General features: G+C 41.4%; 3 protein-coding genes, 1 long non-coding RNA gene and 1 pseudogene across 13 annotated transcripts; 2 read left to right on the top strand and 3 right to left on the bottom strand.

The window, feature by feature from the left end:
• Positions 1-15,729: 15,729 nt before the first annotated feature.
• On the top strand, positions 15,730-17,578 carry LOC306962593 (histamine H2 receptor; the record flags this gene model as incomplete). Its single annotated transcript, XM_079555774.1, has 2 exons — positions 15,730-16,522; positions 17,283-17,578. 2 exons carry the CDS (start codon positions 15,730-15,732, stop codon positions 17,576-17,578), a joined length of 1,089 nt encoding a protein of 362 aa, XP_079411900.1.
• A 2,663-nt stretch (positions 17,579-20,241) lies between these two features.
• cyb5b (cytochrome b5 type B) lies at positions 20,242-22,781 on the bottom strand. The gene is made up of 5 exons (XM_079555229.1): positions 22,321-22,781; positions 21,025-21,153; positions 20,734-20,760; positions 20,622-20,653; positions 20,242-20,534 (listed from the first exon to the last, which is right to left on the bottom strand). Exons 1-5 carry the CDS (start codon positions 22,498-22,500, stop codon positions 20,441-20,443), a joined length of 462 nt encoding a protein of 153 aa, XP_079411355.1. The 5' UTR covers positions 22,501-22,781; the 3' UTR covers positions 20,242-20,440.
• A 3,245-nt stretch (positions 22,782-26,026) lies between these two features.
• LOC306962714 (tubulin alpha-1B chain-like) lies at positions 26,027-27,474 on the bottom strand (annotated as a pseudogene). Its single transcript, XR_013794276.1, has 3 exons — positions 27,300-27,474; positions 27,084-27,232; positions 26,027-27,007 (listed from the first exon to the last, which is right to left on the bottom strand). The product of XR_013794276.1 is annotated as a tubulin alpha-1B chain-like (transcript).
• A 941-nt stretch (positions 27,475-28,415) lies between these two features.
• dhx38 (DEAH (Asp-Glu-Ala-His) box polypeptide 38) lies at positions 28,416-38,480 on the top strand. Its single transcript, XM_079555834.1, has 27 exons — positions 28,416-28,655; positions 29,048-29,375; positions 29,705-29,898; positions 29,996-30,136; positions 30,213-30,369; positions 30,492-30,610; positions 30,706-30,779; positions 30,866-31,021; positions 31,100-31,261; positions 31,339-31,446; positions 32,027-32,148; positions 32,231-32,368; positions 32,459-32,645; positions 32,832-33,017; positions 33,161-33,301; positions 33,386-33,496; positions 33,569-33,685; positions 33,778-33,885; positions 33,956-34,068; positions 34,152-34,360; positions 35,001-35,155; positions 35,370-35,525; positions 35,681-35,815; positions 35,926-36,051; positions 36,134-36,229; positions 37,132-37,253; positions 38,392-38,480. The coding sequence occupies exons 2-27, from the start codon at positions 29,050-29,052 to the stop codon at positions 38,471-38,473; spliced, it is 3,741 nt and encodes a 1,246-aa protein (XP_079411960.1). The 5' UTR covers positions 28,416-28,655; positions 29,048-29,049; the 3' UTR covers positions 38,474-38,480.
• LOC306962632 lies at positions 34,220-100,051 on the bottom strand. Of its 9 annotated transcripts, none has more exons than XR_013792837.1 (11): positions 99,935-100,051; positions 99,686-99,837; positions 97,994-98,135; positions 96,559-96,679; positions 96,350-96,395; positions 66,573-66,641; positions 42,960-43,022; positions 42,199-42,251; positions 41,972-42,127; positions 40,616-40,803; positions 34,220-34,347 (listed from the first exon to the last, which is right to left on the bottom strand). It is a non-coding gene; the product is annotated as an uncharacterized lncRNA (long non-coding RNA). The 9 variants fall into 9 exon arrangements; XR_013792840.1 differs by lacking the exons at positions 34,220-34,347; positions 40,616-40,803 and adding exons at positions 50,350-50,402; positions 94,084-94,337 and having other exon boundaries at positions 41,210-42,127; XR_013792836.1 differs by lacking the exons at positions 41,972-42,127; positions 42,199-42,251 and adding an exon at positions 50,350-50,402.
• Positions 100,052-102,526: the final 2,475 nt, after the last annotated feature.

Raw genomic sequence — 102,526 nt, 5'->3', positions numbered from 1 at the left:
AGTGTTTTTGTAAAACTGAAATCAACATTGCAGCTGTTATCAGCAAGATCTATAATGTATTTGTAAATTGTAGATCATTTCAGGGGACACACAATGCTATAAATGAATATTCTTACATACAGTATCTTATCATTATTTTCTTCTTTTTTTAGGAGCCTCAAAGCAAACAGATTCAAATCTGTTCCATTGTACAATTGCTAATAGTATCCTGAAGCCGTACACAATGAATAATACAATTTGTGTAACATTTTGGCTTTTGACTAAAAGCCTTATAGGTCTCTGCACTGGCTTCCTGTCGCTCAGAGAATAAAATTTAAAACAGCTCTGCTTGTGTACGAGTCTTTTCATGGTTTAGCACCAAAGTACATCTCTGACATGTTAGAGCCATATGAACCACCTCGGGCCCTGAGAACTTCAGGCAGGGGTCTCATTTTGGTTCACAGAGTCAGGACTAAACACAGTGAGGCAAAAGCCAAAATCTGGAACTAACTTCATGAGGATGTGAGAAAGGCATCCACTCTGACAATGTTCAAATCCAGGTTGAAAACAGTCCTTTTTAATCGTGCATATGACAACTGAAAGCATCTCATCTGCACTCTTGCTTTTAACTGTAATTAATTAACTTTTATGTTGATGTTTAATTGATTTTATCTGTTTTCTTGCAATTTTATGAAACTGTGAAGCACTTTGAATTGCCTTGTGAATGAATTGTGCTCTACAAGTAAAATTGTCTAATACGTGACAAATTAAAGAAAGAAATGATTCAAAAAACAATGAATACACTTCAGCTTGTTGTGGAAACACTGGCTCGCACTGAGCTGATGTCCAGACCGTGTGCTTGAGCTCAAAGCAAACAGCAGAGGATCAGAGTATGAATTTGGGTCGATGACAGGCAGGAAGGACATGTGTTCAAACAGAGTATGGGCTGCAGTAAAACTCAGGGGAAAATACAAAGCAAGTATTTTCTTTCAGTGGTAAAACTGGCAGTCACGCAACTGATGATGAAAGCTAAAAGCAGGTCAGTTAGTATCCCATATGGCTTCAGAGGAACAAAGGAACTACACCTAGATAGCTCACCTGCCATACATCCTTACAAGATCTATAAATAGCTCTTTGTATGAAAACTACATGGAACCATACTGTAGTCGTCATTTTTCAGTCTACATGTGGGACCCATATGATCATACTTTACAGAGACCTCACCATTGCCTGAAGCACATGCGTTATATTCATTCTGCAGACAAATCTACAGCTATTTGAGATTGCAAGATTATATCACACATGAATCAAAACTAGACTAAAACAAAAAAGCTAAATCCACATTATGCCACATTAGCCATGATTGAATTTGGACATTGATTTTAACAGCAAAGTTATCAAAATCTTTACTCTTCTCACTCGCCATGTTCCTGGTTTTAATATGCAGAGGCTGTCGTGCGGCGTGTGAATGTTACCTTTTTGACGGGACGGGATAAGGTCAGGAGACGCCGTTGCTTCAGTGTCCAGCTGGGATGAGCATGACCTCGGACCAAAGGGATCACATTTATAGAGGCCCCAAAACCTGCTGGGAATAACAAGCATCAATACAGGCCAAAGGCTGGCGAGAGCAGCCGGGGGCTACAAGAGGCCATTTTCTAGCGCAGAGGGATACTTTACTTCACTCGTGTCGTCAAGTTCCTTTAAAGCCGAGCCTTTTTGGAATATCAACCTCTTCAAACGCTCAGCAAAAAAAAAGGGAATGCAGGAAGCGAGGAAGCACCACCTCAAACCGAACTATTTGATGTACTGTGCCTTAGAGCTGGTATCAAGAGGCATCTGAAGTTGAGGAAGATTTAAACCCATAAATATGTCATTTGAGGGAAAGGAAAAACCCCTCCTATTGAAAAATGTTTTTTTTGACATTTTAATCTGCATGCCGTTTACCTCCAAACACGCCAAGATTGAAAGATAGAGTAGAAGCAGTTAGAGAAAGATTATGACATTTGAAAGGCTCACTTGAAGTCAAATTAGATGCCGCGGGAGTCATATCACTTTCCTCCAAAAGCAATTTAGCGTAAATGTTAGACACCGGCGTAATGTTACATTTGTAAAGCACTTGCACTCCAATAAACGTGGCCTGTGATTGAAAAGATGAAGCGCAGGGACACTGATAAAGCACATTGTCTGCGTGCAAAGGACTACTGACAATGTGGAACTTTATCTCATCAGGAAGCAAGGACATCACGAGGTCACACATGAAAGTAAAACCACAACATGCATTAGAACATGTAAAACAGACAAAGAAAAAAAACTAAAGTGCAAGTAAATTGACTTGTAAATGTATCAGTTCAGGAGTTTTTGTTTTCTTGAGGTGACTTGATCACTCCCAAATTGTAAATAAATATGCTAAAAGAGGATATGATTTTGGGGAGTGGTTGGGGCTCTTGCCTCACAGTAAGAAGGTCACAGGTTCAATCCCTCGACCGTGTGGGCCATGTGGGTGTGTTAAGTATTTACTTCTCATGTTTGGGTGTGCTCTGCTTTCCCTCATCAACACAAAACATGCACAGTAGGTTAATCCCAGCCAGGTGACCATTAGGCTAAAATATACCAGAGAGATCCCACAATCCCCACCACCAGTCGTCTAAAAACATTTAAAGAAGTAAAATAACTGATTGTACAAGTAAATGATAATTGGTCACATTTATATTCTATCTGCTTCAGGCACTCAAGGCACTTTCCATCAAGGAACCAGTCACCCATTCATCTATCATTCATACACCAGTGTGCGCAGACACTGGAGACAAGGTGGGTGAAGTGTCATGCCAAAGGACACGACAGTGTGCACCTGCGGGATTTGAACTGCCGACCCTCCGATCACAAGACAACCTGCTCCACTATCTGCGCCACCGTCGTGTATGCGCAGATAGTAGTATTGGCCATCACCTTGTTTTTGCCACTTGTGTCTGTCTAAAAGTTAGAGCTGAATCATTATGTAAAAATATGGAATTGCAATTTTTTTGGTGTTGCTCTGTGTTTTCTTAAATTTAGATTCAAGAAACAGTGGAGCTTTTAAAAGTCCAAGAGGACTAACAATTGAGAAAATAAATATGGACTGCTAAACAGAATATGTCTTCCAGGGTTAGCAGGTTTTACATACAAAATAACTCAAGACCCAGTGGAGATGAGATATTATGTCATTTGATTCATTTATGCTAATTGTGTCTATTCCAAATGTGATTCGTTGGATAATTCGTTCCGTAATCTTGCTGAATATTCTAAAACTTTTCCTGACATACTGTATCTCTCCATCTGTATTTCTGACAGAGATTCGGGTCAAGGTGATGATCGAACGTGATGCTGCAGCAGATGCCCACAGACTGCTCTGGCACTTGATATTAGCATGGCTGACGTCCCAAAAACTGACTAGTGCCTTATCACTGCAACTGATTCCTCAGGGAAATGAAAAAAGATGTCTTTGCACTCAGTAATGCTGAATATTTTATTATTTATAAATGTTTTCTGTAAGAGTTACTTTGAGCATTCAGTTAAAATGTGCTGAAGCAAAGGCGCCACCACATTTCACAATTACAAAGGCGAGACAGATGATCTTACAAATTGAAAAGTCAAAAAGTAAAAGCGAGAGCTGCTAAAATTAAAATTCACCGTCGGAACTGCAATCGCCGACGCTTTTATTCATGAACAGCCAGGGTTCTTTGTAAAACACATAACAATTTAATTTTTTTGGCCCTTGTTGGCCTTTTCTGGGGCTAATATACATAATTCATTCATTACTTACAGCAAAGCATAACTTACAACACAATTAAAAAAAACTTGGACAGTGAACTTGTTGCCAACTGTTCCTCTTGACCATCAGGAGAAGTTTACCAGCAAATGCCTCAATGCAGCAAAACTGCTGAGTCCCTTTAATACATCTCTTTATAAGAAGCGGAAATTTCTGAATGTAGACAATTGTGTAAAATGAAGAATGTCTGAGTGTGTCGTCTGTGTTATACTGCGGCCACAGATGATGTATTTGCAAAGACTGTGAATCATTCTGTCAGATTAAATCAATTCGAACGCTCATTAGTGCATTATCACTGCAGTGGTTGGTCAGAGACAGACTCTTAATAAGCCTCCTCTCTCAGTCATACTCAATATTTACCGTTTCCATTTTTTTATTTTTCAGCAAAGATAATAAAAAAACAAACAAATCATCCTTAAATTTTAGATATTATTCATTTTCAGTGGGTGATGGGAAGAACTCTCTGCGTTCATGTTGTCATTACCACCATTATCTGTTATCATTAAGCTTAAATCATGCAACAAGTCACAGGAGACAGTGTCAGATAGTGTCAGTATGTAAATGTTGAAACTAATTAGAGCAACATGAATATTTTCTAGGAGAAGATGCTTGATAATGTATAGCCTACCTTTCTACGTGGAGCATCAGGGAGAAGCTTTCTTAAATATTTTAATGACAGTTTGCTTGCGTCTGTGAACTTTCTTCTGTACTGTTCATTAGATGATTTGAATACAGATTTCAAAGGTTCAGAGAATAAAAATAATCCCTTTGTTTGCCCTTTTCAAATCTCCTACTGATTGGCGTCATGTAACAGTTGCGATTTAAAACAGATGCCTGTCATGCAGTTTGAAGATGGGACATCTAAAAGTTGAAATGCACTGTATATTTGTCCCCATCAACACTGTCCTGGATAAATGCATGTAATAATACCTTTTGTCATGTTGGAGCGGCAGCAGCAGTGAAAATGGCCTGACAGGAAATGGAAGGGATGAAAGAGAGTTGTCAAGAGTGCGACACATGGGACACAGCGTGAAGCATGCGTTACTGTGTGTCAGTGTGTCCATACATCTGAAGCCTACAGTCAACACCAGCACCGATGATCACATCCATATTCATTATAACCACTGCGGCTCCGCTCTGTGTGAATCATTCATTAATCGCCTCATTATAAACCCGCTTTGTGTTAGCTGAACATTGCATTAATAAGCCACGGAACAGCAGAGGAATGGTAAGTACAGTATTAGGATGAATGCTCCAGGCTACACGATACCAGTGGTGTTGAAACTGTCTCAATAGGAAGTTTTCATACGAAGAAACAGAGCCAAGAGACTGCAAATCGAAGCGGGCATGCTATCTAAAAAGTACTTTCTGGAGTAAACGCAGAGCCACATCCAAAGCAACATGTTACATTCACTGTATATCTAAGTAGATACCAACAGATTATTCTGTTTAAAGGTTTTGTTGCCGACTATCCCCCGGGAATAAAACAAATACTGTATGATATAAATCGCAATTGCCATGTCAAGTTATTAGTATAACATAAGATAATTGATATACCAGGGATTAGGGCTGTGCAATATAATGACAAATTATTGGTTGCAACATGTGACGCAATATCCATATGCATGAACATAACCAACATATCACTGAGATTTAATTTTTAAATGAATTTTGAAGTCTAGTTTTAGTCATGATTTTTCCAATTTAGTTACCTTTTAGCCTTGTTTTGCTCCTGATTTAATATATTACACTGTTTTGATACAATTTGATGAAAAAAATGTTACAACTTTACATTACAAAGTGTAATGGATTGGGACAGAGATGGATGGACCTGTGCAGTATTATGAATGCAGCATCTGTTAAATGCCCTTTAGGCTTTCGTCTGTCTGTATGCATAAAAAACATTATCATTATGGAGAGCACTTTCTGCATTTTATGTGCAAACTATATAATAATAATAATAATAATAATAATAATAATAATAATAATAATAATAATAATAATAATACAAATAAAGGATCAGGCATAAGGTATGGCCATAATCCATGTTTGTGTATCTTTATTTGGTAAAAAAGTGGCTGAGTGGACTGGCTAAGCCACAAACGCAAAGGTCGCAGGTTCGGACCCCGTTTTCGAGCAACACGACTATATCATGGAGACCAATGTCCAGATGTTGACCCAAGCTAATCTATAACCTATTGCACATGTTTTCAGATAATGGGTGAAACCGGTGCACCCAGAGTAAACGAAATCCAGACATGAGGAGAGAAACATGTCGATGTTGATGGTGCAATGGGAGCAGAGTGGTGAGTCAAATCATTATAGGTATTCAGAGTTTTACACTGCACACCTCTAATTTCTCAATAAACTTTTCATGTTGTTGGACACGGACAGACAGAACTCCCTTTTATGACTTTACACTGGAGTCCTGGTAAACATGAACACAGTGCTCTCGCTCTCTGTAACTGTGAATGTAAAAAACTAATTATACTATATTAATAATAAATGGCCATAGAGGTGAAAGGATCATAGTAACACTAGGCAAAAATGCTTGCCTGTGTATTGACAATCCAATTTTATTAGAGTGTGAATTAGGAGTAGTAGAGGTGGATTTTTCCACATAAATATTGAAACGTTAGGCATAAAAGGTAATGGCAAAAACACAGCAACGCATGAAGATTGGAGGAGATTGTTCAGTAAGCACCTGTTCAAGTGTAGATAAACAGCAGAAGGGGATTAAGGGAAATGGCAAATGTGCTCTCTACAAACAACATTATCGACTCGATACACGGGCAATCTATAAGAGAAACAACAGATGAGCACATCGATCTGAAGGTATTTTTAAATAAATGACAGTATTTCACTATAGACAGTTACATAGCCTTACATTCTAATAGTGGTACTAAAATAAACACACATTAGTGTTATTGTGTCTAATTTACATCACTGTCAGGCAACATCAGGCACATGGGCTAAATCCAGCCCCCTACTTTATAACCTCCGTGCCCTTAGATAATTCTGAAAAATTATGATTCCACACAACAGAGATACAAGGGATATACAATCAACTCATTTAAACATTATTTGTACAAATCAATACTTGAGTTAGGGCCATAATGGGGAAAGATAATCCAGTCATTTTGTGATTGTCTAATTGCAAAAATTAAAATTATGATTTTTATTCAATTTCAATTCATTATTGTGCAGCCCAATGTTTAGTAGAAACAGCCTCTTCTGCCAGGTTTGCCTGTTCATTTCGCCAAACCCTGACCCGGACATTGCTTTCCATTTCTCAAGCTTCCTCTTTGGTTATACTGACCACTGCAGACTACGCACTTAAATGTGGGAACACTTTACCAAATCCTAACTCAATTTTCCTCATGCATCATGTTTGTTCATCTGTTTGTGGTCATCATTTTACAGTTGATTGTTTCTGAAAGGTTTATGGACTTAAACAATCCAAATGATATCCAAAGTTAATTTCAATGTTCCTGCCGAACACTTCAGAGTATAAATCGACATTGACATCTGCCATGCCTTATTATCAATTTCAAACTTTTAGATTCTGATCACAGATGTTTAACAATGAGTCTTTCATCCAGTGACATTTCATCAGTTGTTGTAATCAGATTTGGTGCAGAATGATGAATGAAGTGATGCAGCGCAAACAGGCAGGTTTGATAAATGTTCATTACCCAGGCTGACGGCTGCTCTTCACCTCAGACCTCCATGTAAACATTGCAATGAGCCTGCTATCCCGGGAATGGAACACCCAGCTTTAGACTTCAGCATCAACAAGTTACATTTTGGAGAGTGGATTTAAAGTACTAATTCGCAGATTGCAAAGTGACCTCCACCTGTACTGGCATACTAATAGCTGCTTGGTCCATTGTCACCTGTGGGTAAGTGCTTTGATAAACAACTGATGTACGGTTATGTTTACCTGTAAGAGCTGTAATCATTTTGCTTACTGAGACACACTTGCAGCAGAGAAATGTTGTGTTCATGATTGGAAAAGGTTATTTGAGTCACACTTCCCTCTACTGCAGCTCATTTCTATTCACTGCCAGTAAGTCGACATAAAAGGTTGACGCACATACGAATGACGACAATCGAATAAATATTTCTGCTCTACCGACAGGGACAAGTGATGAAAAAAGATACAAGCCGTGCAGACGTAGGCCAATGGAAAACCGTCATGTGGAAACAGATACAAAAAAGTAATTTGTTGTTTACAGTTTGTTTAAGCACAAATGTTTGATGTTGAATTGTATGGTGCATAATTAGAGTATGCAACACGTCTCAAGGACTCTGTGACTTTAGCAGTAATGAAGTCTCCCATATACAGTATTGTTTTGTCTTGGAAATTTATATCCATTTATATAGCGTTTTGTACCATCTCTGAAGATGTAAGTGCTAAGTGATCAATTATTCCCTGCCAGTGAATGAATGCCTGTGAAGTGTGGCTATTTATAACTTCGTTTGCGTCATCTTTTGACTCATATGAGTCTGTCCGTAGCTGGAATGTGCTTGCACCTAAGAAAAATCAATGCACATATGCTTTTATATCTTTTATTTTATCACTATTCATGTACACTGAGTGATCTTTATACGGCCTTAGAACTCTAGACAAGAGCTATGAGACTGACCAATAGATGGAGTAAAACAAACCAAAACTAGTATTTCAAAGAAATTGCAGATTGTCACCAGGATCAGATGGCAGTTCGATTTTATTGCTACACTGTCCAGCCCTACATGCCAGGTCCCACTGACTTAAGGACGTCATCCATAAGGCTGACAGGAAGCCTCTCCCCTTCGGTCCCTCTGTTCTGGTACTAATGACGTAGGAAAAAAACTTTAGTAATTGGTGAACAGGATGCCGTGGTGTATTATGATGAGTCTATACCTCTGATGAAAGTCACTGTCCCTCGTGAAAAGTTAAAGGAACAGAATCATCATAAGTTTTTGCTAATGTAGCCTTTAGGATGATGAAGGGTGAGTGCAAAGACATTAAAACACATTAGAGAATAATAGACCAACTATAATCTTCATCACAATACGGGCACAGGCAAGACGCTAAATTACAGGAGGGACAGAGTTGTGCAGCATCAGTCAAAGTGCCTCGGGGGGTTGTTGTGGCAATTCTTTTCATATGAGGCCAGTGGGGAGCATCCGGGTCTAAAATAAAGCTTGTTTGCTGCTGACCAACAAGGCTACATGCTGGAAATGTGTTGAGTTAGCACCAAGAAAAAAAAGTGGATTTAGCAAGGTGACGGGAAATTTAATGGAGTTTTGAAGGGTCTGCTTTCTTCAGTGTGTCTGTTCCTGTCAATATATATAATTCCGCTTATGGCACATGCACCGTTATTTCAGATAATCAAAAGATTCACTTTATTTTGTTGAGGGAGAAATTTCTTTTAGAGCAAGGGTCAGTTGCATAAAGACAGAAAAGACAACACACACAGTATAGACAAAAAAACAATGTAGTACAACAAACATTTGTTGACAATACAAAACACCTACAGACTCAACATGCACCCCCAGGCCAGGCTGTTTATCAAATGTATACACTGAGCTATGAATGAGTATTTAATACCTGTTGTTTTTACACACCGGAAATGCACAATATTCTCATTAATTAAAAAAATGGCATTCACTTAAAGACCAACAATGCTTAACCTTATGAACTGGTGTCTCAGTTTAAATCCTGTACCTTGGAATCATACGTACATTCAGCCTCCACTCCTGGGTGTTCACCTCAACAATAAACTGGACTGGTCCCACAACACCAACGCCCTGTACAAGAAGGGCCAAAGTCGGCTCCACTTTCTGAGGAGACTGAAGTCCTTCGGAGTGAACAGGCCTCTGCTCTCCACTATGCTGCTGTGTGCAGGGCCCGGGGCAGCACAGAGTGGGACAAGAACAGACTGAACAAGCTAGTCAGGAGGGCCACCTTCATCATGGACAACACCTCCCACCCCCATGGGACTGTAGAGGAGCTGAGCAGCTCTTTCAGTGGAAGACTGAGGCACCCTCAGTGCAAGAAGGAGCGATACCGCAAGGCCTTCATCCCCACTGCTGTCAGACTGCACAACAAGACTCTAAAGTAACATGTGCAATAACCTCTTGCAGAATACACACAATAATCCCTGTATTCACTTATCTGCGTCACTTTATCAACCACTTGCACTATGACGTAAACCTGCACTGCTAACACTGACTGCAACTTTATTGTTATAGTGTGTTTACTTATTATTTACTGTTTATACTTTTTGTCCCACAAAGTCCTTGGTAGTCATTGTATATAAGATATCACGATTTACTATTTAATAGTTTTTTCTATTTGCACACCCTGAGTGTTTCTAAGAGCTGAATACAACAAGTATATTTCTCCATTGTGAGATCAATAAAGGTTATCTTATCCTATCTTATCTTATCTCCTCTATGGCTTGGCTGCTCTCCCTTTAGAGGAGTCTTTTAGAGTTGGAGACAGTAATCCGAGTCCTGAAAAGTGTTGTAGATTGGGGATGTTGTATATTGATCAAAAAAGGCCTGGATTCGTTGTAAATAGTGCGTCGATATTTGTATTTTGTATCATTATTTTCAATGTATGAGGACTACTGATTGAAAGGCCATGGCTAAATCTGGCACATTTACACAAAATTGTATCTATACTGAGAGTTCATTTGCCAATTTTCCAGCCAGGTGACCATTAGCCGGGCTTGTAAATCTCCTAAATCTGTAAATATGTCCTTGGGCGATGTATCATGTACATGTCTACATACTGCTTCTATCGGGTTGCCCCAGTGGAATTGAAGCATGGGTCAAATGCAGAGGACAAATTTTGTTGTACAATGGTAAAATGACAATAAAGCATCGTAGTCTCCTTTCAATGGGAGGGATTAACAATGATCTTTCAATCTGCATAGAGTTTAGAGTAGTGGACACGCCCATGATGTTCCCAGCCAGTTTTCACAATCCAAGTAACTGATTTACATTAATACATATTTTACAGTCAGGTTTCCAATTCCTTATAACACTCTCAATACTGTCAATTTAGAAAGTCCACAGGACATTTTGCTGACTACAAACAGTCTTCTAAGGAAAAACAAACATTGATGTTTTCACACACACTTGAAACATGTTCATGCCATGTTTCAAATTAAACACCAAAAACTCAGCCAAGACGACAAAGACCAAAGACTCACTGTGCCATTTCAAACATAGCACATTTCCTGAAAACCAAATGCAAAAGCCATAAAAGTAAATAAATATCTGCTTATATTAAATGGCTAAGTCAATTCAAATGAGAGATGAGACAGCTGTTATGCAAGACTGATATCTGACTCCCTCTTTAGATTATGTTAGTACGAGGCAGAGCGGCAGAAGCACCGTGACATACAAACATTGTGCAACAGGGTCAACATGTCCCATTACAAACTGTTTTTTTAAGAGCAACAACCTGATGTGTCTGTGCCCTGTGAAAACGAATATGGCTGTGCACATGAGTGAGAGAAGCTAATTGACTTACTGTAAAAAGTATACTCCCACTACGAATTATTGTCTAGGTGCCTCATCCATCTTAGCAGCAAGAGACACATATTAGGTAAAAGCTCTTAATGTACAGATTTTGAAGGACAAAAACAGAAAAATATTGTGTGGGGAAAATCAATATGATGGAGTAGTTTTCACTGCTTTGCAAATGGATGTACTGTATATTGTACCTTTTACAGCAGGTATAAAAGGACTTACTTAAAAAAAAAGTACAGTTGCTTTGATTTGTCCTTTTTTTGGAGTCTTTTATAGCAGGGGTTCTAACCAGGACTAAAAGCTCAGTGTGTACAAAATAGGATATAACTTACCAACAGGCTGCGTTTACTCATTGCCAAAGCCCCTTATCAGGATACAAACAATGAAGGCACACATCACAATCAGCCATCAAGCTCTAGGCTTAACTGTACCCCTTGAATGCCTCGCGTCATCTCTCACTCAGAGAATCAGCTTGCCCACACATTTGCAGTGCAGATAGAATCAATGGCCGAGTGAACATCAGGATGTTGCTGCTGCTGCACTGCTGTGCTGTAGGTGGTCAATGGAGGAGCCCACCCACTCACAGGATATTCAATTGTACAGAAGCCTATCCTCTCTGGTTCAAGCTCTTCATTTTCACATGGGACTGCAATGATTTAGCAAGCACCTTTGGCAGAATATACAGAAATCTATGTTTATACTGCTGCCTGGACATAACAAAGCATAACCGGAATGTATTGAAAAAAATGTTGTTCAGTCAAGAGGTATATGCTTCAACTCAGAAATAGAAAATCAACATTCATAGACAATATAATTGCAGTATATACGCAACAATCTACTGAAACCATAATGCAAATGACTATGATATGTTTTGTCCAATGATCTTCATACAGTGTTGCCCCGGTGCAAAAACAAAGTTGTATTAAACATATTTTTTTTTATCTCTTCTTAACTGCTTATGTCCTGTGTTTTACTGTCCTTGGCTTAAAGATGTAGTATAGACTGTATAGACTAGATGCAAGTTGGTAATTTTATGCTCACTACTGCCATCTCAGGTCTTACGCATAACTGCAGTCTCCGTATTAGGTTCATGCATGACGGCACTTAAGTTAATTTAAGTTATACTTTATTAATCTCTGTAGAGAAATCTCTGTAAATTTGTTCTTTGCATTTGACCCATCCTTAATGTCGATGTCCGACTTGTAGGAGCAGTGAGCTGCCAGCATGACCTACACAGACACGGGGAGAACATGCAAACTCCACACAGAAAGGCCCCGTACAGGTGGGAATCGAACCCAGGAGCATTGAGCTGTGAGGCACGAGCGCTAACCACCGTGCTTCAGGCCCAAAGTAACACCTTTTTGAGTGACAGTGCAGGATTATAGAGGCAGTTGTGGAGAATAGGTTTGGGCTCATTCTACACATTAGGACATGGCTGGAATATGTAGGCTTGTAGGGGGAGGAAAATACTTCGTTTTTATCATTTGTAAACTCTGTGTAGTCCCTTTAATGTCAAATATTATTTATTCCTTATTATATATTCATCATAGAGCTAACTGTCCCATGGGAGGAGGGAATCCAGGCGGCAAACGAGTTCAAGAGGCTGAAATACACGGAGCTTGCAGCAGAATGCAGAGAGGCTGGGTGGGCGGCTACTATCTACCCTGTAGAGGTAGGCAGCAGGGGCTTTGTGGGGAAGTCCATGCTGCGCTTGCTCAGAGATGTCGGGATCGCAGGAGCAAAGCTGAGGAGGGCCATTAAGGAGTTGGCGGAAGAGGCGGAGAAGGCAAGCTTCTGGTTGTGGGTGCGTAGGAAGGAGGAGAGCTGGGGGACAACACCAAAGTAGGGTCAGCTGCAGGGGGTGGCGGGGAGACGTCCCAATTCAGCCACTGCCCCCCCACCGGGAGATGTACTGGCTAGGGGACGAAACATCAGTGAACGGTGGTACCAGCTGACGATCCTGCAGCTGACCTGAAAAGGCACCGTAGGAGGTGCATCAACAGAAAGGATGGAGCAGGAATAACATCACCTGTATACTCATAAGTTCCATATTATTCATGATGAAATAACATGTAGCCCAATATAGATTTGAATATTTGACTAACGTTGCAAATTCCAAGCGAAATGATCAGGGAGCCTGAAACCAAGACATCAGTAACGTATCCGTGACCATCCAGCACTATAATAGTTCACACAAAGTAGGACAGAACCAGTGAAGGTGCTTGCAATTGACCTGAGAAGTCTATAGTGATAAAGAGAGTGAAAATTTGAACCCCCTCCTCCTCCTCCTTCACTTCAGACACCACCTGGAGAGATCTGCTCATTAAAACACAGCAAACACATATATCAAACAGAGAAAGCTGTCAGGCTTTACCCTGTGGGATCTGGTGGTAGCAGCAGAGGACTGTGTTAAGCAGTATAGCTAAATGTATATTACAGTCCATCTATGTACTTTTATAGAAGATGTTTTTCCCTTGGTGCATACGTAGCTGCTGCTCTGCTGTGCGGGATTCACATTAGGTGAATCCATATGATATAGGACTAGTGATTTCTGTTTGTCATTTACACTGTTAATGTTCGAACTGTGTGAATTATAATATTATTAAATGTCTAATGTAATCGGCATCAGTAGGGCAGCAGTTAGATGAAATATTCTCAGTAAACATGAATGTAAATTAATAAAATAATAGGAGCTAAAATGTATCATTCGCTACACCTTACATTGTAAAAAATGTAGTGCTGTTTTTGAAGTCCATTTCAAATAAGAAAACAATCTAACTAACCAGTCAAGAGCCAAATACATATTACAGTGCCAATAACATTAGCACTGATTTTCAGTTTTGAAAAAGTGTAATGCATCTTTGTGATTATGTAGCAGCATAACCCATGTTTTTTGTTGTTGTTGTCAGCGTGTAGTCAAGTAGTATCTATTTAGCCCAAACCACTTTTGGTTTGATCCCGAACAGTGAAGGCATGAGCAGTTCCAGATGGATTCTCATGTGTTTATGAACGCACAAATAACGCAGAACGGTGAACCATACATTAGCCACTACCCTATTTTATTTTAGATAAATGATCAAAGTCTTGCAGTGTCTTTCTTTCTTTGGTCCTTTATTTAGCCCATCTGTCATAAAGTTTTAGCTGTTTGGATCGAGGGCAGCTGCCAGCGAGTGTAAAGCTGTTCCCTGTGAGGAGGTGGACAGGAGGCTGACACTGATGAGGTGAAATTGTCAGAAATTGGGCCGTGATTGGTTTTGAGATGTCAGTCTTTAGATCCTGTGGCGGTGACACTGTGTAAGTGTTTGACTGACTTGCCCTATTGTTGTTGATGAAACATGCCAAGATAAAGGTCTAGCAGTGACATGCACAAGCTTGCTTACCATGTCAATGTTTTTTGGACACTTTCTATTAAACTTGTAACAAAGTTTTGCCAAAAAAAAAAAAGGGAAAAGAAAAGTAAAATCAAATCCAATTTAGTGGTTTCAGCCTATCTGTCTTACACAGAAGTCATTTCAGGGCTTTAGAGCACAACTGTCCTTAGGCATGCTATCAGGCCAGGGAAAATGACAGTTATTGCTGTAGGCTATTGCTATCATGTCTAAATGGCTAGAGCTACTCCCCCAAATGATCCCTATTCCCGCACACAACAGAGGGAAATTACTCAGCAGCGGGCCATTTTGGGTCCAGATACACTCACCTCTAGCTTGTGGAGGGAGATAAGAAAGGGGTTTCCAGTTCACACAAATCTCCAGGAAAGATTGTTGATTGATAGACCTAAAAATCTATCATCATCATCATCATCATCATCATCATCATCATCATCATCATCAACATTTTTCTTTTTTTTTCTTTTCTTAAACATAACTTAAGGCAGTATTTCCCAACCAGGGGTACTTGGAAGTATTCCCAATCTTTAATGAAGGTAAAACTGAATAGTATTTCTAAAAAAGCGTCTTTACAACGATAATTTGCAGTAAAAAGTGTTTTTGCTTTTTTTTTTAACACAATACCTACAACTACCAATAGTGAGTTTAGTGGATTTCTGCTGTAATTGGCTGCACCATAGAGTTCAGGGGGTTTGAGAAGAAATGAAAAACTCAAAGGCTACAGGAACCACTGACTTAAAGTATGAGGCTGATATTCAAGATTATGTGACCTTTCTCTAGTTTGAACCACTGTTAAGGCTTTAGAGGCTACTAACTTTGTGCAAATGTCTACGTTTTGGACTGTGAGAGTATATCCTGCGGGGCCATTAGAAAAGGGACCCGCCCAGCACTAATTGCTACAGGTGTGAAGCTGAGTGTTGGTAAGCAGAGGGCCATGGCACTTTTAGTAAATTTACTACTTGAATTATGTACTCCTTACTGTAAAGCTAACATTTTGGTCGCACCGATGGCTGTATAAAGAAAAACAAAATGTATCCAAGCTTCAACTCCTCTCTTGTTGACAACTCCAATTTGTCCACCATAAGATCCCTGGAGCTCACTCACCGCTCTGTCAAAGTTAGCGTCATTGTAGCGCTGGGCGTGATCATCACCTTGGGGAATATTGCAGTTCTCTTGGTCATCTCCTCCTCCGTGGCCGGGTGGTCAAGAAACTCCCGGTACCTGCTGCTGTCTCTCACCGCAGCAGACTCGGCGTTTGGACTGCTGGTCATGCCCTTGAATCTGTGGGTGAGCCTGGTCAAGGACTACACGGATGGCCCAGATGCACTTTGTCACGTGGTGGCCTTCTGCAACGCCACAGTCTACTCCACCTGCATGTACACGCTGGCAACCATCAGCCTGGAGAGATATGTTGCCGTATTTTATCCACTCAAATATTGCGCCATTTTGACAAGAAGGAGGACTTTACTCCTCATAGCTTTCTCCTGGTGTTTCCCCCCGTGTTTGCTGTTTCCAATCTCGCTGCCAATAGACATTATCCAAGTGCATTTTTCTACTGCTTCGCTGGTGTGTAATCCATCCTACTCTACAAACGTGCTTTACTCCCTCAGCCTGACGAGTTTGATCTTCTTCCCTTGTTCTATTATTATGACCTATTGCAACCTGAGAGTGTGGTGCGCAGCCAAGAAACAGAGGCTGAAACTGCGCAAATATGACTGTGCACGACGCAGCAGGCCCAATGTGGCATCCAGGGTGCTCGTACCGGTGATGGCAGCGTACTACACTTGCTGGACGCCTTGCATGGCCGCTATGATCTTCAATGGTATGTGGGCCTAATTGGTGCCTAATGGATCTTTTAGTGATCATTCTGCTAAGAGCGCAGCAGAGAGCAGTAAGTTGCTCCTGAGTCCTTAAATGTTAAGCCTATAAGCTGCAGATAAAATGTGAAGTGGTGGACTATAGCAGCAGTCAGCTGTAGCAGGATTGAAAATAGGCTTTGTAAAAAGAAGGCATATAAAACAAAATGTAATTATTGAATATTGATAAGCCGTCTGCCTCATGTTTGCAATTGATTAACATAACTTTGTGCTTTAGGACCTTTTTTTTTTTTATACAATATTCTAGAAGACTACTTCGTAGCAAGTGGGGCTGAAAGATATATCTTTATATCTATATCGAGATATGAACATTCAAGACTGCACTCTTGTATTGTGATTTTTACTTTTCTGAAAAATGCTTGGTTTTCACCAAACCTGTAGTTGTATCATATCATATATCGAAATATGAAATGTTGTCCATATTGTTTAACCGTAGTTGCAAGTATTATTAATGCTCCGTTCACATAAATTAAAATTCACCAATCCCCCTCGTTGAGTTCACTTAAGACAAAGCCCAAGTGATTTTAAGGTTTCAGGACAAGAAAGCAGATTTTCAGTGTCTAATGTATCATTGTTACACTCTTTTAGCAATGACATCTCTCATCACTGAAAAAGCGTATAGGCATGCTGATAGCTCACCATCTTATTGATGGTAAGTTGCAAGTGTTACCGGTCTTCTTCACCTCATTCCTCTCTGTCTTGCAGCAGTCTCTGGGAGAAGTGTGCCGGAGTGGGCAGAATTTGTTGTGGTGTGGCTGCCAACTTCCAATGGATTTCTCAATTGTATATTCTATTTCTGGATAAACCAAAGTTTCCGCAGGAAATTCTTCCACATCCTGCAAAAGCTCATCCTGGCCCTTTGCCCAAAGTTGGCCCACATCCTCGGGTGCTACTCTACCTCCAAGACTCAGTTTGTGTCAAACATTTTTGATAATAACAACAGTGTTCATGGGCGGTCGGCCAGTGTATCATCCACCACCACATTACTGTCCTTGGCTTAAGACCTCAGGATCACAGCACTGAACTTCACCTGTCCGCCTCTCTCGCCTGCCTTTGCAAACCTGATAAAACAATGATTAAAAAAATAAGCATTTTGGCATTTGGTAACTGAGCCACATAAATGAACAAAAGTAAACATCATAATTTAATATATATTTTGGTATTTTTATATAGTTTTATTCCGTTTCAGTCATAGTTTCTGTTCTTACAACTTGTTTTGTTTATTTTACTCATGTAAATTTGGACACATTCTCTTAATTCATCATTTTAGTTGTTTTAATGTTAGTGACAAACTTGTATGAAGCCGCTATTTTAAGCACTTTGAGGTGTTTGTTTGCTCAGCACATGTAGTTCATAGTTTGAAACTGACAAGAAACATTGTTGCAAATTTGAGATAGAAGCCCTTTGAAGGATTTAGCATGCCTCCAGAGCAAGACCTTGGCATATATCAACAGGAAGAAGTTAACCTTTTAAGTTGTGCCATTTCATGTTGCTAAGGAGAAAAGTAATTAAGCAGTTAGAGTGTAGAAAGGTCATCACATTTGTGCCAACATGAGATAATTCAGGTGACCGAGGCTGCTTTGGATGTGATTGTGAGATGCGAAACTCACTTATATCTTTACACAAGGTTGGTTTACGAAGTCCAGAATCAAAACATTGAACAAAAGACAATAGAAAAGCAGGGTCACTTTATGCTGCCATTCTTAGACATGAGGCCAGGGCTTTTGCTGATGACTCACTCTGGAATATTCAAGTGACTAATGGCGACAAAATTGTTTACAAATGTGCACAAAAATTGTTGTTTGTTAATTGTGTAAATCTAATCGTTTTGAATAATTTTGCAAATAAAGAATAATGCCTTTATTTTTGCAGACTTGTTTTTGCATCATGCATTGCCACATGCATTGTTTTAAAGGTCACTTTCTCCCCATCAAAATCTTAGACTTCTGTTCAGTCTGACTACCTGCAGTTAACGGATAAGTTAATAATGTAAAGCAGATTATGTGAATTCTTGCTAGTGCAAAATTGTGTACAAATCTCAAATGTATAACAGACGAATGAGTACAGGGTTGCATAGTATAGATTTATCATTTTATAGTACAGCACGAAATATCTTTAAACATTTCCATAAAACAATGCATATGTATGGCCCTCAGTAAACTAACTCTGGAGGTATGATTTGTGACCTTTGCCTGTCTTCTTGTGTATTCCTGCCACATCTAGTGCTCTCAGAGGCTTTGGAGATTTTTGCAGCGCAGTCTCTCAGGACAGTGGAGTGTTGTGCATTAGCAGCCTCAGCCTTTCCAGGAGGAACTGTGCTGATAGAAAGAAGTTGTTCAGCCATGGAGAAGGATGCTGGCGTGAGGGGTTCATATACACCCACTGGTACAATATGTTGTCTCATATGAGCCCATCATTCGACCTGCTGATAATTGCCAACATCACTCGCTGAAGCATTTGAGAGGATTTTAAGGCTTGGAATGAAAAAGGGAGGGCATGTTGATTATATGGAATGGTGGTTCATGCTTATCTTCCGTGGTCATTCTATTTTAGTCAGCAAAATTAGAACATTAAAACAATACGGTTAAAATTTTATTTCACTGGAGCTAAAGTTGTGTGTCAAACCTAATTTAATTTTCTTACATAAATTTCCATACTCCCATACCAACCATTTTTTGTCATCAAGTAGCAGCCCTATAGTAGAAACTCCATGAGAAAATTTGCTGGTCAAAATTAAACGACCACAGTGCCATCTTGTGGTTTGAGTGAGCGTTACATATTCTTATTGTATGATTTTTTTTTTCTTTTTTTAAAGCTTACATGGACAATTCACACAAATAAGAGACAACGTGTAAGTGTCCAGTTAATATTGTAAGCTTATTCTTGCATATGTACCAAAAGAAAATGGGAAATGCATAATAAATGTCTCAGTACAGTGTATTTAGTTTATTCAGAAACATGATGGCAGTTGAAATGAGCATAGCAAAAAATATAGCAGCTAGGCATGTTCCATAGTGAATCTCTTGAACAACGGTTTCAATAGCAAAGTAAACAAGAATGTTGTTTCAACTGTATAAATCATGAATTTAAACACCAACTTGGACAAATTAAGAATGTGTATCCCGATGGCAAGTAATGCTCATGTTTACATACAGCTGCCTATTCCTTTCATACGACCAGTACATTTGCAGGAACACAGGAAAAATGAGGCATAGACAAAATCACAGCTGGGATCACAAAATGTAGTACGTTCATTAATTACACACATTAAAACTTTTAAGCATCTAAAATTCAATAACTTAATAACTAACGTCGATTTTACCATTAACCAGTGTAATAAAGGAATACAAGCCTATTAAGCATAGAGAAGAAACTTTTCATTTGTTATTGTTTGCTAGCATGCTAATAAATCTGGTTATAGTCATAAATAATTCTGCTCCAAGTCCAACACAGTGGAAATATAAAAGGGACGCAGATTTTATTTCATTATTATTATTCTTACAATGGCTTTAAAAATGCATGAAAGTATTCAATTTGAAAATGGTGAAGACAACTCTCTCTTTTTTGAGGGTAATGATGGTGACTAATAATACGCTCAACATAAATCTGATACAGGCAGGTAAAAAGTGAACAAACAAAACTAAATGCATAAGATTTTGACATTTTAAAAGACACAGCAGCCATTCATGTCCGTCTTGCTCTCTCTACAATGCTCTCAACAAGACATGAAAAAACTACTCCTAATTTACCTGTAAATGACAAAGACGTTCACAAATATTGTGCATTCAGTAGGAGGAGTTTTGGTCAACAATTCAAGGCCTTCAGTTGCAACAAGCTAGTCGAAAAATAACACACAGCCGGCCTCAGGAGGACCTGTGTTCAAATATAAAGTAACGATAACCTACACCTACAACTGCAGCAGCAACAGCAGATATCAACCAAATGGCCCACGAACCACTAAAGAGAGAAGAGATATATGGAGTAAGTTTTTTATGTTTTCAAACCATATTTTCAAAACTACTATATATCATCAGACTCATGTACCTGCTTTCTCCAGAATCTGTGGCATTAATTTCCTAGAAAAAAAAGATTCAAAAAATAAAATTTGATTCCCAGACAAGTCATTATGTATTAATGGTCATTCATTAGAACTCACCTTTGGCTTTTCCTTTTTCCGATCATCCTGTAAAAGGAACAATATAGTGTTCAGAGCAATTGAGATACAGTAAAATAAACTTCAGAATAGTCAATTTGGTTACAAGGGATGTCTTTGATACAAGGTGCTACAGCCCATTACACATGACATCGAAATACACAAAGAGCAATTTACATGCTTGGTCCTACTTTGCCAACTTATGTGAACATAGTTACAGTCATGTGATCACAGGGAGAAAATTATTTCATACACACATTTAAAAATAAATCAGACCAGATTTGTTGTATTTACCATATGCAGCTCCCCAACATAGTACTGCTCAAGCATCTCCCTAGCATCAGTCGAATGGCCCACGTCTTCAAAACTCTCTGTGGCATCTGACCCAGCCTGCTCCAGCAAGACCTCCTCACCACCAGGGTGCTGAAATTACAAAACAGTGTTTCAAAAAATATTTATACAGATGGATCTCACACACATTACACATGTGCAAATGACATAATTACAAATATACCGGTATGAGACAAAAAAAAAGTGCTTTGTCATCATGGTTGAGTGCAAGGTCATAGTAAGGTCATCTCAGGTCAACTCTGCTATCAGTTACGCTTTGACCCAGTTTTTGTGACCACATTGTTAATAGTTTTCTTCACATTTTTCTTATCTGAACTGTGTAAAATTGAAAGACTGTTGGATTGATGAGGTTTCAGTGAGGAACTACAGTGTCATGAGAGGGCGATATGGTTGAAAGAGAACCACAGTCTATCGGGTGTGCAGAATTATTATCCCGCTTTTTTTTGTCAGCCAAAGTGGGCAAGAAAAGCTTGTCAAAAGCGATGCAACACTCTCTAGAAAGTACAAGAGGTTCAGTGCTCCAAACCATTGCCAAGATATGCAGACTGAAACACATCCACCAATGAGCTTAAACGCTTGAACGGGGACAAATATATTACAGATGTATCAAAATGTTTTGAGTAGATGAGATTACAGTAACTCTGGATAGACCCGCACGAGTCCATTGGCCAGTAAGTACTGGGCACAAAGCTTCACTCCAACTTAAGACAGCAGGAGTGGAGGTGAGGTACAGGTGTGAGCTAGACTTTTTTAAAGATTAGTCATTGTCAGGTTGAAGATGCACTCGAAAGGTTTGATAAAAGCATCTGCAGCTTTCAAGAAAACCATGATTTCATGCAAGACAATGCTCTCGCTCATGTAATACATTAAAGTATTCCACAGCATGGCGGGCCAGTCAAGGTAATGAAGTTGAATTAATAATGACCTGAACCTAAACCCAAGTTAGGCTTGCTGGGCTCTATATTGTAGATTTACAATGAAGCAAAAATAAAAAAGTTTCTGGAGGTTGTGGTTGCTGCAGCAGAAAAGTTGAAAAATCAGAAAAAATATAAAAAAAGAAAATTTCAGATTTTGTGATTGGAGTTATTATTAATTTGTATTGACCAAGACTCCTGTCAAAAACCTTTTTTGCTGCAAAAAAATACTATGCCATTCCATACCACCTCACAATAATTACATTACAAGCAATTGGAATTAACATGTGTACATTAAGTTGTTAGTGAGAAAAACAGTACATACCTCTTCGAGGAAACTTGTGATGTCGTACACTTTATCCTCGATAATGAGCCATGTGTCATGGCTCATATTATGCACTCTTATGTCCTCTAATGTGTAATACTTGACACCTTCCACAGCACTTTTCTCACCACCAGATCCTACATCTGCGTTTAAAAGTTTATCGTTGGCTTCTTCTCCCATTTTAACACAAATATGTGGCGCACAGGGTGGTTTGAGAGGGTATAGCTGTTAGCTAATGTTAGCCAGATTACATTAACAGCGCAAACAGAAGCAGTTCTGTTCTCGCTTGTATATATGGAACAAAATATCCGATCTAATATACTAGAAGAAATCAAACCACCTGATAAAACACCACCAATTTTAAAGGGTGTCTTTGAGAATTACAAAGTCAACACACCGGTGAGACAGATCCATGTAGCTTTGAGGAAAATACATAAGCGGCACATCAGCAGACATGTGGAAGCGACCAATGAGCTGCGCTGTCACTGAACACCGGAACAAGGCTGATCCAACGACCAATCAGGACGCACGCCCCAGCCTGACAGCCAATCAGAAGTGACCACTTGATGCTCGTCAGACGAAGAGCTTACAAAACCTGTCGGATGTAATGATTAAGTCTGAGGCGTGTCACTGGGCCTATTTAAAGTTAAAAAAAGAAAAGAAAAATGGTTTATGGTAATAATCTTTCATTCTTTTCCTGTGAACGGAGTTTCTTTTGGTTCACTGTCAGTGTCCACATGTTGAGAATGTTGGCAATAGATTAAAGTGGACTTGCTGATAAGAAGGCTTAAGACTGTGCATGTGGCTGATAAGTCAAAGTACACAGAATGTAATTCTTCATAAACTATTTACTCTCTTTATTGCACATCCTGTTGACTTAACCCCTTGGGACAAATATAAATAAGTAAATAAATAAAGATATATATAGATAATACATATGATTAATATGTCCCCTTAAACAATTAGCACCAAACAGATCTGGCGAGAGAATACAATTTCCAGCACAGCCTTCACGCCTATAAACAAGACATATTTTTGGTGAATACACAAATAAACTTGATGGCTCAAACATGTTTCAATTATTTTTTTCCGTGTATTGGGTACTGGCTGTATCAGCCTAATAGGAATTTGAAATATGTTCATAATCAGATTAGAATGGTGCAATGTATGGACTTAAAAAAATGGTGGTTTATTTTGAGTTGGGGCCTCTCTGAAAACCAACAGGATAGTGGGGAAAAGGTGGATTTATGAGTAACCTTTAACTCTGCAAAGAATAACTGCAAAGAATAACAAATAGTCTGGGGAAAACTCAAAAAAATGTGCTCAAAAACAGGCAGATGATTTTTGGCAACATTACTAATTCAAGGGCGCTGAATTAAAAAAAATCAATGTTGCCGAGCCCAATTCTTGTGTAAACATGGTCAAATAGGTCATCAAAAGTGACCCCATTATCCATATATGGTAAACTAGTTAGTTTTGTGTTTTGAAACTGAAACAAATCTGTTGCTACTCATCAATGTTCAAGCCAAATTCTTCGTTAGCATGGTCTAGCCCGGGGTGCCCATCCAGTCAATTGTGCGGTCTACTGGTAGACCGTGACGGGTAGGCTATAGGCAGGGGCGGATCTAGAAAAATAAAATCACGGGGTGGCAAGCAGGGTCAGGGATCATTTCTGAGGTGGCAACACATTTTACAATGTCAAATGTTTATAGCGGGGGACACGCAAGTTTGTGCTTGATCCCAAGGTAATTTTTCCATTTAGATGCAGGCTGAGACCCCCCCCCCTACCCAAAATAAAACAAATAGTAGCATTGTTCATAATATATGTAGGGGGTTCCTAACTCAGGTAAAATTGAAACTTTTGTAATAGAAAAAAAAATCATCATCTTTGGAGCCACAGAAGTTGCACCTGGCTCTAAAGTTGTTATAATTTTTTGTCCTGTCAAAAAGGAAAAACTGCTGCAAAGTGAAAAGAAAAAAAATTGAATTGCATCTGTGTATCATATTACTATATGGAGTTTAAAAATGTCCCTCCCACTACATGCTCCAGCAATGTCCTAATATGTAGAATGAGCTCAGACCTATTCACCACAACTGCCTCTACAATCTTGCACTGTCACTCAAAAAGGTGTTACTTCGGGTCCAAAGTGCCGTCATGCACGAGCTTAATATAGAAACTGCAGTTACGTGTAAGACCTGAGGTAGCAGTAGTGAGTATAAAAATGACCAACTTGCATCTAGTCCCTTTAAATAAAAGGCCATTGCATTTCCTTTTTTTGTGTTCAAACTTATTTTTGTAGATGTGGATGATAAAGTCAATATCAAGGATCATAAAGCAATATAACTAAAGGTTAAGTCTGAGCCTGATAATTTTAAGACAAATTTACATTCCATTCTGATTCCACTTTAGTAATTATCATCACTATTATTCATATTTTGCATGTGTTTTTCATCATGACCCGAATAGTCTCGTGCATGCTGGAACTGAACCGAAAATAAATCATGTCTCTATTGCTGCTGTTAGGCTGGTAATGCTAATTCGTGAACAGCATATTGTAATTTAAACTGGGTACAGACAAGTATATGAGAGATGCAAAGTTATGTCCCTGATTGATTCAACAATTTCTCAACACTTCTGTTCATAGCCATGCCTTCTTCTTTCTCGTTGATACAACTGTTCTCACTGCCAGTTTTCTTACATCCACACAGCCCTGTGCAAACCACCTTTTCTACATTTGCAGCAGAGGGTTGTGCATCCGGTAGTGCATTTACAAGACACCGTCCCTAAACATGCCCCCAATTTTATTTTAATACTTCAATATTGCTTTTGTGGATAATTGCAGGGTGACAGGGGGCAGCACCGAGGCCATCAATTAAATATCTTGCAAAGCTTTCTTGAGTAATTTTTATACTAATTTCAAAATTGGCAGTTTGTTCCAATTATGATCATGTTAGACCCCAATTTACTCAAAGTTCCTGCAGTAGAAGTGTCCCTTGAGTCGGGTGTCTATCGCAAATGGTTTTCATTATGCACGGCTTCAAGGGCATTCTGCCGCACACGCAGAGGATGAGGCTTGCTCCTGGAGGTTGTATTTGTATAGTTTATGGCTCTGACTGAATAGGAAGAAATCACAGTCACACCGTTTCATCAGGAGCATGGATCTGTTAGTCCTTTCTATAAAAAAAATAGTTTTTATTGGTCAAACATATCAGGAGATAGATTAATTTAATACTGATTATTCATGAAAAATTAAAGCCACTCTGCAGAACATTCTAGGGTTATGTTGCTACGCAGCTAAACTGTCATAAAACCTGAAGAAAACAATATAAAATAATAAACAGTACAAACGACAAGATTCAAAAGAGGCGTGACTAAAGCTTATGTTTGGCTGCCTACAGGCAATACAATAAGAATCAGCAAGTACATCTCCATGGAAACTGCAATGGCCAGCTCCCAAAGGAAAAAAAGTTTAAAGTTTTTTTTTAGGTATTTTCACCACTAATGCACCCTTAATGAAACAAAGGCTTGTTTGAACGTGGCTTTCTACTGCATTTGACCGTGGCTGTACGTATCGTCATTTACTTCCTCTGAGTGGCACTTTAGAACAAAATAAATCAATAAAATCAAATGAGATAAAAGTAATGTACCTGAAACTTTGCTTTAATCGAACAATTCATTTAATGAACAAGTTTAAACATGTTGATGTTAATACTCCTCTCCCTCTTCCTCTCCTTCTCCTTCCACTGAGTCGGCGCCGACTTTCTCGTAATCCTTCTCCAAAGCGGCCATGTCCTCTCTGGCCTCAGAGAACTCTCCCTCCTCCATGCCCTCGCCCACGTACCAGTGCACAAAGGCGCGCTTGGCGTACATCAGGTCAAACTTGTGGTCGAGTCGAGCCCAGGCCTCTGCGATGGCCGTGGTGTTGCTCATCATACACACGGCTCTCTGCACTTTGGCCAGGTCTCCTCCCGGGACCACAGTGGGCGGCTGGTAGTTGATGCCCACCTTGAACCCAGTGGGGCACCAGTCCACAAACTGGATGGTGCGCTTGGTCTTGATGGTGGCGATGGCAGAGTTGACGTCTTTGGGAACCACATCTCCGCGGTACAGCAGGCAGCAGGCCATGTACTTCCCGTGGCGAGGGTCACATTTGACCATCTGGTTGGCCGGATCGAAGCAGGCGTTGGTGATATCAGCCACTGTTAACTGCTCATGGAAAGCCTTCTCCGCCGAGATGACGGGGGCGTAGGTGGCCAAAGGGAAGTGGATACGAGGATATGGCACCAAGTTGGTCTGAAACTCTGTGAGATCCACGTTTAGAGCGCCATCAAAGCGAAGGGACGCTGTGATGGAGGACACAATCTGGCTCATCAGTCGGTTTAGGTTGGTGTAAGTGGGGCGCTCGATGTCCAGGTTTCTGCGGCAGATGTCATAAATGGCCTCGTTGTCGACCATGAAGGCACAGTCGGAGTGCTCCAGGGTGGTGTGGGTGGTCAGGATGGCGTTGTAGGGCTCCACCACAGCAGTGGACACCTGGGGGGCAGGGTAGATGGAGAACTCCAGCTTGGACTTCTTTCCGTAGTCCACAGAAAGACGCTCCATCAGCAGAGAGGTGAAGCCAGAGCCTGTCCCACCTCCAAAGCTGTGGAAAACCAGGAAGCCCTGGAGCCCGGTGCACTGGTCAGCCTAATGTGACAGGTAAAAAAATAAACATGAATAGTAGGCCATGAGTTTTAACACAACATAATAACTTGACAATTACCAGTTTTCGAGTCCTGTCCAACACCATGTCAATAATTTCTTTTCCAATGGTGTAATGGCCGCGGGCGTAGTTGTTGGCAGCATCTTCTTTGCCAGTGATGAGCTGCTCCGGGTGGAAGAGCTGACGGTAGGTTCCAGTGCGCACCTCATCTAAAAAGTAGTTGTGAAATAGTAACCACAGCTTTAAGACCTAACTTCTGTCATAAACGTGTCATACCAATTACAGTCGGCTCCAGGTCAACAAACACGGCTCTGGGCACATGTTTCCTGCTCCTGTTTCACTGAAGAAGGTGTTAAAAGAGTCGTCTCCTCCTCCTACAGTCTTGTCACTGGGCATCTGTCCATCAGGTTGGATGCCATGCTCCAGGCAGAAAAGTTCCCAACAGGCATTGCCAATCTGCACTCCAGCCTGGCCCACGTGGACGGAGATACACTTGCGCTGAAAAACATGAATTTAACATTTAAACATTAAAATACAGAAACATGCGACCGTACATGAAGTTTGTTAAAAATATAGTATTAATTCCGCATAAACCTAATTAACGTCCGTGGAAGGAAAAAAATTAACGGGTTTAAAGTTATTTCCCCCTCTTTTTTAACTGAATCCAGATTTTGTTGATCATGATCGCTGGTCATTTTTATCTGTTACAATCAAAACTAACATCATATAATCATGTCTTCATTAAACAAGTAATTTTACCATGTTTTGAAAGTAGATTTGGAACAAAATTAAATCTGCCGCGGCCGAAAGGAAGAAGGCATTTGTGCTGGAGATTGGACTTTTATACGGCGCACACGAGCGCTCTGATTGGTTAAACGTCAGTCCATCAGAGAAAGACGTAGGCTTACTTCAGTGATAAAAATAAAATAAAAATAAAAGTATTATTGCTATCTGCTATATCTCAGGCATGTGCCTGTTAGTTGTGTCTATTAGTTTGTAATTTTAACAAAAATAAAATTATCATAATTGTTCTTGGTTAGAGCTCAGTTCAGAACATGGATTTACTAAAGAGACATACATTTGTACAATTTAGCTCAATTTTAGATCCTTTACCCTAGCGGTTTAGTCCTGATCTAGGCCTAGTGTGTCTTGGTGTTGAAGGTTTGAGAACAGCTGTATAGTAAAATAGACTATTTGTTGTTATGCATGTGACTTGTATTTTAATGAGACATTTAATAGCTCCATTGTGTGCATTGTGTGTACCTTTTTATAAAAAGAGACGGCTAGGCATTATGTCTATGGTAAAACGTAACACATGCGAGCATGAGCCACTAGGGGGCAGTAATATAACTATTATCTGAATGACGTAGTAGAAGAAGACTAAGAATTATGGGATTGAAATGGCCGCCTCCGCAGCTGTAAACATTCGCGTTGCGTTTGCGAAGTATCTTTTGTGATTTCTATTAATTTGATGTTTTCCAGTAACCCTAGCATTACATTTTACTGTCACACGTAGATTGAACTGACTGACTGATGTAAAATATCTGTTTTACATCACAACGTGACGAGGCTGTTCTACAGCCAGGATTGTTGGACAGAGAATAGGATAAGTTACCAGCATTTGAGTCACAGGTAAATATATATATTCCAGTAAATTCCGGCTACTGTGTTAAAATTATTTCGATACTTCCGAGTTTGTCACAGTTTATTAGGTTCATAAGATGTACTAATGTATAGACAAAATCACTCACGCTTTAGGCTATGTTGTTTGATCAATGCTACTGGATACTAACTCCAGGATAATATATATGGTAATAAGTAGCTTTTCTGTCATGCAATGGACATTTGAAAAATCAATAATGTGTTGCACTTAGCTTGAGACATTAGCAGTACACTGTTTTTATTCACATGAAACCAAACTCAACCAACACAACTTACCAGAAGAGCCGAGTTTGCTCACTAACTCAATTGTATAAATACCTAGTTCCACGTTGTCCTAATCTCATTTGAATGTTCATCCACAGACATGGATGAGGATGTGTCCATGCACAGGATTGCCGGGTCAGACCCATCATCCCAGGTCGGCGGACTGATTGTGAAGAAGAAAAGTGCTGCCTCAGAGGCGCATGTTTTTCGGGCGCCCACCCCACGGACATCCCTGTTGGGCTTGGACTTGTTAGCTGCTCAGAAAAGGAAAGAGCGAGAGATAAAAGAAAAAGCTGATGGATCTGATGAAGAACGAAGCAAGAAGAAATCCAAAGTTTCATCCTTCAAAGACTGGGATGAAGGGAAAAGTGATTCTGACTCTGATGAAGAGGAGGATGAAAAAAATAAAGATACCAGGAAAGAAAGGTAAGGAAAGATCATACATTTTATTCAAAAGTTGTAAAACTGTAGAAAATGCTTTGCACTTTGCACTCATGTGAAATGTTGGTAGGGGACAGTGGGGTGGATTACTCTTTAATGCCACTTTTATGACATTGTTATACTCAAGTTATTTCTATTAGTTCATTCCCAATTACTTCAAGAAAACCTTTTCTGGCTCAAGCATGCATAGTTTTCTAAATATCAATGATACTTTTTTCTTGGAAGAATATGGTTAATGTAATCAAGTGAATTCAGTGAAAGTAGAATCTTTGTGTGTAGTTCATATTTTTGTGTTTTGTTTTTATTCATATCAGGAAGTATCGCACAACGGGCTCTGAAACACCGTCTAATCCTGGAGGTGTCAGTGAAGAGTTCCGCCGCAGACACGAACAGCGAGAGAAAGACCGACGTGAACATGGAGTTTATGCCTCATCTAAAGAGGACCGCAAACAGGATAAAGACTGGGACCGAAGCAAAGACAAACCCAGAGACAGACGCAGTGAACGAGGTCGGTTTAAATCTTAAAAACTTCAGTCATACACAGTCATTACCTCTCAATACCTTGCTGCATATGAACATACTTTGGCCTTGTTTGTTAACTTTAGACGTCAGAGAGAGCAGTTACAGCCGCAGTCGCTCAGAGCGTGGAGACCGCAGTGACAGAAGCGAGCGCTCACAATGGTCTGAAAGAATCAGCCGCGGCAGCAGGAGAGATGAGCCAATGACTCCTCAGTCTCACTCTAAAGGTACACTTTTTAAATATTTTTTTTTTTAAGATCAATTTGATGTTTTACTACATAAAACTTGTTTTTACACAATCAGACACACCCTCCCGATCGAACTGGGAGGAGGATGACAGTGGTTATGCCAGCACTCGGCATTCCCAGTGGGAGTCTCCCTCTCCTGCTCCATCAAACAAAGAATCCGACCGCTCTGAGAGAAGCCATCGATCTGGCAGAGAAAGCGAGAGGAGAGATAGGTAAACATTTATTATTATGCCTAAAACCATGATTTTTTTTTAAAATATAATGGGTCTTTTCCAGTTTGCTGTTTACTTGCAAATGTTGCACAATATACTCTAAGAAAATGTCTGGTTTCTAGGTCGGTCAAAGGTCGTTACCCTGACGACACACCTCTACCAACCCCTTCGTACAAGTACAATGAATGGGCCAATGACAGACGGCATTTTGGCTCCACACCCCGTTTATCACAAGGAAAAGGTACAATGTGGAGAAATGTTGGTTGTGAGTTCATCTCTGATTAATTTCAACATTTACCACATTTATTTACCGCACTGCGTTATTTTAATGTGTAGGTAGAAAAGATGGTGAGGGTGGAATTGCATTTGATAATGAAGGTGAGGAAGAGGAGTGGGAGGAAGACCAGAAGGTAAGAAATCGTTCCTCATTGTTGGGCAAAGTGAAATCATAGCGTTAGTGTTTTGCTGACCGTTGTTTGATCTGTATGTTTTATAGCAAGCAGACAGAGATTGGTACATGATGGACGAAGGCTATGACGAGTTCCACAACCCTTTCACTTCTACTTCTGAAGAGTATGTAAAGAAAAGAGAACAGATTCTTCAGAAACAGACCCAAAAGAGGATATCTGCACAAAAACGACAGATCAATGAGGTAAGCTTAAGCTCTTTAATGTGTTGTCATTTGTGCACGTGGGATAGAATAGGCATTACGATGTACTACTTTTTCCAGGATAATGAGCGATGGGAAACCAATCGTATGCTAACCAGTGGAGTTGTACAAAGGCTGGAAGTGGATGAAGATTTTGAGGAGGACAATGCTGCCAAGGTTCACTTACAAGTGCATAACTTGGTTCCTCCTTTCTTAGATGGAAGAATAGTCTTCACCAAGCAGGTAAGTAAGGATGTAAGGGATTGTGCGTAAACATATTGGTAACTTTTATTAGTAATTGGATGTTTTTGTTACTGTAGCCAGAGCCAGTTATCCCTGTAAGAGATCCAACTTCGGACATGGCCATTATCTCTCGTAAAGGCAGCCAACTTGTGCGAAAACACAGAGAGCAAAAGGAGCGCAAAAAGGTAATGAATAGACACAACACATTGTTATATGTTATTCACTTAAATACTTTTGATGCAGCAAATCAAATGTATCTACTTATGTTTCATGGTAAAGGTTGTTTATCCAACTACACAAAAACAGATGTATCGAATCATTTCAATAATAGATGTTGATGATTTACACCTGTCAGGAGGATAATGCCAGTGCTGTCCAACTTCATCACTTTTGCAAATGTTTTGTGAATAAATGATGTTAACTACTCAGTCAATGACTATATCACTGACTCAGACACAATGACTTTTTGTGTGGCTCAGTGGCACTCGGAGCAAGAAGATCCCTTGCTCGATTCCCATTTCAGGTGGAATTTGCATGCTCTCCCCATGGGTGCACTAAAAACATGTACTCATATATGTTTCCATTCTGGGGCCAAGACTCCCTTGAAAACGAGATTCTGGAATGTTTTCTGTTTAAATACAAAAATAAATTACTGTAACAATTGCCTGTAACAATTTTACTGTAATTTTACTGTTTACAGACAATTTGGTAAATGTGCCGCTGTGTTCTTATTCTGATCTAATTTTTTTTACAATTCTGTTTTAGGCACAGCATAAACACTGGGAGTTGGCTGGAACTAAGCTTGGAGATATCATGGGGATCAAGAAGAAAGAAGAGGATGAGTCTGGAGCTAGGGTCGTAGGTGAAGATGGGAAAGTGGATTACAGGTAACTAAACATCACATTCGCTGCAAATCTTTTTTTTAATATGAATGACTGCAGCAACGTATAATCTGTGTCCGTCTGCCAGAGCCGAGCAAAAATTTGCAGAACACATGAAGGACAAGAGTGAGGCGACAAGTGACTTTGCTAAGAAGAAGACTCTTTTGGAACAGAGGCAATACCTCCCAATATTTGCTGTGAGACAACAACTTCTTAACATCATAAGGTATATTCAGTCAAGTCAAGTTCTATTACAAACTTCAATGCTATTTTTTAAACAATTTTAGACACCATTAACATGACGATGCCTTTCTAGGGATAACAGCATTGTCATTGTGGTTGGAGAGACCGGAAGTGGAAAAACCACCCAGTTAACTCAGTACTTGCATGAAGACGGTTACACAAGTTATGGCATGGTGGGATGCACTCAGCCCAGAAGAGTGGCTGCCATGAGTGTTGCTAAGAGAGTGAGTGAAGAGATTGGGTCCAACCTGGGAGAAGAGGTGAGATGTTTATTACATTTATTGAAAATCTCAATTCTCAAATCAACACTGAGTTACAAACAAATAAAAACATGCAATGGTGTGGCGATGGTTATAGTGTCTGAAAATTCAACACTGCCATCTAGTGACAAAGCTAGGACTGCAACATGTGTCATAAAGATCCTGACCGCCTTATTTTCTCCACAGGTGGGCTATGCCATTCGGTTTGAGGACTGCACATCAGAGAATACAGTGATTAAGTATATGACTGATGGCATCCTGCTCAGAGAGTCACTGAGAGAGTCCGACCTGGACCATTACAGTGCAGTCATCATGGACGAGGCTCACGAGCGCTCCTTGAACACTGACGTCCTGTTTGGGCTGCTCAGAGAGGTTAGTATTTTATCCCACTGTCTCATCTTCTTCTTCCTCATCTTCTTCCTCATCTTCGTTTTCTTCTCACCTAAGCAGTAACACACATGATTATATGTCAGTTTTGATGTGATGTCATTAAACTTATGTAATTTGAATTTCAGGTGGTGTCACGACGCACTGACTTGAAACTCATTGTTACTTCAGCTACGATGGACTCAGATAAATTTGCAGCATTTTTTGGCAATGTACCAATATTTCACATTCCAGGAAGAACGTTCCCAGTGGACATCTTGTTCAGCAAGGTTTGGCCGTGCAGAGAGAGAGATTATTTCTCCTTTGTATTTGCTGTTATTATATTCTCATTGGTTTGTTGTACAATTTTTTAGACTCCTCAAGAGGATTATGTGGAGGCTGCCGTGAAACAAGCCCTGCAGATCCATTTGAGCGGCATGATAGGAGACATTCTTATTTTTATGCCTGGACAGGAAGATATTGAGGTGCATAACAATATTTTGTCGTGGATGGATTTGGGATCATCTATATTTAAATATTTCTGTCTCCTGTTACAGGTAACGTCTGATCAGATTGTGGAGCGGCTGGGGGACTTGGATAACGCCCCTCCTTTGGCTGTACTTCCCATCTATTCACAGCTGCCTTCTGATCTGCAGGCCAAAATCTTCCAAAAGGTTCACTTGATCTGTATTTATAATTTACTTCAACATTCTCTGACAATGATTAATTTTTTATCAGAAAGTAACTGGCAACTCTTTATTTTTAGGCTCCAGATGGAGTCAGAAAATGTATTGTGGCTACAAACATCGCAGAGACCTCCCTCACTGTGGACGGTATTATGTTTGTTGTGGATTCAGGCTACTGCAAGTTAAAGGTAGGTCATGGAACACACTAGACCTCTTCATAGCTCCCCCAGTATGTGTCCTAAAAGTGTCCGTTTTCAGGTTTTTAATCCTCGCATTGGTATGGATGCTCTGCAAGTGTATCCGATCAGCCAAGCTAACGCAAACCAGCGCTCAGGTCGAGCAGGTCGTACAGGGCCGGGACAGTGTTACAGGTGAGTGTCCGTGTACCATTTATGGTCTTAAATGAATGAAATTGAAATATTAAACCAATTTATCCATTTGATTTTGTGTACAGACTCTACACTTCTTCTGCATATAAGAATGAAATGCTGACCACCACCATCCCAGAAATTCAGAGGACTAACCTCGCCAATGTGGTCTTGCTGCTCAAGTCGCTGGGAGTGCAGGACCTTCTCCTCTTCCACTTCATGGACCCACCCCCCGAGGACAACATGCTCAACTCTATGTACCAGCTCTGGATCCTAGGAGCTCTAGATAACACAGGTGAGAGGCAAATTAACAAAGTAATATTTCCCCTGTGGTTTCTTCGTCCTACTCCTGGGACTTCTTGGCAATACCAACACACACAAGTCATTCAGAGATAGTGCTGCGAGATCCTGGAAAAGACCAGTGAAGGAGGAAGTTAGGTTCTGCCTGTGGAGTAATTGCCTAGTGACTGATCCTGTGTTTGATTTGACTGCTCAGGTCTCCTTTCTATCTTATCCTCCGAGATTCCTGGGGATTTGGGGATTTGGGATAAGGAGGGACTTTTGATGATTCCCTGTATGGTGTGTTAACAACAGATTATCTCTGATTAAGCCTTACCTGCCCCAAACTGACTCTGCTGTCTCTGCCTTTTTTTCTTGTAAGCTTCTTAGACTGTGCCGTCTAATCATTTAAATTCAGAACTAAAAGTTTTTGATCTCGGACTGCTTTCCTGTCAAGTATTTTTGGTGTCAGCAGTTCTCTATCATACTGATCAACAAAACTCACATTGTGCTGACTTCTTCACCTCACACCTGGCTTTTTTTATGGGAAGAAGCTGAGCACCATTGCCTGCCCCTCTTACACTTCACATCTCATGCACTTTTATATTGTGTCCTTTGCTCAAACAGCCTGTAATTGCTCTCTCTTGTCCTTTCAGGGGCGTTGACACCCACTGGGCGGCTGATGGTTGAGTTTCCTCTGGACCCTGCTCTGTCCAAAATGCTCATTGTGTCATGTGACATGGGCTGCAGTGCGGACATCCTCATCATTGTGTCCATGCTCTCTGTACCTGCTATTTTTTACCGACCAAAAGTAAGACTCCTTTACAGTAACGCTCAACCTCTTGCTTGCTATTTGTAAAAGAAAACATACACTCTTAAAATGATAAAACTGAAAAGTAAAGTATAATCTATAATCCAATTCAAAACGTATACTTCAAAGTGCTATACATTTTTCACTTTCCTACCAATTGAGATTTGTTTTAAACTTTATTGCAGTATTTGATATTTTTCTGTGGTTCTGACAGGGCCGTGAAGAGGAGAGTGACCAAGTGAGGGAAAAGTTTGCTGTCCCGGAGAGCGACCATCTGACCTACCTCAATGTCTACATGCAGTGGAAGAACAATAATTACTCTGGCATCTGGTGCAATGAGCACTTCATTCATACAAAGGCCATGCGCAAGGTGCATACAACACAGTGAATGTTCATTTTCAATAACAGTTACATCAGATTAGTAATCTGTGTTCACACAAAGAACACAACATATTGAAATGTGGTAACTCACAATGTATTGAGTTGTAATATTTTCTGTTTTGTTTTTTGTCTGTGTGTGAGTAGGTGCGAGAGGTGCGCTCACAATTAAAAGACATCATGGTGCAGCAGAGGATGAATTTGGCATCTTCTGGCTCTGACTGGGATGTAATCCGGAAGTGTATCTGTGCTGCTTACTTCCACCAGGCAGCCAAGCTCAAGGTACTGCAAGTTACAGGATGTTCTCAGGCCTCTCATAAATACAGTTCTGATATATTTGAAGAGTATGATTATGTACACTCTAAAATGTGTCCTCCTCTCACGCTTTCTAGGGCATAGGTGAATATGTGAATGTGAGGACGGGCATGCCATGTCACCTCCATCCCACCAGCTCTCTGTTTGGTATGGGCTACACCCCCGACTACATCATTTACCACGAGCTCGTCATGACAACCAAGGTAAGAACGCTAGTGAATTTATGATCATATTATGTATATGTTGTTAGGAGTGTAAATTACACGTGTGCTTCTTCTGTTGCAGGAATATATGCAGTGTGTGACATCAGTAGATGGAGAGTGGTTAGCAGAACTCGGACCAATGTTTTACAGCATCAAGCACGCAGGCAAAAGTAGACAGGTAATAGTTTTAGCAATACAGTATTTAAGTAAGTATAAGTAAGTATAAAAAATAAGTATGCTTTGAGATAAATGGTGTGATCCTTAGAACCCTGACCTTATCCTCACTAAGCATAGTGAGATGGGCTCTGGGCATTAGATGAGGCTTTGCTTCTCACTATACGTGGTCTTAGAAAAGCTCTGGGGTCATAAACAGAAAATAACTACTTATTTGAACAATTTCAACAATTCCTTACAGTGTTTAATAGTAGTTCCTAAGTGAGATCTGGAGCCCCCTGGAGGGCCTCCGAGGCAGTGCAGGGGGGCCCTCAAAGCTTGTCTATTGCTGGGTTGCAGGTGACATCACAGCGTTCTAAAGGCCAATACTATTGTATGGAGGACAAATTATTTTGTTTTTGAGGACATTTTTGGTCTTGTACAGAGAGATCATAGACACAGGGAATGATATTTATGATCATTTTTGTAATTCATACATTTTCTTTTGAGCTACGACTTGTGAAAGTGTAATGCTGTTAATAGGAAAAACTGGCTCCTGCCCCCTGCTGGGCCCGATGACATCTTCACATAGAACCTGCAACCCAGCAATACCAGTGTATTGTAAAGCATGTGAAGACTTTGAATGGGTATTTGTTAAGTTTGACTGCTTTACATCAGTATTTAGCTTACAGTCATTTTTTGTTTTTATATTATGTAATTCTAAGCAGTAAAACATGACGCATTATTTTGAATGGAGTAAATTATTATTATTATTATGGGGGGGGTCTTAGCATGATAGAGGGTTTCAACTCTCTGGACTTCGGGAATGGCTGGTTTATAACAACAACTAAAGTGATTTACAACGATATAGATAATGTGGTGTCTAAATGTATATAGGCAGTGAGTATTTACAATGTCCTCTTTCAGGAAAACCGTCGTCGAGCTAAAGAGGAGATCACCAACATGGAGGAGGAAATGGCCATGGCACAACAGCAGATGCGAACGCGTCGAGAGGAGCAGGAGAGGAAGAGTAACTTGGGCAGCGTCAGGTACGTTTACTCTCCAGCCCACAGTACAACTCCACACATGAGCCCTGTTCAGCCCTCATTTTCCATAGCCAAGAAAGAAACGTTGAATTTACCTACCGCACTGCCAATCCATATCATCAGCCCTCCCTCCTGCACTACCCCTGCGCTACCCCTCTCTCACTCTTCATGATGAGCTTTTCTCACCTTTGGTCTCCGCAGACGTGACAAAAGAAATAATATTGACTCTTGGCTGACCCCTATTACTGCAGCAATTTAAATTGTGCCACAGCAGTGCTGAGAAAGGCGGGGAACCTTCATTTTCAAATTAGACCAAAAAATTAATTTCACACCCATCTGAAAGCTTTTCAGACAGAAGTAGGGTTTAAAGATTTCTTTTTTTAAGGGGCTTTTGTTGTTAATTAACCAGCTGATTTATCTAGCAGCATTGGTGTAACAGTGACACAGCGACTGAAAATTGTTACACATATTCAGATGAAGAAAAATACGTTTGAATAGAAGTTTGGAAGCTTTTTGTCAACAGAAGTGACTCACTATTATATCTTTGCTGCTTAGAGTCAATCATGTAAATTAAGAAATAAATGATGTGGCCTTTACCGAGTTGTCACAAACCAGTGGATCTCAATACTAATATAACAAGTTTTATTATTTCAGCGTATGTACGTGCTTTATACACACTAAAGCCTATCATAATTTATTGATCCAAAGGCTACAGCTCTTCACTCTCTGTTTGGACAATTGGCAATGGGTAAATAAAAAACAGAAAATGCACACATTAACATTAAATATCATTAGTGTAGTAAATATTTGATTTTTAACAAGCTTACTTCCTACTCTTGTGCTGCATGGCTGGCGTGTTGTAGTTTCACCTGCTGAGAGCCTGGCAAACACAGGAAAGAGATGCTACCTGATGCTACCAGGCTTGATGGTTGTAATTGCTGCTGTGTGTACATAAAGACTGTACCCAGTGTCGCATTGTTGTAATGAATGTGTAAAATGATAGTTTGTGCTGTGAGAAGAGTCCAGTTCCCCATCACAACACTCTCTGTACAATCTGTAGCTTTGAGTCAAATGAAACATTATAACAAATGGTCTGTCTGATCTGACAATAACTTTGCTCTTATAATCTAATCTGTTGCAGGGGAGTGAAAATCTGTACACCAGGAAGAAAAGAAGAAGCTCCCATGACGCCTAAAAGAACACCTGCCCGTTTTGGTCTGTAGAAGATCTCTCAACTAAGAAAAAAAAACTCTTTTCAAGAAGGGAAAATGGAAACAAAAAAGATTTACAATGGCTTACCACTTCATGCTAGTCTTTGGATGAACCTGTTGTAATTTCCTTTCTAACCACTAGAGTGTGAACTTGTATAAGCCACAACATTAAAAGACCAGTCCAAGACTAATCCAGTCTTGTCAAAATTACATCATGGTGGTTTTTATTCACAAAAACAAAACAGTCGATACAGTAGAACATTGTTACGTCGTTTGTCTGCATGAAAATTAGAATGTGTACTTTTCTTTCTGAAAGAACGGTAAACACAGTGCCAACTGTTATTTTATATTTAGCACTAGCTGGAAAAGAATTGAACAATAGAACATACTTGTATCTTTTGTGCCCTTTATTTGTTTTTGTTTTTTTAACTAGTTTTTAACAATTCCTCTCTTCTATTGGCTTTTTGACGATGAGTGAATATTTTTGGACCATATAGTATTTTTATCATGTTAATTTGTTTCCAAATAAAAGGTCTACAGGCACACAATTATTTTTTGAACCCTTATTCTCAGGATAGATTGAACTACGGGAAATGGAAAAAGAATGAATCACATTTCATGAATCTATCATTAAATTGTACATAGGTTTCTGTTCAATTGTTACTTTTTGTAAATGCCAAAAGAAAAAAATAAAGCATCAAAATGGTATAAGTCCGATCGCTTTCATACAAACTATACAAAACTACAGTGGTAGATTGTGTTTTCACTCTGGTATGCTGATGCAAGTTAAGGCAAAGAAAAAAAATGCTCCAGCTTGAGTTTGTCCCTCCTTCAGTAGACACTGGCACCCACAGATGTCACCCATCTACATGAGTGATCCTAGGGCTTTGAAGCCCTTCAGCTGAAAAGACGTTGATACGCTTCAGATGAGGAGCCAAGCAATATGTGGGTGGATCTTGTTTCTAGCTTTATTGAAGCTGTATGTAAATCCTCAGGTCACAAGTCTGTTGAACAAAAGCCTAGATGGTCTACCACTGGCTTCATCATGGTTACGCTGACATTTCTTGAAGTCTCCTCACAAGCCTTTCTGAGTAGCTGGTATCAATTTGGAGGAAGAGGAGCTGTCCTGGCTGTGATTTTGTTGAAATGCACTGAGGCAATGTTTTTGTCTTTGGTACTTTATGCGCAGCTCTTCTTTCTTGTTGGTCAGTTACAGCCCGCTTCACTGTAACACTTATGCAAATAGCCATGATTCTGAACGCTCCCTTGACACCCTCAATTCTCCCGGTTGCCTTGATTGAGAATGGCAGGCAGAGGAGGGACGCATATAATGGACGCCGCCAGTTTTAATGAGACAAATCTCGGCTACGGGCTGACATTTTGAAATAGTCCTTGTGAATGACAGTGTCAGCAGTCACCTTTACCAAAGCTTTCGAGGGAAGGTCCCTTTAATGACGGAGGGAATTAAAATAGCCTCCGAAGGCGCTGGCGATAGAAGCACAGGGATTAGGGTACAAAACCACGCCTTTAAATGAGCCCCTGTGCCACACGCCAAATAAAAAGCCATCGGCAGGCTATAGCTCTCCCCTAGTGACTACTTGCTATAGCCAGTCCGGGATTTCATATAGGGATTATGTTGAATGTTAGTCGTTGACCACTACAAGTATTGTTGAGATTAGCTGTCCCTCACAGTAAGTGCCCCCACACTGCTCTCATTCTTGACCTTTAGTTGTGCGTCTGGTGGCAGTAGGGGACAAGCTCTGCTGTCATTACAAACTTAATAAGAGTACAAGTGAGATTGATGAGAAAAACACAGGCATCAACTGCTCTTTTAATTAACTCCTGTCCCATAATGGTGCTGGGACAGAGGCAAAGAAAGACATTTACTTTCTCTTTCCACCCTCCTCTGTTTTGTTGCCTCTCTCGCCCCCGATAATGAACAGCCTTCTGGGACCCAATTACATCCAAGGCTGCATTAGGAGCGCAGTGGGCCCAATGGAAACTTCAGCTGACCCACCCTCCCCTCCTCTGTCTCCCTCTTCCCTGTATTCCCTCGTACGCTGCTGGAGACGGCCTTCACTTGATTGAATTTTGAATGTTGCCCCCCCCCCCCCTTATAACACCTCCCCCACCTCCTCTTGTGCAGTTCCTTACCTTCACCAGCTCTGAACCCACATGTGGTTTCTATGATGGAAACAGGAGACAATGTATGTACGCCTGTTGTTGGTTGTCCTTCACTTGATGACCACTTGCACTGATGGACCGGTTTAAAAACTTGCTGTGCGTCCACACATCACACGGCCGTCTTTTTGCACCCCACGGAGGACGCAATCTTGGGAGGCCTAGTGAAGGACAACCGCAGGGAGTCAGTGATTTATGTTATTCTTCAAAGAGAAAGCGTAGAAGTAATGTATACGTCAATTTAAGTTCGTAAGATTACCTTGAGTGATTACTTCAAACATGTAGTATAGTCTAAATGCTCGGATGACAAATTCTCTCATGATTTCTTGGTAAATCACCTGCGCTTTTGGGCATAATCTAACCTTTGACCAGATTTAAATATAGGACTTGTAAGACAGCACAATGTGTTGCCTTTTAATGTACTGTATGTTTTGTAAAATGATGTTATCGTAATGTTCAGGACGATTGGTTTCCTTAAACTGTGCTTTTCCAAGTGAGGGTATCTGGGACATGTGTGAACTATGAGGATTACTTTTTTCTTTCTAGAAAAGCTTAAATGGTAAATTACATAATACTTTTTTTCTGCTGAGGAGAAAATCACTACTAATAGTCATTAAGAAAACTAGTCAGTAAGACAATTAGACTATTTGACCATTCAAACTAAGACTAAGCAGCAATCAATTCCAGTTCATTTTTACACAAAATCCAAGCCACTCCACCATCCAAGCTTTTTTTCCCACTCTCCATTGTCTCTTTCCTAACTAACACTGTATATACTGTAATAGCATTCTTGGTCTACCTCCCTGTGGACTGCACGGTTACTAAGAGCTCATCCACTATTGCTTAGGGGTCTTATTTTGTTGTAGAAGAAAGACTTTATACTGTCAAACTCAGACATCCCATGTGATTGAAGGCCGATGGGCATGGAACTCTCAGAGCTGCCCTCAAAGCTGCAACAATGCCTGCTTTCACGCGGCCAACTTCTGGTGGGTGGAGTGAAAGAACAAAGGCATACTTGTTAGGGTTCACATTGCCTTTATTATTCTTTTATTTGGCTGCAATTTCTTGTCTATCTGCCCATATTCATTAAGATGTTGGCCTCGCTTGGTTGTGCGGGGTTTTACACAGACACTCCGCTGTTACTTTCATATTTTTGACACAAACTATGCAGTAACTGGCAAAGATCACTGCTCATTTTGGCTCATTATACACTTGATTTACATGGAATTAAAATGGTAATGTGACTTGACCTGGACATGGAAATGATTAAAAATGCAGCTATTAAATGTTAAGATGCAAAGAGGTAAACTCCACATTCAACTTTTATACATTTGCTTGCATTGTTGATTATGGTAACAGACGAGGAAAGCAGTATCTCCAGCTGTCCATGGTTCTGCATTCGTGCTCTTGGAAACAGCTTGATTCTGAGACTTCTCCACTCCTTCAGCGCGCAGCTGTCAGCACATCTAAAGCAGAATAAAAAGTCTTTAAAGAACAAATGCAATCAAATAGATAAAAAAGGCAGACAGATTACGAAGACAAAACATGTTTACAACGCACCTAAATGTTTTTGTGATCAATCAGCTAAAAACTGCCTCCAGCCTGGTTCCTTTTCAGCAGAAAAGTCAAATGAAAACAAAAATTATAATGTTTGAACTAACATGGGATTGGGCAATACTTACTGTCAGATAGTATGTTAAACAGTGACAATTTCAACACAATGTTTTAATGCACGTGCTCCTTTTGGGAACCGTAACTTAGTTCTTTAACCTGGCCTTTGGCGATTGAATCAGAATCAGAGTAGTATTTATTGCCATTGTTTGAGAACAGGTTCACAAACTACGAATTTTTCTTGGTACAATCGTGCAACATAAAAAACACATAAATTAGATAAAAAAATAAGCTATAAACATGTTGAAACTATAAGGCTAAGGGCATGGATAAAGCAGATTAAAATAAATAAATACAAATAAAAAGTAAAATATGACAAAGACAACAACAACTGACATAGAACAACAGCGGGATTGTATTCACAGATGTGCAGGTGTATTAAGTGATAGCAGCGGAACTAAGTGTGGACATACCACATAAATAGAGCAATAGAGCAGTGCAGATGGCTAAACATGTTATTTCATTCATGAGTCTGATATAGAGTTAGAGAATTGACAAATCTTTGTACGTATATTTTTGTAATCTTCTGGCAATTAAAAGATTCTGTATATTCTCAAATTAAAGCTACATTTATCAGTATACTTCGCCCCAACTAACTGGCCACTTATATTCTCCTCTCAATTGTGTGATTGTGCCTTGAACTGACCTGTAGACAGATTGCAGCCATGTGTCACTTGTATGTGCAGTAAATGCAGGGAGATTTCAGTTTCTGCAAAATCACAAGACTAAACATGATGCAATAACAATGTTGCTTAAAGCCCCAATCAACTGCCACTTGTTAAGCCCTGCCTGGTGTCAAAATACTCCCTTATTACATGAATGGACAAAAAGGTTTATGGTTTTTTCATTAGAAAAACAAGTCTCAGACCAAATATAAATTCTAACCAATTGCAAATTGGTGGTTTATTCTGGCCGCGCACCCACGATGTCCCAATCCCTCTTAAGCTTCTTGTTGACCGCATCTGCCAGCTTTGTGTACACAATTGGTTCTTCAGCTATTCCACTGCATCATTAATGCTTGCCCTTTTGTGCAGCTCAACTCCAGCGGAATAAACACAATCACACAAGCAAAATTATTTTCTAACGCAGATAATTAGCCCAAGAAACAATCCCTCATCTGGATAAAAATGTGCCGAGGTAATGTTAGAAGTTTTAAGCATGAGTGAAGAAAGCCGAGGGAAATGAGCTTATCAAATAAAGCCTGAAAATGTGCGATGAATGAAATGAGTCAATCATTTTAATGTGGAAAGGGAGCCCTGAAGAGAATAAATAAGCAATCGTCACATCATGCAGTGAGAACAAATGAGCATGCTACACAATTAGGCAGGGTCACATTGTGCCAGAGCTGTGAGCATGGGACACGTTAATGAGCTGAGAGCAGGAGAGCACACCACTCAGTGCGTGTTTGTGTAACTCCACACAGGAAGAGGAAGATGAAACGCTGATCCTCAAATTCTGATGTATGGACTGAGACAGGCCGACAGCCAGACATACAAAGAGTGAGAGAGGCAGAAGACAAAGATAAAAGGGATAGGGTGCGGGGGGAGAGGTGGGCTATCAGTTGACTTGGCATCTGGGGCAAGTAGAGCACTGGGCAGGTAGCAGCCCCACGGACAAAAAGAACAGAAGTGCTCAGAAAGACCAACAGAACAGAGCTTTCTAACGCGACTCATAGTTATTAACTATTCAATCACATAAAGGAGAGCTGAAGGCGTGAAAGGTTGCGGACCGAAGCACTTTTGCTTCAGTGCATTAAGAGCCTGGACCAGCACTCTGCTGCGTGAAAAAGAAATAGATTGCCTCCCAGGAAGATGACTGCTCAAAGGAGTTGGCTTTTCCCCCTTAATAACAGCTATCTGCCTTGAAAATCTAATACTGAGTACCATTTACACAAAATCTAGATAACTTCTGCTTGAAAAGCGTACAATATGAATATTTCATTCATGGATATACAAATACAACAAGCAGCCCATCAATCAGCAGATGTAAGTAAGTAAACTGGAACTGCGAATTACACATGTCACTACAAATGCATATTTAAAACAGTACGACTAAAAACAAAGGATTGTCACAAGAACATAAAAAATGTGATTCACTAAGAACTGTATTTGACATAAAAGAAATTGTTAGGTGTAGACACAATTAGATAGTCTACACGAGACACAACAAATCAAGCGTGAACCCTCTTTCCCTCAGCTGAAGTAATGGCTCCATCTCTGCCATTAGGGCTTGATATGGATGCACCCTTTAAGCTCAGTGCTCTCCCTCTGGCTGGCCTAATTCCCACTCCTCAGTGGTGGATAAGAGGGATCAGACATCCATCCATATGCATGGCCCAATATCTGCAAGGGGATGTTGGGTCTCAGCCTGACCAGCGCGCCCAAAGTACTGGTAATGACACTTAATGAAAGCTGGGGAGTTGAGGAAAGCCTGTGTATGAGCTCCCTCAGCCCCCAGCCAATGGCCAGGCCTTAAAACGCCTAAATAAACAAACACCCATTTGACTTTAAACTGCACATATTTTCTCTAAAACTACTGTAACCGTTTCTGGTTCTATTCACACAAACAGTTGGCTCTGCAATAGATCAGATCAACAAATATGAATGTTTTTCTTAACAAGATGCACATGAACAAAAGCTCTGCCTTGAAGCGCTTTCACACAATATGCATAAATCCCAACCGTCTGACTAATTAATTACTTTATACTGGTCTGTGCAATTAAAACCCCCGTCTCACATTGATTTTTATTTGACCTGAGCCAACTCTTGTTCTCTGTGATGAACGCGATATCGTCATGCTGAAAATGTAAGTGCTGGGGGGGAAAAGCGTGTGGTCTGCTGCTGCTGCCTGTGCAAGGTGCTGAGCCTCAAGGTAAACACAGCAAATGAGGGGATCGAGAGGCTCTTCTTAGCACAAGCCCCTAATCAGTACAGTCAACACATGGCAGATTGGCTTCAGATCTTTTCAAATGCTTTCCATCAGGCTCTGTCCTTCTGCCATCAACTATCTTATCCCTTCAACCAGCTCCAATTTCCCCCACGCTTTCGCATTTGGAAGGCATATCAGATAGGAATGTGTTGAGAGCAAATGCCAGGTAATGCAAACTTATGGTCTGAGAGGTGCTAAGGAAAACACGAGTCAACGAGCAACCACTCTGCAGAAAAGCCCCAATTCCAAAAAAGCTGTTTAGCTATGTGAAAAGAAAAACGCTATTGTGTAACAATCTCATACACCTGTCGTTTGTTTGTTTTGTTCACAGACCAAACAACATCTGATGTTGAATTAAAGATAATTTTTTAAAAAAATAATGAGAGGCCAGTCATTATAGCTGATACTTGATTCCGTAAATAGTATTCATCCTTCAGTATTTCTGAGGCAATCTGTCATGAGCGGTGAATGATTGGAGTGCGCCGCCCGGGGATCCTCCTCCTAATCTCATGTCGAATCCTTGTCTGGACTCTGGTATACCTGGAGAGTTTGGCATACAAATATTTTAGACTGTAGATGGTCTGGTGGTATCTATGCATGATGAGCGTATACTATCCGGACTATAAGTCGCACTTTTTTCATAGTTTGGCTGAGGGTGAGATTTACACCCAAGTGCGACTTATATATTAAAATGTATAATTTCACATGTTTGTTATTTTCACACTGACAGCCGCCAGAGGGCGCTCTAGGCTTGTGTACCAGTATCTGCTAGTGTGAGTGAGGAACTGGTGAAAAGTGGTTACCGTATTTTCCGGACTATAAGTCACACTTTTTTTCATAGTTTGGCTGGGGGTGAGACTTATACCATCTTTTTTTAAATTCAAATATATGATTTCACATGCCGCTCGAGGGCACTGCAGGCTAATCGAACAGCAGAAAGAAAGTTTGGCATGAGCGAGAAACTTGCGAGGGAAAAACAAGATAATCACGGGCTAAAAGCTAGATGGCCACAGCTACAGGAACGAGTTCGCAAATGAGAGCTTGAAACCCGTGCTGCCGGGAGAGGCTTGTTACGCCTCCGTGCCCAGGTAGTTGCCATGGATGAAGCTTTCAATTTAGTGATATAGTATGTTATGCTATAGTTATCTGAACTGTTTATGTGACGTTAACATACCAGACACCTTTAGTTCGTTGTTTATGCTTCACGTAGCTAACCATCAATGTGTTACGTTAGCATACCGTACGCCTATTCAGCCTGTTGTTTTTTTTCTTTATTAGGCATTTTTTGGCTAGTGCGTCTTATATTCTGGAGCGGTGCAATGAAGAAAAACAAAAAAAGCTAACCACGGGTTAAAAGCTAGATGGCCACAGCTAGAGGAACGAGTTCTCAAATGGGAGCTTGAGCAACGTGCTACCGGGAGAGGCTTGTCAACGGTGCAATTACGACTCCATGCCCAGGTAGTTGTCAAGGCTGGTGTGACTTATAGTCCGGAGCGACTTATACAGTATATGTTTCTTTCTTCTTCATTATGCATTTTTTAGCTGGTGGGACTTATACTCCGGAGCGACTTATAGTTCGGAAAATACGGTATGATACATTATCCCTAGTAGATTGGCTTCAAAAGTCTTGACTGGCACTGAGTCTTATTTCATTTCAGCAAATAAACTTCCTCTGACTGAACAACTTCCAAAGTGTTGGTGTTGTTTCAAAACTTTGTGACTTCTTGGGGTTCAGATTGAGCCAAGGACGGACTCTCAACCCACTACGCAGCATGTCCTTTGATTACCAACCCAAGTGCCAGCCTTTGCATTACCCAGCCAGCTGCGCAAATGTGTCTTTAGTGTTAACAAGCTTTAGCCATCAGCCAAAGGACAGCGAGGGCTCAAGACCTGAGCAGATTTCTCCTGGCGGTCATTGGTGGAGTGCTAAACATGGTTGTATGTAAAAGAGAGTTTCTGCTCTGCTGGATAAGAGACCCAGATGTATGACCCAAGAGAGGAACGCTGGACTTCGGGGGCTCTTAAGGGCTGCAGAAAAACACAGGCCATTAGTCACACAAACACATCGCGGCCTATGCTAATCCCCAGAAAAGGAAACATCAACATGACAGCCAATAAAATCCTGCAAGTTCAGCTGCTGCTTTGCTTTCTCCGATACTGTCTGTGATGTACCAGTGAGTGTTAGTATTGACCGGTGTGTCAGACGCGCCACTCCACAAGCCCCCGGTTTGAAAGCGCACTACTTTGTCACTGACACCGTTTCTCGGGGTTGCCTGGAGGAAAAGCAGCAAGTGTACAATATAGATTTTTAGGTTTTGAATCTTTGCCAATGCAACGTTTAACACAGCGAGCGGATCAAAGCCTCAAATTTGCCAAAACTACACAGGCGAGGCAAGAGTCTAAAACATTTTTCACTTGTAAACTTAGGAAATGCATAGAAAAGTACTGCTAATAAGGATACTTTGACAGTGCCAGCAGGAGGTGGGTGGAAGGACACGCTAATAATAAGGCAGGACTGGGCTTTTCAAACGCACAGTAGAGGCTGAACAAAGAACTTCAATGACTATTTAAAAAAATCCTATCTACAACTTTTGGTTTCGAAAAAAAAAAAGTTCTGTCATAAAAGTCTGCAGCTACTCACAAACAGTATGGTATCATCGCTTTAATATGCCAATAAATACACAAGATAGAGCTGCAGTAACTTACAAGTACTTAAGTTACAGAAATATCAGGGGCTCAATAAAGTGACTTCATATTTTATTAACACTAAAATAGATTTGGTCATTAAAAACACAGCACTGCAAAAATCTCTCAAATCTCAGAATATTGTATCATTTGACAAAATTAACACAGTTCAATACATACAATCTTGAAACGATTGAATTGAACTACTGAAAATCGAGCAGCTCTGCACATAACAAAATAACCTTGAGTTTTGCTTTTGAGATTAATTTACCATATTACTGAATTGAAGCTATGCAATCACTTTTCGTCAGGCTTGGTTTAAGATGTCCTGACCTCAATCTGCTGTGTGTTCCGCAGGTGTGTGCCGATGTACACATGAGCTAATGTTTACAGTACTTCAAGCACTGCGCTCACATTTGGGACTACAGCTCATACAAATAACTCTCCTCTGTCCACTTTCTCTTTCCTGCGAAGATGGATGATCTTTGTGCCTTTGCTCTTTTTCTCTCCAGTGCCAGTTTTTCATTTGCTAGCCTGCAGCAGTGGTTGGGATATGATAAAAATGTGCATTAGCTATTGTTGGGATGAAAACCAATTATTGTGCAAATGTAGAATAACCTCAGTGGCAGTGTTGCTGCAGTAAGGTCCAGGACTGACTGGTTGACCGTCAAAAGCATCTTGTGGACAAAGTGCTATTTGGAATAAATGCAAAATCCTGCTTCCTGCATTGAGGCAAGAGGGGGTACAAGGAGCAAACATAGAAGGCGTACAACTAATTTTAAGAGCAAATATTTTTGCCTATACAACATAAAAGTTTGGGTAAGATGGGCAAACTGCTAAGCAAATGGCGCTTTAACGTTTTAATAACTGCAGTCCTTATTTTTAAAAGGGTCGTAGTGGTCAAGAGCAATATAATATGTTTGTGTGTGAGGAGGAGTTTAGATTGTGACGATTATGAGATATGAAATAAAACTATTTATTCCATTGCAAATTTGTAAATTTGACGCATACAGCATTGATCAAAATCATCTTTTTCATGGCACTGTGTTTCTCCAGTCTAATAATTCAACTTTAAAAGGAAACTTTCAGGTCTATAAAAAGCCTGTTCGCTCATTTGAAAGCTGTCGAGCCTTCACTTGTTTGAAGCCTCAGTATCTCAATGTGATTAACACATTCCACAAATCTACATACTGTGTCACATGTTAATAACGATTACGAACTTGGCCCCAGAGTTTATTTAAAAGATAATAACAGTGAAGACTTGATTAGATCTCTACCTTTCTCTGCTTAAAGAAACCCTAATTTGAACAGAGGGGACACATCCAAGAGTGGCATTTACAAATATTCTAGCGTGGATCGCATTCACCGACTAAAATAATGAATTAATCTGCATAGCCCCGTCAGAGCCTGCATCACCGTGTCCCTCGGTCCCCTCGGCCCCAGCCCCAAAGCCATTTCCTGCAAGTCGTCAGCAGAGGAGAGAGATGGAGGGCTGAGCACACACCATCGCCATCACAATGACCTTTCCGCAAGCCCAGGGAGCACGCAATGCAGAGGAGAGGCAATAAAAGTAATGAAAGAAGCAGAGGCAATTAAAGTGCTGTGTGCACGTGTGTGTGTGTGTGTGGAGGGAAGCGTGGCGGAGATGAGCCTAACTGGAGGCGGGCGTCGGGAATGCACTACAGCTCCATATCCCCCATAATCCCTGTGTGATCGGCCAGCAGCCCCCGGTGTGCTCCCAAGTCTGTTATCCTCCTGCAGCGCTCACCGGCTAATCCGTACAAAAGGACAGCCATGCACGTAGTATACCAGGGACGCACATTGCTTTACCATCATTCAGAAGCACAGCACCACGACGCGTAATTATCAGGACCTGAAAGCAACGCACGCAGCTAAAAATAACCGACTAAACACAGAGGCATTAAGGCACAAACTCGTATGTGTTTAGTTTGTGACAACGAATCGCTCTCCTCCCGACCTCAACAGTGCAACTCCCTCGCAGCCACGGAGAATCATTATCTCCTGATGCAGTCACACGAGAAACAGCAATTATTTCTCAAGGCAACACGTGGGAAAAAATAAATACATTTACAAATGTACACAGCACATATTAGCAGCCAGTTGTGGTTGTTTGTTGTTGGATGTGTGGGAGCAGAGGAGGCAACGGGGGCTTGAAATTCGCTTCCTCCAGATGAGTTTACTGACCGCAAAATGACAAGGATGCTTCTCTTAAACCAATTACACATGGCTGCCACTTCCATGCGACATTGACAAGACGTATATGGGCTGAAAGCAGGACTATAGGATGATCTTGATAGGTGCAATAGGTTAAACAGAACAATATGTCATGTAATTGCAGTTACAACAAAAACACAACTGTATTTATTTACTCATTTACAAAAAATTTATGTATGAGTAAATACCTTGTATGTGGGAATCCATCAACACAGTGTAACAAGCTGGTGTACTCTTGAATCTGAATAAAAACGGATGTTTATTTTAGGGAGGGTATCTGGTGCAAAATGAGTTCCATAATTACGCAGGTGGAAGAGGCACAATAAAATGCCATTGCTATATGCTATGCTATTCAAGAAAAAAGTGATATGTGCTAAAGGCTATTGTCTATCTCAGCGGGGAAGTTTTAAGGTAACAATCCGCCATCTTTGGGGTATTGCCTGACTATAGCGGTTTGACAGAAAGAAATGTTATTTTGATTATCTCATTCGGAGAATAACTATGGTCTGACCAGCCAAAAGTTCACCAACACATATCACTTAATCAGATTTAAGAATACAAAGAAAACAAACAAAAAAAGTTATCCCCTGACTTACGACAGAATCTAAGCTGAAGTGGAGCATTACGGATCAGCGTGACCTCTAGAGGTTACTGTTGGGCTTTGAAGCTCAGGCTAATGACCACAATGCTCTGTGAAGGGACTAGTGCCATGATCAGCTCCAGCCATCTAAAGCTAAGATATGGTGTTATTATAAAACTCCAATATCATAACTGTGCTCAGGGCTTGTCAGGGGGCCGGGCTGGTTAGACTGTGGCTGCTTAAAAGCGGATCACTGGTGTGTACCTAGGTCTGATCATTATCCTCCTGTCCTCAAATTCACTTCTCCCTGAGAAGTTTTAAGTATCAAAGGATATATAAGTTTCAGGGAAAACAAATTTAAACCATTTACAAGTGCAAAAGGCAAACCACGCATCACACAAAGTTCAATATATCTGTTAGCGCTGAAAATCTCCAGGCCCAAATCACCAGATCAGTGCAAATGATACATGTTTTATAAATAGTAAATTACGCACTAAGACTTTACTAATGCTTAATATTGTGCCATTTTTGATCAATCACAACTTTATTTTTGGAGCGCATTTCATACAAAGTCGTAATGAAAAGTGCTTTACAGATAAAATACAATTCCCGTCCACCCAACCACCCACTCTTGCAAAAGGGAACATTCAGTCAGCCCTGTGGCTTTGCTTCCATTGCCCAAAGGTTTTTCAATACATTCCCCAATTTTCTGCACTGCCCTATCCCTTGAAGCTGGGGAACCTGATTTTTTTTTCCCACTTTCAATCCTTAAAAAGAGGTAGTGGATTAAGCTGCAGCCCCAACTTATCCTGATTGTTCACGTGAATCAGTTATATGTTTGTACAGCTTTGGCAGAAGTAAAGTGAAGCCAGCTAGACCACCATAGATATAAATAGCATTGAATTTGAAGCAGAACTAAATAACTCATGCCCCTTGAGGCCATAAGCGCCACTGCAGGTGTTGTAGCATGATGCGTTTTTTTTTAAACTTATTAATTGTCCGTGAGAATAAATACTACGCTGACAGAAAAGACAAAAGGGGATATTGTACATTGTGCCAAAACTCAATGACACAATGGAGATAATTTTTGTCAATCAAACTTGGCTGTAAACACTGCTAAAGAGGCGCTAGTCCGCAGTTAGCTTTGCCTATTTAGCCTGTTAGCTTCTTCTTTGTGTTCAAAGACCTGTAGACCTGTAGGCAGCAAAGCTGCAATTGTGTTTTTTTTGGCCAGACACCAGGGCGAGATGAAAGACCCCCCAATCATCCCATTAACACTTGTATTACCCCCAGAAGGACTACGAAAAGGATTTATTATGGTAAACAAGATACGTAGTTCTTCTTTAATACACGTTATGATAGAAAAGGAAATGTGCAGCCAGAAAACTCAACTTTAATAACTTTTGGACATACAGCCATTAACTGCAGCACTTAAAGAAGAACTAAGTAACTTGTTCACCTTAATAAATCCTTTCCTTAGTCCCTGGGGGTAATATAAGTGTTAATGGGATGATTTGGGAGGTCTTTCATCTCTCCCTGGTGTCTCTGGCCAGAAAACCACCCTTGCAACTATCCCTGCCTCTGGATCGGATGTGCAATACACACTAATAGAATCACAAACAGGAAGCTAACAGGCTAACGGGCACAGCTACCTGTGGGCTAGCGCCACTTTAGCAGTAATTACAGCCAAGTTTGAGTGAAAAAAGTGATCTCCATGGTGTAATTGGGTTGTGGCACATTGTACAATATCCCTCTCTCCCTTTGTCTTTTCTGTCAGCGTAGTATTTACTCTCACAGACAATTAATGAGTAAAAAAACGCAACATGCTATGACACCTGCAGTGGCGCTTCTGGCCTCTAGGGGCATGAGTTACTTTGTTCTGCTTTAAATTAACCCTAATATTATCCATTAAGTATTTTATTCTTAAGTATGATTTTTTTTTAGCACCTCCACTGTCTCACTCACCAGTGTGAACGTGTAACCAAAGAGTTTATCCAGCTGATTACGGCAAGTTTGCTCTACTCTTAAACTAAATTGTACGGCTATCCAAATATCTCCATCGAAACAAGGCAAAAACAGGTTGTCAGTGAGAAAAGTCTTCATTGAATCAGCTCCATCTGCTCCCCAGTCACGCACCATCGTAACATTGTACTTGAGATTTAAGACACACAGGTGAGCAGATGACTGATACACCTTATATGCATGAAAAAAGATGAAATTGGGATTAAAGAGATTAATTTGTGACGGTAATTTGAACAGAAACTTTCTCATCAGATTTCCCCAAAGTTTCTAAAGGATGTCAAATGTGCTCCGGTTTCATTTAGTAACAGATGAATGCTCGGTAAATTGCTGCGCTTCAGGCTCCTGTCCCTCCGGCTGGTCTAGAGACATACATCGTCAGACTTGTATGGCTTGTACAGATCTGACTCGTTTCTCGTAGCATCCACTGGGGTTAAAAAATAATTACTAGTTTTCGAATACAAATTCTGAGTGAAACTAATTCAATTTGTGAGCATGACTGGAGGGTTTCTCCAAGTGGTTTAAAAAAAAAAAAAAGGTTGCATCAAAACTTCAATCATGCTACAAGGGAGCGATTACCCTTTGCAGACCTTGAAAAACAGTTGCAAGTAAGATAAGGGAGCAAAGATTCAAAGCAGTGGACTGATGTTACGACATAAGAGATCTCCTTTTTCTATTTCTCTAAGGTTAAGGTTTATACTTGTAATATAATTTGATTTTAGGTAATGAATCTGCTAACCCCTGCCTGAACCGAGCACGCCGTCTCCGGTTCGGCTTTACCCAAATCTAAAAGCTTCTTGAACAATGAATGAATCAAAATAGCGACGAAAATGAGGATGAGAAGAGAGCGACAAAAACACAATAAACAAGCGACAAAGACATGATTAAAAAGTGATGAAAGAGCAAAAAATGAGACACAAAAAAGCCACAAAAGAGCGACAAAAACGTACCGGAAAAGGAACAATAACACAATTAAAAAGCGATAAAAGACATGAGTAGAAAGAGACAAAAACGTGAAGAAAACACGACAAAAAGTGCCAAAAAAGCAATGAAGAAAGCAACAAAAAATGACAAAAACAAGACCAAAAAAACCTGCGAAAACGACACCAAAAAGACGAAAACATGATGCTTAAAAAATGCAGGTCTTAGCTTTCAAATGTGGCGTTACTCTAACCTATAGGCTTTAAACTCCAGTCCAGAAGCTTTTAAATTTGGGTAAAGCTGAAATGGAGAATGTGCTCAGTTAAGGCGGGGTTAAGGAAAATGCATCTTGGTTCTATAAGTTGATCAAATCTATCTGATATAATAATGTATGCATAATATTATTTATGGTATCGGATGCAGTATATTGTACCTTATCAATTACTTTTACCAGGTTATCACAACCCTGACTTTGACCTTAGCCCTGAATAGCAGCTGTACCTCAAATTCATGTATTCTTTTGTGCATCTAGGTTGAATTAACCAGGCGAATGAACGGAATAACTTCTGGCTCACTGGCAAATGGAAAAGGACCGATTTAAAAGCTGATAAGATTGGAGCAGATAAAACATGCACAACCGAACCAACCGTGTGTTTACAGAGCAGTACACTGAGACACTCGCTTCGATCAATATATCGATGTTTTGTAATAGGCCCTAAATGACTCAGGTTAGAGAGCGCGCCGCATAGACACAGTCGCCATTTCTGCATCTCAGCAAAGTTTAAAAAAAAAAAAAAAAGTACTATTAAAAATAAGTGTGTGAGGCAAAAGTCATTTGCATTTCTCCGCAAGAAACAAATTACCTCCAGCTCTGATTCCTCTGACCTTCATCGCGTTGTGTGTGTTGTTGAACATGCGCTAAATTCAGCCCATTAAATATTTAGGAGTTTATTACTGTCTAATTTAATCGTATATGTTGACCTTTTGCCTCCATGTTTAATTTATTGCCTCTGTATATCACCTTACGCGGTGCCATTTTCATATTGCAACATAGATCTTCCCAAACTGTTTCTGTATATTTCCAAAAGCATATGGTCAAATATATTTGCGAGAAAACATGCAAAAATGTGAAATACTTTGAGCGGTAAGGAGTTTCAATGCAAAACAAAACCAATATTCAGCTCTGTGAGAAAAGCCGTAAAGTAAAGGGGACAGAGGGAAAACAGGCTTTATGTTAAAGGGAAAACAAAGCTGTATATGCGGGTCCAGGCTTTAGGCAACTCCAGAATATCCCATTTACATACTTGCACAGTCAACAAGAAACAAGCGCTGACCACATGTTGCTCTGTCACCATCTCTGCCACCGTGTGTGTGTGTGTGTGTGTGTGTGTGTGTGTGTGTGTGTGTGTGCGTGTGTGTGTGTGTGTGTGTGTGCGTGTGTGCGAGGGAGAGAAAAGCCTGCAGCCTTTACGATGCTCACCTCCCTTTTCCATCGACAAGTGAGGTGCAGTAACAGCTAATCGATGGCTCGTGAATTCCCTGCGTCCCCCCCCTCACCAGGCTGATCAATATTCCTAGCAATTAGAATCCCCTATCTGCATGGCTGTGAGGACCTCAGGGTGGCTCGCCAGCCCACAAACACCCAATTTAGTCCTCAGCCTATCACTTAATTACTAAATCCTCCCTAATGCCTATTGGCAGGTGGCGGGCGCACTAACAGACGCCCCAGTGGCTGAATGAACATGAGACCTTTGGTGAGGTGCTGGTTAAGATGCCCCCGTCTCACTCCAGCCGGCCAGTTAAACATCTGATTCCACATGAGGGCAACGACCTGAAATGATCCTCATATTGAGTACCTGGCTCACACGTGGCACAAATAGACTGTGGAGGATGGCAATAAAGGAGGAGGGCTCGGACGATGACGATCTTGCAAAACAGTGAATGACATTAATGTCCACTAGTGTGTAGTTTGACAATATGTTGTGATTGGATTAAGCATTTTGTATAACAGCAATAATGCTACGATTTGTCTTTTAATATGATGTTTCATTAGATATGCAGGTAAAAAGGTGGAGAATGAAAGCAAACTGACTTAACCTGAAATTTTTCTCATTTAATTCCTTTGGAGAAAAAAACACTAAAAGTATGTACATAAATTGCATTTGCCAATTTACGACCAATTATGACCTAATGCCCGGTACACTTCTCTAGTAAATCATATATACAGCAATTTAAATTAAAAAACAAATAGCAATTGTTGGAATATGGGTAGAAAAGACTCAAATCTGTGAATTGATAGAAAGTATTTGAGGAACCTACACTGCACTTCCACTGAATATGAACATGTAAGACACTGGACAGTGACAGAAGAGTAACTGACCAATAACATGATGATAGAAATGACAAAAAAAACAACTGTGACAGCTGTGACATTGGACAAGTAAGGATGGTCATGCTGAAGCACTTAGTAAAAAAACAAAACACTTATGCATACAAGACTAATAATTTAAATGGCCAAATTAATTGAGGACCCAAATAATGAATCATTTTAAAAGTATTATGAATAGTCAGTGTTTTCCTGTGGGAGGAAATGCCACACTGTGTGTACTGCCGTTGTGTCTCCAGCTGCTCCAGCTCTGTCCTCACAACTCTTTTACACAGAATCCTCAAGGTTAAACAGGTGGGTTATATCTGCACCTCATGTGGGAGCCTGCACAGTCTGCACAGAGGGCCATATGTAAAAAAACTAATGCTTAACAACACACTTTGAGAGAGTTTGTAACAAATATTTGAGTTATTTTAGCAGGCTACACGTGGAGTAATGCCACGTGTAGCTGTAGGAAGCCCAATGAGCCTAATTTCAGGAAGATATAAAATCCGATCAAAGAATACTGACACAACAAACAAAAAAACCTCCCAAAAAAATCAATTGTAGGTTAAGCTGTTTCTTAGCCGTTTTAAACTGACTTGCGGACATCTCGACTCGGTCTACGCACCCTTGCATGATGCAAACTCAACTTCTGAATAGCACTGAGCAAGGAGGGCCCTGGGGAGTGCCTGCCAGCACAGAGGTCCGCACACATACACTCAATGTTGTCACTTTGTCACTTTTCCATCACATATCTATGTAAATAAAACTGCCCCAGGTAAAGTAATGATGGGAGCCTGGAGCTTTACAAATCCCCTTGAAGGACAGAGCAGGAAGGCACCTGCCTTCTTTCACCCCCAAGCCATCTCTGCACCTGCTGCACTGCCTTCACTTCTCCACTGCCCCCTAATTTGGCACTTTCTCCAGGATGACATGTTTGAGACAGAGCAGGAAGTGTCCCAGGTCAGGAGAGAACAGCTCCCTGACAGGTGTCACCTCCAATCAGCGCTGGGCCTTTGTCTAATGTGTTAACTATTCAATTAACCAGCAAATCACACTGAGAAAGTGCCAGCACCTAATTACCTATGAGAGCAGGGCCGTGAACGAAGTAAAATATATATGTGTGTGTGGTTGACAGGTCACACATCACGTTACTGTTAAGTTTTCTATCACACTGAAACGCCTCCAATATTCACTTTGAAAACACTGGCGGTCATGAACAGGAGCTGGATGTCATGCCCAGTAAATTAATCAAGACTGGCAAAAAAAAAGTACCTTTTTATAATAATAATTCGTCAAAAAAGAAAAAAAAAGAACAGCCTTTTTTGAAAATGGTTTCTCCCACATGTCTGCTCCATCTCCTTTAATACCATAACGAAGTGTCATAATAGTGCCCTGCTTTCACAGTGTGGATGTTGACGCCAATCAAGACAGATCTATGTTTCATGGCCACTTACAGATGTATAAATAGCCAAATGAGGAGTGCTAACCATCTATAAAATGGCAGTAAAATGTTGCCAGAAGATGACAAGCATCATGAGCATGTTGTGTTGGTAATCAATCCTAGAGGAGGGGAAAGAGTCAGGACATGCGTGCAGTGGCTGCTAGGCAAAGACAGAGAGTGCAGGGCAGTAAATCACATCTGTGCTCCACGCTGGCCCCACTGACACATCACCACTTTAACTGACATGGGGCAGGCTCGACAGCCTGATGAATCACCAAACTACACTCCATTAAAGCCAAACGGGCACCACGAGCACTGCCATAACAAACAATTAGTCACAGCTGTGGGTACTGACCAAAATGAGCGGGTGCATTATGGGCATTCACAGGTATCCTGGGCACCTGCCAATGTTTGTGATAGGCAAGGTACATGTTGTTTTCCCACCAACTTTCTATTTATGCAGTACGCCTCTGCGGTTGCATAACAGACATTTAAACATGTAAATCCAATATATTTCAGGGGGTATAGAGTGAAAAAATGTCTAAATCATAACTTCTTTCTAGTATAGTTTATAGGGCTTAAAATAGCATGTACACATACAATAACTTACTAACTAGAAATATACATTCCGTACTTCCTAATTTTCAGCTATATTCACCATGAAAACACAGAAAACAAATGTGGAGTCACCAAACCAGATCTTCTCATAGTTTAATGATAATACCAAAACCTGTAGCTATACATGCGTGCTTCATTGCCAGATTTTTGTCGGAGTAATACAGAGGCTGCTGGTGAGTGTGGAAGTTGTCCAGGGATCTGGGGTGCAGAGACAGACTGATGTACCTCCAGTCTTTGCACAACCCCACCGGCACTTTAACGACAGCCTATAGTGTACATTAGATCATTATACTCTAGAGCACCATATCTCACGCTGGATAATATTGTTTTTCCTGCAGCTGATGATGCATTACAAAAATAAAGATTGTTGTAACAAACGCCTCATGGGGTGACAATAAATCATAAAAACTTGTAACATGGAAGAGAAATATGCGCCCACAAACACAGCCCCATTCACCAGCCATTTCAGTGATTCATTTACTCCTTTTACAGCAGCTGAGGCAGGAGAAGCAGAGAGGAAATGAGAAAGAAGTGGAGGGAAACACAATTAGTTTGCATTTAACTTGAAAACATCGTTAAGGTCTTAGCACTAATTGTGTTGTTTTAGGCAAACAGAATCTGATAATGACTTCATTAGAGAGAGTGTAATGACTTCCCCCAGGGCACACAGAGGAAGAAGTGTGTGAGGAGTGTGATGTGAGATTGTGAATGATGGAAAGAACATTATATATTAAAAAGATATATTTCAAAGTTTCTTTTCCCCAAAATCCTGAGCAACACCTTAAAGGGAGTAGACAGAGTTAAAAAATGTTAAAATTGTGTATTTTCTACCCCCTACTTGATCCAGCAATGTCCTAATGTGTAAAATGAGCCCAGACCTATTCACCACTATGCCGCTAAAATCCTGCACTGTCACTCGAAAGACCTTTGGTGGCAGTAGTGAGTATAAAAATGACAACTTCCATCTAGTCCCTTTGAATTAGTTTGTAAGTTTGTTATATTGGATGAGAAACTAGAACTCTTGGAAAACCAAAGCAACGTTATGGTTTTGATGTGTTGCTGGTATAGATAAAGATAAAGATAAAGTTTTATTTTCATATTACCATCCAGTGTCATCTGTAGCAACTGAAAAGGAAGGGAAAAAAGTCTATTTGTATTACTGTATATTTTGATAATGTCATTTATAGGATTGTGTGCATAATTGTATACATTTCATATACAGTCACAGCTGAACATAAGATTGTGTATAATAGAAACGGAATTGGCAAAAGATAATCTGTTTTCAGCATGGCAGCAAACATTACTGAATAAATTATTGCATCAATCAGTACTAAGCTACAGTGTAATCTTCTAACTCGGTTTCCCCCTCCACCCCGTTAAATAGACAACAGCCTATGGCTATTTGAGATGAGATTCAGACAGGCAACTGGGGGGAGGGTGTTTATGGAGAAGGCCACCTTCCTCTTCTCCTTACTCCTCTCCTCCATCCAGCCCTCTGATTAATTTCCAACTAGATTGCTTGGCCTGCAGTATTATTAGCATAAAATTTCCATGGATCAAGCTTAGCTATAAAAGCCTTTCATCAACCCGCTTGTCAAACACAAAATTTAAAAATCTCATTCTGTTTCTAATATCATTTTCTTACAATGGGAGTGATGGGCAGAGGATATGGAGGTGTGAGGGAGGAGAAGAGTGTCGTTGGCAGTGTGCAGAATCACAAGATTGTTATAGGATAAACGGAGTCATCAATCAAAATTAAACAAGGGAGCAGGTTGGGAATGAGATCTCCTAGAGGGCAGACACACATATTCATGTCTGCACACTATGTGAGTTATTCGTGAAAAGACATAGGAGCCAAGGTCAGACCAGGGGGAATGCCAAAGACCCTGGCCTTACAAAACATGTGGACTCAGCTAAACTCTCCTCATTCACTTATTCAGCAGCAACAGCCCTGTCACACATCTGCATCTATCAACAACACACCTCGCCCCCTGCGCCTCCACAGACTCATTAAACGCTTGTCACCGTGCTACTTTTTGACAGCTGAACTAATAAATAATTCCAACCATTGTTATGATTACAAAATGTGCAACATTGCCACTGGTGCCTCCCCCAAAGCGTCTCACCTTGCCATTAATTAGGAAAAATAAAGCAGGCAAACGGTGAGTGAGCGGGGCATTTTAATAAGGATACAGAATCGATGCAATTTAATCAATTGCAGCTAATTAAAAAGCTTTATTGCAAAACAATCAAGGTACATAAACAAGATTAAAATAAATGAACTGTGCAGAGGGAGGGGCTCTCTAATTAAATGATACAAATTGTCATTCAGTGGCTGTGCTCTGTGGGCTGACACCTTGAAGAGAGCGAGGCCATTGTTAAGAGGCACTTCAGCTGTATCTTTACCACAATTCATTAGGCACATGCTCAGGTTTGCATTGATTTGTCACAGTCACTGATTTTGTAGGTTTTTTTTGCCCATATGCCTTAATGGACAGCACAGCACAGAGCGTAACGGGACGAAGAACAGATGGGAGAGACATTCAGAAATGAAAAGTCACAATTTATCGGATTGTTTTTTAATCATGATTTCAGCTTTTTTGGCTTATTTAAAGCAGAACTATGTAACTCATGCCCCTAGAGGCCATAAGCACCACTGTAAGTGTCGTAGCATGCTATGTTTTTTTTTTCTCATTAATTGTCCCTAAATACTACGCTGACATAAAAGACAAAGGGACAGAGGAATATTGTACATCCAATTACACAATGGAGATCATTTTTTTCACTCAAACTTGGCTGTAAATACTGTTTGAGTGGTGCTAGCCCACAGTTAGCTTTGCCTGCTAGCTTCTTCTTTGTGATTCCATTAGTGTGTATTGCGCCTCCGGGTCGGAGCAGGGAAAGCTGCAAGTGTGGTTTTCTGGCCAGACACCGGGAGGAGATGAAAGACCCTCCAATCATCCCTTTAACGCTTGTATTACCCCCAGAGGTACTACAGAAAGGAATTAAGGTAAACAAGTTACTTAGTACTGCTTTAATGCTGAACTTTCTTTTCTTTTTTTAAGAAAAGACAATATTTTCATTATATTTTAGTCAAAGTCGGATTTGAGTCGTGGCTTATCATCCCTGGGTGATTGTGGGTCCCGACGCCAAACCAGTTGAGAACCAGCCGTAGATCATTTGACCATAGGTTGTGAGCAGTTTTTTTCCGTCTTTGATATCATTATTGTGAAATGTTCAGGAATCCAAACATGGTGTCTATGACAACAATGCATAAAAAAAACGAATGGGAATCTAAACAAAACTGCACACAGACTGCAGTCATTTAATGCTCAGTCAGTCGTTATCACTTATCTCGAGTAATTGTTACGTGTTTGTGCAAGTGTGAAATTGAACAAAATTGCTCTCCATATAATTAAAGCAAACATAACAGTGCAGAGTCCAGGCCAGGCGAGCATGACGACAACAGTGCATACAACCAAGGGCAAAATATCCTTAGCGTCTTGCAACATAGTATATATATAAAGATATAGTCCATGCACCTGAAGGAGCTCTCACGTCATGGCATCCTGTGCAGACTTGATTTAGAAACATGTACGATTAGGATGATAAACTATAGCATTAGCCCTCATTCACAGGGTTGCTTCTTGCACCTCTGAACACACCAATTTGCCCAACCTGCTCCCCGTCTGTTTGAGGCTCGGTGCTGACCAGTCTACTTGGATGGAAATGATGTCCCGCAGTGAGTCTCGCGAAACACCTCACAAAGCAATTACTAACAAGGCTGATGTGGCAGCCCCCACTCCCGCAGTGTGCGCGGGAGGGGATAGAGCGAGAGGCCAAGTGCCCTTCAGCAAAAATGAATTTTCCAATTTCGGTTAGTTCTTCCATGAATAAATAAACAAATGAATAATTGAAAGGAACAACATAAATAAATAACATCACAAACATTCCCTAGTACTCATAAGTATTCTTGAGATAGCTCGGCCTGCATTCTAATGATAAAAGCAGTACATGTCGCAAGTTGAGGCACATTTATCACGACAGACAGAACTTAAATTAATTAAATAAGCATTTCAAGGAGCTCAAAACATCCTGCTGAGACTGAGCTGTAGCCTGCCCCATTTAAAACCCCAAATACTGAAATACACTGGTTGACTTTGCATTTAAAGCTGTTGTAGTCATGCTGTTGGCTCTAAAACTAAAATCGCCATTGTAAAATTTTGCAGCAGTAGCTTTAGTTATTGGATGCAGTCCCAATACCATTTGTTGTCAGACTTCCAAGATTGTATTCGAGAAACTACATAAAACACACACAAAAATCTAGTAGAAGGCAATATTTCAAGACTTGAATACAAACGATGAAGAGGCTGTAAAAGCCAATGGGTTATGCATAGTAAAAACAAACAAATATAGAAGTGGAAAAAGTCAAATCAAGTAAATAAAGCTTTCATATTCATGAAGATCATCTCAGTGGTTTGCCAGAGATGCCCTTCCTGACCTATATAGTTTGATACTGGATGGACAACACTGATTTATAGGAGGTAGTAATAATAGTTATGCTTCAAGGAGATAATTGTATACATAATCCTGACCAATTACGATGCTTAGAAAAGTCCACCATCAGCAACAACAACGACATGACTACTAAATGTATCAACCATCTTGTTCTACACCAACAGGGCATTTGATATTGAATAAGGGGTTAAACAATAATTACTGACTAATCCCATTGTATTTGCATAAAAGAACTGTGCATCAGCAAACACATGAGGAAGTTGCCCTTTGTCCTCTGTGTGGCTGCCTTCCCCAAAGCTCATTAAGGGATACTGTTAACATGCCTCCTAAGCACAAAATGTTAATTAAAAACACAAGGCTAATATGCATTTTAACGCAACAATTTTGAACAGCACGGAGGGAGAGGAAAATCCCATTTCCTCAGTGGATTTACTGATTGCAGAAGTTAATTAGGAGCCCGTGATGTGATGAGGGGACGACCACAAGGCATGCGCTGCCACTGCCCCCTCACTGCTCTCACCACTGCAACCCCCCAGGAGCTGCTGCAGGGGGCCAGGCCTCTGCACCCACTGTCTCAAATAGTTCTGATACAGATCCAGAGCTGCTATGTTCCCTCCCATTGACGAAAATGTATGTCCAAAAAGTTTGCATAGAGTTTTCAGGAAAAATATCCTTTATAAATCAACTGTATTGCAAGTTTACATAATCAGATTTGCTCTTTAAGAGGTAAATTTCTCTAAACAGTAACACAGTAGGTTTGTTCCCTGCTGACTGAAAGGTAGCCAGTTCCAAACTTACCAAATGGCATATTTAGGGATGGTACCGTAGAAAAAAAAAAATCGATATTACTGATACTAAATTATTTGTCATATAGAACCATAAAACAGATTCATAATTTATTCCTTTTCCTTCTATTTCATTTATTTTACATTTGTATCATTTGTTTGAGATGAAACAACCCAGAAACTTCCTTTAATGACAAAAGGACAGAAAAAACACTTTAATCATATTATTTTTTCCCCCATTTACAACATTTTTTTCACGTTTTTGCCCCAAAGTTTTCCAAATAAATAATCATTCCTACTTTCCTCCAATTTTTCAAATGTGTTCCCGATTTTTCTGTGTTTTTTCCCCAAAATATCCTTTTTTTCCCCGTATTTCGCCCAAAATGTTCCAGTTTTTTCTAAACATTTTACCAATGTTTTTCCCCAATTTTTCAAAATGTTTTTCCCAGTATTTCCCAATTTTTCCCAAAGTTAACCTCTTTTCTTTTCAATTTTGATGACCAACAGCATCAGATCTTGACTATACATATTTCGTATTTCTTTTCGGTTCCTGCTTTCAATACTTTTATTTTTTCTATATCAGACCAGTAGTACCAACCTTTTTTTTTTCCAGTTCCAGACTGGTATCGTTTAACGGTACCCAGCCCTGGGCACATTACTGTTATGTGCCTTGGGATACCCCAGGATAGGGTTCTGGTTTCACAACTTGTCAAGTCATTGTACGAATCATTCACTATTAGTGTCTAAGACATAGTAACAAGAGGCCAACCTGCACCAACCTGGGCAGTTTCTAATTCCAAAGAACAACATTAATCTTTGGCTAAAGAGCGATACACTGACTCTACTGACTGAAGTAGCGCTTTCATGCAGTAATATACTTTGCCCCAGCATCAATGTACACATTATTTACCCTTTCATATAATTCATATACTGTATTTGTCAATGCGTAAATCATAGTCAAGTATGATATGTCAACAGCGCTGCCCAGTAGAGTCAAAGTGTGCACCTAGGACATTAAAACAACATGTCTGCAACAGCTCTGATAACTTTTTTTTACTTAAAGACACTTGGGGTGGGGACTATTTTTATGAAGTGACAAACTCTTTCAGTGACAGGATCAGCCCATAAAAGACCATGCGAATGAAATGAGCGAGTGTTGGCTGAGTGTGAAAATATACTGCAGCACGCACCTCCACAGACCCCTCTATTAATCAACCTGTCTGCACTTTGTTTTGAGAGTAATCTCGTCCAACCACCAGAGAAGCACTCAGCAGTAAGTGGCGCTTGGCTGTGCTTTGAAGGCCGTGCTTTATTGCCGTCCCAAAGCACAGCAAGACGACTGCGGTACAAAAACACATCATCTCTGCATTCAACACTCGCTTTGGCGCGCACACACCAAGCGCTGAGAACCGCCAAGGGCCCAAAGAACAACTACACAGTCCATTCAAGTCTGATCATTACACAACGAACAGCCATAAGTGACCTCGTCTTTAGTAAAAGCAAGAGCAAACAAGTGAAACAAGAGTATTGTTGTGTCAATAATTAGAATTAGGCGAACATTACTGGTCAAGTTAGTCTGTTAAAGGCTCGAGACACACTCTGTTACGTGTGTTAATTAGTTGAATTTAAAGTGTTTTGTTTAAAGTTTTTTGATAGACATATTTATGCCCTTTTACACTCCTTAAATTATTTTATATGAGTAACAACACGATCAAAGCTCTTACTAAAAGACAAGCAACACTACTTGATGATTTACAACTTTTTTTTTTACAAGCATCTTTGCGGAAAGGTCAGGCATATCACCCATCCTACAGCACCAAGCAAAGGTGTTATTAAAAATATATCAATTTTACAGACTTCCCAGAGTGTCATAAGGTGACTTAGGAGACCGCCATGTGCCTGCGTTAGGCGTACAATAAATATTTGTTGACAAACTGGAAACTGACATTTTGTCCTTCAGCTACCATCTTTTTTTGTTGTTTCTTAAGAAAATGTATGTATGTTTTAAACTAATACATAACCAGTTTTTAAAGCAATGAGATACTAAGGGCAACAGAGTATGTATATATGTATATAGAGAGAGATTTGTATATTTTTTTTTACATGCATCAAGACAAAAAACAGAAAACTTCCACCAAAACGGAACAGGGTTTTGTTACTTGACCTCCACAGAAACACCTGTGTTAATATTTTATGAAAAAGGACAGAAAGTGCAAGTGAAATTTAAAGCACAAATGAATAAAGTGCAGAACTGGTGATGTGCACTGTGCTGATGGTCGCTGATGGAGAAAATCTGGCTGTGGGGAATGACACAAATATTTTATGAGATAGGCTTTGAGTATCAGTAAATAGTCATTGACATCTACATACACTACAAAAAGCATGAACAGACCTTTTTTAAAGTGACACAGAACCTTGCACTTACTGTTGCACATTCAAGCATTTTCTTTGGCACTCAATAGTTATTAGTAATGAAAATATGTAGAACATTTCTTTTGTAATAGTGAAAATCCTATAAAACCGTTAATTGGTTATTTATTGGTTTAAAATATATTTACTTTCCAAAACAACCATTTTTTTTTCTGATAATATAGAGAAAACAATGTTTACATACAGTGTGGCCTCAGAAGGCTCTTCTCTTGTTCTGTTTGTGAAGGGAAGGGTGTGCGAGATTCAAGGTTTTATGGTATTCAAGATGAAATTCTCAGATGAGCACACGGCACAGAGGCATAAACTTGGGCTACAGAAGTGATTGCTCATAAATGGGTGACCTCCTGCTTTTCACATCTTTTAAAGAGATGACATTACTCTGGACTTTTGTATAAACACTCAGAAGGTACAAGTGAATTGAACATTCATCTATCAAGGACACAAAGATTGAATGTTTTCTCCTCAGATGAAAATGCTTTTGACCCACATCTTAAAGGCAGCATATGTGGCTCCTCCAAAGGCACTGACCTTTATATTCCCTTGACAGGAGCCAGGCCAAAGGTTCCCACATGGAGGCCACTTTGTCATTTTTTTTAGCTTATTTCTTTGTAAAAACAGGATAAAGCAAAGCGTGCATGTAACACATGTAGAGGCAGAGCCTTTGACTCTCAGTGTATGAAAGTTACACATCTCTGTGTGTATTCTGACGTGTGGGGCTCACCACTGACCTTTCTTTGCTGCTCCTACTTCTCATCCAGCATGTGGCTCAGGCCTGTCTCCACCTGCAGCTCAGAAACCTGCTCAACACAATCAGCCAGAGAAGGGAAACAGGTGAGAGAGGATTGAAGAAATCTGTTTAAGTGTGTCACACACTTTACTTTTGCATAATATATATTCCACCTCAGAGATGATCCATTAGCAGTCTGACAGCAGTGCTCACAAACACAGCAGCTCCACTAATGTGAGCTTTTCACTGGGATCATTGGTGTAGACTTAACTCTTATTTAAACTTACTAAAGTTACTAAATCATTTTAGTTCTCAACCTCCCAACAAGGCTATGAGTGAACAAAAAGACACAGGAAAAGAAACAAAGAAAGAAAGATAGAAAAAAGGGATGGAACAGCAAGGCTGAAGATGAACGCAGACAGAAAAGCAATCACAGAAGAAAAAGCCAAGCTGCCACACCCTCTGCACTTCCCGACACTGATTTATAATTTTAATATCTCTAATTTCCACAGCAGCGCCCATTTTCCAAATGTCATTTTCCAATTTATGTCAAACCGTGTGACCATTTTTCTTAATACAGCTTATGACAAGCTCCGTGGCAAGGCAGATATGCAATTCAGATGGAGTGTTTTACAGCACAGCCGCAGACACACTGGGTGTTTGTGTGTTTGTCTTTATCAGTGTCTGCTCACTGTTTTGGAGAGGGAACAGCTGGGAGCTTTCCGCAAGGGCAAAAATTAGTTTCACTACAAAATATATGCCTTCAGGGAACAAATTATAATCCTGCCATGGATCTAATAATTACAGTTATCATAAGAATTATGATAGTGGCAACAATAATGTATTAAAATATGCATTAACATTAAGTGCTTAAGATGAAATGTGAGCCAGCTTCCCAGTCATTACATGAATATTGATGTTAATTAAAACAGAACCTCTCTTTTTATGTAACACTCCATCTTCTCATAATATTGCAAGTTGGTCTAGAGCCACATACAACGTAGTGAAACTAAGTTTGGAGTTTAACTCCGAGGACAGGGTCAGAGAGACATGTTAACTGAGTGATTTTTTATTTCTTCTAAAAAGAATATCACTTTTTTTCAAGAAAATTCATAAACGTAGACAAGACAGACAATCCCATGAAAGGCTTTCCTCTCTCATGCCATTTGATACAAAAACGTGCCATCATTTCCAAAGTCAGGACTCAACTTCTACCCACATGTTGCTACTGCCACAGTATGTGACCTATCAATTTAAGGGGGAGATCTTCAAAAAAAAGAGAAATTAAAACATGAAAACTGAAACTTTAAAACAGCAAATCTAGACTGTTGGCCTGAGAACATAACGCAAACCCAGTCTGTCCCCTATTCCTCTTCCACGCTCAAAGGGAAACCCTCATCGACTGTCTGTGAGTGGCAGCCAGCTAGCACATGTTCCCAATCATTCTGTGCCACTGAAAAAGGGTAAAAATAACAGGAACAAGTTGTCGGAAATGAAATTCCAATTCATCCAGTCCCTTTATATACTGGTGCAAGAGCCTGTCGTTGAGAAGCAAGGATCAATAGTGTTTAGACAGCAGGGCAGATTTTCTAAGCGCTGGATCAATAGGAAGGAGAGAGGAAAAAATACCCAGGCTTTTCTTTGGCTGTTGTAGTAAATACGAACAAATCAGTGGCCTTAGGCTAAATGGATTGACCAGCTGTTTCCGAGTTCTGTGTTGTAAATAAAGATCCATTCCAAGGTGTGTAAGTGAGGCCCAAAGGCGGGAATGCCACAGCTCAGATCGGCCTCGGATGACCTGTCTGGGGCCACACAGGTGTCATGAGGAGCAGTTTGGAGGAAGAGGATGCTGGTTATTAACAGACACAATGTGCAATCTAAAATCTAAATATATTATTTGCGTGCAGCAGATAGCCAAGGGGTAAAAGCGTATGCCGGACACTGTGCAGGCCTTGGGGTTGTGAGTTTGACTCTTGGCTCCAACAATCTGGTGAATGTCGCTCTCCTCTAATTCAGCACCCGCAAGGCGAGAGAGAGGAAGGTGTGCATTGTAGACATCTATAACACAGATCATCTAAACAGATGGTTGTTTTTTCATTAAAGCACATTATCAAGTGAGGCAATGGTGTGGCCAATGGGACAAGTTAAAATTTCTTACAGGGCAAATTCAGTTAAAAAGTATAAAAAAGATTTCCAAAAATAATTCAAGCGAAACTCAAAGTATTAGAAAAAAAAATGTGGTACCACTCACATAATCCAGATGAGAGGCTTATAAAGCAGTTGAATGAAAATATCAAACCCAAATCATTCACAATAAAGGAGACATCTACAATACAATCACACATGATTTGTTTTATTAGGGTGGTAGGCTGATGGAATTAAGCTGAAACACAGTGGTTCCATTATTCTTTGCATGTATTATTATTAGCATTGCAATATATTGCAGTCACACATTAGGCATAAGAAAGCAAAAAGAAATGTGTTGATGTGTTGCACAAGTAATTTAAAGGCAATTTCTCATTGTAATTGAGGCTTTGTGTGTATGTATGTGCGTTGTGAGAGCTGCTGCTCTCTGATTAAGGTGACCTTAGATTGTGCACTTACTGAAAATCACTCTGAGCAGCAGAGGTTACAGCACCAGTCATTGGCTTCCTGAACACATTACCTTAATGATCCCATTCCTCATGCCTCCATCTCAACACATTTAGAGACGCTGCAGCTACTTCTATTAAGATATTTAAATGTCTCCCTCAGCTGTTTGCCCTCAGCTCCATCACAAAAGGCAAGATACAAATGTGAAAGCTTTAACACCAAATATACACAGAAGAACATATTCAGACTGCAGCTTCCTGGCAAGTAACATGGATTTATCATGTTTTTGTTTTAGTCTAATTGGTATTTGTAAACAGAGCATATTCGAACATAAAGTTACTAGATATAACAAATTACAAACTAACATAATACGTTTTTTTTAAAACTACAACCAACATTTACATGTCATAGCCTCATCACCACATAACCATCAACCTGAGGCACGGTCTACATTATTGTTCAATCACTATAAATTATACTACATAGAATTTAAGGTAAAAAAAAACACAAGTGCTGCAGATCTAATGGTTAAGGCTGACAAAAAATAAATTATTATTAAAAAATGTTAAAAAGAGCAGGAAAAAAGCAAGTTAAATATTTTGCTCCATTTTGAAAATCGATAGTAAGGGCTCCAGAGCTGATACAGTGGCATTGGAGTCTTAAGTGGGGACTGGACCAGAGCAAGTGTTGATGCTGTGGCTCGTACAGAGGATTCTCGTATGTAAGACAAGATACTGCAGTGCAAGGGTGCCTGAGGCGATTCTCTAAGTGGTTATTACTCTGAAAACACAGGTTCCCTCCAGAGGCTGATGAGTGCTGCTCCAGTGTGTTTATGTATGAGCAGGCCAGATAAAGCCACCGCTCAGCGCTCTGAATTATCATGTCCATACATCACAAGGCCACGGTTATGATTCAGTGATGTGGTCTCACAGAATCATAAGACAAATATGAAGAAATCAATGAATACTGACATTTACCAAAACAGAGGAGAGAGAGTTTGTAAGCAATCAGGCCGGTTCACAGAATAGCTGGTCTCATTGGTCAAAGTGATGACATGGGGATTTCTGATTTGCTACTGAGATCAGCAAAGAGAGGGAATTTAGAAAAACAAATCTGTGAATTTAGTTTTTCACAGATTTACTGATTTTTAAGTAAATCAGTGCAAAATTTCAATGGCTCAAGTTTTCCCCACATGTCCTCAAATAAATGTCTTTCAAAAAAACTTGCAGTAGTATAACATATTGAAATAGATTATAAACCCTTGTGCACAATCTGCGTGGAAGCTGACAGCAAGAGCTTGTCCTGTGTCAGAAGAGGTTTTGAGCGACAGAGCTGATGGCCAGGCATCATGGTCATTTAAAAGCTCAGGCCCACTTAGCACATCTTGGCTGGTCCACATGCCACTGACCTTGGTAATGAGCAGCCGCTGGTACAGCAGTCATTACGCCTGCTATCTCCTCCTTCAGGAGCTGTCCTTTATTTCCATAAAACCTTTTATCCACTTTCTCAGCACTGCCATACGGCTCTATGCGGGCCGACAGCCATTAATGACTCTAGCAGTACAGCAAATGCCGTTACATGGCTTGTCTCATCAATATAGCTAAAACAGAACATTCACTGGAAGCAGAGGTAATGTTTTGGTTGTCAGTGTAATGTAGGTCTAATTAAGCCAGGTTCTACAAAAAGGGAGTATAAGAGCAGAGGGGAGATGAGAGGGTGACCCAATTAAAACCAAATGGAAACTCAGCGTGTGCAGAGGAACATACTTTCATCAGATCCTAAAACACATTAATATTCAGGATTAATGAAAGTCACACTCCTACATTCCCTCACTTGCCTGTCAGGTTCATATTTCACAAATATTGTCTTATTATGATCATCATGAATTTCCCCCTAAATATGCAAAAAGATTCAGAGCCAATTACAAGGATGACAAGTGAAATGGGAACAAGCTCAGGAGAACTCAAGAGTTTCTCTTACTCGCATGTATGGTCGTGTGACCAATGTGACTTGTGTTTGCTTAGCCCAGTGCCCAGCGGCAACAGCAACGTGACCTCCATGGCTGACAGTGATCGCCAGACTATCTTCTTCTAGCTGCAATGATTTAGGTCCCTCCATTTGCAGATGAGGCTCTATCTGGGTCTATGGAATAACCCACATAGCTCCATCAAATGACAAGTGACTGGTAAGTGGTGAGTGAATTACTGACAGACTGAATGGGGTTCTCATAAAATAAACCACTTAAATTATGTATATACAGAACACAGAGAATCTGGGGGCGTGAGCTAATTCAGACCATCAAGTGAAATCCATTTTGTCATGTTGAGGTGCAAAAAGAGTCTAGGTCCCACTACAGACTGCAGTTTGGGGAGGTGAAAATGAATTAAATGGATTTGATCAGAAGTTAATAATGAAAACTCTTGCACAAATATGCATCATCCTTTGATTGTGCCTGTTCACACATGAGAACAAACAAGTTCAAACTGTGACAGTTGAGATGGATACGATTCTATTCTAAAATAGGCTCTGTACTTGTCTCTTTTGCAGAGCGAAGACTCCTGGAAAATCAGACATGAACTATTGCAGCTTCTTAATAAAGCGCAGAAGAAGAAGAGTGGGGCTCTGTAACAGCCTCATACTGTGACTGCGGTGGAAATTACATCAATATCTTCTACAACTAATTAAAAGTGATTCTGGAGTACAGTGCAACAAACATTAATGTAGATGTGCTGCTGATAATGACGGTAGAGCGAAGCGTGGAGACCAAATTTAAACAAATAAATAAAAAAGCTCAAACAAACGGGCAGAATTATCCCACCAGAGCAATTATGGATCTAATCAGAGGTTTCTGCATGAAGGTACGGGCATCCTATCTCAGTCCCATTTGCATCATAACACAGTGTGCAATATTAATTTCCGAGTTTACTGCTTATTGGAAGTGCGAAGTATGAAAAGCCATTAAGGTCCCAAATAGGAAAGCAATTTGCTGTCACATGGACTCAGCTCTATTAAAAAGAAAAATCTTGTTAACCATTTGGAATTAGAGTCATTTGGCAAAAGGCATTCTGGCGCACTCCAGTAAAATAAGTAATTATGCTTTGCTTCCTTCTATCCCTCTCTTTCTTTCATTTGCACAGGCGTGGAGGGGAGAAGGAGTGGTGGATAGGGAGAGCGACTGGATGCAAAGGTAATTAAAGTTGCTGGCTATCTGTTTGGTTAATGTAGGAATCAGGCCAACTGCGAGCCTCGGAGGCGAGGCAAAATGAGAAAAACATCCATTTTTCTGTCTCTGTCTCCCAGCCCCCAGGCCAGCTCTCATCTGGTCCATACATCACCTATTCCAGTCCAGTGATTCACAATCCAAACAGAGGGCTATCTTTATAAGGAAACTTGTACTGGCAATTCCTCTGAGCTTATCTTGGTTTCATTTATGTTACAACTGAGGAAAATCTCATTAGCAGCTTTCCATTCTGTTTAAATTAAACTTTGATATGGTGCCTGATTACAAACTCTGTCTTTTATGTATTTCTATACATTACAGTGCCTCTTCTAAATACATTCACTTGGTGCATCTCCACAGAAAATGTGGAGAAACACTTTTTAAGGCAGCGACTTACATTGGACCTAAATGGGCAATGTCAATATATGTATTGGAGAGATGAACACACCAGCACAATGATAGAGAAAGGAAAATCAGGAAAAAGGTACCCACCAACCAAGGTCTCCCACTTAAGAGTTTAGATCAGGCCCAAACAAATCCAGTCCAACTGGACCGAGCCTGTTCACGAACCCAACCAGACAGTACCAGATGCATGAGCCCGACCCAACACGAGCCACGCACAGCCTCGACCTTAATATTTTAATATTCCACACCGCTCTGGTGCTGCTATCACAGCGTCATTGATGGGCGATCTACACAGCAGTCCCCCTTCCCCCAGCCTGGTACCCAAACCAAAGAGGAAAAAGTTCAGGGACCACAGAGATATAAAAATAATAATAATTAAAGCCGCAAGCGGCGTCGTGCGGCCCTCGCCCCTGGCATTCCCCCCCTTGCAACCGCCCCTGCTCGCTGTCGCCCCATGCGAGCCCCCCGATTGCTATGCTCCTTGTGAGCCCTTCTGATCGCTCTTGCCCCTGGCGACCTCACCCCTTGCGAATGCCCACGTTCGCTGTCACCCAAACCTGCTTTAGCCTCTGTCTCACACCCAAACCACCCTCTTACGCCTGATAACTCCTGCCCCATCCCACTCTCGCCTGAGCCTTTGTCACACACCGGCCTCACTCTTGTCCCAAGTAGCTTTGGTGCCCACTGTTGCCTCAGCCTGAAGGCCCCCTGTCCTCAACCTGGGCTGCTGTTCCAGATATGAAGCTTGTAACACAAGCCTATAAGTCATGTAAGTCTATCAAAGATAACAAACGGAAACAGGAGAATCAGAAAAAGACGTTGCAAACTTTTCATACTTGTTGTAGGAAGACACGTTGTACTGTAATGTGGAACGAACCAGAGGGGTGTTTAAATGGAACACCTCTCTGCAATGGGCTGCACGAGTGAAGAGGGGGAAGGGAATACACAATTGTGTCACATTACTTGGTTCTCATTGTGTACTTTTATCAGGCTCGAAAATATGTGAATCATGTGAAAAAACAAAGAATTGGAAAATTGTCATGGCAGTGTTTGAACTGGCAACCTCCTATACCAGAGACCAGCACACTATCACTGACCTATAACTACATACTGTCAATGACCTGATGTGGGCTACTATTCTCTAGAATAACACTCCAAAATTAGGTCCCAGCACCTGAGGAGAGGTCATTTTTTGTCAATTTTCCCCCTCCATTTTCTAGATTGTTTTGACATTGTCCCTGGTGTTGCCTCAATAGTTTCCCTACTATCCTGCCATGTCTTTAGTTATGCAAATTCTGTAAGCGTTGTTCCCACTTTTTTCATGAGGGTGGGACCATAGGTGCTGAATTATGTAATTTCCAGTAGGTGCCGAGAAAAAAAAAAAAAAAAAAAGATAAAAATAGTAAAAGTCAGAATTGATCCAGCAGCCTCATGGTTATGAACCCAATGCTCTACCTATGACACTATACAGGTACAGTTAAAATTCTAGCTGAACAAAGGAATGTCTTATGAAACTCCCTGTGCATTAGAAATGTTAGGACAAGCTACCTCCTTCACCTAAGACGACCTTTTACCACTGAGATATAAGTCCATACAAACATGGGCCTGATGAGGGCAAGGCTTCACTAAATTTCTGGGCCGAAATTAGGGGACAGCACCCCACTGGAGGAGAGGGAACATTTCCCCATTTTTCATGAGGGTGGGACCAAAGGCGGTAAATCATGTTCTTCCCAGAAAGAGCCAAAAAAAAGAAAGAAAGAAAGAAAGAAAAAAAAGAAAAAACTTATGAAGGTCAGAATTGATCCAGGGGCATCTTGGTTATAAACCTAATGCTCTGCCCATGACACTATACAGGCACAGACAATGTATTAGTAGAACAAAAAAATATCTTATGAAACACCCGCACTCATGGTCTTAGGCTGAGACAATGTGTACAGTGGTCCATGTAAAATGAGAAAGCATAAGAAAAGTGTGAAGGCTGTGTTAGGACTAGCTCATTCACTGAAGACAACCTTGCTACTACTGAGATATAAGTCCATACAAACATGGGCCTGATGAGGGTGAGGGTTCTCTCAATTCTCAGGCCAAAATTAGGTGACAGCACCCCACTGGAGGAGAGGGATCATTTCCCCATTTTTCATGAGGGTGGGACCAGAAAGTACCGAGTCCAAAAGAAAAAAAAAAAAAGGTGATGGCTGGGATCGATCCAACAACCTAACGTATAGGAACCCGGCACTCTACCAATGGAGCTTCACAAGCTTAGTGAATACTGCAGCCAATTGAACATTAATGTTATGAAAGACTGCACTTGTGTATTTGCAGAAAACGGAAATTACAGCTTAAGCATTAATATATTTCATCTTTTTAATTAGGGTAAATTCCTCTGACCGGCCAAAGATTTGATGAGAGGGTGCACCAGCCCAGCAGCACCCTCCATATAAAGAATATTTCGTTGAGAGCGAAATAGTACGAGGAACACACAGAGGGACGGACAGGAAACGGGTAAACTAAACTTCCTGTCACTATAAACTTTAGAAAAAGTTGATTTTGGAGGCAAAAACATGGAAATTGAAGCATCTTTCTGTGACAGAGGGGTAGTATAAACATGTACGAGTCTAAAACTGTAGCCGTTGTGAATAAAGGAGGAAATTTGGAAAATTGACGAATTTCAGAGAAAAGTCTTACAGAGGCCACCATGCTGCCTGGCTAAGACCTCTGGCCATTTCCACGGAGGATGGGTGGGACCACTTAGAACCACTTAAAACCCACTTTCGGTGATTTTTAATTGAGTTTTCGCGCACGTTCAGGGGGTGAAAATCCAGTTTTAAGAGGCGGAAAGAAAGAAAGAAAGAAAGAAAAATAATCGTTTTTTGCCAAAAAAACCTAAGCCGTTGCCGTTACCACCACATGCTGTACACCGTTGGAAAGCTCTGGCTAAGGCGCACAAAAAAGTTGTGGGTCATTTTTTTCTGGCGTGTACGTGGAGCGCGCGGTTGGCCGCTGAAGCCCCCGGGAAGGCTTTTCTGCAAAAGCAAAAACAATATAGGCGTTTTTCCATTGTAGCTGATTTTACACATTAGACATTTTCGGAAAGCTCTGGCCGAGTCCTATGCGTCTGTCGTGGTCGGAGGTCGCTGTGGTCGCTGTCGTGTCCGTTGTGCACTCCGTACGCCATCGAAGCGCACCCTGGTGCCCCCCTGCGTTGCAGAAGCAATAGTCCCTATCGCCATGTATGGCGCTCGGGCCTAACAAGGGTTCCCGTTGCTCGAAATACCATATATTATACATTTTCGGAAAGCTCTGACCAAGGCGCATGCAACTGTCAGGGTCATTACTCTCTGGTACGTACCCAGTGAATGAGTGATGACATTAACATGCATTTTATAGGGGGCGCTGTTGGGTCCACTGCCACCAAACGTCATGTCATGTATGCGGGGTGAAGGGGCAACATGTGTATGAGTTTTGGTAATGATCCGAGCTAGTTTGTGCGAACGGGGGCCATTATTGAGGTCTCAGAAATCGCCAAAATAAAGGTCAACTTTGGGGCTCCACTGGACGAAGACCGCAAAACATAGCAAAATTCTTTGGATAACTTTTGATCCCCAACATGTGTAGATGAGTTAGAGGCGATCAGAAGCTCATTCGGACAAACGCCCACGGAGGAGTTCGTTCAAATGCGACATCAGCGTGGAGGCAATTTGACTTTTCCTCATTTTTCCACTCAAAATAGGGGACTTCCTGTTTGTCAGGGGGCGGGGTCATAATAATGTTTTTTGCTGGTCACGACCTGGACAATGTCTGTGCCCAAAGGCGCGAGTGTGTGTCCAAGTTGGTGGAGGCTCTCCGTCACTGAATTATTTTTTTCAAATTTGCATGTGGCGCTGTTGTGCCATTTTGCACGTCCCACATTGGACACTCACATTTTCGTAAATTTTTCACCAGACTGGATTTTTCGGTGATTTTTAATTGAGTTTTCGCGCACGTTCAGGGGGTGAAATCCAGTTTTAAGAGGCGGAAAGAAAGAAAGAAAGAAAGAAAAATAATCGTTTTTTGCCAAAAAAACCTAAGCCGTTGCCGTTACCACCACATGCTGTACACCGTTGGAAAGCTCTGGCTAAGGCGCACAAAAAAGTTGTGGGTCATTTTTTTCTGGCGTGTACGTGGAGCGCGCGGTTGGCCGCTGAAGCCCCCGGGAAGGCTTTTCTGCAAAAGCAAAAACAATATAGGCGTTTTTCCATTGTAGCTGATTTTACACATTAGACATTTTCGGAAAGCTCTGGCCGAGTCCTATGCGTCTGTCGTGGTCGGAGGTCGCTGTGGTCGCTGTCGTGTCCGTTGTGCACTCCGTACGCCATCGAAGCGCACCCTGGTGCCCCCCTGCGTTGCAGAAGCAATAGTCCCTATCGCCATGTATGGCGCTCGGGCCTAACAAGGGTTCCCGTTGCTCGAAATACCATATATTATACATTTTCGGAAAGCTCTGACCAAGGCGCATGCAACTGTCAGGGTCATTACTCTCTGGTACGTACCCAGTGAATGAGTGATGACATTAACATGCATTTTATAGGGGGCGCTGTTGGGTCCACTGCCACCAAACGTCATGTCATGTATGCGGGGTGAAGGGGCAACATGTGTATGAGTTTTGGTAATGATCCGAGCTAGTTTGTGCGAACGGGGGCCATTATTGAGGTCTCAGAAATCGCCAAAATAAAGGTCAACTTTGGGGCTCCACTGGACGAAGACCGCAAAACATAGCAAAATTCTTTGGATAACTTTTGATCCCCAACATGTGTAGATGAGTTAGAGGCGATCAGAAGCTCATTCGGACAAACGCCCACGGAGGAGTTCGTTCAAATGCGACATCAGCGTGGAGGCAATTTGACTTTTCCTCATTTTTCCACTCAAAATAGGGGACTTCCTGTTTGTCAGGGGGCGGGGTCATAATAATGTTTTTTGCTGGTCACGACCTGGACAATGTCTGTGCCCAAAGGCGCGAGTGTGTGTCCAAGTTGGTGGAGGCTCTCCGTCACTGAATTATTTTTTTCAAATTTGCATGTGGCGCTGTTGTGCCATTTTGCACGTCCCACATTGGACACTCACATTTTCGTAAATTTTTCACCAGACTGGATTTTTCGGTGATTTTTAATTGAGTTTTCGCGCACGTTCAGGGGGTGAAATCCAGTTTTAAGAGGCGGAAAGAAAGAAAGAAAGAAAGAAAAATAATCGTTTTTTGCCAAAAAAACCTAAGCCGTTGCCGTTACCACCACATGCTGTACACCGTTGGAAAGCTCTGGCTAAGGCGCACAAAAAAGTTGTGGGTCATTTTTTTCTGGCGTGTACGTGGAGCGCGCGGTTGGCCGCTGAAGCCCCCGGGAAGGCTTTTCTGCAAAAGCAAAAACAATATAGGCGTTTTTCCATTGTAGCTGATTTTACACATTAGACATTTTCGGAAAGCTCTGGCCGAGTCCTATGCGTCTGTCGTGGTCGGAGGTCGCTGTGGTCGCTGTCGTGTCCGTTGTGCACTCCGTACGCCATCGAAGCGCACCCTGGTGCCCCCCTGCGTTGCAGAAGCAATAGTCCCTATCGCCATGTATGGCGCTCGGGCCTAACAAGGGTTCCCGTTGCTCGAAATACCATATATTATACATTTTCGGAAAGCTCTGACCAAGGCGCATGCAACTGTCAGGGTCATTACTCTCTGGTACGTACCCAGTGAATGAGTGATGACATTAACATGCATTTTATAGGGGGCGCTGTTGGGTCCACTGCCACCAAACGTCATGTCATGTATGCGGGGTGAAGGGGCAACATGTGTATGAGTTTTGGTAATGATCCGAGCTAGTTTGTGCGAACGGGGGCCATTATTGAGGTCTCAGAAATCGCCAAAATAAAGGTCAACTTTGGGGCTCCACTGGACGAAGACCGCAAAACATAGCAAAATTCTTTGGATAACTTTTGATCCCCAACATGTGTAGATGAGTTAGAGGCGATCAGAAGCTCATTCGGACAAACGCCCACGGAGGAGTTCGTTCAAATGCGACATCAGCGTGGAGGCAATTTGACTTTTCCTCATTTTTCCACTCAAAATAGGGGACTTCCTGTTTGTCAGGGGGCGGGGTCATAATAATGTTTTTTGCTGGTCACGACCTGGACAATGTCTGTGCCCAAAGGCGCGAGTGTGTGTCCAAGTTGGTGGAGGCTCTCCGTCACTGAATTATTTTTTTCAAATTTGCATGTGGCGCTGTTGTGCCATTTTGCACGTCCCACATTGGACACTCACATTTTCGTAAATTTTTCACCAGACTGGATTTTTCGGTGATTTTTAATTGAGTTTTCGCGCACGTTCAGGGGGTGAAATCCAGTTTTAAGAGGCGGAAAGAAAGAAAGAAAGAAAGAAAAATAATCGTTTTTTGCCAAAAAAACCTAAGCCGTTGCCGTTACCACCACATGCTGTACACCGTTGGAAAGCTCTGGCTAAGGCGCACAAAAAAGTTGTGGGTCATTTTTTTCTGGCGTGTACGTGGAGCGCGCGGTTGGCCGCTGAAGCCCCCGGGAAGGCTTTTCTGCAAAAGCAAAAACAATATAGGCGTTTTTCCATTGTAGCTGATTTTACACATTAGACATTTTCGGAAAGCTCTGGCCGAGTCCTATGCGTCTGTCGTGGTCGGAGGTCGCTGTGGTCGCTGTCGTGTCCGTTGTGCACTCCGTACGCCATCGAAGCGCACCCTGGTGCCCCCCTGCGTTGCAGAAGCAATAGTCCCTATCGCCATGTATGGCGCTCGGGCCTAACAAGGGTTCCCGTTGCTCGAAATACCATATATTATACATTTTCGGAAAGCTCTGACCAAGGCGCATGCAACTGTCAGGGTCATTACTCTCTGGTACGTACCCAGTGAATGAGTGATGACATTAACATGCATTTTATAGGGGGCGCTGTTGGGTCCACTGCCACCAAACGTCATGTCATGTATGCGGGGTGAAGGGGCAACATGTGTATGAGTTTTGGTAATGATCCGAGCTAGTTTGTGCGAACGGGGGCCATTATTGAGGTCTCAGAAATCGCCAAAATAAAGGTCAACTTTGGGGCTCCACTGGACGAAGACCGCAAAACATAGCAAAATTCTTTGGATAACTTTTGATCCCCAACATGTGTAGATGAGTTAGAGGCGATCAGAAGCTCATTCGGACAAACGCCCACGGAGGAGTTCGTTCAAATGCGACATCAGCGTGGAGGCAATTTGACTTTTCCTCATTTTTCCACTCAAAATAGGGGACTTCCTGTTTGTCAGGGGGCGGGGTCATAATAATGTTTTTTGCTGGTCACGACCTGGACAATGTCTGTGCCCAAAGGCGCGAGTGTGTGTCCAAGTTGGTGGAGGCTCTCCGTCACTGAATTATTTTTTTCAAATTTGCATGTGGCGCTGTTGTGCCATTTTGCACGTCCCACATTGGACACTCACATTTTCGTAAATTTTTCACCAGACTGGATTTTTCGGTGATTTTTAATTGAGTTTTCGCGCACGTTCAGGGGGTGAAAATCCAGTTTTAAGAGGCGGAAAGAAAGAAAGAAAGAAAGAAAAATAATCGTTTTTTGCCAAAAAAACCTAAGCCGTTGCCGTTACCACCACATGCTGTACACCGTTGGAAAGCTCTGGCTAAGGCGCACAAAAAAGTTGTGGGTCATTTTTTTCTGGCGTGTACGTGGAGCGCGCGGTTGGCCGCTGAAGCCCCCGGGAAGGCTGTTCTGCAAAAGCAAAAACAATATAGGCGTTTTTCCATTGTAGCTGATTTTACACATTAGACATTTTCGGAAAGCTCTGGCCGAGTCCTATGCGTCTGTCGTGGTCGGAGGTCGCTGTGGTCGCTGTCGTGTCCGTTGTGCACTCCGTACGCCATCGAAGCGCACCCTGGTGCCCCCCTGCGTTGCAGAAGCAATAGTCCCTATCGCCATGTATGGCGCTCGGGCCTAACAAGGGTTCCCGTTGCTCGAAATACCATATATTATACATTTTCGGAAAGCTCTGACCAAGGCGCATGCAACTGTCAGGGTCATTACTCTCTGGTACGTACCCAGTGAATGAGTGATGACATTAACATGCATTTTATAGGGGGCGCTGTTGGGTCCACTGCCACCAAACGTCATGTCATGTATGCGGGGTGAAGGGGCAACATGTGTATGAGTTTTGGTAATGATCCGAGCTAGTTTGTGCGAACGGGGGCCATTATTGAGGTCTCAGAAATCGCCAAAATAAAGGTCAACTTTGGGGCTCCACTGGACGAAGACCGCAAAACATAGCAAAATTCTTTGGATAACTTTTGATCCCCAACATGTGTAGATGAGTTAGAGGCGATCAGAAGCTCATTCGGACAAACGCCCACGGAGGAGTTCGTTCAAATGCGACATCAGCGTGGAGGCAATTTGACTTTTCCTCATTTTTCCACTCAAAATAGGGGACTTCCTGTTTGTCAGGGGGCGGGGTCATAATAATGTTTTTTGCTGGTCACGACCTGGACAATGTCTGTGCCCAAAGGCGCGAGTGTGTGTCCAAGTTGGTGGAGGCTCTCCGTCACTGAATTATTTTTTTCAAATTTGCATGTGGCGCTGTTGTGCCATTTTGCACGTCCCACATTGGACACTCACATTTTCGTAAATTTTTCACCAGACTGGATTTTTCGGTGATTTTTAATTGAGTTTTCGCGCACGTTCAGGGGGTGAAATCCAGTTTTAAGAGGCGGAAAGAAAGAAAGAAAGAAAGAAAAATTAAAGCCGCAAGCGGCATCGAACGGCCCTCGCGGGCCGTGCCTCCTTTAGCGCCTCTATCTATCCACGCCATAGCCCTACCGAGAAAGCCAGCGTGGCCACACTGCTTTTTATTGCCCTCATATGCCATTAATCGTTGTGAGTAAACATCTAAGCTACATTTTTAGCCCCTCCACGTAAGCAATGGCTCCAGCCTGCAGAGGGCGCTAGCGCGCCCGTAATCTTTTTAATTTCACAATTAGCATCAGACGGCCCTGACGGGCCGTACTTCCAAAACCACTGTCCACAAGCTCCTGACAGGGGGCGCTAACGCGCTGTAATGTTGTATAATGTGAGATTCATGTGTCAGCCCCATTGAATAACATGGGGGGCCCCGGGCGTCACCATGACAACACCGTACAAAATACGATATGGGTCTCATTGGCTTTTTTGATCGAGACGCCATCAACTATTTTTGTGCCGAATTTCATCCATTTCCGGGAAACTAATTTTTCTCCCATAATGCATTTTTTCTTCTGCACCTGGAGGGGGCGCTATCATGCCCAATGTTACTTTTTCACATTTGTTGTGTCCTGGGGTGAAAGGTCAATAAAATGTATATTTCCGATTTTTAATCGGAGTTTGTTCATGCGAATGGGAGCGATTTTTAGTTTTTGATGAATTGCAAAATTCTTCGTAAAGATTGCGGCTTCGCCGCAAACAAACCGTAAAACATAGGCACAAAATTGGAATAACTTTTGATGGCCCACATCTCGAGATGAGCTGGAGCGATTTTGAGCTCATTTGGTCAAACGCCCAAGGAGGAGTTCGTTAAAATGCGATGTCAGCGAAAACAATGACTCAGCATTCTCCGGACTTCCTGTCAAAATGGCGGACTTCCGGTTTGTCAGGGGGCGTGGCCACAATAATATTTTTTGTTTGTCGTCACATGACGAATATCTGTACCGAATCTCGTTGCTCTACGACAAAGTTGACGTTGGCCCCGGTTGGTCCCGCCTCCTTAGACGCAACGTATTTTGATTCACCATGGCAACACCGTACAAAATACGATATGGGTGTCATTGGCTTTTTGGATCGGGATGCCATCAACTATATTTGTACCGAATTTCATCCATTTCCGACAAACTAATTTTTTTCCCATAATGCAATTTTTCTTCTGCACCTGGAGGGGGCGCTATCGCGCCCAATGTCACTTTTTCACACTTGCTGTGTCCAGGGGTGAAAGGTCAACAAAATGTATATTTCCGATTTTAAATCGGAGTTTGTTTGTGCGAATGGGAGCGATTTTTAGTTTTTGATGAATTGCAAAATTCTTCGTAAAGATTGCGGCTTCGCCGCAAACAAACCGTAAAACATAGGCACAAAATTGGAATAACTTTTGATGCCCCACATCTCGAGATGAGCTGGAGCGATTTTGAGCTCATTTGGTCAAACGCCCAAGGAGGAGTTCGTTAAAATGCGACGTCAGCGAAAACCATGACTCAGCATTCTCCAGGTTTCCAGTCAAAATGGCGGACTTCCAGTTTGTCAGGGGGCGTGGCCACAATAATATTTTTTGTTTGTCGTCAAATGACGAATATCTGTACCGAATCTCGTCGCTCTATGACAAAGTTGACGTTGGCCCCGGTTGGTCCCGCCTCCAGAGACGCAATGTATTTTGATTCACCATGGCAACACCGTACAAAATACGATATGGGTCTCATTGGCTTTTTGGATCGGGATGCCATCAACTTTTTCTGTGCCGAATTTCATCCATTTCCGACAAACTAATTTTTTTCCCATAATGCAATTTTTCTTCTGCACCTGGAGGGGGCGCTATCGCGCCCAATGTCACTTTTTCACATTTGTTGCGTCCAGGGGTGAAAGGTAAACAAAATGTATATTTCCGATTTTTAATCGGAGTTTGTTTGTGCGAATGGGAGCGATTTTTAGTTTTTGATGAATCGCAAAATACTTCGGAAAGATTGCGGCTTCGCCGCAAACAAACCGTAAAAGTTAGCCAAAAAATTTGGATAACTTTTGATGCCCCACATCTCGAGATGAGCTGGAGCGATTTTGAGCTCATTTGGTGAAACGCCCTAGGAGGAGTTCGTTAAAATGCGACGTCAGCGAAAACGCTGACTCAGCATTCTCCGGGCTTCCTGCCAATATGGCGGACTTCCGGTTTGTCATGGGGCGTGGCCACAATAATATTTTTTTTTTGTCGTCACATGACGAACGTCTGTACCGAATCTTGTCGCTCTACGACAAAGTTTACTTCGGCCCCTCCCCCATTGGCGTAATGTATTTTCACTTTTGTAGGTGGCGCTGTCGCGCCATTTTTTTTCCCCCCAATATGAAACACACATTTTAATTAATTTTTCGCCGGACCTGAATTTTGGGCAAAGTTTGGTGAGTTTTCGACTATGTTCAGGGGGTCAAATTCCTGCTCAAAGAGCAGAAGAAAGAAGAAGAAGAAAGAAAGAATAATAATATTTCCGAGAAAAACAATATAGTCGCTTTCGCGACAATGTTATATTATACATTTTTGGAAAGCTTTCAACGATCCGCACGCACCCGTGGGGTTCCTGGGTGGATGACGAGCGCTTCGCGCTCGTCATCCACTATATACCCCCATTCACACTATATACCCCCATTCATTTTAATACAATAATAAGTATAAAGGGCCCACACCTTTGGTGTGGGCTGTCACTGTTTTACATGGTGAGTTTACGGTTGACATGGGGACAGCGCTTCGCGCTGTTTTTGTGCGCTCCGCGCACTTAGGTTCAGTGCGCTGCGCGCACTGCGCTGTGATTGCGATTACAATAGGCCCTTGCGACGGCAGGCCGCTCGGGCCTAATAATCGTTTTTTGCCAAAAAAACCTAAGCCGTTGCCGTTACCACCACATGCTGTACACCGTTGGAAAGCTCTGGCTAAGGCGCACAAAAAAGTTGTGGGTCATTTTTTTCTGGCGTGTACGTGGAGCGCGCGGTTGGCCGCTGAAGCCCCCGGGAAGGCTTTTCTGCAAAAGCAAAAACAATATAGGCGTTTTTCCATTGTAGCTGATTTTACACATTAGACATTTTCGGAAAGCTCTGGCCGAGTCCTATGCGTCTGTCGTGGTCGGAGGTCGCTGTGGTCGCTGTCGTGTCCGTTGTGCACTCCGTACGCCATCGAAGCGCACCCTGGTGCCCCCCTGCGTTGCAGAAGCAATAGTCCCTATCGCCATGTATGGCGCTCGGGCCTAACAAGGGTTCCCGTTGCTCGAAATACCATATATTATACATTTTCGGAAAGCTCTGACCAAGGCGCATGCAACTGTCAGGGTCATTACTCTCTGGTACGTACCCAGTGAATGAGTGATGACATTAACATGCATTTTATAGGGGGCGCTGTTGGGTCCACTGCCACCAAACGTCATGTCATGTATGCGGGGTGAAGGGGCAACATGTGTATGAGTTTTGGTAATGATCCGAGCTAGTTTGTGCGAACGGGGGCCATTATTGAGGTCTCAGAAATCGCCAAAATAAAGGTCAACTTTGGGGCTCCACTGGACGAAGACCGCAAAACATAGCAAAATTCTTTGGATAACTTTTGATCCCCAACATGTGTAGATGAGTTAGAGGCGATCAGAAGCTCATTCGGACAAACGCCCACGGAGGAGTTCGTTCAAATGCGACATCAGCGTGGAGGCAATTTGACTTTTCCTCATTTTTCCACTCAAAATAGGGGACTTCCTGTTTGTCAGGGGGCGGGGTCATAATAATGTTTTTTGCTGGTCACGACCTGGACAATGTCTGTGCCCAAAGGCGCGAGTGTGTGTCCAAGTTGGTGGAGGCTCTCCGTCACTGAATTATTTTTTTCAAATTTGCATGTGGCGCTGTTGTGCCATTTTGCACGTCCCACATTGGACACTCACATTTTCGTAAATTTTTCACCAGACTGGATTTTTCGGTGATTTTTAATTGAGTTTTCGCGCACGTTCAGGGGGTGAAATCCAGTTTTAAGAGGCGGAAAGAAAGAAAGAAAGAAAGAAAAATTAAAGCCGCAAGCGGCATCGAACGGCCCTCGCGGGCCGTGCCTCCTTTAGCGCCTCTATTGCCGCGTCTATGTAACCGTACCAAGGGCGCCAGCGTGGCCACACTAAATTTTATTGCCCTGATGTGCCATTAATCTTTGTGAGTAAACATCAAAACAACATTTTTAGCCTCTCCATGCAAGCAATGGCTCCAGCCTGCCGAGGGCGCTAGGGCATAATCTTTTTAATTTCACAATTAGCATCAGATGGCCCTGACGGGCCGTACTTCCATGTCCACTGTCCGCAAGCTCCTGACAGGGGGCGCTAACGCGCTGTAATGTTGCATAATGTGACATTTATGTGTCAGCCCCATTAGATAACATGGGGGGCCCCGGGCGTCACCATGGCAACACCGTACAAAATACGATATCGGGCTCATTGGCTTTTTGGATCGGGACGCCATCAACTATTTTTGTACCGAATTTCATTCATTTCCGACAAACTAATTTTTTTCCCCTAATGCATTTTTTCTTCTACACCTGGAGGGGGCGCTGTCGCGCCCAATGTCACTTTTTCACACGTGCTTTGTCAAGGGGTGAAAGGTCAATAAAATGTATATTTCCGATTTTTAATGGGAGTTTTTTTGTGCGAATGGGAGCGATTTTTAGTTTTTGATGAATCGCAAAATACTTCGGAAAGATTGCGGCTTCGCCGCAAACAAACCGTAAAACTTAGCCAAAAAATTTGGATAACTTTTGATGCCCCACATCTCGAGATGAGCTGGAGCGATTTTGAGCTCATTTGGTGAAACGGCCTAGGAGGAGTTCGTTAAAATGCGATGTCAGCGAAAACGCTGACCCGGCATTCTCAGGACTTCCTGTCAAAATGGCGGACTTCCGGTTTGTCAAGGGGCGTGGCCACAATAATATTTTTTGTTTGTCGTCACATGACGAATATCTGTACCGAATCTCGTCGCTCTACGACAAAGTTGACGTTGGCCCAGATTGGTCCCGCCTCCATAGATGCAATGTATTTTGATTCACCATGGCAACACCGTACAAAAGACGATATGGGTCTCATTGGCTTTTTGGATCGGGATGCCATCAACTATTTTTGTACCGAATTTCATCCATTTCAGACAAACTAATTTTTTTCCCATAATGCATTTTTTCTTCTGCACCTGGAGGGGGCGCTATCGCGCCCAATGTCACTTTTTCACATTTGCTGTGTCCAGGGGTGAAAGGTCAATAAAATGTATATTTCCGATTTTTAATCAGAGTTTGTTTGTGCGAATGGGAGCGATTTTTAGTTTTTGATGAATTGCAAAATACTTCGGAAAGATTGCGGCTTCGCCGCAAACAAACCGTAAAACATAGCCAAAAAATTTGGATAACTTTTGATGCCCCACATCTCGAGATGAGCTGGAGCGATTTTGAGCTCATTTGGTGAAACGCCCTAGGAGGAGTTCGTTAAAATGCGACGTCAGCGAAAACGCTGACTCAGCAATCTCCGGGCTTCCTGTCAATATGGCGGACTTCCGGTTTGTCAGGGGGCGTGGCCACAATAATATATTTTTTTTTTCGTCACATGACGAATATCTGTACCGAATCTCGTCGCTCTACGACAAAGTTTACTTCGGCCCCTCCCCCATTGGCGCAATGTATTTTGATTTTTGTAGGTGGCGCTGTCGCGCCATTTTTTTTCCCCCCAATATGAAACACACATTTTAATTAATTTTTCGCCGGACCTGAATTTTGGGCAAAGTTTGGTGAGTTTTCGACTATGTTCAGGGGGTCAAATTCCTGCTCAAAGAGCAGAAGAAAGAAGACGGAAGAAGAAAGAAGAAAGAATAATTAAAGCCGCAAGCGGCATCGAACGGCCCTCGCGGGCCGTGCCTCCTTTAGCGCCTCTATTGCCGCGTCTATGTAACCGTACCAAGGGCGACACACTGCATTTTATTGCCCAAATGTGCCATTAATCTTTGTCAGTAAACATCTAAGCTACATTTTTAGCCTCTCCATGTAAGCAATGGCTCCAGCCTGCAGAGGGCGCTAGCGCGCCCGTAATCTTTTTAATTTCACAAGTGGCATCAGACGACCCTAACGGGCCGTATTTCCATGACCACTGTCCACAAGCCCCTGACAGAGGGCGCTGACGCGCTGTAATGTTGTATACTGTGAGATGTATGTGTCAGGCCCATTGGATAACATGGGGGGCCCCGGGGGTCACCATGGCAACACCGTACAAAATACGATATGGGTCTCATTGGCTTTTTGGATCGGGATACCATCAACTATTTTTGTACCGAATTTCATCCATTTCCGAGAAACTAATTTTTTTCCCATAATGCATTTTTTCTTCTGCACCTGGAGGGGGCGCTATCGTGCCCAATGTCACTGTTTCACATTTGTTGTGTCCAGGGGTGAAAGGTCAATAAAATGTATATTTCCGATTTTTAATCGGAGTTTGTTTGTGCAAATGGGAGCGATTTTTAGTTTTTGATGAATCGCAAAATTCATCGTAAAGATTGCGGCTTCGCCGCAAACAAACCGTAAAACTTAGCCAAAAAATTTGGATAACTTTTGATGCCCCACATCTCGAGATGAGCTGGAGCGATTTTGAGCTCATTTGGTGAAACGCCCTAGGAGGAGTTCGTTAAAATGTGACGTCAGTGAAAACGCTGACTCAGCATTTTCCAGACTTCCTGTCAAAATGGCGGACTTCTGGTTTGTCAGGGGGCGTGGCCACGATAATATTTTTTTCTTGTCGTCACATGACGAATGTCTGTACCGAATCTCGTCGCTCTGCGACATAGTTGACGTTGGCCCCGCCTCCATCGACGCAATGTATTTTGATTCACCATGGCAACACCGTACAAAATACGATATGGGTCTCATTGGCTTTTTGGATCAGGATGCCGTCAACTATTTTTGTACCGAATTTCATCCATTTCCGACAAACTAATTTTTTTCCCATAATGCATTTTTTCTTCTGCACCTGGAGGGGGCGCTATCGCGCCCAATGTCACTTTTTCACATTTGTTGTGTCCAGGGGTGAAAGGTCAATAAAATGTATATTTCCGATTTTTAATCGGAGATTGTTTGTGCAAATGGGAGCGATTTTTAGTTTTTGATGAATCGCAAAATTCATCGTAAAGATTGCGGCTTCGCCGCAAACAAACCGTAAAACTTAGCCAAAAAATTTGGATAACTTTTGATGCCCCACATCTCGAGATGAGCTGGAGCGATTTTGAGCTCATTTTGTCAAACGCCCTAGGAGGAGTTCGTTAAAATGCGACGTCAGCGAAAACGCTGACTCAGCATTCTCCGGGCTTCCTGTCAATATGGCGGACTTCCGGTTTGTCAGGGGGCGTGGCCACAATAATTTTTTTTTTTTGTCGTCACATGACGAACGTCTGTACCGAATCTCGTCGCTCTACGACAAAGTTTACTTCGGCCCCTCCCCCATTGGCGCAATGTATTTTGACTTTTGTAGGTGGCGCTGTCGCGCCATTTTTTTTTTCCCCAATATAAAACACACATTTTAATTAATTTTTCGCCGGACCTGAATTTTGGGCAAAGTTTGGTGAGTTTTCGACAATGTTCAGGGGGTCAAATTCCTGCTCAAAGAGCAGAAGAAGAAAGAAGAAGAAAGAATAATAATATTTTTTACAAAAACAATATCGTCGCTTTCGCGACGATATCATATTATACATTTTTGGAAAGCTTTCAACGATCCGCACGCATCCGTGGGGGTCCTGGGTCTCCTGAGTGGATGACGAGCGCTTCGCGCTCGTCATCCACTATATACCCCCATTCACACTATATACCCCCATTCATTTTAATGCAATAATAAGTATAAAGGGCCCACACCTCCGGTGTGGGCTTCACTGTTTTACATGGTGAGTTTACGGTTGACATGGGGACAGCGCTTCGCGCTGTTTTTGTGCGCTCCGCGCACTTAGGTTCAGTGCGCTGCGCGCACTGCGCTGTGATTGCGATTACAATAGGCCCTTGCGACGGCAGGCCGCTCGGGCCTAATAATATTTCCGAGAAAAACAATATCGTCGCTTTCGCGACGATATCATATTATACATTTTTGGAAAGCTTTCATCGATCCGCACGCACCCGTGGGGTTCCTGGGTGGATGACGAGCGCTTCGCGCTCGTCATCCACTATATACCCCCATTCACACTATATACCCCCATTCATTTTAATGCAATAATAAGTATAAAGGGCCCACACCTCCGGTGTGGGCTTCACTGTTTCATGGTGAGTTTACGGTTGACATGGGGACAGCGCTTCGCGCTGTTTTTGTGCGCTCCGCGCACTTAGGTTCAGTGCGCTGTGCGCACTGCGCTGTGATTGCGATTACAATAGGCCCTTGCGACGGCAGGCCGCTCGGGCCTAATAATCGTTTTTTGCCAAAAAAACCTAAGCCGTTGCCGTTACCACCACATGCTGTACACCGTTGGAAAGCTCTGGCTAAGGCGCACAAAAAAGTTGTGGGTCATTTTTTTCTGGCGTGTACGTGGAGCGCGCGGTTGGCCGCTGAAGCCCCCGGGAAGGCTTTTCTGCAAAAGCAAAAACAATATAGGCGTTTTTCCATTGTAGCTGATTTTACACATTAGACATTTTCGGAAAGCTCTGGCCGAGTCCTATGCGTCTGTCGTGGTCGGAGGTCGCTGTGGTCGCTGTCGTGTCCGTTGTGCACTCCGTACGCCATCGAAGCGCACCCTGGTGCCCCCCTGCGTTGCAGAAGCAATAGTCCCTATCGCCATGTATGGCGCTCGGGCCTAATAATAATAATGATAATACGGGTTTGGGTGGACCTCTCTAGTCCAATTTATAGGCTGCAGTACATGTAACCTACCGAGCACACAATGGAACAAGTCTGCAAGTCTACATCTCTCTCTACCACTCTTACCACCCAACAAGTGCCCTGACTATGTTTTGTTTCCATGACCTCTTAATTTTCACAAAAAAGGTGAAATAGCTAACCTATCCATTGGTGGTTAAGCACCAGTCACTTCTCCACAGGTTCAAAACCCAAAACCTGGGGGAAAAAAGGATTTATGAGGTGGCATATATGGCCTGTGAGGTGTTTTATGGTTGGACTTTCACGGCCTATTTATAAGCGCTGCATGGTCTGTCCTGACCACAGGTATTGATCGCTGGCAATGGCCGTGGTGAGGCGAACTAGTTAAAGCCCTGCGTGTGCCCTCACAGGGAGATGAAAATGAGGCCTGTGTGTCTAATGATGTGTGTATGAGCAGCCAGAGGAGGCCACAGAGACAGAGAGGAGGTGAAATTAAATCATTCCTTTGCTCTTTCAGGAGAGGCACTGCAAGCCGGCTATGCTTGGGTGCTTAATGTGGGATCTGTTTTTGAGAGGAAAATTAAAAAGAGAGAGAGAAGAGACAGAGCGAGAGGAAGAGGAAGAGGAGGAAAGAGATAACTGGCTGGATGTGAAGGCGGTAAATGAGAGCATCCTAATGCAGGGAGCTGTGTGTGGATGTCCCTAATGGGCCTGGGCTGATGTGAGCTGTCTGGTAACTGACCACCACTGTTATATTGAGCCTACCCCACACCAGGCCTTCCCAGCACTGAGACAACAGCGCGCTATGCTAATTGGCAGAAAACTATGGTGCATAAAAAGTACAGAGAAGACATTGGTCTAATTTGAGAGGAGGGTGAAACGATGGATGAAATGCTTCTAATCATATCAAGCATTTTTCTGTCTGAAACTGTGGCTTTTTATAGCATACTCACATAGGGATAGCAGTAGAAGACCTGGGAGAGCACACACGCCCCAGCAAGAAGTAGCATATACCGAAAAAAGCCACACACCATTTAGTTAGCAAACTGCCACACTGAAAGCTGAGGCAGACTTTAGTTAACAAAGAGGAACAAAAAATGCTTTGCTCCTTGGAGAATACAAGTTGTATTTATGAGCTGAATTTGTGGAAAGTCTGTGAGAGATGTGTGAATTGGACAATCATACAGTGTCAAAATCACTGGAGACATGGGCGTAGATTTCAAATTGAGTGACATTGTCTACATACGCTGAATGAAGCAGTTTACACAGAGGCTAGATGGGTGTGAATGTGCCAATCACTGAACAATTGACATAGTATTTGGCACTGTATTGCATCATTTCCATTAGAGAATTCATGAAAAAATGTGAATATTTGGCTCTATGTATCAGATCTAGCCATGACTGAAGTCTTTGACACAATTCCACAAAAGAGCTTAACACTTTTGACCATGTTAGTTGGAGCTGGTTTTATTTTTCCTCCCCACACTTATTAGCGAAGCCTTTTGCTATCATTAAGACATTCAGTTTGAAATTAATTGAAAGGCAGATTAAAAATAAATTAAGAAAATGTAATGCAGAATGCACTTCATATATCACTGGGGCAAAGCCAGGACCTGGCTCCCCATAATTAACGACACACTATTTATTTTATCCTGCCGGCATAAATTAGAATTCAGACACTCGTTATGTTAGAGCTGTCTACCAGGCTGTGTGGTGGTGTGAAGATTATTGGAAAAGAATAAGAGGATGCAAAAGAGAGAGTGAAAAAATAATAAATTCAAAGAAAGTGGGAAAAAATAATTTATAGAGCACATTGTGGAGAATGAGAATAATACAATATAAAAGAACTAAATAAACTAAGGCAAAGAAGTTGCTTGAACTCCTCAGGAGTGTATTTATGGCAAGTCATTTGTGGTTAGTCATTTGTGTACATTCAGTCTGAACAGTATCCTGACGTGACCACTTCCCATGCAAATGCAGCCTCAGCCTCTTGCACAGTCAGCTCCCACAGTCACTCATGTGCTCCTCTCTCTCCCCTGGAGTCTCTAGTCACTACACACCTCTCAGTGCTCTCATCAGAGCCACACAGTGCCTCCCCGTGGGCACCAGGCCCAGACTGGCACAGTGCCAGACCTGCTCTGCCACAGAGGACGGGCAAACACTGTCTATCTCTCCACACTCCTCATTCCCCTCTCATCCTTTCAGCACAACGCCTCTGGCCCACGGCCTTTTTTGGCTTTATTCTGCACTACACTCTGAAAATATGCTGCCACTGCCACTGACAAACAAATGAAGCTTACACATTTCGTGTGAGCTCAATTTAGGGCTGGGCAATTAATAATCTCAATAATCATCAGGGGACTTTATGATCAACAAGTTTACAGCCATTTATTTGGTAGAAACAGCACCTAGTTTTGGAGTTTGGATGAGACAATGGTGAGAGTGGCGCAGATGGTAGAGGGGGTTGTCTCATGATCGGAAGGTTGGGGGTTCGAATCCTGGCTCCTGCAGGTGCCCACTGTCATTGTGTCAATGGCCAAGACCCACCTTGCCTCCAGTGTCTGCATACATTGGTGTGTGAATGAGGTTTGTATAAAAGATATGTCTAAGTTCAGGAATCAGCTACATTTATTTATTCCTATTTTTTTTTTTAAATGTAATCAAATGGATAATCATAAAGGTTGATCAATAGAGAAAAACATTTCTGATTAACTTAATTTGTCCTAAAGCATTATGCTTGAGTTACATGAAGTCTATGATTTTAGTAAATTTAAAACAGTTCAAAAGATAAATGAGTTTCTCATCATGTTTTGGTCACTGATTCATTTATAGCTGCTGATGTCACTTTATCCTTCCAGGCATAATTCATTTTTTCCGCTTACAGGCACGTTTTGAAACATACTATGTACTATATATCGATGATTAAGTATTAACAAATGACAGGCCACATACAAAAATGTGTAATCAAACATAAAAGTAGAATTGTTTTTTAATTGCCATTGTCTGTGGAAAGGTTAACAAACCAGTAGGGCAGCAAGATATAGTACTTGTATTATTTACAGTACTAAATACGTTACATTAAATTTAGACAAAAATAGTTTGTCTAAAATGCAACAAAATTAGGAAAATGAAGACTAAAACTGAGCTTTTGTGTTATATATACTTCTATATTAGATTTTGCCATATATTGTGATGTCTTGCGATCTGTATTTTGTGTCACTGATTTTTTTTGCTTTTATGCAGCCCTACTGAACATGCAGTTGCATGGCATTTTTGACATTGTGCATCAAACCATGCACATACAGAACAAATTGTAAATGTTGTGAGATCAACATCACTAGGCAGGTTTTAACAGTCATAGCACGAAATACAACCAGTCCTGCCTCAGATGTATAATTTGGTTTCCCTGGTGAGTAAAAGGCCTTGGAGGCGAGTGCATACGCAGCAGTCATGTTTGTTAAGATACATGGCTGAAGCCTGCATTTTCTCCAGCACTGAGAAAAAAAAAACACTAAATCACCAGCAAAGAAAATAAATATATACTTATTATGTTGTGCACACTGCATATATATGCCTCTTTAACATATTGCACAGGCACAGTGCAAATGTGCAGTGCTGCACATGGGCAAAACATGCCATGAAAAATGACAAGAAGGAGGGGTAACTGCGGACCTGAATACAATGGTGCGGTGGAGCAGAGGAGAAATAATCATACCTAGTGGATGGGGAGAGGGGAGGAGCGAGAGGGAGAGGAGTCTGTGCCCTGTAGCGGGGAAATGATGCTCTAGCGCTCTGCTGCTGGCTGCCTCATTCCCCACTAACTGCACAAAGCTGCCTTCAGCACAGGAAACAGAAGGCAATGCCTCCAAATACATTCCCTTTTTGTAGGGCATAGCCACGGGAGACACACAATGTTGTTTTTTTTGTTTCTTGTGCTCCTTGAAACTGTGAGAATCCAGTAACTTGTCACTGAAAGCACATAGACAAAGAAACAAAAGCAAAACATATTATTGGGTAAATATTAATAATATTTAATAATATTCTGTTCCAAAGGTCGCTCCTGTTAAAGGTGCACTAAGGTGCAGTAACATCGGAGGCCTTCAGGTGTCTCTCTTTCACTTTGAATGGTTGCAGCTGACTCTCTCTCTTTCTGTTGAGCTCCTCCTGCTTCTGAACTCACATCTACACATAATATATACACCATCATTTGAAAATGCCAGCTTTTTGAAAATTCACCTTGATTATCAGACATTAAAAGTGACTTCTCCAGAGCTGAGTGTCTGGCTAGGGGGATGGCTGCAGACAGCCGAACAATGCAGCAAGCTTGGTATTAATGCCAGGCTAGGGTGTGCATGGAGGAGAGAGGAGCCAGCCCTTTGTTCTCTCCTACAGCCAATTATTTTTTATGTGTGCCTCTTTTCACAACAACAAGAGAGAATTTAATTTTAATGCAATCTGGAAAAACTAGGGTGGGTGGGGTCCTCTGTATTCTTAATCTGATGGAGCCGAGCACCAATGGTTAAGTATACAGACACCTTTTTCTAAAAGGCATAGATAGATGACAGGGGCAACAAGAATGAAATCAACACAGGCACACATACCGGCACAAACTGCTTCATGCAAAATGCTAAAACACATACCGTCTCGCTAACAACCCCCATGCCAAAACAGGAGAACATCCAGCCTCAAACGTACAAAAGAAATGCCAAAATAAAAAGAATGACACCAAAATGCTGTTACTGTTATTTCATTATATTGCATTACGGGACCATGGTAGGCTGCATATTAACATGCACACCCAGGGCACAGCGATAAGGAAGCATACTATTAAAATAGCAAGGTTTCTTGATCAAATGGCATAAAAAAATAAAAACCCTGGATTGCTGTTGGTAGGTATGTGGCCAAATATTTTTCTAATTGGAAGGGCACTTTATCTTGCTGTCAGAGAAGCAGTAAAAAGCGGTGCTGTTCCCAGAAGGAGAGGAGCACAGCTTGCTGGCCTTTTATTAGTACTAGAGCTCTGATATATGCCTCTGCTCTAGGCTTTCATCAAGAACCTGCACACATAAACACACACATACACAGAAATGATACAAACTCGCCATTCTGAAAGGCCACCACAACCACTGTTTAACATTCCCAAATCTTCTTTCTCTATTTATGCAATGAGCATGGTCCATAGAAAATTACTAACACAAGTTTTAGCAACAACCGGTTAGCTGAATGCAAAAACTATTTGTGGAGGAAATGCATCAAGTGGAGTAACACAAAGAAAAAAATACTCAATACTCATGATCAATAAAAATAAAAGAGCAAATAAAAACCTCAGTGCTACCAGCCAGAGTAAAATGATAATCACTAGAGAATAGTCAAAACACACAAGCAAGCATGGTGGCACTATTTCCATGTGATGCTGACTTTTGCACAGCAACACAAAATGATTTATTCAGCCAGACACACGGACAGTGCGACAAAAAGACACGCGCACATGCATACACACAGTGCACGCAGCACACAGGCTAAATTAAATTTGAGTCCATGGGCAGCCTACTAAACTGCCTGTGTGCGGGACCTTCTCTGCGGCACAGCAAAAAGCAATTCTCTGGAGATGGCAAAATTAAAGGGCAGAATCCAGCCAGTTTATGATTCTCACTCTATTCTCCTCTCAATCAAATGTTTTATTAGCAATCATTTGTCCCTAAAAGTCATGTTCTGGGAGGCAGCTGGTGTGATAAGAGCACTCAGACAATGGGTGGCATAGAAAGATTGAGACCACAGCCTTATTTTATTTACCTCAGAGCAAGAAAACACAGATTAAATCACAGAACTACATGTTTAACATAGACATGTGCCAGCTTGAGAAGTAGTTGTTTATTAAAACGATTGCATGGGGTCATTAAACTGCTTTAATTTGAGATTCTTTTATGTACTTTTATGCTTTTATGCAGGGAAACCATATTATGAATATAAATGTAACAAACCTGGAGTAAAGGAGAGATGATGGACCACTGTTGTACAGGTCTCGTTCTAAGACAAGGCACAAACAAATAAACAATTAAAATGCATTTTTCAAGCATTAACCATGTATTGTTCTGTGTAAGACATTCAACATTAACTGAAGTCTTGGTCAAGTAAGGTGTAAAATATTTTGTAGTCATGGGGGTGTGTACATTTACATGTCCATTCTGACCTTAGACCTCCCTGTCCACAATGTGGTGCCTTCAATCTTCCACCTTCCGTGTTCATGTTCCCTCTGGCATCAGAAAGTAGTAATCTGTTCCTGAGCCAGCGCCGCTGGGATTAGGCAGTGACTGGAGATAGGACATATGCGTCATTAAAACAGACACAACAACACTGCAGAAAGAGAGACAAAGTCAACAAAGGTGACATAAACAGAAGGCACAGAAGCTGATCCACACGAGTTATAAAAACTCAAACATGCACAAAACAAAAACATTCAAACATATCTATGTAATCACTAATGATGGTAAATGGCCTCAACCTATACAGTGCTTTTCCACCTACATTAGGCACTCAAAGCGTTTTACAGCAAGGATCCACTCACCCATCCGCACGCTCATTCATACACCAGTGTACGCAAACACTGGAGGCAAGGAGGGTGAAGTGTCTTGCCCAAGGACACAATGACAGTGGGCACCTTCAGGAGGCAGGATTTCGAACCACCAACCTAACAGCTATGTAAATAATTCCCACCAAATTCATGTGTAAAAATGTAAAGAAACCTCAATACTAAGGCCTAAGCAAAAGTGCACAAAGTTATGTCTGAACCGGAAATCAAACTACCTTGTTTCAAGTAGCCTTTTTTGGCATATGTTTTAGAATAGATAAAGCTACATACAGTGAATAGTGAGTGCATTAAGTAAAGTCAGCAATATACAAATATTAATCAAATATTATTGATTCATACGGGGGGGGGGAAACTAAGCAGAGTGAGATGTCTGTGCTTTGGAAGATCTACATTATTGGTAGTATCTAAATGCTGAGTTAGCACACTTTCATTTGAGATTTTAAAAGGACAGGGCAAGGCACTAAGAAAACACAACGGAGGATGAGAGTGTGTCATGTTCATATGCGCCGAAGGTAAGTCAGAACCCATTGGTTTATTTACATACAGCAATCCCTCTGACAATTTAGACACTTACGATTATTCTACACATAGAATAATGTGTAATAATTTGTTTCTTACCTCTGATGTAAGAAACAAATCTCCAGCACTGAGACAGAACTACACACGACAAACCTACTAGTATGTTTACAGACTCATCTGTGAATGTGTTAGCACCTTAGCTTAGCAACAGGCAACATAGGCAGAAGCCACAGTCAACCAATATACACAACACAGTGATTGAGAAGATGGACATGGAATTATATTTTTGTTAGTTAATGGAGTTTTCATATGACAGTTCTGAAAAAGAAAGTAATGCATAAAGATTTCACATGAATGCGTTTAAGCTGGGTTAATGCATTTAGGTTTACAATAACTTAACATTTAAATATACAACACATAATCACCCAATATAAACCAGATGTATATGAAGGATGGTGGTCTTGGTCTGTGTGTGAGGCCTGCAGAAATTAGCTAGGCCTAACAGAAAGCACTGTACCTGACACGGATGCTTCCGGCCCTCTGGCTGAGCTTCTTGGTCTTCTGGTTTTGCAGCATGATGATGGACTTCCTCGAGAGATCCAGCTTGCTCTCCTCCATTTCAGGTCGCGAATGAGAGATCTTTGCTGCTGGATGTCCAGCTATTGAACCACAAAAGAAGGCAGGGCAGTGAGAGGAGGAGAAAATCAATCCAGCACACGGAGCCTATCCTCTGTGCGCAGCCAACCTGCCTCTGTGGCTGGGTATGGAATGGATGCACCATGCTTTTCTTATTCTCTTTAAGCAATTAAGTACAATTTGAAGTTCTTCTACCAGGGTATCATCAAGAACAGGTTACAACCACAACAATAACAAAACAAGCTGCTATGACATTAAATCAGCTCATCTTTGCACATCTTTAGTTGTTGATCAAATAATAAAATATGTACTGGTGGTGTCACTATAACAGTTGCGTACAGAATGTGCTGACCAAGCAGGCTACTAATTAATGCTACCTCCCTCAAGTAAATCACATGTGAGAATGGTCTGACGCTGGATGGAGAGAGAGAGGCAGCCCAGCAGTAAAAGAAAGAGTGAGGGTGAGAAGAAGGAGCTTAAGAGAAAGTTAGCTGGGACAGAGGAGGACCCCAAACGTAGCCACAGCTCGCACTGCTATTTTCCTGAATGATGCTGCACGTCTTTGATGGGAACACTACCACAAGATGGAAACTGAACACAAAACAGCCATCACTAGTGCGACTGTGAAAGCTGTACAGACAAGGATGCAAAAATACTCTACCCATTACTATTCTGCCTGGAAAAACTGCTGTCACCTCCATGTAGATTTCCCCACATCCGTGAATCAGTTAAACAAAAGAGTCTGGTAATTACGTCCGGATTAAAAACAGCAATTATGCCAAAATCCATTGCACCGTATTGCTTAAATCGTTGCTCATCCGTTAGCACTGTGTTTCTCTGCGCGGTCCACACCGATAACACTAGTCCTGCTTTCTTTCCCTCACAATCGCTCCCTCTCTCTCTATTCTCCCCTCCTAAACTGATCAATACTTCATTTAAATCATGGCATTAGCACACTTCTCGTCGAAAAAGAGGTCGAGAATGGATATAAATGAGTGTCGTGTATGTAACGGCACAGTAACACGGTTGCGGGATATTAAGATTTTGTTGATAATCCATTGTGGAAACACGGACAGAACAATATTCAAGTTAAGTGGAGACTGTATGGCTCTGTTGATTGAACTACTAAGCCCTGCCGCTGATCAATACACATTTGAATCTGAGCTGTGAAGCGCTATCACAATATTGCATTGTCTCATCAGAAAAAGGCAAACACGGCATCCCAATTATCATGGAAAATGACTTGTGACGAGGGGGACGCAAGTTGGATGCTGATAGAGGTATATTTCATATTTATTCAGCAGAATTTTTACATTAGCACCTGCGCACATAATTGCCTAATATATATGCACACTCACACTTTTATCTATTCACATAATTCACAATGAGCCGAATCAATACATCCCTCTCATAACTTGTTCCATGCTCATAAAGCGCATCCGCATTGGCTAATATAATGACTCGTTCGCCAAGCCCCCTTAAACGAGACTGGCTAATTTCCTAGCTCTCTTTGAAATTGCGGCGCAGAGTAACTGGCTAATCTCCCTGTCCATCATTAAATCCTGATATTTACCTGTGCAACAAAGCAGACACGGGCCGGTGAGAGAGACGTGCACCACGCTGGAGTCTTGGGTTGGTTATATGTTGTAGAAATAGAAGCTAAGGCAATGCTGTCGAGGAGAGGTTTGCTCCAGTCTGAACATGGCCGACCACAGGCGAGAACAGCTGAAAAAGGGAGATGAGAAAGGGGCAGACGGTGAGGCAAAGAGTGAAGTGGTGGATATAGAGCCTAAGTCAGTCACTCGAGGGAACATGCACTTACATATAGTCTGCCGCCAATGTCGGCCAATGAGCAATTAGACAGACAAGACTCAAGTTATTGATCTGAGGTTCAGGCTCTTTCCTCAGGGCTAACCAGCCTGCCCGGGGTTAGGTGGATGGTGCTGCAGCTGCACAGTTGAGGTGAGTGTAGTTGAATGGGAATGGAAAGGTATAACTTTTTTCTTTGCAGGGCTAAAAGTGCAGTGGACATTAAGTAATTATCTATTTCTATTTGTAAAAGGCTCAGGACTGCTACTACATGCTTAATCTTAAAGGGGGGGTATTATGCAAAATCGACTTTTTCAAGCTTTACATCATGTTATTATGTCATTCCCTCATTAAAAACATGGCTGAAGTGTTGCCTTGGCACATTCACGTATTTTTGAGTAATCTGTAACAACTCTGATGGCAGCCATTTTAGGGATAGGTTTGCCTGAGTCCTCCTAGGAACGCCCCCACCTCCTGGAGACGCCTCCGAGCTTTCGTCACCAGCCGAGTAACCAACCACTGCTCCTCAGCAGAACCCCTCCCCACTGATGCCACAGACAGCGTGTGGAGGGGGCGTGTCGGAAAGGGTCAGAGGTTCTTAAAGAGACAGAGGCCTATTTCAAGACATTCACTACAGCCATTTTGGGAGAGCAATTTTATACAAGGCAGTTATTCTAATTTACTGCATTTACAGACCAACAGAAGGTTTCATCATCATTGTAGTGTGACATAGACTGGTGCTATGTGATTGAAAAAAGCATAATACCCCCTCTTTAAGTCGTCACTAGAAGAAGATAGAAACACGTAACTAAAATATTAAAAAATAACTATAAAAGATTATTGTTGGCAGATGCAAAAAAAAACCTTTCAGGGATCTTTCATATGTAAAGGGACTATGGACTACTAGATAGTATGTGAACAGATAGGACCTAAAAGGACATACATCATGCAGTAATTCTCAAATTTTCAAAATACATTGTTTTTAGCTATAATAAGCAACATTGCTTGCCATGTTTATTGTGTTTGTATATTGTGTTTCCAAACATGACAATACTGAAAAAACATTTGTAGATTGTTTATACACAAGTCTTCTGCCTGTGCAACAGGACACCTTTATTATTTGGACGTGCAACGTCACTCCAGGCTCAGTCCCTAGCAACCACCATAGCAACATACTCTGTGCTCAACGTGAAATGCATGTCAAGTTCCTCCTGCCACCAGCCATACAAAAGAGAAACACAGTGCATTGTAGGGTGACAATTATAGAGCCATAAACACTACACAACACATACTCAGTTTACTGATCCATAAAAATGCAACCAAATCACAAAACCAACAATTATATCAAAATTACATGGTCAGCAATGTTTAATATACATATACATAGTAACTTTCTGATAATAGGGCTTTCTGTATGTAGTAGGACTACTGATTTGTTGCCTTTCTGTTTTTTTTTTTGTTTTTTGTTTTTTAGAAAGATGTGGTATACATATTTTAACCTTGTTTCAATTCATATGAAACTGTGAGGAAAAAGACAGCTTTTGCATAGCTTCTGACACAATGGCTATTTTTACTGCCATGTGTGTGCAAGTGCGGCTACAGCTGCCACCAGCTACACTAGACTAGCTGCTGCATTTATTTAGTTGACCAAGCTCACTACTATTATTCATTGAGATGAAAATGGGGAACATCCTTGATCCCTGCGGCCTTTGAAGAACGAGGTTTTGTGCTGATATGGACCAAAAGGTTGGTCCTGATTTTGTGAGGTTGTATCTGATCCTAAATGCAATTAATGACCATATGAAAGGAGGATTATGCTGACAGCCTGTTCACCAACAATACAGCATTCAGGGGATGCACACGCTTCATACAAACACTAACCCTCTTCACTCACACAACAGCTATTTGGCAACACCAAAGACATGCCCATTAAGCAACCCCTCACTGACTGACACGGCCCTACACATCGTTCCATTTAGCTTTTCCTGTGATTAGGCCTGTGCTGTGATTAGGCCTGTCTCCTATTGCTCCTGTTTTATTTGTTTACTTTAATTTATTCATATTATACTACTCTGAGCTGAATGTTAACTTCATTATTACATCAAGTTGATGAAATTCTAAAAAAAGAGCTGACCGATCATTTTTCACTAAATCAAATAAAAACATAAATGCAACAAAGCTAAGTCATGTGGATTTGATCATCATTCCCTCCCCTGATTTCCAGGCATTGGTCATGGTTTATTTGAGGCTGAATGGGTGCAGTGTGAGCCCTCGGTTGATGTTTTAAAGGTGCTCTAGCCTCGGGTCGGGAGAGCTCATCTTTAGAGGAAAAGGAGTTCAGGTGTCACTTTTAAGTGACCATATTGCTCTCATCCTTGACAGACATGCTTATTAACTATGAAGTCTTTGCCCTGAGGTCTGCAAGAACTTTTGAAGAAGTTTTCAATGGACAAGAGATCAGATTACATATTTTGACAAATATTGAGTTAAGATGTATAGTAGTAGGCTTCTGCATGGCATCATTGGGTAATATTAAATAATGTTAGTCATGGTACAACGTAGTGTTGCATCAAAGTTGGGGGCTTGTTTCTCAGAACCTCCATCT

The sequence above is a fragment of the Gobius niger genome, assembly GCF_951799975.1.
Source record: "Gobius niger genome assembly, chromosome: 4".
Lineage (NCBI taxonomy): Eukaryota > Metazoa > Chordata > Actinopteri > Gobiiformes > Gobiidae > Gobius > Gobius niger.
This window is presented reverse-complemented; position numbering and strand designations above follow the sequence as displayed.

Coding starts and splice junctions, on each gene's coding strand:
- cyb5b (XM_079555229.1), bottom strand. CDS start 22,500: ATGGGAGAAGAAGCCAACGATAAACTTTTAAACGCAGATGTAGGATCT. Junction 20,761..21,024: donor ATGTTGGGGAGCTGCATATG/GTAAATACAACA, acceptor TTCCTTTTACAG/GATGATCGGAAAAAGGAAAA. Junction 20,535..20,621: donor ACAGATTCTGGAGAAAGCAG/GTACATGAGTCT, acceptor TTCTCTCTTTAG/TGGTTCGTGGGCCATTTGGT.
- dhx38 (XM_079555834.1), top strand. CDS start 29,050: ATGGATGAGGATGTGTCCATGCACAGGATTGCCGGGTCAGACCCATCA. Junction 30,611..30,705: donor CCGTTTATCACAAGGAAAAG/GTACAATGTGGA, acceptor TTTAATGTGTAG/GTAGAAAAGATGGTGAGGGT. Junction 33,018..33,160: donor TGTTTGGGCTGCTCAGAGAG/GTTAGTATTTTA, acceptor TTTGAATTTCAG/GTGGTGTCACGACGCACTGA.